General features: G+C 38.6%; 1 protein-coding gene across 1 annotated transcript; it reads right to left on the bottom strand.

Annotated features, from left to right (window-relative positions):
- Positions 1-6,391: 6,391 nt before the first annotated feature.
- On the bottom strand, positions 6,392-103,297 carry RLF (RLF zinc finger). Its single transcript, XM_082687061.1, has 8 exons — positions 102,996-103,297; positions 70,700-70,854; positions 69,547-69,628; positions 65,467-65,599; positions 51,049-51,251; positions 29,664-29,800; positions 17,203-17,344; positions 6,392-11,515 (listed from the first exon to the last, which is right to left on the bottom strand). The coding sequence occupies exons 1-8, from the start codon at positions 103,230-103,232 to the stop codon at positions 6,872-6,874; spliced, it is 5,733 nt and encodes a 1,910-aa protein (XP_082543187.1). The 5' UTR covers positions 103,233-103,297; the 3' UTR covers positions 6,392-6,871.
- Positions 103,298-116,635: the final 13,338 nt, after the last annotated feature.

Here is a 116,635-nt window from a genome sequence, read left to right as displayed (position 1 = left end):
CTTTTTTTTTTTTTAAGATTTTATTTATTTATTTGACAGACAGAGATCACAAGTAGGCAGAGAGGCAGGCAGAGAGAGAAGGAAAGCAGGCTCCCTGCTGAGCAGAGAGCCTGATGTGGGGCTCGATCCCAGGACCCTGAGATCATGACCTGAGCCGAAGGCAGAGGCTCAACCCACTGAGCCACCCAGGTGCCCCTAGTGGTTACCTTCTTGAAGTGGTTACCTTCTTAAGTAGCCAATGTGGCTAGTGGTTACCTTCTTGAAGAACATTTCTGAAGATGCATGGAAGGGACAGCAATTATTTACACATGGCAAATGAGAAAACAGGTTGAATGGAGATTTGAGGAAAGAGCTTAAAGAAAGCTTTTCTAAAGAGTTAATAGTTTACTCAGTAAATATGGAGGGAGGTTATTCCTGGATTATTTTGCAGCATTCCCTTTTTTCACATGTCACTATTGCTTAGAAATTGTGATCTTTGGGGAGACTATTTAAATATATTTGAGCCTCATTTTGCTTATCTGTTTACAGATGGGGATTCCACATCCTTTGCAAAGCTTATATTAGAAACAGATGGTATAATTTTCTAAACACTTTGTAAACTATAGTGTGCTATACAATAACTTATATGGCATGTTATCAAATCAATTATTTACTGACTAGTACCTATCTACATTCAGCAAGGAGGTATGAAAACATAGTATGTATGGTCCGCACCCAAAACACTTACAAGAAAAGAGCTCATACACATTTATATTCTAAATTGAGATCAATTGTGAAGACAGCAAGAATCCAAATGAGGATTTGCACCAATAGGAGGGGGAGAGGCAAAAAGGAAGAGGAGAAATGGTCAGTTATGACAATTTTTAGAAAAATACTGTCTGATGCTATTCCAATTTGTTCATTCTGGTTGAAATAACAGTAATGGGGGGCTTGGTTAGGAGGAATAGTTTTTCTGTTCTTGCAGGAAGGGGTGGTATGGCAAGTTGCTTGCGGTGTTAGAGATACATCCAGAAAACAGAGTCTAGTGTGCTGTTGGAAATGTAGTACTTATGACAGCGTGAAATAACGTACTGATTTACAAGTGACTGCTACTGATGTTGAACCCGTAGACTGCTAGTGAATGTCAACAGTCAGAATCCTCTCTAGGAAGGCATAACAGTGACTCAGATAAGATTTTGGATTTGGCTATTACAGGTTAAACATAGGTCAGGAACCATTAAAGAATGGTAACCAGAAACTTTGGAGAAAGATAGGGCTGTGACAATTAAAGATTTTATTGTTTTGACAGAGATCACAAGTAGATGGAGAGGCAGAGAGAGAGAGAGAGAGAGAGAGTGAGTGAGAAAAGCAGGCTCCCTGCTGAGCAGAGAGCCCCATGCGGGACTCGATCCCAGGACCCTGAGACCATGACCTGAGCTGAAGGCAGCGGCTTAACCCACTGAGCCACCCAGGCGCCCATGTGACAATTAAATCATTACTTGAGACTCTCCATACTAGAGAAGAGCTCCTTATTACATGGCACCTCGCACTTCACTTTTAAAGCACTTAACACAATTATAGTTATTTGTGCAATTTTTGGCTTCACATCTGTCTTCCCTGACTGTTGTAAACCTAAGGAACACGGGGACCATGTCCCTTTTACTGACTACTGTAACTCTATGGCTTGGCACAGAGCAGACATTAAATATTCGGTGACTATGAAGTCCCTTGGAAGAATTCTAAATATCGTTATGGCCTAATCTGTTCATTCATCAAGTGCCTATTACTGTATTTGTATCCTTGTTCAGATAGAATCTTTATCGAGTAGCTGTTAAGAGGATAGGCCTTTGGGAGTGCAATGGATCTGGGTTAACATTTTTGGCTCTCCTATTCATTAACCTTGTTACCTTAAGCAAATTATACTTAACCTGAGTCCTAATATCTTCACTTGTGAAATGGTAGTAATTCCTACCTTGTAGGCCTGTAATGAGAATTTGGTAATTTGTATAAAAGAACAAGCTACCAATACAGGTAAGTTGCAACTATTATCTGTAGTGACATCCATGACCAAATACAAGGTATTATAAATCTCAGTAGTGTAAAGTGCCTTAAAAGAAGCTAGTCCGAAAAGCCCATTTATAGTTTGACTGCCTTCTTATATACCTGAAAACCTCCAGTGAAGAATTACCCCTATGCAAGGCATCTCAGCCCACCTTTAGTCAGAGCCACCCATCCATCTATCCAGCCATCCAGCCAGCAGTCACTTACTTCCACCCAATAGTCTTCCACATCAGACTGTCTCAGGACTTGTTGGCATACATTGCAGCTTAATGACTTGTCCAATGCCTTCTTTCATACCTTCAGAAGGTTCTTCATTGCCTTTCAAACAGAATTCAAAATGTAGAAGTTGGTTACATGACACTAAACTACCTGGTTGCTGTTGACCTACCCAGACTCCTCTCCTTTCTCTTTCCCATCTTTACTCTCAACACCAGCTATAGCAGACTTTTCAGTGTCATGAAAACACCACAAAGCATTAGCGCACAATAGGATTACCTTGGTGGCTAATTTCTACTGGTTCTTCAGGTTTCAGTGCAAACCTAACTTCCTCAAGGAAGTTTTTCCTGGCCTTTTTTGAGGTCCCATAGCAGCCACAGCACTTTTGATTGTCTATCTTCTTTAGATAGAAGATGACTATCTTCTTTAAGAGACTCTAACCTCCACAATGCAGGAAACCTACTGTGTCAATGTTCAACACCCAGGAGCTAGCAGATGTCACGGGCTTAAGTGAATATTTGGATATATCTTTGCTGCACTTCCATTCTTCTCTATTTTCCAGGCTAAACCTGTCAAATACATGTTGACGGGTTTTTAAATCTCCTATCCTGGTTACCTTTCTCAAAGTGGTTCAGACCTCCAAATGCAGTCTGTCACAGAATCTATTCCTGCAGGTGTAGACGAAGTAAGTCAGATTACGATAGGGGCACTCTTTCCAGACTCACCTCTGCCTAACAGAAGGTTTTGCCCCTCAGTCAGCAGGATAAAGCCATGAGGTACCACAGTCTGTTGTAGGGGTGGGAGGTGGGGAGAAGGGACTGAGCAACTTTCCCGACTTTTACAAGTTTCTCTCAGAAATGAAAGTTTTCCTCTTTCCTCAAATGAGGAAATGTCAATAATAGATATGTGATTGGAACTGGATTTGCATTACCTGGATTTTAATTAGACTTCAAACTTTATCTCCCATTATTCACTTCCATAAATAATATGCTCGGTTTAATTATAGAACTGTGTTTTTTTTGTACTTTAAATGCCACTTGCAACTTTCCAATGTTCTTCCTTCACGTGAAGTTCCCCTGATATCCTTCCAGTCGAAAGAAATTGGGAGACAAATCTCCATCCATACCCAGCTTTTATCAGCTAGACAAAACACTTCACCCTCAAGTTTTTATCTGTCAAATGAGGGTAAAAGTACCAATACAGAAGTTATGAAAATTCAGTAAGAAAATCTATGGCTCAGGGGCACCTGGGTGGGGTCAGTGGGTTAAACCTCTGCCTTTGACTAAGGTCATGATCTCAGGGTCCTGGGATCGAGCCCGGCATCAGGCTCTCTGCTCAGCGGGGAGCCTGCTTCCCCCTCTCTCTGCCTGGCTCTCTGCCTACTTGTGATCTCTATCTCTGTCAAACAAATATTAAAAAAAGAAAAGAAAATCTATGGCTCAGTTAGTTAGGCATCTGCCTTCAGCTCAGGTCATGATTCTGAGGTCCTGGGACTGAGTCCTATGTCAGGCTCCCTGTTGAGGTGGGCTCTGTTTCTCCCTCTCTCTCTGCCCCTCCCACCCCATTTGTGCTTTCTCTCTTAACAAAAAAAAGTGTAATTATAATTATCCTTATTATCCTGAATTCTCACAGTACTTTCCACTTTGTTCTAGTCACTGCTTCACAAATTTTTCCATGCCTATGAATCATCTATAGAGATTTTACTAAAATCCAGATTTGGGGACAGAAGGTCTGGAGTGGGATCTGGCCTGACAGTCAACATTTCTAAAAGCTCCAACATGATGCCCATACTGCTGGTCCACTATCACACAACGATTAACAATGTTTAAGCTACCCCAGCCCTCACATGAAAGCTTCATACTGGAAGATGCTTTGACAAATGTACTTTGGTATTTTTATCACCCAAAGCATCTGAAACAGTCTCTAAATATGGGTGCACTTAAGTATTTGGTTAATGACTAATTCCATCCTCCAGTGTTGGCAATGCAGGTCAGAAGTAGGCATCCTGGGACAAAGAAGAGAGGATAGATTTGGGATGGAACCTCTAGAATACTCATCAAAAACTTTCTTCTCCATCATTCCCCACCCTCTTTCACATGTGTTCATGAACATGGGGAAACACTGAAACAGGGAATTCTGGGTAAAAGGATAGAATAAAAGTTTGGGCACTCCCAACTTATACCTATCATTTAGGGGGCATTCTCGAATTTTTAAAATTCAAGCCTTTTTAAGGCTCTGAGGGGCACTTGGGTGACTCAATTAAGCCTTTAACTCTTGATTTCAGCTCACGTCGTGACCTCAGGATCTCAGGCCCTGCATGGGCTCTGGGCTCAGTGTGGAGTTTGGTTTTTCTGTCCCCTCTGTTCCTCCCCTATTCTCTAATAAATAAATTAAAATCTTTAAATAAAAAAGGCTTTAAAAACGAACCCATTGTTTCCAGATTTGTACCAGCATGGGGACAAATCCCAAAGATGCATCAAGTAAAAATGAGTCCTAAAAGCTACAAGAATTAATTTTCTGACCTTCTGTATTATCATAGAACTGCACATGCTACATTTGACATAAAACACTGTTTTTAATAAAAATCAAATAAAGCAAGATGCCCCAGTGGGAACAGAAAGTAATCTTATGATGAACTACTTTGGCTTGCACTTGAAGCAAACTTTCAAGAGTTCTGAAAAATAGGATTTGGTTCCACCACAAACAGACTCACTTGGTCCTTTCAGGGGATAGAAATTAGGGGTAGCTGAGTGGATGTAGTTCAGTCTTAAGCAAATTAGCAACTTTCTCTTGTTCTGGGCTCAAAATCTCTAGTATAAGGAATTTTAAGAATGAAGCCACCAGATGTTTCTCATACTCAGATCACAGAGTGACTTTTTCAAGAGGCTAAACTATTATCTCCTCACAGATGAGTAAACAAGCCAACAGAAATTAGCTAAAGGTCCCAGGGAGTCAGTAGTAGCCTTAGCCTCTAAGATGTTCCATGGCTTCTGCTACTTTTCCTTGCAAAAGATTCTTATTTGAGAGCCCTCTGTTACCTACTGGAATCTGAACCAAGAAACTACAGGGCAGGGGTATGCTTTAGACTTAAGAGTAAGAGGTGGCAGAATTAAATTCCTTAAGAGCCAACAAAACAAAAGAACAAGGTTTAAGAGTCAGAGAAAAGATCTTAAAATCCTAACCACGGACATGGAAAGGGATGTTAGGAGTGTCTGAATCACTTCACTGCTAGCTAATGAAAGTGACTGAGAATCTCACAAGAACAGAGAATAAAGCTGCCGTTATTTGTAAGAACACACTGCTTTCTTTGTCAGCAGACATACATGGCTTACAATCCACTGAGGCTCAACACATCCAAAGACCAAGCTCATCTTGGCTTTCCATCCTCTTCCCCAAATTCATTTCCACCTTTTGAATTTCCTCCTCAGTTGGATGCCATCGCTACCAAATCGTTGTCTTCCTCAAAGTATTTTTTTCACCTACCAAGGCCCAGCAACCCTTTCTTTAAATTTCTGTTTCATCTCCTCTTTTCTTGTTCTGCAGCTGTCAGTATAAAGCCTCATCACATTTGCCTCTCATACTTTCAACAGTCTTAGTATCGGTTTCCATTCTCAGCCCCTCAAATCATGCTCGTGATCTACAAATTATTAATTTAACATTATTAAAGTTAATATTATGTTATTTTGTTCAAATCCTTCAAAGGCTCTCAGCTGCCTGTGGACTCAGGTCCAAACTCCTTAGCATTCATGGTGGGCTAGCTCTGTAATAATCTCATCACCTCAGCGCTCCCCTTTCACTGAAGCCTACCAAATTCTTTGTAGTTCCCTGGAAACGTGATTGCAACCATCTATGCCCATCATGTTATGCTTTCTATCCAGACAACTTTTCTTCTACCTGAACAACTCCTGGACATCCTCTTTTGGGGGTTACCTTGACTCCCAGAGCTAATTCCTCAATTTCAGTATTTTCTTTGCACAAAAAATTTTAAGCTAATAGTCATTCAGAAAGAAGCTTGATCTAAGTGCTTTGGTTAATAAAAACAAAAAACTAGTGGGGCAAAATACTAGTGCACGTTCCAGAAAATACAAGTGCAGTTTATGTATGGCATGAAAACTCATTATGAGTAAACAAGAAATGGGTGAAAAATTGTAATTTATTGAAACTCAACTCAAAAAATATAAGATGCTGTAGTGTACAATATATTACACAAAGCACCCTCAGGTGCACATTCAAGTCAAGTAAGAACTCCATATCCCTTTCCCTAGCCCTCCCACCCTGGGATCTTAGTATTTGTTCCATATAGAATCATGCACACTTAATTTGAAAAAGGAAGCCCCAATATATTTTGATGTATTAATTAGCACCAAACAAGAGTACAGTTCCATTTTTTTTTAATAAACAAACAAACAAACAAAAAAAACCCCAATCAATAAACCAACTGGAGAGCTAATGGACTCAGCCAATACTGCTGACATAGATATTATACATTCATGTAAATACACAGCCTATTCTACCCTAAACAACGGTGTGGCTGGTTCTCAGCCTTTGTTCAAGTTGGCAATTGTCCCCATGTTGCAGTGTTGGAGCCAGTCTGTTTCTAAAACAAAATTGCTATTTAGGAACTTCCTACACAAAGCTCATCTGTCTTTTTTGTTGGAAACAAGTCTAAAATTGGTGTGGAAAACTTAGATCTTTCAAGGACAACCACTGGCCGAAGATAATGAAGCTGTTTTAAGGCAAGCTCTCCACAGTCTGTTAATGCTTTGTCCAATACAACCCTCAGGTTTTCCAAGGAAGGAACTGCTGCTGTCTCAGCTACTATCAAAGGTGGGATTGCAGTCAGGTTCTCATGAATTGCAGAGTCATTGGAAGAATGAGGTATGTCAACTTCAGGGTCATTGTCATTCACCATATTATTTGCCATAACACTCCCTGTTAAGTCATTACTGGGTTGTGAAGAATTACTTAATGTTAAGTGCTCCGAAGGCTCCCAATCATCAAAATCATCTTCCTTCTCTTCACTTTCCTGAATAAATTTCAGAAATGAAGATTCAAATCCCATAGGTTTATAAGTCTTCAAATCAAATGACCTGGGCTGTGGATGCTTCCTAAAATTCTCTTTTGGGACATGGGTTGAATTTTTTACAGTGTTTTCTTGCCCTGAACTTTGCTGCCCAGTTTCAGAGTCTTTGATCCTTGGTAAAGGCAGCTGGAAACTTGTGAAGTAAGTCCCACTTTCAGTCCCACTAGGATTAGGTATGGAATTTTCTATTTTACAAGGAGGAGGCTGAACTATATTACATTGTTCCAAAGAAGTGGTTTCTGAACTATGATTACATTTCAAAGTTCCTCTGTAGAGCAGATTATCTGCATCAAACACTGGTTTGCTTTCTGTACATCCTTTCTGACCTCCTTCCCTTTCGCCTGGATGAAGGGAATCCGTGTTCTGCGCAGGCACGCTGTCACCTGGGGAATGGCTGTGCTTTGTGTGCTCTGATTCACAGCTATTTTCTTCTTTCTTTATATAGGGCTCTGCTTCAGAAGGGGGCTCCTCCTTAATTTTGGTACCATACTTAACACAGACGACAAGATTTTCCATCTGTTGCTCTAAATAGGCACTACTCATCTGATGGGTACGTTTATAATGCCTCACTATGCTGCTCTCCAGCTTCACCACAGATAAGCATCCCTGAACCATGCAGGGATACTGTGTGTGCTCAGAGTGCTCCACACACATATGAAGGGCTTCAGCTCTTGTTTTAAAACTAATTGGTGCCTTCTTTTCTTTGATTAAACTACATTTTTTAGCCTTAGCATTAAACGATCTCCTGGTAGTCTGATGTCCATGCCCTTGAGCGAGCGCCGTCGGACACACCTTTTCACTCCTTAGTAGCCTTTCATTTGCCACTTTCTGGCTTCTAAACAGATCATCATAATAGTCCTTATGTCGGTAATATACGTGTTGAGAATAATTACTGCGATGGGTGAAAATCTGACCACAGCCATTAAGATCACAATGAATTTCATAATCTGAATGTATTTCTCCTTCAATATTATGCTGTTCCATCAAGTGGTGCTTCAACTTGCTGAACGTATAAAAAACAGCAGGGCACTGAGGCTGGTTACAGGAAAACCTTGCTGCAGATTCAGCTTCAGAAAGCACTTTAGGCTCTTCGATATGGTCTAGGTTATGAGAGTCACTACAGTGCTTAGCAAGAGCTTTGGAACATAGGAAGCGTTTGTTACATTCCTTGTATTTGCAAGCAAATATCTTTTTACATTTGACAAGTTCCCTTTTGGTTCTTGCTTTGTCTTTCTCTAAACACAATTGTTCTTTGTTGTACTGATGTACAGTTCTGTAATGACGAATCAAGCCTTTAAGATTGGTGAATGAGGAATTGCAAGTTTTATGGATACAATGGAATGGTTTGTGGTATTTATTCAAAATATAGCAGAGATTTCCTTTAGCAACAGTTCTCCTGCTACCTCGTCCCTCTCGTCCTTCTCGTTCTTCTCTATGGCCACCTATTGGTGATGAAATATCAGAGGTCTTACTTTCTGATTCTTCACAGGATGACTCCAAATCTGTTTCTGAACTGCATTCATCCTTTTTAGAGTGACAGTGTGGCTTCTCAGAGTTACTGCTGGGATCACCGCCAAGTTCTGTGGAGCAATCACTTTTCAGTCTATCTACTGAGCATGGGCCTTCATGATCACATTTTTCATTATCTAATAGTTTGTGAGTTACTCTGTCACTGCCAATTTGATGTTTATTTTTATAATGAATCCTAAGGTGTGTTTTTCTTGTAAATGACCTTTGGCAAATATGACACTGGAATGGGGAATACCGATGTTGAAACATGGTTAACTGAAGGACTTTTTCTTTTGAATAATTGTGTTTTTTAAGATAATGCATTAACAAAGCCTCTCTGGTCACAAATTCATATTTGCATCCTTGAAGCTCACAGAAAAAAGGCTTAGCTGCCAACTGTGCAAGGTACTGACTTGGCATATTCTCATCTTGATTCTGGAAGTTAAGGTCTGAGATAGTAGGTGAAACTGATTGAAGAGACTTAGCACCACTGGATGGGTACCCCTGCAATGACCCTGAGAAAGATCCATGTGTTATTGAGTTTTTCAAGCTTAAATGCTTCAAGCGTAACAAGAGTTCCAACATGGTATCCTCCGTACACGGCCTTTTAGAAGCACAAATGGAGGCTTCTGAGGAATAACCTTGATATTCTCGTTTGCATTTAGTATGGATATTATGATCAAGACCTTCATCTGGAGAGTCACTATTTGTATCTGAGCTGGGTTTAGGTTCTGCATCAAACTTTTCAGTTGTTTGATTATGTTCATTACCCAAACAGGGAAAGAGATCTTTTGTCTTTATCTTTTTGGGTTTGAAATGGTATGGATGAACCTTCCGTAGATGCTTCTGCATCCCTCTTGCATTTTTGTATGTGGACCCACAGCCATCAAAACCACAGGTAAACTTAGTCCCATCAAAACAAACTGCCACATTGGAACATTTTTCTTTTAAACTGGAGGGCATGAAGACTTTCTCATGAGATAATAATATATCCTGCATGGTTTCAGAGTGATCCAGTGTATCAATTAACTCTTCATTCATGGAAGCTGAAGAGCTATGACTTAACTGATCACTAGAATTACTGTCACTGTTTTCTTTCAGATTTTCTGTAGTTTCTATTTGAGAACTAGCTGATCCTGCACAGAAAAGATCCTCCGGTAAATGCGATTTATCAGTTTGGTCAAGTATATGGGGCTGATCAATACAATCTTGCTTTTCACTTGGTGCAGCCTCCTCAAGTTTCACCGATTTCTTCACATCTCCATTTGAACTTTCAACATTATGCATTGAGAGGTGATCCTGGTATTCAATTTTGGAATAATAGAACTTTTTACAGCCAACAAAGTTGCATGTGTAAGATGCATCCCGAAAGTGTTGTGCTTCATGGTGGTAAAGCTGTCCCAAGTCACTGAAAACAATATTACAGCCATTTAATTCACATTTATAACGCAGATCATCATGTTTTTGTTTATGGTTAAGTAGTTCATTCACTGATCCAAACCTTGCATAGCAATCTATAGATACACACATATATGGTTGAGGACCACAATGCACTTGTTCATGCTCCCGCAGGTGAAAAGCAGACATGAAATGTCGTCGACAATAAGTACACTTCTCTCTTCTGTTTTTCATATCCAAGTAGTGCTTGGCATTTTCATCATTATTTTGGTGTTCAGCTTTAAGATGCACACTTAAGTACTTAAATTGCTTAAATACACGGGAACAGTCTGTGCCAGGACATGGGTACAAATCTCTGTCTTGCAGGTGGCAATCTTCTAATTTGCTGAATGTGACATATTCATGAGACTCTCCTTTGGCTTGTTCATCTAACGACTGGTTTTGCTCCAGGGTTGCAGAGGGGCTCTTGGGACAAATTCCTTTTTGAGAGCTTTTTAACAGTAATTTCTTTCTAGAGCGGTCCCTTCTGCTTGGTGGCATTTTAACATGTTCCATCACATGAGGAACAAATATTTCTTTTCTCTTGAATTTTTTAATACAAACCGGACAGGTATAAATTCCATCCTCCATATGCATCTTAGAATGATGAAGAATCCTGGCCTCTATACATTCCCGCTTACATAACAAACAAAAAAATTTATACTGAAGCCACCGCTGGTATCTTTCAGAAGAACCAATGGGTTTTTTATCTCTTTTCTCCTTATGCTGATCTGTCAAATCTCTTCTTCTATACTGTTTGTCTTCTTTACCTTCCTCATAGTCACTGAGAAATGACTCTAAAACATCTGTGTCATTAATTGATATTTCATAGCCACTTAGATCATCATCAGAATCGGAGGCTTCTTGTCCGAGCAGTTGGTGGCAGTGTCGTTTTAAAGTTTTCCAGTCCCAAAATTCAGGATCAAAAGGCCAGTGGGCCTTTAAAGCTAGTAAGAGCTCACATCGGAGAGAATTTGGAACTGGTGCATTTTCTTCATCAAATTTTTGATCTGGCTGCAAATACAGTTCTTCCAACATATTGAATCCATCCAAACTGGGTTCAATTAAGAATTCTGTAAGCTGACAGGCTCGTCTGACTTCTAAATCTTCCGGTAAAAGACAAGCAATTGTTTTACAGACTGATGCCTTCATTTCTTCATCCTCACTTGATCTGAGTTGAAGAGCTCTGACACATAGTAAAATTGACACCCCAAGACCAGCATCTTGTGCCTATAAAGAAAAACGGGAGGAGGGGAGAGGGGAGTTACTATTCTTTTTCATTACGGAAATATTGCGTAACTTTCACTAGTAAGACATATGCATCTCAAAACTTTTAGAATTCTTAAATTTATCTTTAATCTTTCTTCCTGCAAGTTACATTTAGATCCTTCCTTGTCTCAACATGCAAAGGACTGGATTAAATGTTACAACCATGAACAGTTACAATGTACATTTATAGAATGTCCAACTTTATAAGACACTGCATACCAAAGCAATCTCTAACCCTTAAGGAATATATGTCAAATGTATAAACAATAAAGTACACGAACTCAAAGGAACTCAGGATAAATAAAGTCACTAAAGGATTCAAAAAAGAACTGTCTTAAGCTGGTTAGGAAGAACAGGGCTTAAATGGGTATAAGAGGAAATACCCGTATAAAAGTGAGTTTGGGAATCAATTCGATTGAAGAAACACATGTGTAATGAACAGCTGGGTATTTTCAAAATCTTAAGGCTAAAATAAATGATTCTCCCAATTTCCTCCCCCACCTTTTTTTTTTTTTTTTAAGAGAGGGGGAAGGGGCACAGTGAGGGAGAGAATCTTAAGCAGGTTCCATGCCCAGCATCCAGCCCAATGTGGGGCTGGGTCTCACAAACCCTGAGATCATAACCTGAGCTGAAATCAAGAGCCCGATGTTTGACTGAGCCACCCAAGGGCACCTCCGCATTTTCTCCTAAAGAAATTAGTACTTTAGTACTAATTAGCTATAGGTGTAATGTATTTCAGCTTCCCATGGGAAAAACAACAGAAATTTAAAAATCTGTCTATAGCAACAGGTTCTCAGAACCAATCAAAAATCAGGAAAAAGATCTGGTCATGTGATAAAATGCTAGTGCATACTAACAACTTATGTGAGAGGCTGAAATAGAATGTGAAAATATTATAAACAAAGACAAGTGGAATTATATGGCCGAGTGGCTTAAAATACTTGAGCATAACAAAGTTTTTAAAAAAGTAACCTCAAACAAACAAATAAAAAAGGAATCTCTATGCCCAAAGTGGCGGTCAAATTCACAACCCTGAGATTGAGACTCGCATGCTCTACCAACGGAGCCAGCCAGGTGCCCCAAGAGCACAGAATTTTCAGTCAGACTTTGAAGGCCTTTGAACCCCAGCTTCACTGCAGTGACAAGTTCTTAACTCCCAAGCTGTTGCTGCCTCATCTATAAAATGCTAACAGCAGTGATAATATCAGATTTTCCTCCTAACATTATTCTAAAAATGAAGTAAGATAATATAATTACTACATTGTTAGCACATCTTAAGTATTCATCAGAATACTATGTAAAATGACTGAGGGGAAGTTCTACTGTTCAAACTGGTCATCAATTTGTTAAGCAATTATTCTGTGTTGGGCACCATTCCAAATTCTAGGAACACAAAGAAACAACTATCATCAATTTATAGAACCCTTACTACATTCTAGGTACTATTCCAAATACTTTTTTTCATATATTATCCCCATTTTTTATTTTTATTTTTTTAAGATTTTATTTATTTATTTGACAGGCAGAGATCACAAGTAGGCAGAGAGGCAGGCAGAGAGAGAGAGGAGGAAGCAGGCTCCCCACTGAGCAGAGAGCCCGATGCAGGGCTCAATCCCAGGACCCTGGGATCATGACCTGAGCCGAAGGCAGAGGCTTTAACCCACTGAGCCACCCAGGTGCCCCTATTATCCCCATTTTATAGATGAAGAAACCATGGCTCATCATGTTAATTGCCCAAAATCACCAAGTAGTGAGCAGAGGAAAAAGGATTTAAACTTAAAGCAATCTTTGTGCATGACCTCAGTTCTTAACCACTTTATAGCCAGTAAGAATTCCAAAGGTTACCTAACATGGCTATAATCTATGTTTTCTGGATATAATATGCCACACCACTCTTATTCAGCTACCTGGTTTAAAATCAATTTAGTCATGTCCATCAATGCCTTCAAAATTCAGCTCCATATTCCATATCCTAATTCTAATTTATTCATCACTCTTTTAACAAGTAACTTCTTGTTATAACTATTCAGAACGGATAACAGTGTTTTTAGACTGTTTTTTGAAAAGTGCTTAGCGATTTCATAGATTTTACCATTTCAAACAAATTTGGCTATTTAAGAAAGAATGGGCATTCTTGGGGCACCTGGGTGGCTCAGTGGGTTGGGCCACTGCCTTCAGCTCAGGTCATGATCTCGGGGTCCTGGGAAAGAGCCCCACATTGGGCTCTCTGCTCAGCAGGGAGCCTGCTCCACCCCCCCCTCTCTGCCTGCCTCTATGCCTACTTGTGATCTCTCTCTGTCAAATAAATAAATAAAATCTTTAAAAAGAAAGAAAGAAAGAAAGAAGGAAAGAATGGGCATTCTTTGCTGTTTATCTTCGTCTTCCAAATTATTAAATAATAATTTGTTGAGAACCTATGAGTTATTTTAAAACTTATCAGACCCTCCAAGTCCCCTGTGCTCTGATTTAGAAGTGATAATCTTCTATCACATTATGCAATTTGTCTAAAGACCTATGGCCAGTCTTCACTATGCTACAAACTAGGTTTATGATCCTTACAAGTCACACACCTCCAATTTTCAACCTCATCATTACTAAAGAGAAGGAATTAAACTAGACAAAGTCTTGTTTTGCAAACAGTAAGCACCGCATGTTCCACCAAAAAGGGCCCATATGGCCAAATAAACTGGATTCAAGATGATCCCTCTTCTTGTTACTTTCATTTCAAAATATAACCTCATCTACATCCATTCTGTTATACTATTTTTAAAGTCTAACAATTCCAAGCACCTTTTGGTTTGTTTTTAAAGTAGGCTCCATGCCTAGTGTGGAGCCCAACTCGGGGCCTGAACTCATGACTTTGAGATTAAGACCTAAACTGACCTAAGAGTCAGATGCTTAACCAACTGAGCCACCCAGGTGCCCCAATTCTAAGCACCTTTATGTGATGATCTGGTATAAGCTCTTTATAGGAAATGGAAGCCCAGAAAATAAAGAGGTACTATTATAAAGCCCTCGCCATTATACACTCACAGTTGCCTCCTCCAAGAGGCCTAAACTCCACACAACCTTTTTAGCATTAACATATTCCATTCCAAGGGCTATGTCACTGGTTACTAGTTATCTCCCAATATCCTCTCCCCTCTTTTGCTACAAAAACAGAATGCCTGCTTTCTATCTGGTTACAAAATAATCTGAAATAATAAACATTATCTCCTCTCCCTTGCAGATACATATGGCCATGTGTATGTGTATTGGAGGGAGTGAGGAAAAGATGTATCATAGTGTGGTTTGTGTGGTTTACCCCTCTCTCCTCATCCCCTGCCACTGTGCTATCTAGAATGGAGACATGATACCTAGGATTAGAATATATACGTCTTAGAATGAGATGGAAACTGTGTTGATGGCAGACAGACAAAAAAAAAAAACCCTGGCTTTCTGTCATTAAAAGCATCCTTGGCCTGTCTGCCTAGATTATCTACCTATATGAGAGGGGTAGAAACTTCCATCTTCTTTAGACCACTATTATTGTGGGATATCTACCATTCATTACAGAACTAGATCTTAATTGCAATAGGTTAGATCATCTCTACAAACCTAGAGGCAAGTCTCTTAATTTGAAAGTAATTCTACACTCACTCTCCCTTCTACCTACCAGTCCACATCTTTTCTACCATTCAGGCTACTTACCATAATGATTATAGTGAAAAGTACCCTAAGACTAGGATTAAAGAGAAATGGGTTCTGGTTATGCAAGTAGATAGCAAGTTCCTTAGCCTGTGTCAGAAACCCATTTTCCCTAGTCCTCAAGTAGCTTTCCCATTCTCTGTGGTTCCTCATGGCAAGCAAAATTCTAAGATGACCCCAAGTAACCCTCACCTTTGAATGATCTCCTCAAGTTTAAGTGGATCCTGTAAATATGATACCCATTCCTATGATTATGTCATATGGCAAAAAGGACCATGCAGGTGTAATTAAGGTCCCAAGTGAGTTGATCTTTAAAACAGGTGCATTACTTAGGGGGGCCTGACCTAAACATTTAAGGTCTTTATTTATTTATTTATTTATAAAAAGATTTTATTTATTTATTTGTCAGAGAGAGAGTGAGTGAGAGCGAGCACAGGCAGACAGAGTGGAAGGAAGAGTCAGAGGGAGAAGCAGGCTCCCTGCAGAGCAAGGAGCCCGATGTGGGACTCGATCCCAGGACGCTGGGATCATGACCTGAGCCGAAAGCAGCTGCTTAACCAACTGAGCCACCCAGGCGTCCCAAGGTCTTTAAATCTAGGCCTGGAAGTCAGATTTAGAGAAGGTCAGATTCGAATTAGGAGAATTCCTTGTACCTCTGCTGGCTTAAAATGCAGGGAGGCTTCTAGTAGCTGAAAACAATGTGGCTGACAGGCAGCAAAAAAATAAGGACCTTAGTCCTACAATTGAAAGAAACTGAATTCTGTCAGCAGTAAGAATGGAGTTAGAAGCGGATTTTCTACAAAGCTTCTAGGTAAGAAAACAATCTGGCCAACACCCTGATTTCACCTTTGTGATACTCTGAGCAGCAAACCTTGCCACACCGTGCTACACTGTGTCATACAAAACTGCAGCTAACAATTGTGTGTTGTCTTAAGAAATTACAAGAAGCAATAAAAAAAACTAATACTTTCCTTAAAGATTACAAAACTTTTAAAACACCAGTTCTAAAACTAATTTTTAAAATATAATTATTTGTACATGTTGTTTCTGTGATAGGAGATACAACTGCATTCACAGTGATTAGAAATAATTGCCACCTAACTTATCTGACCACAAATTTGCTCTTAATGTTTTACCTTTTCCTGTCTTCACCGGAGAAGACCAGAACAACATATTTCAAATAAAGTATAGGATACAGATGTTTACAACATTAAAAGAGGCAGGATGTATCAAAATATAACTGTGCCTTGACTTCAGTATAAATAATCCTTGGATGTTGTCAAAGAAGTAACCCATAAAACATATCCATTAGCCACTACAGATATGGGTATACTGAGAGCTCAGTCATGAGCAGATACTAAAAACAACATAAAAATAGAGCACAGGAGAAGATTCACCCTGAATCTCCAGGCTGGTAGTCTTAATACAATACATATATAGGGCTGACCTCAAAACACAAGGCTTTATATATAGCACTTTATTTCTCTTCAGGAAATAAATATTTGCTTTTGATTTAAACCAAAGTTTATAATTTGTACAAAATTAACTCTGGAACTGTTCTATTATTTTAAAAGTTAGAAAATGTATCACTCCATTCTTAAGGAAAATATTAAAAATCCAATTAGATTTTCATTTATGAAAAATTATTTTAATAGGCAAACATGCCTCCATAAAAAACAGAAAACTGTTCTAGTAAAAGTATATATAGGGTAACTGAGGTGACAGCCCCAAAACATAACCTTCCTTTCCTACAATGGTCACCTCAAATCACTATTTTCCATTAAGAACAGCTGTGGATCCCAGAAGATCAATATGCAGAAATGGCTAGGTATGTCCAATTCCAAATCTTATTAAAGCCCATTATTTCTCATTTTCCCTCATCTAAGAGGAGCTGCCTGAGAAGTTATCTCCCCACTCATTTCTTCATTTCAGGACAATCATAAAAAAGCAAAATTACTCACTTCAGTTTGTATAACTCTAATCAGGCAAAATAAATGCTGCTGTGTTTTAGCTATGACACCAAATTGACGACAGCGCTCCAAAAAAGTGTCTAAAGAAGGGTCAATTCTTCTTTGCAGTTTACTCCAAAAGAGAGTCAATTCCCTATAAAAAGAAAGATTAAGGTAAAACATTTAAAGTAACTGGTATTTGCTGTCCACCTCCCCACCCCATTTTTGTGTTCTGTTTATTTATAAAAATAAGTTAATAGCAATCAAAAACTAAGAGGGGGGAGGAAGCTATTATTATTCCCTATTTGTGTCCTCTCAAACTGGTAAAATTGCTGAGAATCCTCCCTGAAAATTCCACCACTTCTTTCTTCTTTGTGGCGGGGAAAAGTAAAAACAACAAAGACTACTCCCTTTATGTTGACATTTTTTTTTTTTTTAAAGTGGGCTCCACACTAGGCTAGGCGTAGAGCCCAACAAGGGGCCCAAACTTACAATCCTGAGGTCAAGACCTGAGCTGAGACCAAGAGTCAGATACTCAACCGACTGAGCCACCCAAGCGCCCCTTTATGTTGACATTTTAAAACACTTAGATCCCACTGTGTTCCAAAAGATTTTACTCCTTACACTGGTAATTATATTGACTGAATTAAACCTTATCCTAATGGGCAGGGATCATCAGATATCCCTACAGTGCTAAGAAAATATACACAACTAATAAATATCCTAACAGTACACTTCTCCACACTGATCTCCTGCTCCTTTCCAGCTCTAAAATGTTATGATGCTACTTAGGCATGTACTTGGGGATGTTTAAATATTACTAATACAGTTAGTAAAACTGCATCCTTGGAAATGGCTAAAATACAAGAATCCTACAAATATTCATTATGGAAACAAAAGGTTGGAAAGATTAAATTAATTAAAAGCACTGAATGGGTTAAGAGAATACTCTTAAGGAAAAGCACCAGAAACTCAAAAATGCCTGTGATAAAAATGCTAATATGAATGTGAAATATGAATGCAAGGTAAGTTACTTAGTAAAACCAAAGAAAGAATGTTATCACTTAAAAAAAAAAAGGGACTTTTTTTGTGTGCTCTAATATCTACTGGGTAATATTTGTTAAATAATTTTCATTAAAAAAGTATTATTTTCACAAGCCAGTTTTAGAACACTAATATCTTACTGCTGTTAAAACACTATTCTAGGAAGCTGGGCACAAATACAATGCTTAACAAATGAATATATATCTTTTTATAACAGAAAATAAACATATTTAACAGAACTTATAAAGAAGTAACCTGGATTTTCATATGATGAAATGCTTTTTTTTTTTTTTTAAAGATTTTATTTATTTATTTGACAGAGATCACAAGTAGGCAGAGAGGCAGGCAGAGAGAGGAGGAAGCAGGCTCCCCGCTGAGCAGAGAGCCCGATGCGGGGCTTGATCCCAGGACCCTGGGATCATGACCTGAACAGAAGGCAGAGGCTTTAACCCACTGAGCCACCCAGGTGCCCCTCATATAATGAAATTCTTACAAACATATAAAACTTGTCTCAAAGACTGAAATGGATATACACCTTAAAAGATGCACGATGAAAGCTTATAATATTTCATAGTGACAAATTTGAGTTGAAATAAATAAAATTAACTTGAAATGCCTTTAAATATTTGTCGTTGGTGACTACTGTTGCTTTCTTAACCAGGAAACTAAAAAGTGAGACAGGTCTCCTTTGAAAATAGCTACTGGCCAGGCAAGTAATTGGGATGGGCCAGGCAAAGTAATTCACTTTTAAACTCACAAGATTGCTTCTTTTAGATATTAAGTACCTGAGTAATAAAAAGTTTTGAGAATAGTGCAAAATTCAGAATAACAAAGGAAACAGAATTATACATGCTCAGGGATAAAAAAGAGTTCAATCAAAATATATGTATAAAATAAATCCTATCTGAGAAGAACAAAATTACCAAAACCAGTAAAAACCTGATTATGAAGAGAAAAAAATAAGGAATACCTAGGATCTAAAATTCATCAACCAGCTAGAGGTTTAAAGTTAGGCAAATCTGATAAACTGTTAAGTAAAGCTGGGAATTAAAGTCTCTCAAATACTTTTTCTTTTCTTTTTTTAAAAGATTCTATTTATTTATTTAACAGAGATCACAAGCAGACAGAGAGACAAGCAGAGAGAGAAAGGAGGAAGCAGGCCCGATGCGGGGCTCAATCCCAGGATTCTGGGATCATGACCTGAGCCAAAGGCAGAGGCTTTAATCCACTGAGCGACCCAGGCGCCCCTCAAATAATTTTTCTTAAGATTTTTTGATTTTAGGGAGGAGAAGCAGAGGAAGAGAGAGAGAGACTCTAAAGTAGACTCCCTGCTGAGCAAAGAGCCCACCACGGGGCTTGATCCCATGACCAAAAATGACTTGTGAGCCAAAATCAAAAGTTGGATGCTTAAACAACTGAGCCACTCAAGTGTCTGCCTTCAGCTCAGGTCACGATCTCAAGGTCCTGGGACTGAACCCAGCACCAGGCTCCCTGCTCAGCAGGGGGTCTTCTTCTCTCTCTGCACCCCACCCCATCCCCACTTGTGTGTGCTCTTTCTCCAACTCCAATAAATACATTTTTAATAAAATAAATCAGTATGTCTAGGGCTTGATTTATTCCAAATTAAATATTTTTAAAAATTATTTTTATTAACATATAATGTATTATTTGCCCCAGGGGTACAGGTCTGTGAATTATCAGGCTTAAACATTTCACAGCACTCGCAACAGGACAACCCTCCCCAATGTTCATAACCCAACCACCCTCCTCCTACCCTCCCAACCCCCCAGCAACCCTCAGTTTGTTTTGTGAGATTAAGAGTTTCTTATGGTTTGTCTCCCTCCCGATCCCATCTTGTTTCATTTTTTCCTTCCCTACCCCCACAAACCCCTGCCCTGCCTCTCAAATTCTTATCAGAGAGATCATATGGTAATTGTCTTTCTCTGACTGACTTATTTCGCTTAGCATAATAACCTCTAGTTCCATCCACATTGTTGCAAATGGCAAGATTTCAGGGTTTTTTTGATGGCTGCATAGTCTTCCATCGTATGTATATACAACCACTTCTTTATCCATTCTTCTGCTGATGGACATCTAGGCTCTTTCCATAGTTTGGCTATTGTGGACGTTGCTGCTCTAAACATTTGGGTACATGTGCCCTTTCAGATCACTTCAATTGTAACCTCGTGATAAATACAGAGTAGTGCAATTGCTAGGTCGAAAAGTAGCTCTATTTTCAACTTTTTGAGGAAACTCTATACTGTTTTCCAGAGCGGCTGCACCAGCTTGCATTCCTGCCAACTTTGTAGGAGGGTTCCCCTTTCTCTGCATCCTCGTCAACATCTGTCATTTTGTCCTGACTTGTTAATTTTAGCCATTCTGACTGGCATGAGGTGATATCTCATTGTGGTTTTTTTTTTTAAAAAGATTTTATTTATTTATTTGACAGAGAGAAATCACAAGTAGATGGAGAGGCAGGCAGAGAGAGAGAGAGGGAAGCAGGCTCCCTGCTGAGCAGAGAGCCCGATGCGGGACTCGATCCCAGGACCCTGAGATCATGACCTGAGCCGAAGGCAGCGGCTTAACCCACTGAGCCACCCAGGCGCCCTCATTGTGGTTTTGATTAAATATTTCAAGCTATAGTTATCTTAAATCCAAATAACCATGACCAAAAAAGGTCATCTTTATCATGTATTTTGTTTTTATACATTATTTACACAATTACAATTCAATAATTTAGAACTGCTATTACCCACCCAAACATATAAACTTGCCTGAATGAAACCAAAACAAACAGTGTATTATTCCTAAAAATGCTACGATGCCATCCATTCAAATCTGCACACTAGAAAACTGAAACCACCAATAAACAGTAACTCAGCCTGCTGGATCGTATATGCAGCACTAGGAAGGACAAACACTTCTTCAATTACCACACTAACATGATTTTAAAAAATGAATAGTTGTTAAATAATACACTGAAAATGATTCCACTATATGGATGCTTCTAGTGTTCAGATAATTTATTAACCCAATGCCTCAGATTAGCCCCTTGCCTACCATAAGTCAATAAATTATATACAAATTCATAAAAACTGGAAAGGAAATTAGTTCTATTAATAGTGGGAAACATATTTTGGCAGAGATCTAGCTACCCAGCAAGAGCTTTAAGCTACACTGTGTTATGGCACAACAGGAAGCCCGTGGAGTCCAGCTAGTATGTCACACTGATACCCAGAATTTAGGCATTTGGGGAATAAGGCAAAGAAAACTTTGGAATTAAGGAGTAACCATCCCTAAAGGCGGCTCCTGCAAAAACAGTAGCTGATTCTCATGACCACTTTTTTTTACTCTTTATTTCCAACAAAATTGGGTTAAATGAAATATATATGGACATCTGGTCTTTGACAGGCACTGAGGGCAACATATATGTCGACCCTGGTACATCATAGTCTAAGCTGGGAGAGAACAGGCATGAAATTACATCTGAAAAACACAAATGTACAAAATACAAGATTCAAACTCAGTTCTAAGAAAGCAAGGGTCATGGGCACCTGGGTGGCTCAGTCAGTTAAGAGTCTGCCTTCAGCTAGGGTCATGATCCCAGGGTCCTGGGATCAAGCCCTGCATCACTGGGCTCTCTGCTCAGCGGGGAGTCCGCTCCTCCCACTCCCTCTCCCTCTGTCTCTGCCACTCTGCCTACTTGTGCCCCTCTCTCTTTCTCCCTCTGTGTCAAATGAATTAAAAAGAAAAAAAAAAGAGGCAAGCAAGCAAAGGTCAACCTATCAAACACTTGCTGCAAGCTTTGTGTGGAGGTTTAAGGTTCATCTGTATGAACTTTATTTTAAAAGCAGCAGTAGTAAAAATAAAGTAAGATAAAAAAAAAAAAGAGAGGGAGGCAAACCACAAGAGACTCTTAACTACAGGGAACAAACTGAGGGTTGCTGGGGGTGGGTGTGGGTAATGATGGGCTTATTAAGGAAGGCACCTGATATATAAACAAGCACTGGGTGTTATATGCAACTGATGAATCACTAAATTCCAACCCTGAAACTAATAATATACTATATGTTAACTAACTTGAATTTAAATAAAATAAAAAAGTAGCAATAGTAATTATACATCTTTATGCATACTGTCCCATTCAAAAATGGTTATCTTTATTATTTTAGTGGCTGCTCTAACACTACCACTGTAAACAGCTATAAGAAACTCATTCCTCCAACACATCTTTGATTTTTGCAGAGAGCCAAAACTCATTTGGGCCAGGGTTAATGAATAAGCTAAGCAATATACCTTTTGAAATCAATAATGTGGTGACTGCTATAAAGTAATATATTTTATTGTGGTTTATAAATACCTCTGAACGAAATTTCTCTTTTAAAATATTCTATTCATTTACCTGAGAGAGAGAGTGCATGCCAGCACAAGCAGAGGGGAGGGGCAGAAGGAGAGGGAGAAGCAGACTTACTGTTGAGCAGGGAGACCAAAATGGGATTCTGGGATCATGACCTGAGCCGAAAGCAGCCAGGCAGGCAGACAAATATACATACATACAATTATTTATTTACAGATTTTACTTGAGAGTGAGTGAGAAAGAGAGCACAAGTGAGGGAAGGGGCAGAGGGAGAGGAAGAAGCAGTCTTCCCACTGAGCAAGGAGCCCAATGTGGGGCTCGATCCCAGGATCCCTGAGATCAAGACCCAAGATGAAGGGAGATGCTTAACTGACTGAGCCACCCAGGCACCCCAGTGCATGTTTTTAAAAATAAGTTGACTGTTCAGAAAGGCTAAAATTAACAAGTCAGGAAATGACAGATGCTGGCGAGGATGCAGAGAAAGGGGAACCCTCCTACACTGTTGGTGGGAAAGCAAGCTGGTGCAATCACTCTGGAAAACAGCATGGAGGTTCTTCAAAAAGTTGAAAATAGAGTTACCCTATGACCCAGCAACTGCACTACTGGGTATTTACCCTAAAGATACAAACGTAGTGATCTGAAGGGGCATGGGCACCCAAATGTTTATAGCAGCAATGTCCACAACAGCCAAACTATGGGAAGAATCTAGATGTTCATCAACAGATGAATGGATAAAGAAGATATGGCATATATATACAACAGAATACTATGCAGCCATCAAAAGAAATGAAATTTTGCCATTTGCGACAATGTGGGTGGGAACTAGAGGGTATTATGCTCAGCGAAATAAGTCAATCGGAGAAAGACAACTATCATATGATCTCCCTGATATGAGGAAGTGGAGACGCAACATGGGGAGTTGTGGGGGTAGGGAAGGAAAAAATGAAACAAGATGGGATCGGGAGGGAGACAAACCATAAGAAACCCTTAATCTCACAAAACAAACTGAGGGTTGCTGGGGGGAGAGGGGTCAGGAGAGGGTGGTAGGGTTATAGACAATGGGGAGGGTATGTGCTATGGTGAGTGCTATGACGTGTGAAAACCTGGCGATTCACAGACCTGTACCCCTGGGGCTAAAAATAAATTATATGTTTATTAAAAAATTAAAAAATTAATAAAAAAATAAAAATAAGTGACTTTTTTGGTCAGATTCCAGTTTTGTCACATTTTTACAAATACCGACTATAAAAAATACCATTTAATTTAAAGAAATTTTCTTTTCTAGACAAATAGTCCTAGTCCATATACCCACTATCTTCAAATACAGGAAATTTCTAGCACAACGAAAGAATCTATTCTATCTAAACAGAATTCCTGAGTTTCATTTTCTTTAGTAAAATTCACCGTTTTATGTTATAGCTATTCTAATTCCAATGTCCCAAGAACAAAACAAACACCTATGAAAACAACAAAAGGGTTAAAAAAAAATGCTGCCAAATCTGAAAATTTTAGATCCTATTTTCCTTTGAATTGCTTGGAATAAGCTTACTTTTAAGAAAGTGTGAAGTGACTTATATTTTCTTTCCTCTACTCATTACAGCTCCTCAGGAGGCCAATAAAAGGGAAATCCCTGTTAATCCCTTCCTGCTGCAGCAGAGCAGCATTAATCCTAGAGCCACTAACATCCTTGGAAGGGCTAATGTGGCTGAGTGAAGAAAGGAAGAAAAAAAAAGTTATGGGTCACTCTAAAGGGGAAACTCTATCAGGAATATTAAAAGAACTGTGTAACTACAGTTTTAAAATTACTTTGTAATTATGAAAAATCTCAAAGAACCTAAGCTTACACCTAAAGGAGCTATAAAAAGAAGAGAGATCACAGCCAGTAGATAGAAGGAAATAAAAAAAGATTATAGAAGAAATAAATGAAACAGAAACTAAAGAAAATAGAACAGATCAATGAAACCAGGAGCCAGTTCTTTAAAAAAAAAAAAAAAAAAATCAACGAAATTGGCACACCTTTAGCTAGACTCATTTAAAAAAGAAAAGGGGGGAGGGTACAAATAAATCAGAAATGAAAGAAATAACTGACACCACAGAAATACAAAGGATTACAAAAGAATATTATGAAAAAGTACCTGCCAATAAATTTGATAACCTAGAAGAAATGGATAAATTCCTAGAAACATATAATCTTCTAAATCCAAATCAGGAAGAAATAGAGAATGTGAATGTCAACAAATAGCAGTGAAACTGAATCAGTAATCAAAAAACTCCTAACAAATGAAAGTCCAAGACCAGATGGCTTCATAGGTGAAATGCCAAACATCTAAAGAACAGTTAGTACCTATTCTTCTCAAACTGTTCCAAAAAACAGAAGAGGATGGAAAGATTACAAATCCATTCTATAAGGCAGGCCAGTGCTACCCCAATACCAACACCAGGCAAAGACACTACACAAAAAGAAAAATACAGGATGGTATCTCTAATGAATAAGGATGCAAGTATCTTCACCAAAATATCAGCAACCAAATTTAACAATACATAAAAAAAACTACTCACCATGATCAGGTGGTATTTATTCCAGGGATGCAAGGTGATTCAATATTCACAAATCAATCAACATGATATGTCACATTAATAAGAGGAAGGATAAAAACCATATAATCATCTCAACAGAGGCAGAAAAAGCATGTGACAAAGCAAAATGTCCATTCATGATAAACACTCTGAATGAAGTGGGTTTATTTAGCCAAGAACATACTTCAACATAAAAAATACTATATATGAAAAACCCACAGCAAACATCATACTCAATGGTGAAAAACAGGTTTTCCTCTAAGATCAGGAACATGACAAAGATTCACTACCACCATTTTTATTCAATACAGTACTGAGAGTTCCAGCCACAGCAATTAGACAACAAAAGGAAAAAAAAAGGTATCCAAATCATTACAAATGACATGATACTATATACAGAAAACCCTAAAGACTCCACTAAAAAACTATCAGAACTGATAAATGAATTCAGTAAAGTCACAGGATATAAAATTAATATATAAAAAATCTGTTGCATTTCTATACATTAATAAAATAGTGGAAAGAAAAACCAAGAAAACAATCCCAATTAACAGTTACACCAAAAAGAACAAAATACATAGGAAAAGACTTAATCAAGGAAGTAAGAGACCTGTACTCTAAAAATTATAGAACAGTAATCAAAGAAATTGAAGACGAAATAAACAAATGGAAAGATCCCATGGTTATGAGTTGGGAAAACCAATTATTATTAAAATGTCCACACTACCTGGGGCACCTTGGTGGCTCAGTTAGTTAAGCATGACTCTTATTTTGGCTCTGGTCACGATCTCAGGGTTCTGAGATTGAGCCCTGTGTCAGGCTCTATGCTGGGTGTGCAACCTGCTTGGGAATTCTCTCTCCCTCTCGCTCTGCCCTTCCTCAACCCCTCCCACTCTCTTAAAAAAAAAAGAGTCCATAGTACCCAAAGCAATTTACACATTCAGCGTAATCCCTATTAAAAAACTGATAGCATTTCTCACAGAACTAGAACAAATAATCCTAAAATTTGCATGGAACCACAAAAGAAGGCAAACAGTTAAAGAAGTCTTGAAAAAGAGGAGCAGAGCTAGAGGTATCACAATCCCAGATTTCAAGATCATATTACAAAGCCATAGGAATCAAAACTGTATGATATTGGCACAAAAATCAACACATTATTCAATGGAACAAAATAAAGAACCCAGAAATAAACCTACACTTTCATGGTCAATTAATCTATAACAAAGGAGGCAAGAATATATACACTACGAAAAAAACAATCTCTTCAACAAATGATGTTGGGAAAACCAACAGTTACATGCAAAGAATGAAACTGCACGACTTTCTTAGACCGTACACAAAAATAAACTCAAATGGATTAAAGATCTAAATGTGAGACTTGAAACCATATAATTCCTAGAAGGAAACATAGGCAGTAATCAATCTCTTTGATATCAGCCAGAGAAACATTTTTCTAGATAAATCTCCTTTGGCCAGGGAAAAAAAATAAAATTAAACTACTGAGACTAGACCAAAATAAAAAGCTTTTGCAAAGTAAAGGAAACCATCAACAAAGTAAAAAGACAAGCTACTGAATGGGAGAAGATATTTAAAGAAATTACACAATGGAACACATACAAAAATAACCCAATTCAAAAATGGGCAGAGGGGATGCCTGGGTGGCTCAGTCAGTTAGGTGTCTGCCTTTGCTCAGTTCATGATCCCAGAGTCCTGGGAATGAGTCCCCATCAGAATCCTTGCTCAGTGGGGAGCCTGCTTCTCCCTTTGCCTGCAGCTCCCCCTGCTTGTGTTCTCTTGCTCTAGCTCTCTCTTTCTTTCTCTGTATCTCTGACACATGAAAAAAAATGGGCAGAGAATACAAAAAGACATTTTTCTAAAGACACACAGATGACCAACAGACACTGAAAAGATGTTCAACATCACTAATCATCAGGGAAAATCAAAACCACAAATGAGGGATGCTTGGGTGGCTCAGTCAAGCTGAGTGTCTGACTCTCAATTTCGGCTCAGGTCATGATATTGGGGTCATGAGGGGGAGCCCAGCACTGGCACCACTCTGGGCATGGAGTCTGCTTAAGATTCCCTCTCTCTCTTCTTCTGCCCCTCCCTTTCGCTTGAGTATTCGCTTAAAATTTTTTTAAAAATAAAATAATAACAAACCCACAATGAGGTACCACCTCACACCTGCCAGAATGGCTAAAATAAAAAACACAAGAAATAACAAGTATTGGCTAGGATGTGGAGAACAAGGAAACTTCAAGCATTGTTGGTAGGAATGTAGGCTGGTGCAACCACTCTGGAAAACAGTTTGGAGGTTCCTCAAAAAATTAAAAATAGAATTACCATATGATCCAGCAGTTCTACTACTATTTACTCAAAAGACACAAAAACACTAATTCAGAAAGATATGTGCACCCCTATGTTTATTACAGCATTATATACCATAGCCAAGATAAGGAGGCAGCCCAATGTCTATCAACAGACAAATGTGTAAGATGTGAGATATATGTAAATATATGATATATATTTTATATAATATACATTTTTTGTAGTATCTATCTATATATAACTTATCCATAAAAAAGAATGAGATTTTGCCATTTGCAACAGTATGGATGGATCTAGAGGGTATAATACAAATCAGGCAGAGAATGACAAATACCATATGACTTAACTCATATGTGGAATTTAAGAAACAAAACAAATGAACAAAGAAAAAAAAGTGGCACATGAAAAAACACTCTTAAATACAGATGATAAACTGGTAGTTACCAGAGGGAAAGTCAAGAGTGGTGATAGGTGAAACAGATGAAGGGGATTAAGACTACACTTATTGTGATGAGCACTGAGTACTGTATAGGAATGTTGAATCATTATACTGTACATCTGAAACTTAAAAAAAAACAACACAAAAACCTCCGTAACTTATAACACATCCCATATGTGATTTAATACATTTCTTTGCCCTGAAAACCTAGGTATCATTAGCAGATACTTTTTCATTACAGGCAAAGAAATTAACTGTAACAAGAAAATAATTGGCTGTTTGTTCTTTAAGAAATACATCTGTTTTAACTGAGGCTAAAATCTCTAATCTATAACGTATGAAAAATAAAACAAAACAAAACTCCTCTACTTAAATTAATAAACAAAACCCTCACTGCTACCTTAATTCTTTTTATTTGTATCACCTCTTTTTTAGTTTCTTAACAAAATGCCCATAATGATTATTAAAAAATATATTTAACTCCCTATTCCACTATCTCCTTTCTCATAGGAGATACAACTCTGGCGTAGTGGACTCAGTGGTAGAGGATTACAATCTGAATTCTTGCCCTGTACCAAGAAAACAACCAAAGAAGAAAAGCACTGAATTAGCAGTCAAAAATCCTGGATGTGAACTTTAGCTCTGTCACTTTTGCCTTAAGACCCTGGGCAATCACAAGACTTCGGATTCCTCTGTCCTCCATTGCCTCATCTGCACAATGATAATTATGAGGATTGGGTAAGATAATTTATAGTATATAAATAATATTTCTATACAAAATAGTAAATAAAAAGAAATAATGCTAATAATAGTAAAATTGTATAAATACACACAGAAGCTCCAAAAGGAGATCAATGAAGGCTAAAGTACATGAAGGGCTTTACTGAGTTTTTCTATAATCAAAATGCTCATCTTCAACCTCAAGCCATCCTTAGGTTCTAAAATGCTCAAGGTTCATCCCATCAAGATCATGCAAATCCAATCCACTCTTTGAATTAAAGCTGATAATACCTCCTCCTTGACACCCTTCTTAAACATACTATGAGAGTAACTTTCTCTAGTATCCTATAGCATTATCCATACTACTGATATGGTACTTATTCACAGTCTTACATTCTAGAGGTTTCCTGTGTACCAGGTCTGTCCTTTTGGTCTAAATAGATTTTATACAGCTAGAATAAAAGAACTGTGGGTTACACTTACTGTTTCTTTCTTACCAACTATTTTGTAGGCAAACACATATAAACTAAATTAAAACTAAAAATTTAAGTGTGGTTCTGCTATTTAGTACCAAAGTTGCAAGATTACTATTCAAATGGATATCCTTCTCTACTGCCAGGTTGACCTAGAAACCTACATAATTAGTGGGTTTCCAAATATGAGGTGGAAAAATGACTATCAGAAAGTATAGTAAGTATTAAGGAAAATGACCTAATACCAATTCATTTCATGTTGCCTAACTTTATTTTCAAAGACAACATTTCTTAACAGACAACCCTCTATAAGATGATCAAGAGGAGCTCAAATTTTTCACTTTCTCTTTACTTCTGGATTCTTCTGGAAAAGATTAAACTAGTAACATTTTTTAATTAAATGGTTTAGCTTCTAAGCAAGATTTAATTCACATGTTATCAGCTAAGCATTAGATTTGAAACAAGCCTAAGTTTTACATCAACTCTAAATGCCATACTCTGTGCTAAACAAACAATAAAAAGTAAGTATACTTACCAAGAACAGTATACACTTGCAGTTTGAAGCTGCTGGGTAAGGTACGTCGTACAAAGAACAAATGCTGTGTTATCCTGACCCTCAGATTCCAGATTACATATGATGTCTAGTATCTCCTTGCAGTCGACCTTTGCAATCTATCAAAAATGAGAAGATGCAAGTAGAAAAGAAAATGGTGACTTTCCTGTAAATTCTGTTATGCAATATGAAGCTTCTTTTAATGTTTTCTATCTTTGATAATTGATGAGGCAATTAGAAGGATATAATTTTCTTCTATTAACTCATGGCTGAGTCTTCTAGAATATTTCAAATTAGAAAATAGTAAAGAGGGCGCCTGGGTGGCTCAGTGGTTTAAGCCTCTGCCTTCAGCTCTGGTCGTGATCTCAGGGTTCTGCATCGGGCTCTCTGCTCAGCAGGGAGCCTGCTTCCCTTCCTCTCTCTCTGCCTGCCTCTCTGTCTACTTGTGATCTCTGTCTGTCAAATAAATAATAAATAAAATCTTAAAAAAAAAAAAGAAAATATTATAGAGAAAAGAGCAGACTGCAGATAAAAACATTCTTGTATAGTTAAAAAAAAATTATTCATGGGGTGCCTGACTGGCTCTGTGGTCTCTGGTCTGTGAGTTCAAGCCCCACAATGGGTGTAGGGCTTACTTTAAAAAAAAAAAAAATTATTCCTGGGTGGCTCAGTGGTTAAAGCCTCTGGCTTTCATGATCTTAGGGTCCTGGGATCGAGCACTGGGCTCCCTGCTTGGCAAGGAGCCCGCCTCCGCTGCCCGCCCCCGTCTGCCTTTCTACCTACTTGTGATCTTTGTCTGCCAAATAAATAAATAAAAATCTTTAAAAAAAATTATTCATGAACACTGCTACCATATAAATAAGTCAAATTAAACATAGTAACTTCAGATTATTTTCACCTGAAGTACCATTGTTATATATATATATATATTTTATGTTATATATATAACATGTTATATATATATATTTTTTTAAGATTTTACTCATCTATTTGACAGAGATACACAGCAAGAGAGAGAACACAAGCGGGGGAGTGGGAGAGGGAGAAGCAGGCTCCCTGCTGAGCAGGGAGCCCAACACGGGGTTCGGTCACCTGAGTCAAAGGCAGATGCTCAATGACTCAGCTACACAAGACCCCTAAAAATAAAATCTTTTGGATGCCTGGGTGGCTCAGTGGGTTAAGCTTCTGCCTTCAGCTTAGGTCATGGTCTCGGGGTCCTGGGATTGAGTCCCACATCGGGTTCTCTGCTCGGCAGGGAGCCTGCTTTCTCCTCTCTCTCTGCCTACTTGTGATCTCTCTCTGTCAAATAAATAAATCTTTTAAAAAAGTAAATAAATGAAATAAAATAAAATCCTCCCCCCCCCCCACCGCCAAAAGAGGAGTGCCTGGGTGGCTCATTAGTTGAGTATCTGCCTTCGACTCAGGTCATGATCCCAGGGTCCTAGGACTGAGCCCCGCATCACTGGGCTCCCTGCTCAGCAGGGAGTCTGCTTCTCCCTCTCCCATCCCCCTGCTTGTGTTCCCTCTCCCTTGCTCTCTCTGTCAAATGAATAAAATCTTTAAAAATATTTTTTTATTTTAAAATAATCTCCACACCTAATGCGCAGCTCAAACTCACGATCCCAAGATGAAGAGTCACATACTCCTACAACTAAGCCAGCCAGGTGCCTCTATTTCTGTTTCAATATAATTCAAGTCACTCTAGTTATAGACAGAAAAATACAAGGCTTATCCTTACTGCCAGTAAGGCTAAAGGAGGCTGGTTGAGAAACTGTTTTAAATTCAAATGCTGGTAACATATCACTTTCTCATGGAGTTAAGAAAAAAAATTTTTTGGTGTAAGTGAATTTTCAAACAACTGAAACACTTAGAAATCTATCTTTTTCATCTATGGTATTTATAGAAATCTTAAAACTACCTCTGGGCAAATCGGAATTTTCTGGGGCTCTTTTTACATACTAATAAAACAGGAGAATAAGGCTTTTAAAGACCCTTTCTCAACTCTATTTTATCATTTCCCTATCTTAATAAAGAAGATGGGGCGCCTGGGTGGCTCAGTGTGTTAAGCCGCTGCCTTTGGCTCAGGTCATGATCTCAGGGTCCTGGGATCGAGTCCCGCATCGGGCTCTCTGCTCAGCAGGGAGCCTGCTTCCCTTCTTCTCTCTCTGCCTGCCTCTCTGCCTACTTGTGATCTCTCTCTGTCAAATAAATAAATAAAATCTTAAAAAAAAATAAAAAGAAGATGAAGGATAATTTGTCATTTGTCTATGTGTCAGTATTATAAAATGTTAATTATACCAGACACCAAATGTACAAAACAATGTTAAATTTCAGGATAAATAAAGCATTATCGGGACGCCTGGGTGGCTCAGTTGGTTAAGCAGCTGCCTTCGGCTCGGGTCATGATCCCAGTGTCCTGGGATTGAGTCCCGCATCGGGCTCCTTGCTCGGCAGGGAGCTTGCTTCTCCCTCTGCCTCTGCCTGCCATTCTGTCCGCCTGTACTCGCTCTCTCTCCCTCTCTCTCTGACAAATAAATAAAATCTTTAAAAAAAAAAAATTTTTTTTTTTAAAAAGCATTACCAGAGCAAATGAGGTATTTAAGAGTTAGCTCATATCTTCCAAGTGCTATGCAGTTCCAATAGGTGGTTTTAAGTCTGTAATTTTAGTCAGACCCTCAGGTAGACACAGAAAGGCTTCTTTCAAACGTCATTTTCTCATAGAATCATCTCACTTCTAAGACCATGGTAGAATCCCCACCAAAATCTCTATTCTTATCAATTAAAAAAACAAAAAAATAATTCCTCCAAAAGTCAACTACACTTTAATTAAAAAAAGGACAAAACCACATACAAAAACTCTACTCTTAATTCTTACTTTGTAATATTTATCACAACTGCAACTCAATCATTAGATGAAGAACTTATTAGCATTTGTCTTCTCTGCTAATACATAAAGTTAATGAGATCAGGGGCTATGTATAGCTTGCTCAAAACTCAGCACCTAATACTGTCTGAAACACGTAAAAGAGCAAGTACATGCTGATGAATGGAGTAGAGGAGTAAAATGTTCATGTTTACAAAGTGAACCTCAAACAATTCTGTGCGTTTCTAATGTTTTCAAAGATAATGCAATGATACAATAAGCAGTATAGTATAGTGCCTAAAAGCAATTATTCTAAAACTAGATGGTGTATATTCTCTTCTCAGATCTATAGCTGCTGGCTGTGTGACCCTGGGTAAGTCAATACTTCTCAGTAACTCTATGTATCAGTTTCCTCGTCTGTAAAATGGAAATAATAGGACCTGCCTCATGGAGTTATAAGAATTTAATATGTTTTAGTAAAGCATGGTGACTATAGCTAATATAGTATTGCATATCTGAAAGCTGTTAGGAGAACAGACTGTAAAAGTTCTTACCACAAGAAAAAAAATTGTGAACATCAACTAGAGTTATTTTTGTTACCATTTCACAACTAACACACATATCAAATATTATGTTGTACACCTGAAATAATACAATGTTAATATATCAATTATACTTCAATAAAAATGTGGTATCTGTGCCTACTAAAAGTTACAGCTAAGTCTTAAAAAATATGTCCTAGGGGTGCCTGGGTGGCTCAGTGGGTTAAAGCCTCTGCCTTCAGCTCAGGTCATGATCCCAGGGTCCTGGGATAGAGCCTTGCATTGGGCTCTCTGCTTGGCAGGGAGCCTGCTTCCTCCAATCTCTTTCTCTGCCTACTTGTGATTTCTGTCTGTCAAATAAATAATTAAAAATCTTAAAAAATATATATGTTCTAAAAGGAATTGGCTAATAGGGAGCATGTTAAAGAGCTGCTGTTAAAAACTTTTTCATGAAACATGTAAGAAAAAGAAAAAAAGAGGGCGCCTGGGTGGCTCAGTGGGTTAAGCCGCTGCCTTTGGCTCAGGTCATGATCTCAGGGTCCTAGGATCGAGTCCCGCATCGGACTCTCTGCTCAGCAGGGAGCCTGCTTCCTCCTCTCTCTCTCTCTCTGCCTGCCTCTCTGCCTACTTGTGATGTCTCTCTGTCAAATAAATAAATAAATAAATAAATAATCTTAAAAACAAAAACAAAAACAAAAAAAGAAAAAAAGAAAGTCAACCTTAAGAATACTAGAAAGCATTTCATGAGTGAAGTAAGTCAAGCAGAGAGAGTCAATTATATGGTTTCACTTATTTGTGGTGCATAAGAAATAACACGGAGGACATGGGGAGATGGAGAGGAGAAGGGATTTGAGGGAAATTAGAGGGGGAGATGAACCATGAGAGACTATGGACTCTGAAAAACAATCTGAGAGTTTTTGTTTTTTTTTTCCTAAAGATTTTATTTATTTATTTGACAGAGATCACAAGTAGGCAGAAAGGCAGAGAGAGAGAGAGGAGGAGGAAGCAGGCTCCCCGCTGAGCAGAGAGCCCGATGTGCGGCTAGATCCCAGGGTCCTGGGATCATGACCTGAGCCGAAGGCAGAGGCTTTAACCCACTGAGCCACCCAGGCGCCCCCAATCTGAGGATTTTGAAGGGGCGGCGGGGGATGGGTGGGTGGGTGGTGGGAGGTTGGGAGAGCCTGGTGGTGGGTATTATGCAGGGTATGTATTGCATGGAGCACTGGGTGTGGTGCATAAACAATGAATTTTGTTACACTGAAAGAAAATTAAAAAAAAAAAAAAGAATACTAGAAATCATTTCAAAAGATCACTCTCAGATGCAAGATCACACCTGATGCAAATTTATATCTAAGGGGTACTGGGAGGTAAAGTTAAGTTGTTAAAGCCTAAAACACAAAGTTAAAATTCAGTTTTCAGGTAAGGAAAAGAGAAAAAAAAACCTCATCATACTTAGTGAAGATGGAATTCCACTGATGCCCTCCCTAAACAACCATAACCTCATTCACAGCTAAATATATCAGAAGGGTCATCTAGAGACAAAGGTCCACCACAGGGCGGTTTTAAAACTAAAGTGACTGAGGGACCAAAATGAGAATTCCACAGCAAATAAAAACAGCTATTCCAGAGCAACCATCTACTGTCTAGGCCGTGTTCAAGCTCCTGTCCAAAACCAAGAATTCTAAAATTTGATTTTGCAATGTAACAGCAACATCTCTACACTGAGAAACAGCATGAAAATCTCTCTAAGTCAGACATATAAATTAGAATGGAATGAACATACAACTTGCCATTCTAGAACATTTTTCATCCATTTCAAGTAACTTTAATGAGATAATTTTATTGTCTCATTTTATTAGCATGATAAATACATAAAATTGGCAAGGCAGGCAATATTATTTCTACTTCACAAATAAAAGATGAGCCTAAAGAACTGTGGCTAACAATCAGAAGAATAAACAAAATGAAAAATGAATCTCATGTCATTTTATTCCTACAGGGAAGCTCTTAAATTTTAAAAGAGTACAATTCAGAGATAGAATTTTCACCTTGGAACCAAAGTGTTAAGAAAAATGGGACAAAAGTGAAGTAAGCTAGAAATACAGGTATCAAGTCAAAATTCACTAACCTTAAATGATGGGGGAGGAAGAAATAATATGAAAAATCCAGATTAGTTTATTTTTTAAAAAAGATTTTATTATTTATTTATTTGACAGACAGAGATCACAAGCAGGCAGAGAGAGAGGAAGGGAAGCAGGCTCCCTGCCTAGCAGAGAGCCCGATGTGGGCCTCAATCCCAGGACCCTGGGATCATGACCTGAGCCTGAGGGCAAAGGCTTTAACCCACTGAGCCACCCAGATGCCCCCAGATTAGTAGGTTAGAAGGCATAGATAGTTCTATTATTTCCATTTATTACAAATACTCTACAGATAAACACTACCTGATGGGGTATAATAAGCCTAAACAAAGAGCTCTCCTCCTCTGGCATGACAAGCTGATCCTCCCCATCTTTCAACACTCAGTGAAAACTTTTTTATCACGAAGTTTTCCTTACAGATTACTCTAGTGTCCAAGATCTCTTGCCCTGCTGTGAATTCACAGCATCTTATCAACATTTTTTTTTAAATATTTTCTATGCTTAGGTTTTATTTTATTTTTTTTTTTAAAGATTTTATTTATTTATTTGACAGAGAGAGATCAGAAGCAGGCAGAGAGGCAGGCAGAGAGAGAGAGAAAGAAGCAGGCTCCCGGCCGAGCAGAGAGCCCGATGCGGGGCTCGATCCCAGGACCCTGGGATCATGACCTGAGTCGAAGGCAGCGGCTTAACCCACTGAGCCACCCAGGCGCCCCTCTTATCAACATTTTTAATTGGGCTATATTTTATTCCACTTTGGGCCAGCTTTTGAACTAGTGACTCATACTGGCCTTTTTATTTTCCTGTTTTGAGCTATGAATTCCTTGAAGACAAGAGCACAGTCTTATAAATGATACCCCAAATCCTCTGCACAAAATCCACAGGAAAAAAACAGCCATGTTAAAATTAAAATGTACACATCTTTCAAAGCAGTGTTATTTACAAAGTAGTGGGGATATAAGTCAGCTTGATTTTTACCTTCATGGAACTCACATTTGAGTCACAGATAATAAATGAGTAAACAGGCAATTGCTGAAATTACAATGTATATTAACTGCCACAATGGGAAAGTACAGTATTTTAAAACTACCTTTGGGGGTGCCTGGGTGGCTTAGTTGGTTAAATGTCTGCCTTCGGCTCTGGTCATGATCAAACCCCATGTGGGGCTCCTTGCTCAGCTGGGAGCCTGCTTCTCCCTTTCCTTCTGCCCCTCCCCCTGCTCATGTGGGTGTGCCAACTCTCTCTCTCTCAATAAATAAAATCTTTAAAAAAGAAAATAGAACTAGTTTATAGTAGGGTTTTTATACAACCTTATAATTCAAGAACTCATTTGAATATTTATCGATGCTACATATTTATTTATCGATGCTACCAACACAAAGCCAATCCTTCTAGACTTTTTCACTTTCATTTAAGTAATGAGAAAAATCTGATCATTCTTACAAATGAAGAAACTGAATCCTTCAATCTGTTACCTACTCTCCCTGATTCTAACTACTTTGAAAGTTGGTACCATTTCTTTTTTTTTTTTTTTTTAAAGATTTTATTTATTTATTTGAAAGACGGAGATCACAAGTAGGCAGAGAGGCAGGCAGAGAGAGAGGGAAGCAGGCTTCCTGCGGAGCAGGGAGCCCGATGCGGGGCTCGATCCCAGGACCCTGAGATCATGACCCGAGCCAAAGGCAGCAGCCCAAACCACTGAGCCACCCAGGCGCCCCGGTACCATTTCTTATCTCATGCTTTTATCCCACTTAGTGTCTGCTTTAGAATCTTTATGTGACAAGCAGGCATTCAGTTAACACTTTCAGTTAAAAAGAATATCAGTATTTTGCTTCCAAAACCTGTATTTTCTTGAATATAGAGGAAAAAGAGTTAAATAAAAAAAAGTAAATAAACAGGAAAATAAAAAATAGAAAACCCCAGTAAATTAAAATGACATACTTTTAACACTTTACTAATAAGTATGGTTATAATACTGGTCCCCAACCTTTTCTAATAAATACCTTATAACCACATACTAAAAACCAAAATTTATGCCATAAAATACTTTTCAGCTACTGTAAATTAAAATAAGGTCACTGGGACGCCTGGATGGCTCAGTGTGTTAAGCCTCTGCCTTCGGCTCAGGTCATGATCTCAGGGTCCTGGGATGGAGCCACACCAGGCTCTCTGCTCAGCAAGGAGCCTGCTTCCTCCTCTCTCTGCCTGTCTCTCTGCCTACTTGTGATCTATCAAATTAATAAATAAAATCTTTAAAATAAAATAAAATAAGGTCACTGACAAGCTTCTGAGAATTTTAGTAAGTATCTAGGAAATACTGCAAAGGTACTGAAAGAATTTTTTTGTTCTTAAATATTATTCATATCCCTGTGGTTTACATTCTATAGTTATTAAGACGAGTATGACACACGCATCAAATAATGAAGTCTTTGTATACTGTCCATCTTGCCAGGGCAAACATCTGTTTTTATTCACCACTGTATCTTCAGTGCCTATAATGGTACTAGGCACCTGGGGAACATCAACTAATATTTGTAGGAATAAAAGATAACCACGAGATAAATAACATAATGGCCACAGGATAAATAAGTGGGACAGAATGAAGACAAAATTAATATGAACTAGAGTAAACAATGAAGGGTTTGAGGAAAATAGCTCTTGGGGGAATATGAGGGTCTAGATGCATGTGGGCGGGGATGGCCTTAATAAACAAAAAAAGATGCCAGAAATGCAAATTGATAAATGTGAGAGTAATCATGGCATAGGAGGAGGGGAAAGGTTATGTGACGTAATAATTGTAAAGAATTATATTTACCACTAAAGCTATTCAGTGAATAAAAGGTTGGATTAAGTAAGGTTAGAGCCTTTGGATTTAAATAAGATCATGCCCTAGAGTTCTGTAGTTTCATCCTACACAAAGATAACCAGCTAAGGAGGTTAATGGAGGCTGAAATTCAGTCAGCTTGCCAAGCCCTAAGTTTTGGCATGAGGCTCTTCCTCACAGAAGGGAGACCTCTGGAAGGTAACCATGTGAAAGCAGAGGTACTTTCTGCCAATTTCCATAAAGGTCCCATATAGACTAACAATAATGGGACACTGGAGGACAAGTGACTGTTTTGTTTCTAAGGGTAGTCAATAAACATTTACTGAACTGAAATGGAAGGACAGTGAACAGAACCAGCCAAGAGCTTAAAAGCACCTGAAAGACTAGTCAGGGACATTCACTCCACACCTTAAGCCTTCTCAAAATTCTAACTAGTTCCCTCAGATTTTTCCTTACCAAAATCTACTTCATAATAAAGTCTGATAAACTTAATGATACAAAAATATAAATCATGCATAAGCACTATCAATGGCATTTGTATTTAGAAGAATCAAAACTTTCAGCATAAGGAATAAAGTGCTGTCTCTGACTCAGGGATGCCTGGGTAGCTCAGTTGGTTAAGCATCTGCCTTTGGTTCAGGTCATGATCCCAAGTCCTGGGATCAAGCTCTGCATTGGGCTTCTTGCTCAGCGGGGGCCTGCTTCTCCCTCTCCCTCTTCACTCTCTCTCAAGTAAATAAATAAAATCTTTAAAGAAAAAAAAAGGAATAAAGTGGCAAATTCTGGAAACTCTGGTAGCAAAGATGAAAATGTACCACCTTACGCTATGAATTTTATATATATGAAAACCATATACATCTGTGTGTGTGTGTGTATAACAATATATATGTGTGTATATGTAAATATATATAGAGAGAGAGAGACAGAGAGAGAGTTATATACAGTCCTGCCAACCCTGGCACTAAATAAGGAATAGAGTTGGACCTGACAAGAGTAAGCCTGTAAGTTCTCCTGTGGCAAAGCACTTAGAAATCCTGGGCAAAGATGCCTTTATGCCAGAAATGCCCTTATCAGAACACACAGCCAAACACTGAAAAAATAAAATCAGGATGCCTGGGTGGCTGAGTCAGTTATGCACCTGCCTTCAGTTCAGGTCATGATCCCAGAGTCCTGGGATCAAGCCCCACATCAGGCTCCTTGCTCATCGGGGAGTCTCCTTCTCCTTCTGCTTGCCCCTCCCCTCTGCCTGTGCTTTCTCTTACTCTCTGACAAATAAATAAATAATATCTTAAGAAAATAAATCACGGGGGGGATGTTTAAGTGTGAATGGACAACTGCCCTAACTTGCTAGATCACTGTTAATTTTACTAAGAGGCCTGTGTGTTACAAGTCCTGGTTGGGAGCTGATAAAGCTTGGACTGAGGGACAGGAAGTTGACAGGCAGTGAGACCTTCTGCATAAAATTGGAACTCCTAAAGAGCTAAAAACTTGGAGGAGTGATGGCAATCTCATCCTGGGTTCTGCTGGGATAAAATAGTATTTGAGAATTTATAATCTGTCTTTCAAACTTGGAATTTGCCATTAACACTATTACGCTATTGTCTAAAAACTGCAAAATGAGGAAAAAAGAAATTAAAAAGAAGGTTCTGACTGGTAACATCTCTGAATCACCTGGGAGAAGCTAAGATAAAACTGATTTATAGAGACATATGCTAATGCCTATTAGAATTCTCAGAAATAAAGCACTCCTTATTCCCACCCACCCCACCAAAACTGACTTAAAAATCCCAAAGTATAAAAAGCACAAATACACCAGTCATTCCAGAAAATGCAGCATACACAATAAGCAGCAGAATGAGACTGCCAAGAACATCAGATAACAGAATGTACAACACAAAGACTGAACGCTAACCACAGACTTTGGTTTGTTAAAAGAAAAGAAAGAAAAGGGGAAAAAAGCAGAGGAGAGATCAGGTGCCTCTGTTAGTTAACTGTCCAACTCTTGATTTCAGCTCAGATCATGATCTCAGAGTCATGGGATCAAGCACCACTTCAGGCTCTGCACTGGGCATGGAGCCTGCTTGGAATTCTCTCTCCCTCTGCCCCATCTCCCAGCTTACAGACTCCTGCTCACTCTCTCCCTCTCCAAAAAAAAAAAAAAAAAAAAAAAAGGCAGAGAGCAATAGGAGTGATGAAGAGAGGTAGGGAAGTATAAAGTCACAAAGTGGTATGAAGGAACCTTAAATGCATATTGCTAAGTTAAACCAATATGAAAAAATCTACATACTACATAAGTCCTAGTATATGACATCCTGGAAAAGGCAAAACTGTGGAGGCAGTGAAAAGATCAGTGGAGGATGCCTGGGCAGCTCAGGTGGATAAGTGACTGCCTTCACCTCAAGTCATGATCCTGGAGTCCCAGGATCAAGCCTGCATCAGGCTCCCTGCTCAGCAGGGAGTCTGCTTCTTCCTCTGATCCTCCCCCTTCTCATGCTCTCTTCCTCTCAAATAAATAAATAATCTTAGTTAAAAAAAAAAAAATCAGTGGATGCCAGGAGCTTGGAGGGAGAGGGAGAGGGGAAATGATGAATTAAGTTGAGAACAGGACATTTTTAGTACAGTAAAACTATTCTCTATGGTACTGTGATGGTAGTTACATGTCATATGTTTGTCAAAAACCACAGAAGGTATAATACTGAGACTGAACTTTAAAACTATGATTTTAGTTAATAATAATTAAGTGTAATAATAATAAGTATTAGTTCATTAATTACAACAAAAACAGACTAATGGCAAGATGTTAACAGGTAAAACTGGGGATTTGGGAGATATACCTGCGAGCTCTGTACTGTCCAATTATTCTTAAACCATTTCTGCTTTAAAAAAAAAGTCTATTAATTTTAACAAAAAGGCCTTTACCATTTTTAAAACTGGATTGTCTATCGTTGACTTGTAGGAGTTTTTCATATTGCCTAGATTCAAGTCCTTTATGAGATTTTTGGTTTGCAAATATTTTCTCCCACTCTTTAAGTTGTTCTTTGGATGGAGTTGGATGAAATCTTATTTTTCTTTTGTCACTTGTATTTTTGATGTCAAATTTAAGAAAAAATGGCCTAATCCAAGGCCTAATATATTTATTCCTGTATTTTCTTCTAAGATGTTATATTTTTAGCTATTATATTTAAGTTTATGATGTATTTAGAGTTAATTTTTATATATGGTGTTAATGGTCAAACTTTGTCTTCTGCAAGTGGATATCCAGTTGTCAAAGACTCATTCACTGAAAAGATTATTCTTTCCCTCACTGAACTGTCTTGGTATTCATATAAATAATCATTTGTCTGTAAATGTGAAGGCTAATTCCTAGATTCTAGTCCACTGATCTATTTTTTGCCAGTACCACACTGACTTTATTACTGTAACTTTTTAGTGAAGTGTGAGTCCTCCAACTTTGTTTGTTTTGTTTTTTTAAAGACAGAGAAGGCACACGAGTGGGGGGTGGCTGGCAGATGGAGAGAGAGAGAGAGAATCTTAAGCAGTTTCTAGCATGGAGCCCAATGCCAGGCTTGATCTCAAGACCCTGAGATTATGACCTAAGCTAAAATCAAGAGTCAGAAGCTCAACTGACTGAGCCATCCAGGTGCCCCTCTAACTTGTTCTTTTACAAGACTGTTTTGGTTATCTTGGGTCCCTCGAATTTCCACGTGAATTTCAAGATGAGGAAGGCTTAATTTTGACAAAGATAGCACTAAATCTGTTGATCAATTTGGAGACCACCTTCATCTTAACAATAGCTTTGATATGCCTCAGGGAGAAAACGCATGTGTTAGATAAGCTTCCCTCAGGCTTGTGCTACCAAGCTGCTGGCTATGAGTTCAATGTTAATGAATCAACAATATATATTAAATAAGGTGTCTTTAACAGAAGCACACATAGAACAAAATTATGTATTGATCAGCTGACAAAAATGTCATGACCAGAGTCTTGCAGGAACCTAACCACATATTTCCCCTAGGAGCAATGGTTTCAGTATTTGATTTGATTTAATTCAGTGTTTGCAGTTACCATATAGACCATAACTACCACAAATGACTAGAACTGCCTATATTTGTAGTAGCTGAGTTATAATTCTCTGTCTAGAAAGTCCAAATATCTCGGTGTTCTTAGGAAAAGCTTCTACTAGCTGCTGTTTTCACTGTGTATAGACTATCATGTTTCTTTACATGGTAAGTGGTATTTTAAGTAACATACTCTGGCAACTGTGGAAATCAGATTCCCCATATCTTTAGGGTTTGCTACTGTTACTATTTGTTTGTTTAGTGACTTCCCTATTATAATTCTGTAAAGTCTGTATTCTTTGTCATACGTATGGCCACTAGAGTCTCCACCTGGTTAGCTTAATGGTCAGCTGTATGTTCAATATATTCAAGAGATTTACTTAAATGCATGAATGAGTTCCTGCTTTTGCCAAGCAGCTCTGTCTGCTGAGGCATACTTTCAATATTTCAGTAGGCAGTTTAAAATTTTGCCTTTTCATTCCCTATCTGTGCAGAGAGTCTCGAGGTATATAAGAGATGAGGGATTAGGGCCATACTGGGCCATTCCTCACCAGACACATAGCTCTGTACATACATGCTACCTTATAGAATTCTAGGAATATATGAGAGGTTTTCAAGATCCCCTATGGACATCCCATATCCCAGCTTTTCTTTTCCATCTTTTGGCCAGTCTCATTAGCCTGTCTGGTAATGACTCCTCAGACAACTGTCTAAGGAAAACTATCATGTTAAACAATTACCACTGTTTCTGACAAATATATTCAGGACAGAGCTTTTGGCATGGTGAGCTGTCAGTCAAATAAAGACAACTCTGGAGAATGGATTTTTTCAGAAAGATGCCAGAAAGATCAAATATTGGTAATTATCTGGGGACAGGCTTTTGGAGAGTTCCAAAATCCATTCTGCTTCCTCGGTTGGCTGCTGGGCTGCTGGTTTTCATAACTACCGTAGTTTCGAAGGTGCTTGTTTTCAAGGTTACTGTGAAGCTGGGGAGGACATGAGAAACAGGGCAAGTTAAAATGCCACCAATTTCACTGTTCTCAGTGAGATTCCTCTCTTTTCCTTGAATAAAAACATCCTTATGGTGAAGCTTTAGCTAATTTCTGGGGTTCTGAAAAAGTTAATCTTATTCGCTTTCTGGTTTCAAATGCTGATGACTTGGATCTTTTAATTTCCAACTCAGACCTCTCCCTCTTAGTCTCACAGTACATGAATACTGTCTCCTTTCTTCTCCCTTTCGTCTTGTTCATTGTTATACCCCTAGTGTCTAACAGAGTACTCCAATGAATATATGTTAAGTGACTGGAAAGCAGATCTATACTATTTCTTACAATAATATGTAAACGTAAAATGATCTCAAAACAAAGTGTCTTTTATTTTTTAAAAATTTATTTATTTAAGAAAGCGAGCATGCAAGGCCATGGGGGAGGGGGTGCCACAGGGACAGAAAATCTTAAGCAGACTCTGTGCTGAGGGCATAGCTCATCATGACCCTGAGACTACAACCTGAGCCAAAACCAAGAGCTGGATGCTTAATCAACTGTGCCACCCAGGTGTCCCAATGCCTACTTTCACTTTAAGAATAAAGAAAAAAGATAACCTTGGATATGGTAGAGAATGAACCTTGGGGACAAGAACAGATGCAACTGGAAGACTTTCATAATAATCAGCCAACTGAACACCAATGGTACAACAGGCAGTCAAGTGGGATGCATAAGAGAAGGTGAGCACAGGCAGTATTATCTGCCTTCTTGTTTTCATGATTAGGCTACCAAGGTAAACTAGTATTCTGGCCAGTGCCATTACTGAAATATTTTATCATTTATCTTTCTCTAGATTAGTGGTTTTCAATTTAGTATTTTTCTGATCAGTTCTGAGGCATAATGCAAAGAATTTGTTATTCCTAACAGACTTTTAGAACTGGGGCACCTGGGAAGGTATCTCTTCAGACCTATTTAAAAGAACTCTGCCTTAGGAGAAAAAAATATTTAAATAGGCAAATCCTCAATTTCTTCATATAGCCTTTTGACCTTTAATGTATTTTTTGAGTGTACCATTCATTTCCCATATAATAAAATTAAATTATATAGATTTTAATTATATACTGTTATTATTCCTTATTTAGGATCCATCTTAATCTTCTTATTTAAGCTACACCTGAAATTTCTATGCTCCTGTTTACTTTTTCTTCTACTCCCAAACTGAATTCTCAATGGGTCCTGTTTATATGTATTTGCTCTGTTTATCATCTATACCTAGTGATTGTGTCAATTCCCAATAGGGTTAGACTAGTGAGTAAATTAAGTCCTGTTTGTCTTTTCATTTCCCCATCACCAGAAGAAACAAACCTCTCCTGCTATGTCTATTAACATCAGACACTGAAGATACAGTTCGTTCAGGGATTAAAACTGAAATGGACTCCTACTTTAACTATGCCAAGAGTTTTACTGACAGATTCCTTGGCTTTTCATAAATAAAAGAAATGTGCCATGTTTAAAACATCATTATCCTTATATTATATGTGGAAAACTTGATCTCTGAAAAAATTTCCTCTTTTAGTAATGAAAAAAACATAGGAAACATTCACATGGGACACTAGGCCACAGCCAAGTCTGTAACTTTAATTAAAAACCTTTCATCTGTAAAATTAATAGCAATATCATCTCATTCAACTCTAAATGAAACTAGAATTTGAGGATTCCATTGAGTTCTGAATTTGGGGTTCTGAATTCTGGCTTTCAAGCTGATCCCCTCAATTAATCTTAATTGTATGTGCCTGGCTAAATCTTCCCCAGCAGAGGTTTCCTATTACACACACCCATTACAGTGATACCCACAGGAGCCAACACACAAGTACTTTTATTCCCAGCTGTTGCTGAAGTTAATTTGACTCTTCTCCTGAACTCAGTTGAAGTAGATGGCAAATGTGTATAGAACTCCATTACCTTAGAACATACGCTGATTTTAAACTCCAATTAATGAACAGTACTAGTGATTCTAGTGATTCAACAGTACTTACTTTTCCAAAGCAAATTTTTAAAATTCTCTTTAATTCTGTGTCAGAATTGCAAAAGAAAACATCACTGGAGAAGAGACTAATTATGATGGTAGCAGTGAAATAATTTTAAGATGTGTGTTAAATGTGTTTACACTGATATATTTAACTAATTAATCCCAAACATTATAAAACTTTTAAATCGCACCTATACATAAATATATAAATACAAACAGAATGATATACCACTAAGATGTTTCCTATTTTAACATGGCTCACCATGTTTACCAACTGGAAATAAGCTATATTGTACAGCCAGGAAGCAAGGAGATTTATGTTATAACCTGAGTTTGAACTCTCTAATTAGTTTAATGCAGGTAGGGCCTTGGAAACATCATCTTGGCCTCAGTTTCACCAGTAAAACACGAAGGGTTACACTAAATGATATTTATTTAATGTCTGCTATACACTGGAAAATCTGCTTCTTGTAGACTAGAGGCCGGCCAACATTTTTTATAAAGTAGATATAAAATATTTACAGCTCTGTGGGCCTGGTCGTTTCTCTTACAGCTACTCAACTCTGCCACTGTAGAGTAAAAACAGCCACAAATGATAAACAAATAGGCATGACTGTGTTCCAGCAAAACTTTATTTACAAAAGCATGCAGCTGGGGTGGATCTGGCCCACAGGCCATAGTTTTCCAATCTTTGTTGTGGAAAATCAAATCACATTTCCTCTAACCCTGTTTCCTACAAACTCAACAAATTTGCTGAAAGGAATTAATTATGCTACTTCAGGGGAAAAATCCTGTTTTGTTGTCTTCTTATCAATAAACGGGGACAGGTCATGAATAAAACAAAGCCAATTACTCTCCTAAGTCCTCCCTGTTGTCCATACCTCTGCCACTCTAGTCAGTTAGCAGAACACTGCCATTCTTCCGGTCTCCCAGACCCTATGAGCCTCTTGACAGCGTCTCTGCACATTATCCTCTTAATTCGGTCCTGTCAGCAAGTCCTGTTCTTTCTCCTCTTGCTAAATGCAACCTCTTCTAAGCCTAATATACCCTTTCTAAGCTTCCTAAAACACAGTTTGAGTCATTTTTACTTCCCACCTTCAAAACCTTCCTACTTTCTACAGCAAAAAATCTTTCTTTAAAGAAAAAATTATTTATTATTATTATTTTTTAATGACTTTATTTGAGTGAGAGTGAGTGTGCACACTCACGGTGGGGAGGAGCAGAGGAAGAGGGAGCAGCGGACTACCCACTGAGCAGGGAGCCCGATGCAGGACTCCATCCCAGGACCCCAGGATCACGACCTGAGTGGAAAGCAGATACTTAACTGAAAGCCACCCAAGCAACCCAATGTGTATTTATTTAAGAGAGAGAGAGTACATGTAAGCAGAGGAAAGGACTGAAGGGAGGGAGAGAGAATCTCAAGCAGACTCCATGCTGAGTACAGGGCTTGATGTGGGGCTTGATTCCATGACCCTGAGAGCATGACCTGAGCTGAAACCAAGAGCTGGATGCTCAACTGACTGAGCCACGAAATGACCCTCAAATCTAAGTTCTAATGCACTAGAGTCCCAAAGGACTTCCCTTCTCCCCACCCAAAAGGTCTTATTTTTCATAAGACCTCAACACGTATACTCTGCCATGGCAAGGTGTGCTCTACTGGGCCCCTATAATGTACACATTCATTTCTCCGCCTTTACTATCACAGGCAGTTATCCCAAAACCATTCTTTCTACTTATCCAAACCCTATCATCATTTCAAGGTCCAACTAAAGGATTGATTTTTATAAAGGTTATATGCCAGTCTACAAAGATTCTACACTTCTCCTGAATTTAGGGGCAGTAGCATACAGCTTAGTATTTATTTCTAGAATTGTTTCTGGCATCCAAACTAGGTAATACATATTCTTCTGTTTTTGCCAATGTCTCATACAATGTTACAAACAAAGTAAGTTTTAAATAAACAAAGGCTGAGACATTAAAGGAAAAGCTGTACAGAATGAAGAGGAATCAATTCATGTCTAGTATTTTCACTTCTTCTGAATTCTTCTGGCATATATGAAGCGCTGGATATAACCATTACTGTAATTTAACCTGATTAAGTTTCCCAAACACAAAATATTGCAGCTGTTATTAGAGGTAAGCAGTCTCTTATCTCCTTACCCTTCCCAACAATGCAAATAAATAAATTAGCATACAGGTTGATAGATAGTCCCTCATGAATGCCTATTATGCTAAGTATTCTTCTCAAATGTAGAGATACAGCAGTGAACCAACCTATGTCCCCATCCTTACAGTTTTCAATCTAGTGGGAGGAAAGAGAAAAGCAGCAAATATGAAGTCTAGTGGAAGCAGTAATACAAACGCAAAGAAGAAACAGGCAGGTAAGAGAACAGAGAATAAAAGGGACCATTTTAGATGTATTGGTATTTATTTCTAATAAGGACAACAGGTATTACTTGAAAAACAGTGCAGTATAGGGGACAGCACACTATTTTAGATGGAACGGTGAGGATGGTCTCCCTGGTATGGCAACATTGTGGAGGAATGTGAATGATGTTAAAGGAACAAGCCATCCAAATGATCTTACAGAAGGGCATTCCAGGCAGAAGAAATGGCAATTATAAAGCTCCAAGGCAGGAATATGCTTGGTTTGTTTAAACAACAGCAAAGACAGGGTGGCTAGAGAGCAGGGAGAATTAAGTTGTACAAGATACTGTCAGAGATATTTATAGAAGTAGCCAGAGGCCATCACACACTGAATAAAGGCTTCTGGATTTATTCTGAAGAAGATGGAAAGCTGCTGTGTGGTTCTGATCAAGAGAATGACATGGCCCCACTTAAATTTTAAAGAGATTATTCTAGTTACTTTTGGGAAGATAAAATGTAGAGGGCAAGAGTGAAAACAAGAAGGCCAGTTCAGAGACTTGTGGATTCATCTTTGTATGCCTAAGATACCATTTGGCATATAAACCCTTAGGTATTTATCACCTAGGGTAATATTTATTCTGTATCTGTTATATAATATTAGTAATCATATACCAAACTCAGGTTTGAATCTCAGCTTACACTTTCATGTAAGCACAAACTTATTACTTGATCTGAGCCTCACTTTCCTCACTAATAGAGTTGTGAGAACTGAATGTGACAATCTAAAGCATTTAGCATAATGCTAATGCATTTAGCATTCAAAATACAGTAAGGACTCAAAAAAATGAAAGCTGGTTATTCACTCCCTGCCTACCTCCGCTTCTTTTTCTTTTTTTTTTTTTTTTTTAATATTTATTTATTTGACAGAGACAGATCACAAGTAGGCAGAGAGGCAGGCAGAGAGAGAGAGGAGGAAGCAGGCTCCCTGCAGAGCAGAGAGCCCGATGCGGGACTCGATCCAAGGACCTTGAGATCATGACCTGAGCCGAAGGCAGAGGCTTTAACCCACTGAGCCACCCAGGTGCCCCCTACCTCCACTTCTTAACAGAGACTAGACAGCTACAGACTTCATTCAGAAGAAAGCTCATTAAAACAAAGCCCTAATATCAGGAAAATCAGGAGCTTAATTATGGACATGTGAAGTCTGATATGCTATTAGCCATGCCAGTAGAGACAGTGATTAGGCAGCTGGGTATGAGTCTGAATTCAGAGCAGAGGGCTAGGCTGGTGATTTCAGATTCTGACCATAGTTGGTCCTTAAAGCCATGAGTCTAAAAGATATCAGGGAGTATGTACGGAGTGATATGCACAGATATGCATGGAGATAACGGAGTATGTATAGGTAAAAACAGAGGACACACAAGGAGAGTCTTAGAGTACTGCAACATTTACTCATTAGAGAGATAAGGAGGAAGAGCGAGGTAGAACTGAGAAAGACTAACCTGTCAAGTGCATAGAAAACCACGAGAATGTGATATTCTAGAATCTAAGTGAGAAAACTGTTAAAAGTTTAAAAGACAAGTCTGACTAGGTAAGATGAATACTGAGAAATCATCATGAATACATGAAAAATCACCACCACTGCGATGTGGTGGACTGGCAGGGGTGAATGCTGTATTACAATGTGTTCAAGGAGAGGGGCACCTGGGTGGCTCAGCACAGAGTCTGCTTGAGATTGTCTCTCTCCCTCTGCTTCTCCCTATCTTGAGCTCTAAATAAATAAAACCTTATAAAACAAATAATGTGTTCAAAGAGAAAAATGTTAGAACAGTAAACTCGGGGCACCTGGGTGGCTCAGTGGTTAAGCCTCTGCCTTCAGCTCAGGTCATGGTCTCAGGGTCCTGGGATCGAGCCCCACATCGGGCTCTCTGCTCAGCGGGGAGCCTGCCTCTCTGCCTACTTGTGATCTCTGTCTGTCAAATAAATAAATAAAATCTTTAAAAAAAACAAACAAACAGTAAACTCACACAATTTGTTCAAGAAATTATGCTGAAAGGCCAGGAGAAAAATCGAGTGGTCTCTGGTAGGGGAAGTGGAATCTTTTTAAAGATGAAAGAAAGAACAGCATAAATTCTGACAGGATGGTTTCAGCAATGGGGTCTAATTGATGATGCAGTAGAGAAAAGAAGTACTGTAGCATTATTCTTGCTGGGGTGAGAGCAGATGGGATGTGATACTGAAGTCAAGGGGAGTGCCTTGTGTAGAAGAACAGATAGTTATCATTGGTAATGAAAGCAAAGGTGTGCATGCATAGATACAGGTACCGGAACAGATGTCATGGAAGCAGCTTATGGAAATTCTCTTTGAACTGCCTCAATTTCCTCAGAGAAATAGGGAGAAAGTTCATCAATGGAAAGTGCAATGGGGCAGAAAGCATTCCAGTATTGGTTTGAAGAAAAATGACAAAGTATGAAATAGTAATCTATGAAGTGCAAAGAGAACGGGCTTTAAAAAATTTAATGTGACTGACTGGTACAGCAAAGACATAGAGGCAGTAAAGATTTAGGGATAATCAGGATGCTGGTTAGTCAAATTAAGTACAACTAAGGGAGAAACCAGTAGAGAAAGTGAGGGACTGGTAATTTTGACTGACTATGGAAAAGCAGAGTAAGGAGGGAAGTGAGTACATGAGAAGGATGAGGGAGAGTGACACAGGTGAAGGATCAACAGATTTTTGGTCCTGGGGAATGAGGGAGGTAGAAAGAGAGTTGCATTTGGAGTAGGAAATTATATATAAAACTGTAAGCTGAAATTGTCATTAAAGTTTAAGAATTACTATGTCATAAAGCCAGACCCTTGGGATTCTTACCTTTAATAAGAAAAGTTCAGTGTACAGGTAAAATGAGAATCCATGTATCAGATCTAAGAGAATTATAGGTAGATGATGGAACATAGCTAGGAATTCCTCATCTTTCTCCATATAATTTATCAAAAACTATTAGAGAAAGCAAATTCCAACTTTTTAAAAGACAATGATTCAGGTTAAAAAAATGCAATCTGACTGATAAAATAGGTTTTTAAAAAGACTCAACTGTTCTTATTTTCCATGGTAACCAGCTTATCCACTTAGTAATAGCTCAAAATGTATTCATGGGTTCTAAAGTCCTACACTTCTCTGCTTACACTTACATGTATGAAGTAACTTAAACTACAGCTAAGCGCCATTCTGTTTAGTTTATCTTTTGATGTAATAATTTCTACATTCCCCAAACACAGAGAAATCAATTTAAAAAAATAACTTTACATTTAAAGATTTCAAAGCAAATCACTGCCCAAACACATAAATACCCATCTGCATATTCTCTACTTTTCGAATCCACCTACAAAACAAACTTTATATTCCAACCGCTGAACAGTTATATGCAATTAAAAATGGCACTTTTCAGTAGTCAGAAAAAACATGAGTCTTGGTTTTCATCCTGCCCTTAGTAACTATGAACGGCAAGAATTTATCAAAATCTACTTAGTAACTGTGAACGACAAGAGTGCTTATTTGCTTTACTCACCTCCTTGATGGCATCTTCATTAGGGAGAATGGAACATAAGCATGTGATATAGGCTTGCTGAAAAGATGACACATTTGAAATTTCTTTAGATTCTGCACACAGTTTTGATAAAGCAGTGGCCTGAGGGATGCAGTTAGATTTCAACAAGTGTTTTATTCGCATCTGCAGAAAGGAAGGTCCTTCTTGTGCAATCAATTTATTGACTAGAAAAAAGGAAAAATAAAAATTTGGTAACATTACCTCATAACACATCAAGGTTAAGTTCAAAGTGATCAAAGTTTGATACCTTCTGTTGCTGGTTAGTTATATCAGCTGAGTAAAAGTTCAGCTGATATAACTTGGGAAATTTATTCTGATCTCAATACTCATCTAATAGAGCATAGAGCAAAATAAATTAAATTTGCTAATGATTCCCACCTTACTGAGTAGTTTTATTCTGAACACCAAAACTCTTAATAAAATTACTAACATTTTATCAAAATTAATTATTTGACTTTCTCCTCCCTCTCTTCTGATTAGGATATTAAGGAATACGGAAAGGATCTGTAAGCACAAGTGCAAGAAAAAGAAGTAACCCATGGAACATTAACAACTACCATGTGAACACTTTTATGAGGTACCAAGCTTTAGGCTGAATGTTTCTATGTACCTTTCATTTATTCTTCACACCACCACCAAGGCAAGTATTATTATCCCCACTTTAAGGTTAGGAAAATTAATATTCAGAGAAATGAGGTAACTTGCCAAGGATTCCAAAGCCAGTGGTGTTCTTTCCTCTAAACCAGGAATTTCTCAAAGTGTGTTCCACCGACCAAAAGACCTGAGAGATAGTCCTAGAAAAAAAAAGGATTCCTTGGTCAAATCTCTGAACAGTCCTGCAATAAAGAAAACTGTTCACTTTTATTTAACCCAATGTCTCCCAAACTGATTTGACCAGAGAACCCTTTTACACATATTATTAGTACAATGTAAAATATATGTTCCTGGTTCAGTACACACTTTGAAAAACGCTGCTCTGAGCGGTACTAAGAATTAGGCATCTGAGCACTGACTTTTACCGTGTTCAGACAATCCCTCAATTTATGAAAAGCAGATACTCAACAAGCATATGACATCATTACACACCATTATTTAAAGAATAGAGGTGAGAATATTATATGTCAAAGGCAAGTCAGGAACAAATTGCTTTAGGTGTTTCATCTAAAATAGTGCTTCTCAAACTTGAAAGTGCCGTCTGAATAACCAGGGGTTATCTTGTTAAAATGCAGATTCCAATTCAGTAGGTCTGGAATGGGACCGGAGATTTTGCTTTTCTAACAAGCCTCTCAGATGATAACCATGCTGCCTTGCCCACAGGCCATATATGGAGTAGAAATCATTAATATTAATGATAAGCCACTGCAGAGAGAGCCACTGGCCCAGTCTTAGCTACATCAAAACTAACTGCACAGTTTTTTTTTTCAAAGTTTTATTTAAATTCTAACTAGTTGATCTTTGTCTCTTGAGCGTTGGCCCCCTTGCCTTCTTCTCTTTCACAGTTAAGTGTGGAATAATCGTTCATCTCTAGGTATAGGGACTGCTGACCATTCCCAGCGTGTGGTGACCCCAACATGACCATCATGCAATGGACACCGTACGGACCCCACCCCTGGCCCTGAAAATGAAAAGTCTGTGCACAATAAGTTGGCATCAGGTCATGGCCGACTATGGGGAAATTTTAGGCTTAGGTATTTTTACAGAATTAAAAGTCCTCTAAGAACTCATGATACGGGGCAAAGCCTCTCTCGGACAGCAACAATACATGTTTTAAAGCAACTTTGAAAGGTTAACGGGGCTACTATAAATAAGAACAGCTCCTTAAGCTGAGCACGACCTCTGTAATGGAGGACCAACTCTGGGGTTTGTCAGGGGTTGTTACTAAACTGAAACCAAGGTTCCCTGACTGAGGAACGTTAGATTTAGAAGTATGGAAGAGAACTGGAAAGAATGTGAAACACTGCCATAAACAAGGTAAAAAGGTATACCTTGCTTCTCTTACTATCTGAGGTCTAGTCAGGTCCGCTCTGGTCCCTTTACATACTGAGGACAATTCAAACGTCTTTAAAGAAAAAGAAGGGGAACTACAACTCCTCCGGCTCCCCAAATTTGCCCTTTAACTTCTCAAGTTGGACACAACAAAGAGGAAGGACTCCCTCTTACCCCTGACTAGGAAATTCCACCACCTTGCCCCCTTTGCCCTCCACTTAGTCGATTCTTACTGGGGGCTATATCTAGCAAGCAATACTTCATGGGACCATTTCCTAGGCTAGAAGTTGGCTGTAAAGATTACATGTGTTGCAATGTTACTTAGACCATGATGGACTATCTTTACTGTCCATCAATGTCCTCTACTAACTACTTAACCTATAAAATTGGACGATTTCCCCTTTGTAAAACTTCTAGTGTTTTCCATGGGTTAAAAACAGCAGGTTCTTCAAGGCAAGGTAAAATAAGGCATGACCTTCATGGCACAGTCTTTAGGTCCATACACCGGTACCCACGGTAGTCTAGCAGGGAGGAGGGCAGGCCTCACTCTTATAGGGACCTGTATCAGTAGCAGTGGTCACAGGGATTTTGTTCTGGGGACACCTCGGGTTGGTCTGACACCAGGACCTCTGACATCCTGTGTGGGATGCTACCTGGGAGTCAGGTAGATTTTCTAGGTCATGAACCTTCTGTTCTGTTCCTAAAGACTATCCTTTGGGGTGCCTTTTAACCCACTGGAAATGATTTGGATTGCCAAATTTAGGTAAGGACTGATCTCGGATCTATCAGTTAGATCTCTTCTAGGGCAAAGAGACCTAGGTTACCTAGGGTATTTTCATTGCTCTATACCAGCACTGTAACAGCCTCTTGCAGAACGTGTTTGCCTAGTAAACTCCCTCCTGACATACTGCATGATAATTACCTAAATCGGCCTCCTCTGGGTAAACCCACGTTACTGGAGGAAAACACAGGCTATCCCAGACAAAGGGGACTCCTGACTCCTCTCTGTTTTTAACAGATGTAGGTGCTTCTCCCTCACTTATTTCCCAAGTTAATGGCTATAACTGGAGCCAACTGTGGTTAGTCTACCTGAGGATGAGGACTCTAAGGCATATTCCCAAACAGCTGCTGAAACTCCCTTTCTTTTGGGGAAATTCTCTGTCTTCTATAGCCTGACATAGACCGTATATTCCCCCTTCTTGGCAGGAAAACATGGCACTTGTGCCTCTGTTGGAGCTGATGAGCTCTAGAACCAGGAATCCTTTCTTCTCTGCCTTCTGGCAGCGCTTTGCCTCTTTTGTTTCCCCCTCCCTTTTCTCTTTCTGCACCACCTTGGATGCAGCCTGTATAACTGGCTTCCAGACCATCCTTGGTGCCTCAAGCACCATGGCTCCAAGATTCTCCGTTCACTATCAAGGAGCAAGAAGAGCGCCCCCTGGACCTAACACCACTCACTCTAGAATTCCCCACCCGTGTCTCAGGTAAAAACTGACAATAGGGAATATCCAGATGGAACATAATTCAGTATTTAAAGTTAAGTTAAAATAGTTAAGTTAAAGTTGTCAGTATTAAAGTGTCAGTAAACACGTATTTAAAGTTACCAGCGCTGAATATGAAACATCTATTCCACCAAAATCTACTGAAGGCCAAATAAGTTTGTTTTCTCCGCTGCAATTTTTAACAAAAACGTAACTTAAAATGATGGTTAATTGCCTGTCTCAAAGTTTTCATGGATAATTGTTAAAATAGCTTTCAAAGTCTTTAGTAACCTGAAATTTTAAAGTTTTGCTAGGATGGCAAATGGGATTAAATTCACTGGACATCTAGGTTTTTTCCAAATAGGATAAGGTCCTAAATCATTGATTACTGGACATAGGTTTCTGCTTTTCACTACTTACTGAAAAGAAACAAAGGATATTTAAGTCTGCTGGTAAACATGCTTTGCACTTAACTGATTGACAAATTTGCCGTCTAAAGTTTTGGTGTAACGATTCAGTACTGGTTACTACTTAGTCTTCACTGGAGACTAAGATTTCTAAGAGTGCAAAATTTGGCAACTCTGTATGTACAAAAGTAGGAGATGTACAAGAAAGATAAGGAATGGAAATACATTTTTGCTGAAGGCAAAAAGAAGATAACTTTGTCCTAGGTAAGATTGGTTGTTTGGAAAGAGATGGTTTGGGACAAAATGTGAATGCAAAAGGAAGTTGTAGAAAGTCTGTGAAGGAAAAATTTTTGGAAAGGAATTTTAGGTGTGGTCAGGACAGACTAAGATTAAAATAAAGGGATTTTGTGAGTAGATTGGTATAAGACTGAAAATCTGCTATCTCCATAAAAATACAGTTTCTATGTTTTGCCTTTATTAAGTCTTTGACAATCTGTAATCCCATTTAGGCATGTCCTTTAAAACTTACCAAGTTTTTAACAAACTTCCCCAAGATTTAAATCATGAACAAAGTCTTCTTGACTAATTAGGCTTGTTTGGTATGTTACCTTCTGGTATGAGGTCATCAACACTCAATATTCTGGCTACTGAATTGTTTCATGTGTTACAGAAATAAACTGAGTTTCCTTGTCAACAGCATCATAAAGAATTCTCATATCAGATCATTAATAATGTCCATTTCTGGGTTTTCACCATTTATAATTGTTCTTATTCTCTTACAAAATGAGCTTCGTCTTTAAGGAAATTCATATAAAGGACTTAGGACAAATACAGGTATTTGATATCTTTAAAACGTAAAAACTGAAATGGGTAAAAACTTCCAGAACTAACAGAAGATGCATTCAAATTAAGCAAGAATTAGTAACATGGGACTAAATGAACTGAGAGATTATTACAGTTTTGTGACTCTTATTTAAATCATTGCTGACTCTCCTAATGTTTACTCTTCTAGGATTAAAGAAACTTTCTCTTAATGATTTGGGGTGCCTGAGTGGCTCAGTCATTAAGGTCCTGGGATCCAGGCCTGCATCAGGCTCCCTGATCAGCAGAAAGCCTGCTTCTTCCTCTCCCACTCCCCCCTGCTTGTGTTTCCTCTCTCACTGTGTTTCTTGCTCCATCAAATAAATAAAATCTTAAAAAAACAAAAAGTCATCAATTATTTACAGAAATGCGATAAAATATTCATTTGTAAACAAAAGCATTTATGTAAAGCAGTACTTGGGGACCCTCAGTATTCCATCTGACATACTGAGTATGATGATTATGTGAACAACAAGCTGCTCCATCACTTAGCAGGAGTTCTTAGAGTTGACAATATGCCTAAGGGGAGAAGTCCATTCATAGAGAGAGGACAATTTCTTTCTTTTTTTTTTTTTTTTAAGATTTTATTTATTTATTTGACAGAGAAATCACAAGTAGGCAGAGAGAGAGAGAGAGAGAGGAGGAAGCAGGCTCCCTGCTGAGCAAAGAGCCCGATGCGGGACTCGATCCCAGGACCCTAAGATCATGACCTGAGCCGAAGGCAGCGGCTTAACCACTGAGCCACCCAGGCGCCCTTTTTTCTTTTTTTTTAAGATTTTATTTATTTGACAGAGAGAGCTCACAAGTAGACGGAGAGGCAGGCAGAGAGAGAGAGAGAGAGAGAAGAGAGAGGGAAGCAGGCCCCCTGCTGAGCAGAGAGCCCAATGCGGGACTTGATCCCAGGACCCTGAGATCATGACCTAAGCTGAAGGCAGCGGCTTAACCCACTGAGCCACCCAGGCGCCCCCACAGATAGAGGACAGTTTCTTACGGACCCTCTAGTACAATGCTCTTTGTGCATATTGAGCTTGGGAATGAATCCCTGATCAGGGCAATCATCAAGGCTCTTTCGCCTCTATTAAGCAGGGCCTCCCAGAATCCTTTATTGAATTCACCAATAAATTACAGCAAATTATTGGGAGACAAATCAGTCATAATCAGGCTATTATTCAGAGGCACATTCTACCCTTAAGTGCACGATACAAAACACAAAGGGAGAGATATGGATCCTAAAGCACAATTACAGAAAGCACTGCTTATTCTAGATCTTTTTAATTTAAATTCTAATTTTGAAACTCCAGCTAAAGAAAAACATTTTAAACCTTACTCCCCACCAAAAATGCCAGCCCAAGTACTCTGGAAGGACCCAAACATGGGCATTTGGCAGGGACCAGTAGAACTCATAACCATAAGCCTCATATGTGGGCAAGGTTATCCATGCTAGAAATGCTAAACATTACCATGGCCTGGCACAGCCAGAATCCAGGCCCTCAAAAGAGTCACCTGAATCTAGAAGCAAAACAGCTGGCTATCAGGTGCCTCCCCTGTACCCACAAGGCCAAATTCATGACCTGGGGAGACCTTAAGAAAATGACCCAGAAAGCTGAGGAGATTCTACAACAGACTAGTAAACCCTCTATTCCTGAAGACATATTCTTGGCTATGGTATCTGTACTTAACACCAGTTCTACCATGGTATGTATTCTTGTCTTTCTGCTGCCACCTAGGTGCTCCATGTCCTTTTATGGACCTGCAAATCTCCTTCTGGAAACCTGTTACTTGGGCAGATACCCCTTTTCCTATTTTTTTTAAAAAAGATTTTATTTATTTATTTGACAGAAAGAGATCACAAGTAGGCAGAGGGCCAGGCAGAGAGAGAGGAAGAGAAGCAGGCTCCCTGCCGAGCGGCGAGCCCGATGTGAGGCTTGATCCCAGGACGCTGGGATCATGACCTGAGCAGACGGCAGAGGCTTTAACCCACTGAGCCATCCAGGCACTCCCCCCTCACCCCCGCCTTTCCTATTTTCAACCATGCCACTATCCCTGTTAATCTTACCGAGAGGTTGGGAAGAATCCAAATCCATTAGCTTTCTGAATGAGGCATTATCTGACACCAGCAGACCCAAGTGCTTCTTAGGTCTACTCATTGCGGCTTTATCGTAGCTAACTCAATTATTACTCCCACTAGCCTGTAAGTTGCCTTTCTTCCTCACTCGGTTCACACTGATGCCTTTGTGGATCAGCTGGCTATTAATACTACAAGAGAATTTCAACTTCAACAAACTATCGATCAAAAATATTAGGACGTCTTCAACCAATGGGAGTTGCTATTGATTATCTTGGGAAAAAACAAGAAGTCTTAGCCTATTGGCAAGGCCTCTTATGTGACTGGGCTCACAAATCCACCTGTGTTACCCCCATGTCCCAGAACCAGACCATACATGATTGGGAACAGATAAAGAAGGAAATGCATGGATTAACTTCTGACGTTCAGTAGCTAAAGGATCAAATCCTCACCACATTGATGGTGGTAGGAAATCGTAAGCTTCATAGAGAAGCTCAGTGATCTAACAATCCGGAGTGGCTTAACCTAGCCACATGTTTCTCATGGGGATTCTTTGCTATTGTAATAATAATTACTATTTTTCTTCTCATCATAGTCTGCAAAACTAGAATAAATGCCCTATCCACCATCAGAGATGTGAAGCATATGTACACAGAGCAATGTCTCAAGAACTACTTGCTGCCACTTTAAAGAAACAAAAAGGGGGAGATGTGGGGATTAATGTAGAACATGAAATCAGCCATTAACACCTGGCTTGCTAAAACACAGAGCCCCTGAGGGTAGAGAAGGTTTTGGAGAAGGGTTTAGGCCTTTGGAATGCCAAGAGGACTACCTGTCCCCCGCCCCACCCCCAAGCTTTCTTAGCCCAGAACAGCCACTCTTGTGACCTAAGAGATGTATACATTGTCCCTTAGGCTATGTTTAGCAGAACTCAAAGAACACAAAGATTAGCATTTCATATCTTTCCCATAAAGGGATCTTCTTAATTCCTATAAGACCCCTTGCCACACATCATGTGCTTGAGAAACAGTGATAAGGATTTGTGATTTTGTGTGCCTGGTGGCTCAGTTATTAGGCAGCTGCCTTCAGCTCCGTGGTGGTTCCAGGATCCTTGGATCAAGCCCCCCACCAGGCTCCTTGCTCAGCAGGAAGCCTGCTTCTTCTTCTACCTCTCCCCTGTCAAATGAATAAACAAAATCTTAAAAAAAAAAAAAAAGGATTTGGGACTATCCTGAAGGACCAACCAATAAAAGCAGGAGTAAAGAAGCGCAAAGGGTCTTCATCTCTGAGCGTTGACCTCTTGCCTATCCTCTTTCACAGCAATAAACAAAAATTCTAGTTAGTTTATATACAGTGCAATTATTGGTTTCAAGAGAATTCAGTGATTCATCAATTACATGCAACACCCAGTGTTCATCACAATGCCCTCCTTAAAAAAAAAAAAAAAAAAAAAAAAAAAAAAAACAACAATGCCCTCCTTAAAACCCATCACCTATCTAGCCCAACCCTGACCCACATCCCTCCATCAACCTTCATTTTGTTCTCCACTGCTAAGTCTCATGGTTTGTTTCCCTCCTCCCTGCCCCAGATTTGTATATTTTATTTCTTTAATTCCACATATGAATGAAATCATATTGTATGTCTCTGACTTATTTTGTTTAGCATAATACACTCTAGCTCTATCCAAGTTGTTGCAAATGGCAAGATGTCAATCTTTTCAACGGCTGAGTAACATTCTATTGTGTATATACATACACACCACATCTTCTTTATCCATTCATCAGTCAGTGGATAACCACTGTCTTTCCATAGTTTGGCTATTGTTTATAGTATTAAACATTCTTTCCAGAAACAGGTAGTACCATATATGCACATGACACAAAATTCAAAAGGCACAAAAAAGGTGTACAATAAAAGTTGTCTCCTTTCTGCCCTAACTCCAGTACTCTAGTCTCCCTCCCCAATTTCTTGCGTATCATTCCAGAAATAGAATTCTGAGTACAGAGGACCTATTTCTTTTCCCACTAAAATATATCACATAGTTCCTTCTATATAGATAGGTGGAAGGCTCCCACTTCCTGTGGTACTTCAAAAAGGTCTAGATTCTAGAGCTCTCCAACTCTGCAGATTTTGATTTAGCAGGTGAAGCCTAGACCTGGGGTGGCAGGAGGGGGAGAGGGAGGAAAAAAAGGAGAGACAGAGGGAGAGTAGGGGAGGGACAGAGAGAGAGAAGGAGACTGTATGTGTTGGTTTTAAATTCCGTAGATGCTCTAATATGTAGTCAAGGTCAAAAAGTATGAATGGAAAACAGATCACTTCCACTTGGATTTTTCCATTTTAGTACCACAGGCACTAAATTGAACTCAAAATCCTATCTCCCACTCAAACGGCTCCTCATTCCTCACTTCTATTTTCAGTAATGGTATTCTCTCAATCATACAGAAATGAAATTTTGGCATGATCCTTCCTTACCAACTCTGTCCCTCAATTATTATTACATTCTCATTGTATCCTAGCAATTCTTTTTTAAAGTCTCCAATCTATTTCTTCCATATATTGCCTGCCACATCTGCCAACCCAATATCCTGTTCTGCCTACTGCTGTTAATCTGTCCTACTAATATACTATTCTGCCTAACTTCAGATTCTGCTGTTTATCTGCTGTTTATATGTTGTAAGCATATTTACAAATCCTACCATGAATACAGGCATGTTATCTATACAAGCTACCCTCATCTATAAATCTTCACAGCATTTTACTTCTTTCACCATACTTACTCTTCTCTTTAAGTACAGGAAGAAAGGATTATAGTGTAAAGAAATTAGTATTTCAGGTTCTGGAATCATCAATGTGAAGCTGAATCATGACTCTGGCACATACAAAGCGGTGAGACCCTTGGACAAATTAACTGACCTCTCTGAGCCTCAAGAGGAACAAATCATAAACGAAATACCAGTAAAGCAGATAAGATACTTAGCACCGGGCCAGCAAAGGGTAAACGCGCGACACCAGCTGCTATTATGTTTCCGTCATCTCCCTTCTTATACCATGAGCAATTTGTAAACAAATATCATGTCTCGTTAACTTTTGTATTCCCCATCACACTAAGCACGATTACATTTTTAGAAGAGTTTAATAAAACCATGTATTTAGCAACTGAGTGGTTATCAGTCTTCAGTCATAAACTTTTAATATCTCCTCACCTGGGTTCAAATTCTGCCCTCCAATTTTAACTACATGGTCTTGGGCATGTGTAATCCCTTACCTGGTTTATGGACTAATGAGATATGGAAAGCATTACATGGTGCTTACCACATAACACTCTAAACTGTAGCTATTATTTCTATGAAACAAAACTACTTTACTTAATATACTACAACCAATTACACCACTGTAACAACTTTTAACACAAAAACCAATCTTACATTTTAATTATTTTTTTTTTAAGATTTTATTCATTTATTTGACAGAGACAGAGATCACAAGTAGGCAGAGAGGCAGGCAGAGAGAAAGGGGGAAGCAGGCTCCCCGCTGAACAGAGAGCCCAATGCAGGGCTCGATCCCAGGATCCTGAGATCAAGACCCAAGCTGAAGGCAGAGGTTTTAACCCACTGAGCCACCCAGGTGCACCTTACGCTATATTTTTTAAGACTTATTTATTTATTTATTTATTTATTTGAGAGATGGCAAGAGACTACACATTGGGGGAAGGGCAGAGGAAGAGAGAGTCTCAAGCAGACTCCACACCGAGCATAAAGCCCAGCACTGGGCTTGAGCTCATGACCCTGAGATCACAATCTGAGCTGAAGCCAAGAGTCAGTTGCTTAACCAGCTATGCCACCAGGCTCCCCTAATCTTGCGTTTTAAAATTCAAATTATACATCTTAACTTTGTTGTTCATTTATTTTTTTGAAAGGTTTTATTTTAGAGAGAGAGAAAGAAGCAGCACAAGCGGAAGCAGCAGAGAATGAGGGAGAGAAAATCTCATACTCCCCACTGAGCAGGAAGCCTGATAACCCTGGGATCACAAACAGAGCAAAAACCAAGAGTAAGACACTTATCTGACTATGTTACCCAGGCGTCCATTAACTTTGTTTTTATTTTTATTTTTTTAAGATTTTATATATTTATTTGACAGAGAGAGATCACAAGTAGGCAGAGAGGGAGACAGAGAGAGAAAGGAGGAAGCAGGCATCCTGCAGAGCAGAGAGCCCGATGCGGGGCTTGATCCCAGGACCCTGAGATCATGACCTGAGCCAAAAGCAGAGGCTTAACCCACTGAGCCACCCAGGCAGCCCTTAACTTTGTTTTTAAAAAGGAAATTCAACTATACATTTCTATATTTAAAATGAAAATAAAGTATACACCAACAAGTCTTATCCTTTCTGTATGTCATTTTAGTACAAAATAAATTTTTAGAATTTTCATTTATTTATTTGAGAGAGAGAGTACAAGCGGGAGGGAGAGAGAAAAGCCCAAGCGGACTCCCCACTGAGTACAGAACCCTATGTGGGGCTCAACCCGACCCCAAGATCACATTCTGAGCCAAAATCAACAGTCGGATACTCAACCAACTGTGCCACCCAGACACGGCTAGTACAAAATAATTTTTAATCATATATCCCTTCTTCCATCTAGATTCAACAATTGAACTGTTTTGCAATCTTTCCTTGGTTTTTCTTTTCCTGTGCCATTTAAAAATAAATTGTAAACATCGTGACAGTTTACCTTGTGTATACTTCAACACGTAAAAAATGGTTAACATTTAAGGTCATTAAAAACAGCCTTTTTCTTTTTTTTCTTTTAAGATTTTATTTATTTGAGAGAGAAAGAGAGAGAGAGAGAATGAAAGGAGAGAGGTCAGCGGGAGAAGAAGACTCCCTGCTAAGCAGGGAGCCCGATGTGGCACTCCATCTTGGGACTCCAGGATCATGACCTGAGCCAAAGGCAGTCTTCTTTTTTAACAGGAAAGCCCATTTTTGTTTTTACTGGAGGCTCAAGTGGCACATGACAATTCATAAAATGGCTTCAGAGGTCAGGGGTAGAGGGGGTCACAAAAAATAAACTAGGGTGGGGAAGAAAGGAAATGGTGTAGGAGCTGGTTCCTTGTCAGCTTGATTTAGGGAAAGGAATCTGAGCAAGGATGAAACCCTTCCTTTAACTCTTAGTAGGGGAGAGAGAGAAAAAAAAAAAAAAAAGACTGTAGCTCTGGCTCTGAGCCTCAAGGAAAAAGGGGAAAAGCCATTGTTTTGATGTCATAAGATATGGGAAAGTAGGGGAAAGAGGGTGCCAGGTAGGGTAGAAGTCAACTGGAAATACTAGCAGATACCAGATGGTAGCTCTGGGTGTCCTTTGAGTTGGGAGTTGGAATCACTCCATTATGGTGGTGGGGGTCCCCACTGTTCACAGTGGGCTGAGGTCTCCTGGTCAGTGGGCCGCCTGGATCTAGGAAGCTGTTGCCATCACTGCTGCGAGGAGGGATAGTTCCGTGAGCTGACGCTCAGAATGGGAACCATCAGTGTAGCCTTAGGTGGGCTTGGTCTCACCATCCCACCTTCTGTGGGAGGCCACTGGGGATGGAAAGATCTTTAGTACCTGGGCTAAAATCTAGGTGGGAGAACCCATTATTTCTCTGCTGACTGTTCCAGGTAGAAGAACCAACAACTGGTATTTATTACATTCTTTCAGTAATATGCTGTTTTTTTAGGGGATGGGGAGGACACAAAATTCAAGAATTCAAAGCAAGATAAATAAAAATATTTTATTTGTTTATTTCAGAGAGGGAGGCGGGGAGTGAGAGAGGGAGAGAGAGAATGCGGGGGTGGGGCAAGGGGAGGAGAGAGAATCTCAAGCAGACTCCACTCTGAGCACGGAGCCCAATGCAGGGCTCGATCCCACCACTGTAAGATCACAATCTGAGCCAAAACCAAGAGCTGGATCCTTAACCTACTGCGCCACCCAGGCACCACAGGAAAAAAAAAATTTTTTTTAATCCAAAAAAAGTAAATAAAAAAATAAAATAAACAAAAGCATTTATTGAGTTCCTTGGAGGCTAAAAAATGTGTACTTTTATTGAACAGAGGACAATTAATGAGATGACGGTTACTGCTTTCTAGTTTGAAATGAATGTTAATACCTGGGCTACAAGAGCAATGAAGCCATAAAAGAATCTTCCTCATCTCCTGACCTAAAATTAGGGTAAGAGCCAAATGAGAAAGCAGGAAGACTATATAGGTTGCCCACCACTTATATGCTGTTCACAGAATAATTGCTTAGATATGCAGGTGTTCTGTACCCATTCAGAGTCTTAAGATAGTGGGTACTTAATCTTTATTGAATAGAGAGGAGACAAGACGTTAGGAGAGCAGTGCTTCTCCCTATTTTCTTGATTTTTTTTCTGTATGAAAAGAAATTAAGTACTGTTAATTTCTGAGACAGGGTGATCTATTTGATTAGCACATCAAGAGAATATTTAATAAAGTGGGGACATTTAATAACCACTCCACCCTTCTTCCTCTTGGGCTTAGGCCTGACTATACCCTGAGTAAGCGTTCTTCTAGGCCTTAGTCAAGCCTCATCTGGACTGGGATCTTCCTAATTCTGGGATTATTCTGAAACTACTTGGTTCTGTCCTCTAAGCAACTTTTATTAATTAGAAAAGTGGTATTTTAGCCTCCATCTGCCTGTATCTACAAAGGGATGAGATTTATGGGGAAACCTCAACAGAAAACAGTAAAACCAACCTTTTTCTACTTAACAGCTTTCTCTTATTCTTTTTTCCCCTAATGAGCGACAGAATTAGCAGAGAAAAAGAACCAAGAGAAAACTCTGAGAACTCCCATCGCCAATCTTCTCACTATAATAGCATGTGTATAGTAGGTTGTCAAACTTGATAAATGAGTAAGTTAACTGGGATATTCAAATGGTCTGTTTAAGACCTAAATTAAAGACATACCAGAAGTATAAAAACTCTTCTGAACTTCATTTTTGTTACAGAAACATACTTAACAAAATGTGATCCTTTTAATTTTCTAACTTAAAGCAAATGAAATCACAATTGGTGGTATCAAATGAGGTAATTTTTTGTGCTTAACATGCAAATACCAATTCAAATCCACAAATCATCTGTTCTTAAACTAATGATTCTGCAAAAAAAAATTTTCATTCTTTGCATTTCTCTACAAAATGCTAAATTCCAATATTTCATAGGTTTAAAATAAAAAAGCAATTTTTCTTCATGGTTCTTAGCTATAGTAACCAGTGAAGAACATATGAGCAAAGCTCTACCATATACCAAAGACTAGAAACAGATTATTCATTTGTATCTCAGGAACTTTATATGAACACTGTTACTCAATGAAACATTTTAAAGTAAGTACAAGGAATATTTAAAACACTACCTAAAACAAGAATATTTAAGCAAAACATTAAATGCTAACGGTTAGTTTTTACTACTCAAAGGAGAACAGACTGGGTATAGACACATAGGTGATAAGTCACAAAATTCTAACCCATTAATGAATTATAATACTCTTAGATCTATATCTTCCTTCAATATAGTCAGTAAAGTTTTAAGGCTTACCTTCTTCTGTTTCTACTGGCTGCTGAGACAGAATTTTAAGAAGAACTGGGTTTTTCCACACCCCTTCCTTGGTAACATGAACCAGTATTTGTAGGTTATTATTCCCAAATTCCAATAATGCATCATGTGACTCCTAAAACAAAAACAGCATATCCAGAAAATAGGCTAATAAGCAATGTGAAAAATAGTTTTGCCTTTTCAATGTATCTGAAATCTACAAAAGGAACTACTATCTTGCATTTCCTAAAAAGAAATAAGCAGGAAAAAAAACTCCTCAAAGCTTTGTGAATTCTATTACTATTTTCTTTAAAAAAAAAAAAAAAAGAAAGAAAGAAAGAAACTAGAATGTATTCACTAAATTAAAGGGCACCTTTAAAATGTTTTCCTATGGGGCACCTGGGTGGCTCAGTGGGTTAAGCCGCTGCCTTCAGCTCAGGTCATGATCTCAGGGTCCTGGGATCAAGTCCCGCATGGGGCTCTCTGCTCAGCAGGGAGCCTGCTTCCCTTCCTCTCTCTCTGCCTGCCTCTCTGCTTACTTGTGATCTCTCTCTGTCAAATGAATAAATAAAATCTTTAAAAAAAATAAAAAAAATAAAAAAAAAAATAAAATGTTTTCCTAAATTCTCCTTAGGTAAAATTATGACAATTGAATTTACAACCTCACATTACTAAATTATTTTAGGCCACTGTACAGCTTTCTTTTAAAGGATTCTACAGTACTCACAAAGGCAATTCCTTCTAATAGAAGTATTACTTAATGAGGCCAAGTGATGTATTTTTTCAATGTTTAAATTCTTCTATCAAATGACATTTTAAATGAAAAGTGGCTCTATCTAAAGTCATGGAAAGCCTAGGTTATTAGCTCATTCAATCTCAGAAAACAAATATAATTGCCAATAGTTTGTTCTTCAAAATATTTATGTACACAAAGCGTCAAGAGAAAGGGATCAGAAATTTAACTTGACATATATTATTAAGTTTATGTCTCCACTGTCCTCTATTACTAGTGAGGATTGCTGATTGTTCCCATATTCTAAAATTTTAGTTTTTTTTTTTTCTCATTTTAGAATGCTGAAATTCTCATGAAACATTAAGCTTCCATTTATAGCAATATTCTTTGGAAAATATAAGTTAATGATGTTCACAGACCAAAGAATATAATCTTATATTCACTTAAGTGAAATATAAAAAAATAAAATTCATTTTTTCCCATAATTTTAGTGTCAAAATTGTAGGTTTTTAACACATGCACTCCCAATATGCTGTTACCTTCTCAAGAGAAAGGTTTTAAAATTTAGAACTGACACAGAAAGTGTTATTTCCAATTAACAGTTTACTAAAAGCAGTATTCAACCAATGTTGCAATTTTTCCTTTAAGGGCTTGAACTCTCTTCAGGCTTCTTTCTCCTTAACTTAAGATAACACGCATTTATTCTACAATGAAAATGAGGATTCTATGTAAAAATTTCAGAATTTGCAGTGTCTGATTACCTTATATGTAAATTATATGTAATATTTAATAGACCCATATCATCACACTTTGGCAGGAAATAATACCATCCACGATGATACACAGAAACTAAAATGAAAGACCAGAGTCTGGGTTAAAAATAAAAACAGCTTTCTGTTTTTCATCTGTTCAAAATACAGTGTATTCTGCATAAGAATGATGTGTATAATTCTTTGTTACCAACAGGTATATATTACAGCAAAGTTACTTTTTTAAAATTTTTTATTTTTATTTTTTTTTAAAGATTTTATTTATTTATTTGACAGAGAGAGATTACAAGTAGGCAGAGAGGCAGGCAGAGAGAGAGAGAGGAGGAAGCAGACTCCCCACCGAGCAGAGAGCCCGATGCAGGACTCGATCCCTGGACCCTGAGATTATGACCTGAGCCGAAGGCAGTGGCTTAACCCACTGAGCCACCCAGGCGCCCCAGCAAAGTTACTTTTAAAGGGTAATATTAAAATCTTTTAAAACTATGGTAGAATTTTAAGAATCATTTTAAAACTTAAATTTGTTTCTTTTTTTTTTTTTTAAGATTTTATTTATTTATTTGACAGACAGAGATCACAAGTAGGCAGAGAGGCAGGCAGAGAGAGGGAGGGGGGAAGCAGGCTCCCTGCTGAGCAGAGAGCCCAATGCAGGACTCGATCCCAGGACCCCGAGATCATGACCTGAGCCGAAGGCAAAGGCTTTAACCCACTGAGCCACCCAGGCGCCCCAAATTTGTTTTTTTTAAGGTAAAAAATATACAAGTCCACATCCTGAAATCTGTAATAAAGAAATACTAGCTCAAGAAGTTTAACTTAGTACTATTTACAATAAATTACAGAGATCTGGCCAAATAACTTATGGTGCAACCACGTAACAGAAGTGCAGGCAATCATCAAATAAGGGAGAACTACAAACTTAGACATACATCCATGACAAAATTAGGTTTAAAAAAGTTGCAAAAAATAGGACCTCGTTTTTGTTTATTAGAAAATCCATTTCAGGGTTTATTTTCATATCCATAGGCAAAAGATCTGGAGGGTTACATAAAATGAACATAGTGAATGAGAGTGTTCTGTCTGCAGCCTGCTCTGATAAAACTATTCTCTTACCAAAACGTTCCTCAAAACTATCTGCTGCCTTGTTCATTTATCACTAAAATAAGAAAACTGCAGGGCTTTTACCTTTTAGATTTCAACAGGGACCATGTCTTAGATTTATCTGTACCTCTACTGAAATTCATTTTATTCAACACATATTCAAAAATACATCCTATCTGATAAACAGTGGAAAAAGTTACACAGGTAGAGAGAAAAGGCAAGTATTTTATGTAGGCATATGATCTAAGAAAGTAATAAAGAAATAAGACCGTATTCTCTCTGCAAAGAATACTATTATAAATAAACAGTAACAACCCAAACAAGAATAGTAAGATTTGCCCTTCTAGACCTTTGTATGCCAGGACAAAACTACTAGCAGGCCTCAAAACACAGTGTGACAAGGTGATTTTACCAGCTGTATGAGTATGTGAGGAATTAGGATCACATTATAGGGATTAAAATAGGCCAAGGACAGGACCAAAAAAAAATCCTCTTTTCCCCAAAACAAAAAGATTAACATTATTATCATTTCATTTTGGGTTATATATCCCAAAGGAAAGAAATGTCCAGATAATGAAGTATGTATGTTAATATACAAATCTTTACTTGTGCCTACATCAAACAGGTACAGACTACTAGAGTTTGTGTCCCAAGAAGTAGCTGGCAAAAAGCAAGCTCTGGGTATAAATCCTTTGGGCAAGCTAATTAATATTCTCTATGCCTGTCTCCCTGTTTGTAAATGGAGATTCAAATGATCCCTACATTATAAGGTTTGTAATTTGATTACAAGACACAAAACACATAAAAGAAAGCAGTATTTAGTATACAGTGATAACGAATGACAGCTATTACTATTGTGTGTATTTTTTAGAACAGTTTTTCTGTATCAATGACATGCAAATTTGCCTCCTGTAGTATTTTCCTCCTATCCAATTCTACCCTCCATAACTTGCTGCTTTCTGATGTACTTACCTATTAAGGAAGCTGATAATCAAGCCAATATGAGAGCCAATGTAGCTCTTCTGTAAGTAAAATGCATGAATAGAATCTATGATGACTATTTTGGTTGTCTGAGGGACTCATTATGCTAGACACAATCTCTGAAGTGTTAGGGGAAAATTACTAGATAAGTGTACTCAGAATGATCCAAATACTGTTACTTTATAACTACATACAATTTTATATTTATAATAGCTTTATTCTGTCTAAAAACTTTGCTTTTGTTTTTAAACTTTGTTTCTGAGTAATGAAAACTTGTGTTCATTCCTAAGCTATACAATGGCTAACAAAACCAAATGAAAGACAAAAACAATTTTTAACACATCCCTTCATTTGGAAGACCTCTTTCTCAAAATTTCATGAACTGAATACCAATATACAATGTACTTGTTTTTCTTCAAAATTTTCCATTTGAGTTTGCTGGGAGAAATTAAGTAGGTGTCTTGGATATCTTAACAAAGACTTTTTCAGCCCAAATCAACTCACCTGTAGAGACTGAAGGAAGAGTACCCAGACTTCACATGGCAGTTCACTTTCAGACACTGAAAGCAGTAATTCAAAACAACTCCTATAATGTAAAATAATGAAGTCAGTATATAAATGTGGCTATACACATATCAAATACAGTATGATAATGATATTGTATATGTTTCACATTTTTTTGAAATTTGCTTCTTACTCTTTAAAATTTTCTTTAACGTAGTTATATTGGCTTTTCAACTTTAAAAAAGAGAAAAGAAGAAAAGCCAGGAGGCATTATAAGGACACTGTGGCTTTAAAACATTTGGAAAATAATATATTCCCTCTAGAAATCATATTCCAAGCAGTTTTATTTAGTTTATTAGGATATAGGAGGGTACTCAAATAGGAACCATTCTGATTCCAGAAGACAAAAACAGGAGCTCATGCTACTGTCAATTCAGCTGATAAGGAGATAAATATATGTAACTATCATGTGTGTAGGCTCTTGTCACTTGCAAAGGAACAGAAAGATTGGCAAGATCATTTCTCTACTTATAACATATCAAGACCACCCAGACTAGAAGTTATCCTCCCAAACAATCTGTAAGCTAAACAAATCTAAAAATTGAATAGCTGTTATACCTCTTCAATTTGCAGATGAAAATTACGTGAAAGGTATAATTTTATTTGCTAATAGGCAGCCAAATATTAAAACAGCAGCTAAATTATTATTGACTCAGGCTGGTAATCTTATATATATCCTAATATTTTCTGCTAGTAAAATTTTCTTAGTTCCAATAATCTAACTGAACTGCAGAATTTCATAGTATTTCCCCTCAAGGTGATCCTCAAAGACCACTACAGTTTCCAGATACTCTTGTTAGTTATACTGATCTATACCTAAATAAAGAAACTGTATCATTCTTGGATGCTAAACCTGAGTGAGAAGAGACTCTGGAGGCAATTAAAGATTATGTTGATTATGCTGTCTGGCTAGAGCTTCACTTGTACTTAATCTCCTAGGAACCAGAGTATGAAGACTCAGAGCAAAGAAAATTTCATTCGAAAGTATGACTTCTGGTGCTCTGAATAATGGGATTTCATAGTAAAGAGAAGTCAGACAAACATTACAACCTAAGTACTCAATTTTAACAGTGACTTAAGTACTTCAACTTACAGTACTAATCTGCCAAGCACTAAGAGGACATCTTCACATTCAGTAGTTAAATATGGGCGTGCACTGGCAAAGCTTTGGATGGCAAGTCGATATACCTCCAGAAGATACACCATATGTTCCGAGGCATTCTTGTTGCTTGCATATTGCAATAAGGTCTAAAAAATAAAATTAAAGTATTAATTAAACAATAAAAACAATGAAACAGACAGTCTCTGTTCTCAAATACGTGGTTGCTCCCCTTTTTTCCTAATAAATGCATACAATTTTTTAGTCTCTGATTTGTTTAGAGGATTCTATTTTCCATCACTTCATTAACTGATTCTACTGAGTTAAAGAAAAATCAGAACTGCTATTCTGACACGAGAATAAATCTAAGAGTAAAGCCATAAAATATCTAAGGCTGTTCTCACTAGAGGTCTGGGAGTTTCAATCTCTGAAATTCAATAATGAGTTTCACTAATACATTAAATTGAGCCCCAACCATGTGCCAAGGATCCGAGAATAAAACAGTGATCCCTGCCTTCTTCAAAAAGACACTTATTCCTGAGTATGACCTCAGCTGTGTAACTCCACAAAATCCATTTTTTTCCTACATAAAGAGAATTGATTTGGCTTAATTTACACTAACCAATTTATGAAAGAATGATATTATACTTGTATTTTTAACTACTTTTATTTTTAAAAATTAATTTGTAAAAATTTTTTAAAATTTAGAAACACATTCTGACTGGGCTAATCCTAACTCTTTGACTGGGGCTACTTCTATAGGAAAGTCTTATTTACAAAGGCAGCTTTATCTTGAGTGAATTACATGTGATTTGAATTCATTACCACCACCACCACCCCCCCACGGAACAATTTCTTCAAAAAATTCTAACTTCTTGTCTTTAATTTTTTTGCCCAAAGAACTACAAATAGCTGTGGTAGCATTGCAGGATTCCACTGGATTCTCTGCAATTTTAGTTTCCAAAGTAACAGTCCCTATCTCAGTTCCAATAATTAAGAATAGCCTTGATTACTTTAAAAAAAAAAAAAAAGAATGATAAACAATTATACCATAGACAATAAAAACACTTAGCTGGATTATCTGATTATAATACTAGATTACCTGGTCTTTGCATACCTGAATGATCAAGCCATTTATTTTAGGATAGCAATTCAATTAATTACCTTGCTACCCTACCACATTTTAGAGATGTGAGCTCCTTCCATATTTTCAGAAGAGCATGATGTCCTCATCTGATCAAATCCCAAATTTTAATAAAAAAAAAAAAACCTTAATAACAGAGGATCATAAAATTCACCCCATAACAATCCTTTTTGCAGCTAAATGAGTACAAAGAAGGAACAATAAGCATAAGAATATGTGCTTATCTGTTATATAAATAAGAGTTTATATAATCTCTGTTAAGAAATTTATTAAAATCTCTGTTAGAAACAAAGCTTGTTTCAAGTCACCAAATTACTTATTGTCTGCACTGGTTAATCTAAAACCAAAGAACTTGACAAATTTATATGCAATATCAGATTTTATGTTCCCTGAGGTCAGATATTATGTGTTATCAATCTTCACAAGCCTAACAATTCTCCACCCACTTCTACCACCACAGAACATTCTCAAGTCTCACTAAATCTTTGCTTATCCATCCACCATTTTATTCACTGGACAAATATTTATGGAGAGCCTACTCTAATCCTACACTGCTAAGTGCTAGGGAAAAAGACATGGGGGGGCCTATCCTCATGGAGCTTTCAGAATTAGTCAACACAGACTGACAGTTGAAACCACACATGGAAATTAACCAGCTGGTGCCTGAAGTATACAAAGAGAAAGGTACAGTGCATACAGATGAGGTGGGTCTTTCCAGTCCACCTTCCCACTCAGAATTTTCCTGACACCATTCTAGTATCTTCTGACCCAATCGTTCCATTAAGACTTCTTCTACAAGTTACACAATTTCAAAGATCCAATACCCCATGGGTATTTATGTTTATAGCTTGCCCTATATTGACTTATACATTCTTAAGTTCCTGAATCTTTTCACCCTCATGTATTAGTCCAATTAAACAGGTCTCCTTTAATATATTCATTATGACATATTGTGAGCATTTAAAGAATTACTGGAACAATTTTCTTCACTATAACCTTTTTTAAAAATTCAGGATTAAGTTAAATGAATTATAGCCATCCATGACATTCCATCAGAAGCAGTAGAGAAAAAGGGAGGTCTTATTTCTTCTTACAATTTAAATTTTAGACACCAACAAAACTGAAAGAGAAAGGGAAGGTAAATAATAAATTCCACTCTGGGGCGCCTGGGTGGCTCACTCCAGTGCCCCTCCCCTCATCCGAATTCTATCTATATTCCTCACTACATGGTTTCAAAGAGATTGGCAGCATCCTTAACTATTTTCTAAAAATATCAAAGACGGAGCATTTCTTTCTTCTTAAGTTTATTTATTTATTTAAAGTAACCTCTACACCAAGCATGCTCAAACTCACGACCCCAAGATCAAGAGTCGCATGCTCTTCCACCTGAGCCAGCCAGGAGCCCCATAAGAGGGAGCATTTTACAGAATGGTCAAATTTGTATCGCAATTTAAAACTCAAATGGTGCAGCACCTTGGTGGCTCATTCAGTTAAGTGACGCATCCAACTCTTGATTTCAGTTCAGGTTGTTGATCTCAGAGTCTTGGGACTGAGCCCCAGGTAGGCCTCCACACTCAGCAGGGAATCTGTTTGAGATTCTCTCCCTCTCCATGCTCTACTGCATGTGTGTGCATGTTCTCTTTCAAAATAAATCAATCCTTTTCAAAAATGTCATTAAAAATAATAAAATAATAGGGCGCCTGGGTGGCTCAGTGGGTTAAGCCGCTGCCTTCGGCTCGGGTCATGATCTCAGGGTTCTGGGATCGAGTCCCGCATCGGGCTCTCTGCTCTGCAGGGAGTCGGCTTCCTCCTCTCTCTCTCTCTTCCTGCTTCTCTGCCTACTTGTGATCTCTCTCTGTCAAATAAATAAATAAAATCTTTAAAAAATAATAATAATAATAATAAAATAATAAATAAAACTGAAATGGTTCAAGATGAATATTCCCAATGGAATACTCCTAGTATTTTTGAACACATAGTATAAGCTAGGCATTCTCCTAGGAGCTTTACATGCTACTAACACAATTTACAACAACCCTGTGAACTAGGTGATTTATCACCAGCCCATTTAAAAAATGAGGAAACAGAGGCACCTGGATGGCTCAGTTATTAGAACATGCAAGTCTTGATCTTGGGGTTTTAAGTTCAATCCCCACACTGGGTGCAGACATTACTTTAAAAAAAATTTTTTTTAAATGAAAAAACAAAAACACAGACAGATTATTTGTCCAAAGTCAACCAGTAATTAACTGCTGGATTCAGGATTTAAATTTGAATTCAGGGTCATCTGGCTCCAGAGCCCACACTTTAGGCTTTGCTTTAGGTCTTCTCAGAAAGCACAATTCTACGACTATTTTAAGTGTACTTTTAAATTCTGCTTTCTTCCCCCTACACACTATCTTTAATATTTTGCAGCAAGCAGTATCATGGAAGTGACTGCTTCTGGTAAGGTTTTGCAGCAATGGAGCTGACTGACATACTGGTGGTTCACAAAAAAATGAAAAGAGGTATCTGGTATTTATCATTAAAGCTACATGTCCTGTGGCAAAAGGAAATCATCACTTTTTTTTTTAAGATTTTAATTACTTATTTGACAGAGAAAGACACAGAGAGAGGGGAATACAAGCAGGGGAGTGAGAGGGAGAAGCAGACTCCCCACTGAGCAGGGAGCCGGACATGGGGCTCAATCCCAGGACCCTGGGACCATTACCTTAGCCGAATGCAGACGCTTAATGACTGAGCCACCCAGGTGACCCAGAAATCGTCACTTTTAATAATAGAAGAGGATTTGCATTATTTCAAATTTTGCACATGAAGTGAGAAACCTTATAGATTTTAATTTTCAACATAGCAGAATTTCCACAATTAAATAAATTTGAGTAAAATGTGACTGCGCCATGACAAACAGGCTTCCAGCAAGACAAAGTTTGGCTTCTGCAGTATGGGTCAAGTTTGAAAAAGCAAAAGTAAGAGGAACAGGAGGACTCCAAAGAGACAGCAACATTGAACAAAGTCAGAAATGACTAAAACAAATGGGGTCAAATGGTAACAAGACTTAATAACACCCAGTGAGGAAACAATGGAGGCTTCCCATGAAGAGACTAAGCTGGGTGTGAGATGAAATAGAAGGGGAGGAAAATGGTTGGCTGCTAACACACAGAAGTGTGTTAAGTCAACTAAAACCTTTAAGTCTTTCACATATGTTGCTACTGAGCCCCACCTCATATTTTCCATACTGGTTATAGTTGGTTTGACTTATTACTCTATCATATCTACCTAACTCAACCATCCTGATTAAACTTCACTGGATTCAATCCATCATCCCAGCCTACCAAGGTTATTTTTAGATAATGATTCTGCCATAAGATTTAACTACTCTTCTTGAATCTTTCCATTTTGAATTCTAATACCTTTTATTGTTTTGTCATAAAACTAGTATCATTTACTGTTTTAAAAATAGAGAGATGGAGGGGCACCTGGGTGGCACAGTGGGTTAAGCCTCTGACTTCCGCTCAGGTCATGATCTCAGGATCCTGGGATCGAGCTCTGCGTTGGGCTCTCTGCTCAGTGGGGAGCCTGTTTCCCCCTCTCCCTCTGCCTGCCCCTCTGCCTGCTTGTGATTTCTCTCTGTCAAATAAATAAATAAAATCTTTTTAAAAACAGAGAGATGGAGAAGTAGAAATAAAAATATCAAGAATCCTTACTCTCATTCGGGTAATAGACCACTGTTAAGAAGTAATACTAAGTTTGAAAGGGTTTTTGTTTTTGTTTTAATAATGCCTCAATAGAACCATTTTAGTGGCATTATACTACACATTGTTTTATAAAATTTTCTCCAACATCAGTATGTTATTGCTGCATGGCCTGTGTTGTGTACCACAATTTATTATCGAATTCTCTGCTTCTGGACATTATGGTTTTAATTGTGCATTATTATAATGTTGAAAGCACTGTTCCAACTTCTTCCATGTACCCATGACAATTTTCTCAAGGTAATATCCTATAAATGGAATTCCTGGGTCAAAGGATGCATTATTTTTTAAGGCTTCACATAATGTCAAATTGTGCTCCAGAAAATTTGTTCCAATTTACATTCCTATTATTAGTGTTAAGACAGTGACAAATTGAAAGTTGTCAAAATTATTGTATATTATAATCTAAATATAATTTTTTGAGTATCAACTGGATAGGAGAAATACAATTATTTTGTTTATTCAATTTACAATCATTTCAATACTGGTGAGGCTGTATAAAATTTTCATATATTTCTTTTATGAAATCATTTTAAAAAATTACCATAGCAGAGTACCTGGGTGGCTCAGGAGGTTAAGTGGCTGCCTTCGCCTCGGTCATGATCCTGGGGTCCTGGGATCAAGCCCCACAATGGGCTCTCTGCTCAGCAGAGAGCCTGCTTCTCCCTCACTCTCTGCCTGCTGCTCTGCCTATCTCTCTGTGCTCCTGTGCTCTCTCTCTCTCACCAAATAATAAATAAAATCTTTAAAAAAAAAAAACCACCATAACATCTATACAGTGTCTTCATCTGAGTTACTAATAACAGTAAGGAAGAAAGCTTGGATGAGGACAGTTCCAATAGTTAATCTTCCAAAGAGGAAGAAACGTTCTCTAATTCATTCTATGAGGCCAGCATTATTCTGATACCAAAACCAGACAAAGACTAAAGAAAACTACACATCAATATCCCTTAAAAGCAATGATTAAAAAAAAAAACAAAACCAACAAAATACTAGTAAACTAAAATCAAGGATATTTTTAAATGCATTAGATACCATGACCAAGTGGGATTTATTCCTGGAATGCAATAATGATTAACAGAATAAAGAGGTAAACCCTCAAGATCACTTCAACTAGTGCAGAAAGAGCATCTGAAAAATTCAACAACTTTTCAAGATAAAAAACAATCAACAAACAAGGAACAGATGGAAACTATCTCAACATAAAATATAATCATAAATGAAAAACCCACAGCTAACATTAAACTCAATAGTGAGACTGAAAGCTTTTCCTTTAAGACTGAGAAAAAAAGGGATGCCTGGGTGGCTCAGTGAGTTAAGCATCTGCCTCCTGCTCAAGTCATGATCTCAGGGTCCTGGGATGGAGTCCGGTATTGGTCTCCTTGCTCAGTTGAGGGTCTGCTTCTGTCTGCCACTCCCCCTACTTGTGCTCACTCTCTCTGACAAATAAATAAATAAATAAAATCTTTTTTCAAAATGCCCACTTCCGGGGCACCTGGGTGGTTCAGTGGATTAAGCCGCTGCCTTCAGCACAGGTCATAATCTCAGGTTCTGAGATCCAGCCCTGCATTGGGCTCTCTGCTCACTGGAAAGCCTGCTTCTCCTCTCCCCTCTACCCCCGCCTGACTCTCCGCCTACTTGTGATCTCTCTCTCTGTCAAATAAATAAAATCTTAAAAAAAAATTTTTTTTTCAGCCTTTAAAACTAAATTAATTAATTAATTAATTAAAAAATTAAAAAACTCCCACTTTCACCAATTCTATTTAAGACAGTACTGAAGCCTAGTGAGAGCAATTCCGCAAGAAAAATAAAAGGCACCCAAATCTGAGAGAAAGTAGAAGCTCCACTGTCTGCAAACTACATGACTGCATATGTAGAAAATGATAAAGATTCCACATTAAAAATCAACAGTGAGAATTCAGAAAACTTGCAGGATACAAAATTAACACACAAAAATCAGCTGATTTTTATACAATAACAATGAATAATCCAAAAAGTTAACTATTTCATTTATAGTAATATCAAAAATATAGTTAGGAATAAATTTAACCGAAGAGACTTGCACACCGAAAACTATGAAACTTTGCTGACAGAAATCAAAGACACAAATAATGGAAAGACATGACATGGAAATGTTAACAGACTAGGAAACTTAATAATGTTAAGATGCCAATACTACCCAAAGCAATCTACAGATTCAATGCAATCCCTATCAAAATCTCAATTACTATTTTTTTTTTTTGCAGAAACAGAAAAATCTGTCCTAAAATTGTTATGGAATCCCAAGGGACCCTGAATTGCCAAAACAATATTGAAAAGAGGAACAAAGTTATAGATCTCACGTTCCCTGATTTCAAAATCTACTACAAAACCAGAGTAATCAAAGCACTGTATACTGCAAGAAGACAGACATAGAGACCGATGGAACAGAGAGCCCAGAAACAAACCGTTACATGTATGGTCAATGAGTTTCCCCAAGGGTGCCAAAACCATTCAATGAGAGAAAGGGCAGTCTTCTCAACAAACAGTGTTGAGAAACTAGGTATCCATACACAAAAGAATTAATTAGACTCTTACCCTATACCATCTATAAAAATTAATACAGATCAAAGAGCTAAATATCGTAGAGGGGCACCTGGGTGGCTCGGTGGGTTAAACCTCTGCCTTCGGCTCAGGTCATGATCCCGGGGTCCTGGGATGGAGCCCCACATCGGGCTCTCTGCTCAGCGGGGAACCTGCTTCCCTTCCTCTCTGCCTGCCTGCCTCTCTGCCTACTTGTAATCTCTCTCTGTCGGATAGATAAATGAATAAAAATCTTAAAAAAAAAAATCTTAGAAGAAAACAAAGGGGGAAAAGCTTCATGACATTGGATTTTAAAATGATTTCTTAAGTAAGACACCAAAAGCATGGGTGACAAAAGTAAAAACAAACAAATTGGATTATATCAAAACTTAAAACTTGTATACCCCCAAGGGGCACTATGAACATGGTAAAAAGGCAACACAAAGAACAGGAGAAAATATTTGTACATTATGTATCTGCTAAGTGATATATATATAGCAGTCTTGGGGCACCTGGGTGGCTCAGTCATTAAGCATCTGCTCAGGTCATGATCCCAGGGTCCCTGGATCAAGCCCTGAATCGGGCTCCCTGCTCAGTGGGAAGCCTGCTTCTCCCTCCCACTCCCCCTCTTGAGTTCCCTCTCTTGCTGTGCCTCTCCCTCTGTGTCAAATAAATAAATAAATAAATAAAATTTTTTAAAAGCCTTAAAATTCAACAAAAAAACAAACAACCCAACTAAAAATAAGCAAAGGATTTGAACAGGCACTTCTTTAAAGAAGATACACAAATGGCCAAAAAGCACGTAAAAACATGCTTAACATTACCTATTAAGAAATGCAAATCAGGGAGTGGCATGCCTGGGTGGCTCAGTTAGTTGAGTGCCTGACTCATGATTTCATCTCAGTCATGATTTCACAGGTCATGAGATCCAGTCCTGCATTGGGCTTCATACTCAGTGGGGCAGTCTGCTTGAGATTCTCTTTCCCCCTCCCCCAGCTCATGCATATGTGTGCTCTCTCAAATAAATAAATAAATAGATAGATAGATAGATAGATAGATAAATAAATAAATCTTTTAAAAAAGAAGAAGAGGAGGAGGAAGAAGAAGAAATGAAAATCAGGGACACCTGGGCAGCTCAGTTGGTTTGGTTTTGGCTCAGGGTTGTGAGATCGAGCCCTCCATTGGGCTCCACACTCAGGGCTAGTCTCCTTGAGATGCTCTTTCACCCTCTCCTTCTGCCCCTCTGCCACACCCGTGCTCTCTCTTTGAATAAATTAAATCTTTTAAAAATGCAAATCAAAATCACACTGAGATAACCACTTTATACATTAGGATGGCTATTACCAAACAACACAAATCAAAAACAGAAAATAGTAAGTAATGGGCGCCTGGGTGGCTCAGTGGGTTAAGCCGCTGCCTTTGGCTCGGGTCATGATCTCAGGGTCCTGGGATCGAGTCCCGCATCGGGCTCTCTGCTCAGCAGGGAGCCTGCTTCCCTCTCTCTCTCTCTGCCTGCCTCTCCTACTACTTGTGATTTCTCTCTGTCAAATAAATAAACAAAATCTTTAAAAAAAAAATAGTAAGTACTGGCAAGGAAATGGAGAATGTGGAACCCCTGTGTTGTCAGTAGGAATGCAAAATGGTGTAGCCATTGCAAAAAATGTCATGGTAGTTCCCCCCAAAATTAAACAACTATCATATGATCCAGTATCCATTTCTGGATATACACCCAAAACAATCAAAAGCAAGGACTTGATGAGGTACTTGTACCCATGTTCACAGTAGCACTATTTATAATAGCCAAAAGGTGGAGCAACCCAAGAATCCATCAATGTATGAATGAATAAATAAACTGTAGTATGAACACACTATGGACTCTTTTTTTAAAAAAGATTTTTATTTATTTGACAGAGATCACAAGTAGGCAAGAAGCAGGCAGAGAGAGAGGAAGGGAAGCAGGCTCCCCGCTGAGCGGAAAGCCCAACACAGGGCTCGATCCCAGTACCCTGAAACCATGACCCGAGCGGAAGGCAGAGGCTTTAACCCACTGAGCCACCCAGGCGCCCCACACAATGGACTATTATTCAGCCTTAAAAATTAAAGGAAACTTGGGGCACCTGGGCGGCTCTCTCAATTAAGTGTCTGACTTTTGGTTTTGGCTCAGGTTATGATCTCAGGGTTGTGAGACTGAACCCCGTGTCCAGCTCTGCAGAATCTTGAGTGTCTCTCTCCCTCTGCTTCTGCCCCCACCCCCACTCACTCTCTCTCTAAAACAAACAAAAAAATAAATCTTTTTTTTTTTTAAAGATTTTATTTATTTATTCGACAGACAGAGATCACAAGTAGGTAGAGAGGCAGGCAGAGAGAGAGAGGGGAGGAAGCAGGCTTTCTGCGGAGCAGACAGCCCGATGTGGGGCTCGATCCCAGGACACTGGGATTCTGACCTGAGCCGAAGGCAGAGGCTTTAACCCACTGAGCCACACAGGTGCCCCAAAATAAATCTTTTTTTAAAAAGGAAATGTGAAGGACACCTGTGGGCGACTCAGTTGCTTAAGCATTTGCCTTCAGCTTAGGTCACAATCCCAGGGTCCTGTGGCTGAGTCCCACGCTGCGCTCCTTACTAGCGGGGAGCCTGCTTCTCCCTCTGCCTGCTCTACCTGCCGCTTACCTTGTTGGTACACTCTCTCCCTCTCTAACAAATAAATAAAATCTTAAAAAAAAAAAAAAGAAAAGGAAATTTGACAATGCTACAACATGGATGAATCCTGAAGACATTATGCTAAGTAAAATTAGCAAATCACAAAGAGACAAATAATGGTTTCCACTCCTATGTTGTACCATAGTCAAATTCTTAGAGACAGAAAGAAGTATGGCTGTCAGAGGCTGGAGAGAGGGAGGAATGGGGAATGAGTATCTAATAGGTGCAGAGTTTTGGTATGGGAAGATGAAAATATTCGGGATGTAAATGGTGGTGATGGTTTCCTATCAATGTAATATATTTAACACCAATGAATATACACTTAAAAATGCTTAAAATGGTAAATTTTATATTATGCACAATTTTATATTTACTACGATTTTAAAAACACCCCAAAAGGGGTGCCTGGGTGGCTCAGTTGGTTAAGTGTCTGCCTTCAGCTCAGGTTATGATCCCAGAGTCCTGGAATTGAGACCCACATCAGACTCCGTGCTGATCAGGGAGCCTGCTTCTCCCTTTCCCTCTACTACTCCCCCTGCTTGTGGTCTCTCTCTCTCTGTCAAATAAATAATAAAATCTTTAAAACAAAAACAAAAAAGAGTCAACTCCATGTCATTTTCAATTGGCAACTTTCAAGAAACATGAGTGAGCGAGCATACAACAGGAAGATGGGGAGGAGAAAAGGATAAATTCAAATACCCTCCATTTCTGCTTTAGTGAGTCATTATTACTAAAAGGACTGATCTAGAATACTTTTTAAGTTTGGAGATTTTAAAATCCAAGCCTTATCACACTGGGGAAAAGTATTACAATTTGGACCTAGCCACGTAATACAGTGAAATGCTACGTCCTGTGGTTGTGTTCTTATTGTTGAGGTTTGAGAGGGATGTGTTGTGGGAGTCTGTTTCTGGACATAAACAGAGGTTCATTCAAACCTCTTACCCTCATCACTTGCCGGCTGACCTCTTTGGGTCTTGATTACTTTAAAATCTGTCACCTGAGGGGCGCCTGGGTGGCTCAGTGGGTTAAGCCGCTGCCTTCGGCTCAGGTCATGATCTCAGGGTCCTGGGATCGAGTCCCGCATCGGGCTCTCTGCTCAGCAGGGAGCCTGCTTCCTTCTCTCTCTCTCTCTCTGCCTGCCTATCAGTGTACTTGTGATTTCTCTCTGTCAAATAAATAAATAAAATCTTTAAAAAAAAAAAATCTGTCACCTGAAACTGAGTATCATTTTCCCCCAGACATTATATAACTTTTAATAATTAAGAGTTTAGTAAAAATGAAAAAAAAAAAACCCAAAACCAAACCATCTTAACCTTCTTAACCATTTTTCAAAGTACAGTTCTATGGCATTAAGTATATTTATATTGTTGTGCTACCACTACGAACATCTATCCATAGAATTTTCATCTAAACAGTAACTCCCTATTACTCCCTCCCTTCAGCCCTCTGGCAACCACTATTCTACTTTCTGAGTCTACTTTCTATGTGCAATACAGTTTTCATACTATATTTTCTGTTTGAAGAAGCAGTACAAGAACATGATAAATGGCATCAGGGTAGACAAATAGATCAGTGAAAAGAATAGAGTCCAGCCTACATATATATGGCTAAATGATTTTTTAAAAGGTGCAAAGGCAATTTCTTAATTCAATGAGAAAGCAGTCTTTTCAACAAAGGAATGCAATATTTAGATTTATTTTAAAAACATAAAAGACTTCCAACACCCCCCATACAATATACAAAAATTAACTTCAAGTGGATCATAGTTCTAAATGTAAAAGCTCAAACAAATTTCTGGGAGAAAACAGAAGAAAATCTTTATGGTCTTGAGACCGACAGATTTCTTACATATATAACATGAAAAACATAATTCATAAAAGAGAAAGCTGACAGACTGAACTTTATCATAATCGAGCACTTGTGTTCTTCAAGATATACTTTTTTTTATTTTTTTAAAGATTTTATTTATTTATTTGACAGAAATCACAAGAAGGCAGAGAAACAGACAGAGAGAGAGAAGGGAAAGCAGGCCCCCTGCTGAGCAGAAGCCCAATGCAGGCATGATCCCAGAACCCTGAGATCATGACCTGAGCCAAAGGCAGAGGCTTAACCCAATGAGCCACCCAGGCATCCCTCAAGATACACTGTTAAGAGAACAACAACAACAACAACAACAACAACAAAAGCCACAGCCCAGGAGAATATTTTTGCAAAGAATATACTCAATTCCATTTTTCCCCTGACCCCATCAACTCTATGGTTATAGAAGGGATCAATTTAATAGAAATTAACCATGGCTTGGCTGCTTGTGTGCCCACCTAGTTACGCAGGACTTTTCCCTCCTGTCTTACCCAGTATTTCCTAGTAGTTCTTCACGGTATCTCACATGAGTTCACCAACAGTTCAGTCCAGAATGTGTGATATCCACCTCAACTCATCCTTGTGATTTGCTCCCTACAAGCAGGTAGACAGCACCTCAGGCTTTCCCCATTGGCCACATCACCACAATGCAATCTGTGTCAAGTCCAAGGGTATTCCCTCCAGAGTCCCAAGTGAACCACAGACAGAATGTGTATAACTTAGAAGTGATACAAATCACCATCCCCATTCTGCCCACTCTTTACCATCTAAGCCTCAACATGAAAAAATATATATATATTGTGTGTATACACATACACACACACACACACATAGATATCTGATGGTTTATGTCCAGAAACAGACTCCCACAACACATCCCTCTCAAACCTCAACAATAAGAACACAAACAACCCAATTTTTAAATGGCCAAAAGATCTGAAAGGTACTTCACCAATAAAGATATAAGGATGGCAAATAAGCACATAAAAAAATATTCAATATAGTAACTCATTAGTGGGGCACCTGGGTGGCTAAGCCAGTTAAGCACCCAACTCTTGACTTCTGCTTAGGTCTTGCTCTCATCAGATGAGATCAAGCTGTGTCAGGCTCCACACTCCGTGGGGCATCTGCTTAAGATTCTCTCTCTCCCTTTGCCCCTCTCCCCATTCATGCAAGCACGCATGGATAGCTTCCTCTCTCTGTCTCTCTCTCAAAAATAAATAAATCTTAAAAAAAAAATTAGGAGCGCCTAGGTGGTTAAGCATCTCCCTCTCCCTCTGCCTCACCTGTCCCCTGCATGCTCTCTCTCTCTCAAAAGAATAAATCAGTCATTAAATAAAATAAAAATAAGTCATTAGCGAAATGTAAATTAGAACCACAAAGAGCTACCAATAATTTCAGAATGGCTAAAGCAAAGACTGGCCACACCAAGTGTTGATCAGAAGGTGGAAAATTAGAACTCTCATACATTGTTGGTAGGAATGTTAAATGATACAACTACTCTGAAAAGACCTGTCATGTGATCCAGCCATTCAACCTAGGTATTTATCCAAGAGAAAGCATCTGTCCACACAAAGACTTATACTAATGTTCACAACAACTTTATCTGTAATAGCCAAAAACTAGAAATAAGCCAAATGTCTATCAATAATAGATGAATGAGCAAATCATGACAGAACCATAAAATAAAATGTATTAACAACTTGAGTGAATTTCAAAATAATTATACTAAGTGAAAGAAGTCAAAGACATTATAGAGTTTTATTTATATGAAATTCTGAAAAATGCAATCTAATCTATAAAGACAGAAAGCAGCTCAATAGTTGAGTGACGGTGGAAAGATGGCAGGGAAAGAAAGAGGAAACACAATGGAGTGAGAAAGAACTTCTAGGGGTAATGGGTATATTCATTATCTTGATTATTTCATGGGTGTTTGGATATGCCAAAGCTTATCAAATTGCACATTTTAACTAGGAGCAGTTTACTGTCTGTCAATTATACTTCAACAAAGCTGTTTTTAAAGACATACAGGCTATAGGGTGCCTGGCTGGCTCACAGTGGAATGTGTGACTCTTGATCTCCAAGTTTTAAGTTCGAGCCCCATGTTGGGCATACAGATTACTTAAAAATAAAATCTTTTTTTTTTTTTAAGTAGGTGCCACACCCAACATGGGTCTTGAACTCATGACCCTGAGATCAAGACCTAAGCTGAAATCAAGAGCGGGACACTTAATTGACTAAGCCAACCAGGTGCACCAAAAATAAAATTTAAAAAAAGACATGAGCCAAAAGTACACAAAAATCATAAAAGGAATTTAAATAAATTTTGTTTCAATTTTCAGATCTATCAGACTTGTAATTTTTACTGTAAAAAATATAAAACTCCTGTGCATAAATATAATGTAACAAATGAAAAGATAAACTGAAGATAATTCTAAGGTATACGACTAGTAAAAGATTCATGTTTAACATACATAAGTTCATAAAAACTGTAAAGAAAAAGTTGGGGAGCCTGGGTGACTCAGTTGGTTAAGTGGCCAACTCCTGATTTCGGCTCAGGTCATGATCTCAGAGTTGTGAGACTGAGCCCCACAGCAGGCTCCCCACTTAGTGCGGAGCTTATCCCTCTCCCTCCCTGCACTTTTCTGCATGCTTGCTCTCTCTCACTTGTTTTCAAATAAATAAATAAAATCTTAAAAAAAAAAGAAAAAGTAAAGAAAAAGACAAATAAGGGATGCCTGGTTGGCTCTTGTCAGTAGAGCAAGCAAATCTTGATCTTTGGTTCTTAGTTCAAGCCCCACGCTGGGTGTGGAGACTACTTAAAAATAAATTCTAAGATAAAATAAAAAAAATAAAAAATAAAAAAGCAGGAAAAAAAATTAAAACCACAATGAGATATCACAGTCCACCCATGCAAATGGCTAAAATTTAGCTACACCAAGTACTGGAAAGAACGTGGGGCAATGTTCAGTTTCATATACTGATAAGTGGCACAACTTGGCAGTATTTATTATAGCTGAAGGCAGACCTATATATGAACCCAGCAACCCCACTTTAAGCATATACTCTAAAGAAATTCTTGTACCCATGCATCTCAAGATATACTGGAAAGATGTCCACTTCAACAGTTAATGTAAATAAATGCCTCTAAATCCATTAATAAAAGAATGGACAAATGAATTATAATATACTTACATAATAAGATATTACATGCCACTGAACAATGAATGTGCCAAAGCTATAAAACAAATACAGATAAATCTTAGATACATTATGTTGAATATATTTTATTTTTCCATATGCTGAATTAAAAAGCTGCTGAAGAATACATATAGTACAGCATTTAAGTAAAGCTGAAAAACACATAGAATACTACTACAGACTGTATTAAAATGCACAACTATTAAGTAAAGAGATGCAGCAAAATAATTAAATACCAAAATCAGGATGGTGGTGGGAGATAAAAGAACCTGTGAAAGGGTATATAGGTAGCTTCAATCATTCCATTTCTTAGGTCAGGCTCATTTTATACTCTCTTTACTATTTTCTATGTTGGAGATATTTGACATTTAACATATGCTTCAAAGTTCTGAGCAAAACTGATTTTCAACCTAGATTCTTTCCCCCAGTCTAACACAAACAAGAGATAGGAAGAGATCTCAGAAAGCTACTAGAGAGTATTCCTTCACACCCAAAGTAAGAGAGTAAAAGGAGAAAAGGACACAGGGGGTAGGAAACAGAGAAGAGGGAGAGAAAAAAAGATGTTCTAAAACAACAGTTGATAAAATAAAAATGTATTTAAAAGGGTAACAGGTGGGGCACCTGGCTGGCTCAGTCAGTGGCTCTGATCAAGAATACAACTCTTGGGGGCGCCTGGGTGGCTCAGTGGGTTAAAGCCTCTGCCTTCACCTCAGGTCATGACCCCAGGATCCTGGGATCAAGCCCCGTGTCGGGCTTTCTGCTCAGCAGGGAGCCTGCTTCCTCCTCTCTCTCTGCCTGTTTCTCTGCCTACTTGTGATCTCCATCTGTCAAATTAATTAATTAATTAATTAAAAAAAAAAGAATACAACTCTTGTATTCTCTTGATCTTGGGGTTTGAAGTTTGAGCCCCACACTGGGTATAGAGAATACTTAAAAATAGTCTACGGCCATACCACCCTGAACGCGCCCGATCTCGTCTGATCTCGGAAGCTAAGCAGGGTCGGGCCTGGTTAGTACTTGGATGGGAGAATACTTAAAAATAAAGTATTTTTAGAATGAATGGGTCAACCAGGAAATTAAAGAAGAATTTAAAAAATTCATGGAAACAAATGATAATGAAAAATATTTTTTAAAATAAAAATAAAAAGGCAAAAGGTTAAGTACAAACCATATAAAAACCCAAGAAACAAAATGAATGCCCCACTAACTCATGCAACACTTAATACTTTAGTAATTCATTCAAAACTTTTTCTATACATCACTGCTTTTTATCTTGGATATCCTTTCATACTAATACCTATAGCACTATCTTATCTGTTTAAATTTTACTTTAGGGCGCCTGGGTGGCTCAGTGGTTAAGCCGCTGCCTTCGGCTCAGGTCATGATCTCAGGGTCCTGGGATCGAGTCCCGCATCGGGCTCTCTGCTCAGCAGGGAGCCTGCTTCCTCCTCTCTATCTCTCTCTGCCTGCCTCTCTGCCTACTTGTGATTTCTCTCTGTCAAATAAATAAATAAAATCTTAAAAAAAATAAAAAATAAATAAATAAAATAAAATAAATTTTACTTTAAAAAATACTGAAATACAACAAAAATGTAAAATTCACCTACAACCCAACCACTTTAAAATTTTGTATGCAAGAAAGAAGTGAAAAATCACACTTGTATTCCATCTGATTCCACTCCCAATTTCCAACTTCCAAATAAACCCTAAAAATATTTTGGTACAAATGCCTTAGGTACATAAACAAAAGCTTTCCAAGCTCTTTGTAATAATCTCCTGGGCTCAAATGTCTTACTGGTTTTGTGGTGTTCAAAGGGTACTTAATTTTTTGGCATTTCCAAGCCTAAAGTAAAAATATTTCTGCATTCCTACTCTCCCTTAAATTAGTAAGGTCTTCCCTTCTTAACCATATACTTGCTTCAATTTTTTAGCCTGGAACCAAGGCCAACAAAGCGGACTACAGAAAAGTGGCAAGGAAAATAATTTATTTATAATCTATACAAACTGGAAAAGAACAATGTTGTTTATTCAAACCCACTTATATTAGACCTCAAAATTATTAAGCAATAATTAAACATGGAATTGTTTCACTTATACTCCTCTTACCTAAGGGCAAAAACTAATTGGAAGATGGATAAATACATATGATCATCAAACACTGACTACAGCTCTACTGTAGCAATAAGCAAACGTAACATAAAAATTGTTTAATGTTTATCTTCTCCACTACACAATAAACAAGGAGGGCAAGAACCATAACTGGTTTCTCATCACTGTAGACCAGAACCCAGCATATTGAGTAGTATATAGCAGGTATTCTATAATGACTTGCTTCTGATGCTTGGTACTATTTTTAAAGGATTTGCTAACTTATTTTTGAAGTTTGATTAAAACAGTTTTTGAGGGGCGCCTGGGTGGCTCAGTAGGTTAAGCATCAGCCTTCGGCTCAGGCCATGATTCCAGGGTGCTGGTATTGAGCCCTCCGATGGCTCCCTGCTCATTGGAGAGCCTGCTTCTCCCTCTCCCTCTGCCTCTTGCTCTCTCTGTCAAATAAATATATGAAATCTTAAAAAAAAAAAAAAAGTTTCTCAGATACACATCTTTGATGAGAGTAAAATATGACTGTATACTAAAACAAATTCAGGGGTGCCTGGGTGGCTCAGCGTAGGTGAAGCAACTGCCTTTAGCTCAGGTCATGATCCTGGGGATCCTGGGATTTAGCCCTGTGTCAGGTTCCCCGTTCAGCAGGGAGTCCGCTTCTTTCCTTCTCCCTCTGCCCCTGCCCCCATTTGTTCATTCTCTCTAATAAAATCTTTTTTTAAAATTCTAAATAAATATGTAAATAAATAAAACAAATTCAACTAAGTAGATTTGGTTCCAGATTCTCACTGCTTCATTCAAATCCTACAAAGGAGAGCAGCATAATATTGACCAAACTGCACTAACGAGAATTTTTACAAGGAAATGGTTAGATCCTATTTTTTTAGATGGTTGTTCACAGATTAATGATATGCTAGCCATGAATTTTGTTTGGTGGTAAATAAATATGTCAATGTTCAGAATTTTTTTGATACTATCACCTATTTGAATCCTCACCCCACATCTTACAGTGAGGAGTTTCCCCCTTAAAAGTTTTAAGCTGGAAAGGGAGTGAACTAGGTAACTTCTAAAGTTCTTCCCTCAAACATATGATTATGAAAACATGACCACCTTTTACCTAGGAACTCAAATTCAATGTGTTACAAATTCAAATCACTTTTGGTATGTATGGATTTCAATAAAATGAGATACATAATTTAAATGCCAAACAATAAACCAGGTTAAAACCAATAATCAAGGGAATATTATTATGCAGAATGATCTATTAAACAGGTCAAACTCATTATTTCCACTAGATATGGATCCCAAAGGGCATCCATATTGTTTCAACATAAAAAAATATTACTGTAAATTGCACTTCCAGTCTGCAAAGCTCATCACTGGCTCTCTGAATCTAAAACCACATTGCAAATGCTCTATAAACATCTAGGAAACTTTTTTTCTTTTAATGAGCTGTATATCGACAGGAAAATGGTGGAAAGCTGCCCTACAGGAAATACTTTAAAACATCATTCAGGATGGAAATGAAATAAAGAAGTTGACACACTGGGTACCTATCTGCTACCAAAAGTTATGCTAATGGCAATGCTATACTGTCCCACTTAATATTCACAATCACCTATCAGGGAGCTTTCTCTTACCTCCAAGTAAGAAGATGATCTTCAAGAAGAAGATCCAAGGCAAGGTTTAAGGTCACAAGAATGTTAGATAGCGTATTTAGAGTGAAATCTCCTAACTTCTATTGGATATGCTATCCATTTCATAAGACAATAAAACATAAGAGAGACCAAAGTTGACGTATGCACACTTACTGATAGAACTTTGTGGGATAATTTCTTCTGTATTTAACATATTCATTTATCAAGTCCCTTACACACTGAAATAAAATTTCACTCTGAAGGAAAAAGCCAAATAAGGACAATGAACATAACTAATGTAAACAAATTACTTCAGTTCAAATTAGTACAGTGGTTTCCACTGGGGTGGGCATTTATATTACTATTGCTTACCAGCAATAACCTACTAAGGGCAGAAATAAGTATTAACATGTTAAATGATTTTTCAAATATTTTTTTTTTTTAAGATTTTATTAGAGTTCGCACACACGCACAAGAGGGGTGAGGGGCAGAGGAAGAAGCAATCTCCCGCTGAGCCTGATGTGGGGCTCAATCCCAGGACCATGAGATCATGACCTGAGCCAAAGGCCAATGCTTAACCACTTAACCCCCCAAATTTCATCACATTAATATTTTTCTGTGATTGCTTATAATATAGGCACTGCATTAATAAAAGATTTATTATTCATTTATTTCAATAAGGATAACAAATGCTTGGAGTTAGAAAATAATCTTTGGCAAATGTTTTTCAACAGAAAAATTATGTAATTTTGAAGGAGAATCAAACCTTAAAAATTATCTCATTTAAGCAGCAATCTGAAACCCCCAAAATGAACTGATTTGGCCCAATTCATACATCCATTCAGTGGTACCTTACTTAAATCACATAAAAATAACAATATAAGAACAAGTTAGCTAATGGAAAGCACTAGGGTCTTTCCAGTTACTCAGCTATGACTTAAGTCTTTCTAGACACTAGTAGCACTGGTATATAACATCAATAAACATTTGCTGGAAAATGACTACATGGGCATTTCTCACAGCAACAAGCAATCACTAATTTGTATCATATATTCCAACAGCTTCAGGTTAGGCTGCCACTAACTATGCTTCTTTAGAACCTTTTCAAAGCAGCATGGACTCTGAAGATTACATCATCACTCTCTAAGACTAGACAATCAAAATTTTTTTTAATGTCTTTGGCCCATTTTTATTTATTTTTAAAGATTGTATTTATTTGTCAGAGAGAGACAGAGAACACAAGCAAAGGAGCAGCAGAGTAGGCAAAGGGAGAAGCAGGTTCCCCGCCGAGCAAGGAGCCCCATGTGGGACTTGATCCCAGAACTGCGGGATCATGACCTGAGCCAAAGGCAGCGGCTTAACTGACTGAGCCACCCAGGCATCTCTAGACAAGCAGATTTTAATGACTTTCATCTAGTAACATTTTATTTTTTTTAACTAATAACATTTTAAAATACAGGTATGCAAAAAAACAAAAAGTAAAGACAAATGTCAAGTATCTAATACACATAAAAAAGCATGCAAATGCTGTTAAGATGAAAATTAGTAAAATGATATGAGAGCAATTACTTGCCACTATCAGACTGGAAAATATTAAAAAGTTCAATAACACCAGTGTTAGCAAGTATATAGTCAAACAGGGACTCCCAAACACTACTGACAGAAGTACATATTCTGCTTTTTGTAGGCCAGTATTCAACAAAATTTAAAATAAACATTCTCTTTAATACAGTAATTTCAATTCCAAGAATTTATGCTATAGGGGGGCATCTGGGTGGCTCAATGGGTTAAAGCCTCTGCCTTCGGCTCAGGCCATGATCTCCGGGTTCTGGGATCAAGCCCTGCATCAAGCTCTCTGCTTCTCCCCTCTCTCTCTGCCTGCCTCTCTGCCTACTTTTGATCTCTGACAAATAAACAAATAAAATCTTAAAAAAAAAAAAAGTTTATACTATAGGTATTAATAACCACTGCTTAATGTTTAAGGATGTTCACTGCAACCTTATTTATGATAATAAAGAAGAACAATGATTTAATTATGGTACATGCTCAACGTGTGTTGATATAGAGAATTGTTTTCAATATACTAAATTAAAATCTGAATTGCAGATTTGAGTTTTTAAGAATACACAAGAGATTTAACTCTTCTGGGAGTGACTAGAGGGACTGAAGGCAGAAGAGGGCTTTTACTTTTTCCTTAAGCCTTCCTGTAGCACTACAGATTTTCTATATAAAATCACTGCTTTTATAGTTAATTTTTTTTTTTTTTAAGTTAAAAGAGTATTGAGGGGTACCTGGGTGGCTCAGTCAGTTTTGCAGCTGCCTTCCATCAGGTCCTGATCCCAGGGTCTGGGACAGAGCCCTGAAACAGGCGCCCTGATTAGCAGGGCGCCTGCTTCTCCCTCTCCCCCTCCCTCCACTCATGTTCTCTCTCTCTCTCTCTCTCTCTCTCAATCTCTCTAAAATAAAAATACTTAATTAGGGGCACCTGGGTGGCTCAGTTGGTTAAGCCTCTGCCTTCAGCTCGGGTCATGATTACAGGGTCTTGGGATCGAGCCCCACATCAGGCTCTCTGCTCCACGGGGAGCCTGCTTCCTCTTCTCTCTCTCTGCCTGCCTCTCTGCCTACTGTGATCTCTGTCTGTCAAATAAATAAATAAATAAATTTTTGAAAAATATATTTAATTAATTTTAAAAAGAGCGCAGAAGGCTTTGCTACCTGCAGAATTTAAAATCAAGGGTGTTTTTCAATGGAATACTATGATTTCTTTTTTTAAATAGTAAATGTGTAAAATGTGTATATTCCATGAGAAAGTATGTCTGTATTACTTTTTTTTTAATTAAAGATTTTATTTATTTATTTGACAGAGAGAAATCACAAGTAGATGGAGAAGCAGGCAGAGAGAGAGAGAGAGAGGGAAGCAGGCTCCCTGCCGAGCAGAGAGCCCGATGCGGGACTCGATCCCAGGACCCTGAGATCATGACCTGAGCCGAAAGCAGCGGCTTAACCCACTGAGCCACCCAGGCGCCCCTGTATTACGTTTTAATATATAACCTCAACACTATTTTTCTAAAAATGTGTGTGTGTATACACACACAAAAATTTCATAAGTATACATTCCCAAACTGTTCACAAAAAAATTCTGTAAGTATACATTCCCAATCTGTTAACCAAAGAAAACTATTAATCTAGAAAAACACAGTACTGAAGTATAAGGCTATGTGACAACTGTCATCCTTTACTGGCTCTTCTTTTACACTGTTCTGGTTTTCTACAATTAGATTCTATTCATGAATTCCTTGGACAATTAAAAATTCCAATCTTTAAGCAATCTTGAGAAAGAAAAACAAAGCTGCAGATATCATAATTCCAGATTTCAAGATCTACTACAAAGCTGTAGTGATTAAAAAGTACGATACTGGCACAAATACAGACATACAGATCAACGGAACAGAAAAAAGAGTCCAGAAATAAAGTCATGCTTATGTGGTCAATTAATATATGATGAAGGGAGCAAGAACATACAATAGGGAAAAGACAGTCTCTTCAATAAATGGTGCTAGGAAAACTGGACAGGTAGATGTAAAAGAATGAAAATGGACCACTTTCTAACACCATATACTAAAATAAACTCAAAATGGATTAAGGACCTAAATGTGTGGCCTGAAACCATAAAAACCCAGAAAAGAATATAGGTATCAATTTCCCTAACATCAGCCCTACCAACATTTTTCTGATATATATCCCAAGGCAAGGGAAACAAAGCAAAAATCAACTCCTGGGAATATATCCTTTTGCACCACAAAGAAAACAATCAACAACAAAAAAAAGAAAACCTACTGAATGGGAGGAGATACTTGCAAATGATGTATCTGCTAAGGGATTAATATACCAAATATATAAAGGACTTAAAACAACCGAACACCAAAAAAAACAAACAATCCTATGAAAAAATGGGTAGAGAACCTCAACCAAATTTCTCCCCAAAAAACCATATAGATATCTAGTCAACAGACACATGAAAAATTGCTCAAGAGCTCTAATTATCATGGAAATGTAAATCAAAGCCACAAGGAGGTATCACCTTACATCTATCAGAATGGCTAGAATCAAAAAGACAAGAAATGACAAGAATTGGTGAGGATGTGGAAAACAGTATGGAGGCTCCTCAAAAAGTAAAAATGGGGGGGCACTAAAAATAGAAGTACCAAAAAAAAAAAAAAAAAAAACCAACCAACCCCAGAAGTACATTATGACCCAACAATTCCACTTCTGGGAATTTACCCAAGGAGAACAAAAACACTAACTCAAAAAGATAAATACATCCCTGTGCTTACATAGCATTATTTACAATAACCAAGATATGGAAGCAATGTTAAGTGCCCATCAACAGACAAATGCATATACATACATATAATAGACTATTACACAGCCATAAAAAAGGGGTAAGATCTTGCTATCTGCAACAACATGGTTGGACCTAGAGGGTACTGTGCTAAGTGAAGCAGGGCAGACTGAGAAAGACAAATAACAAAGGATTTCATTCTCATGTGGATTCTAAAAAAACAAAATAAATGAATAAACAAATTAAAAAAAGGAGAATCAAACCTATAAATAGAGAGAACAGAAGGCTGCCAGGGGAAGGGGGTAGGACAATGGGAAAAAAAAGGTGGGGGGAGTGGGAAATACAGACTTTTGGCTATAGAATGGGTAAGTCATGGGAATAAAAGGTACAGCATAGGAAACATACTCAATGACACTGTAAAAACGTTGTATGGCTGACGGGTGGTAGCTATACTTTTGAGCATAGCATAACATATAGAGAAGCTGAATCACTACATTGTACACCTGAAACTAATGTAACACTGTGTGTCAACTATACGCAAAATTTCTTCTTTAATACTTACATATACACACATACTGTATACATATTTTTCCAAAAATAAGACTAATAGACCAAGCTATTAATAATGAGATTACATGGTGGTTTCACTTTCTGCATTTATACATCTTGTCTTAAGCTTTTAGAATGAGCATGTATGAGAGTCACAAAAATTTTAAAATGTAGATATTTCATTTTTTTTTAAGATTTTAGAATGTATTTACTTGAGAGAGGATGAGAGAGAATGTGTGCACGTCCAAGTGGGGCGGGGTAGTGGGGAGCAGAGGAAGAGGAGGAAGGAGACTCCAGGCTGAGCAGGGAGCCTGATATGGGGCTCAATCCCAGGACCCCGAGATCATGACCTGAGCCAAACAGAGACACTTAACCAACTGAGCCACCTAGTGTCCCCCATATTTAATTTTATTACTTTAAGATATATCTTGTGCATTTTAAGCATACATATTTAAAAAGCAAATTTAAGAAAATGAAAGCACAATTAAAAATATGCCTATTTTATACAACCATATATCATAAAAATGCAATTTCCAAACTAGGTCATTCACTCTATCATATCTGGTAATAATTCCTACATATGTCCACTTTAATAAAGCATTACTGTAGTGGCTAATGTGACACATTCAGGCTATTTCCTTAGGAGTAAAAATACTATGTAACCAAGTGTCAGCACAAAAACCTAATAGATCACCCCAAAAAGGACAAGCAAGGCATTAAAAAAACATATTAAAGAATTCAGACACAGCACAAAAACGAGAAGAAAGAGACAAATACATTCATAGTTCCCCAGCTAGTTATACTGAAGAAATTCAGGTAAAACTAAATGAATAACCCTGAACTCAAGATATGTCTGAAATAGAATTCAATCTCAATTTCAAAAAAAATTACAATACATTGAAATATTTTTCATATGGGACAGTATGTATAATTCAAAATTTGCAAAAACTTTAAAGGGAAACTTTTTTCATAAAAAATATCATTATCATGTTTTAAGCTGAAACTGGGGAATCAAAATTCAGTGGTATGTATACATGCAGCAATCCACTCTTCCCCAGTGATTTACTTTGCTATAATGAAAGAAAAACATGGAATTTGGGGGTGATATCAGGTTTAGAACATGGCAAAATGTTAAATGTTCTGGACCTGCTAAGTTTGGCAAATGCTGCACAACACTTAATGCTCTCTGGGAGCATTAAATTAATGTGTAAAACACATTAAAAAATATGTATCCCAACTTATATGAACACAGAATCCTTAGTTCAAGAAGTACTTACTAATACATAAAACTCACGGAACAAAACACAGTTTAGGAAATGCTGATATAGGAAAGAGAGCATGGTCTTAGGAGTCTGAAGACTCTGCCACAGCTTACTAACTGTGTGACCCTGGGAAAGTTACTTAACCTCCCTGTGCCTCAGTTTTCTATCTGCAAAATGAAAATACCACCATCTACCTGAGTGCTTTGGCACAAAAAAGATGATTGACTGATAAGTAAATAAATAGTCCCTCTAATTTTTCATGTAATGGTTAATATGTTGGCTTTAGTGAGCAATCCAAGTTTGAGGAATCTATTTTTTTATACCATCTTGCTCAATCCCATATCTATGTTCAAGTTTTCCAGTTTGATGTCAATCATATCCAAAATAAATGTTTCAATCTGGCTAAGCAAATCCTGTTTCAAAAAAGTCTTTAAATATTTGTAGAATATAGACAACCATGGGAAATTTTTTTTTAAAGATCTTATTTATTTGACAGAGAGAGAAATCGTAAGTAGGCAGAGAGGCAGGTAGAGGGAGAGGGGGAAACAGGTTCCCTGCTGAGCAGAGAGCCCCATGCTGGATCCCAGGACCCTGAGACCATGACCCAAGCCAAAGGCAGACGCTTAACCTACTGAGCCACCCAGGCGCCCCAACCATGGGAAATTCTTAAGAAGCATAAATAAAATTAATTTCTACTCTTCAGTAATCAAGATACAAAGAATAAGAATGGATCCCTGCTGGGAAGCAACATAAACTGGCTAACCAAAAATGTCCCTATTTCTTAATAAAGACAGGTGCAAGACTTGTTACTCTCAAGAAGTCTAGTCAGGGATTTAAGGAAGGAAGGAGATAAAAGATTAACAAATCCTGACTGAATACCCATTAAGTGCCAGGGACAATTCTAGGCACTGGGTAAACAGTCAACACCTTCATGATGCTTACATTCGAAATGCAAGAACAGACAAATAGACACATTTGTTATAAGATATCAGATAGTAGTTGGTAATTTAAAGAAATAGAAAGCAGTGTTAAGGAGCTGGAAGAAGATGCAAAAGCTTTGTTTTAGATAAGATAGTCAAGAAAGGCCTCTGGGAGACGTGACAGTGTCTAGAACTAAGTGAAAACAAAGCACACTTTAGTTTACCGATGCCTTCACAGGCTTGAAGTAAGTGGTGCTTTCTACTAGACTTTTTATTAACATTGTTCAGAAGAGCACAATCCACAGGGAGATACAGAAATCACTACTATAAAAGAGACTGGGTGGTACCAAGTAACTGATAGCATCAAAGTTCCCACTGCTTCACAAGTCCCATTTATAATTACATTTTGGTCATATGTAGTACAATGTTAGCTTCTGCCATTGTAACTACCTGTCATCCAGTCTCTATTTAGACATCTCCCAAGAGAAGGCAGCACAAAAAGAAAAGATAAAATATTAAAAATCTTTTAAAATAAAGAGTTCAAGAGCTTTAAAGTTTTCATGGCCACCAATCTCAAGGAGTTAGGAAGACTGATCCCCATCTCAACATCTTCGAACTGTTGCCTTATTCAGCTGCTAACTCTTCCTCAATACTATAATGCCTCCAATTTTCTCCCTCCAACAACACTATTCCTCATTCCGGACACGTAAAAGTGTACATTATTATATGAATGGAGGCTAAGTTGACAAGGTATGTTTCCAAGAAACACGCAAAGTTTCCTCTCCCGTTCCTTTACAGTAATTTCTTATGATAAAGTTGCTTTTTAACATATCAGATTTTACATCAAGTGTTCCTTTTGAAGTAGTCACCTCTTGAGTATATCATTAAGTTCTACAATGGAATTCATTCAACAAATTAGTTTTCTGTGCCAGGCACTGTATTAATTGCTAGGTACCAAGTATACAAAAAAGACTAAACAAAATCCCTACTCAGGTTGGTTTACTAGTCAACAAGAGACAAAGAAAGAAACAACTATTCAGGTACCACACTTACATAAAAGATGCTACTGGAGTATATTAAGTGAAAGAATCACCTCATTCTGTCTGCTGAAATCAGGAAACACTTCTGAAAGACGTAACATCTAAACCTGGTCTTAAAGGATAAATAGGCAGATGGGGAAGGAAGGACCTTAAGGTTAATGAGGCCAACTGAGAGATACACTGTAGTGAAGGTAGACTCCCTCCCACCCACCCACAAGGAAGCTGGAAAGGTTGGAGATGGGAGCTGGGAAAGGGGGAGGCAGTGGCCAGATTCTAAAAGGCTTTGTCTGCCAGGCTAGGCTATTAAGTCAGACTTTTATCTTGTCTTTGGTGTAAGAAACCATTTAAGAATTTTAGGGAATAAAGTGCCTAATGAGATTATATTTACAATTTAGAAAGAACACCAAAATGGACTGTAGATGAAGCCAGTCAGAAAGCAAGAGAGATTAATGAACAGGCTGCTCCAATAGGACATCATGAAGCCTGAACTAAGACAGTGACAGAATGAAAAGCAAGAGTTAAAAGCAAAGGTATGTACAAAGTGTCAAAAAACACAAACATCTAAGAGGAAAACTATCCAGTGAAATCAAAGAAAGCTTCACAGGAGGTGGTATGTGCCATGGGCCCTAAACAAGGAAAATTTGCTATACAGAAAATGAGAGTAAAGGACAGAGGACAGAGAACAGCACAGTGGGAGGGGAAGACAGAATGCTTAATGACCTGAGATCTTGTAAAAGTAGTAATTCTATCCTTTTGGAGATCAAGCAGTTGGTAAATATTTACTGAAAGCCTAAGAGGGATCTTGAAGAATCAGATGAAAATTAAGATCACCCTTCCCAAAATAATGCACTTGGAAATTTACAGGCAAAATTTTAGTAACAGGAGTAATTGAGATGGCATTTTGGTCCAAGAATTCCAAGTTCAGTACCGCTAAATAAGAATAGGATTATGGGGGCACCTGGGTGGCTCAGTGGGTTAAAGCCTCTGCCTTCAGCTCAGGTCATGATCCCAGGGTCCTGGGATCGAGCCCCGCATCGGGCTCTCTGCTCGGCAGGGAGCCTGCTTCCTCCTCTCTCTCTGCCTGCCTCTCTGCCTGCTTGTGATCTCTATCAAATAAATAAATAAAATCTTTAAAAAAAAAAAAAAAGAATAGGATTATGATGATGATATTGGCTAGGCTAAAAGCTGATAAGTAAACTGGGAGTAAGGATGAAGACTTTTTATTCTAAGGCAAAGAAATCTGGAAAACTCAGACAATTTCAGGAACACTGAGTTTACAGATTATCTTATTTAGTCCATACAACAATACATTTAATTGGATAAGAGTAAGTACTATTATTATTGTCAATGAGAAAACTAAGGGTTAAAGAAAATAACATACCAAGGTACCTCTCTAGTTTAAGTGGTGAAGCCTGTAGGCCTATCTGCTTTAGACCCTTTGAACTCAATTACTAACCTAGGAGAAACTTAAATATATGCCTTACTTATTTTAACATTTAAAAATCTACAAAGTCGGGGCGCCTGGTTGGCTCAGTGGGTTGGGGCCTCTGCCTTCAGCTCAGATCATGATCCCAGGGTCCTGGGATCAAGCCCCAAATCAGGCCCTCTGCTCAGTGGGGAGCCTGCAACCCCCTCTTGCTGCCTGCCTCTATGCCTACTTGTGATCTCTCTCTCTGTCAAATGAATGGATAAAATCTTTAAAATAATAATAATAAAAATTTTAAAAAATAAAAATCTATAAAGTCACTATTAGCCTACAACCCAAAAGTTTTTCATATAAACAAGGTTTACTCATAAAACTACTTTGGTATTCTCATAGTATAATCATTCACTCAATAATTTCAAGTTTGTTCAGGTTACTTAAAAAGCCTTCAAAATACGTATTACAAAGAAAACTACCAGCTGTATAACTTTAGGAATCATGCTGCGCCCCCCCCACCCAAAAAAGCAAAAACTTGAGAGGATATTATCAATTTTTCAACAAACCAGAGAAAGGCTTTTTTCTGGAGTTAATCTTATCCACACCACTTGGAAGACAATGTTTTCAGAAAAGGAATTAAGGGAAAGGAGGGAAAAGCCACATCCCATAGTCACTGAATACAAATATTCACTGAATACAAGTTGATCTAAGTATCATTTTCTTAGTAACTATTACTTCTGAAGTTTCATTTTTATCATCTTCACAAACTTCTGAAAATTGAAAACATGCCCAGAATGAGACAAGCTCTCTATCCTTTCATATGTTGGTTTATTTCTTGATTTGGTGCAATTCCAAAGATAGAGCCATACTGCAAGAGCTGGAGAGAATATGGTCCCAGCCTGTTGCAGGAGGAATCTACTTGGTACAACCTAAGTCTCTGGAACACTTTTAAACTAAATACCTGATGGGGCACCTGGTTGGCTCAGTTGGTTAAGCATCTGCCTTTGGCTCAGGTCATGATCCTGGGGTTCTGGGATCAAGCCCCAAGTCTGGCTCCCTGATCAGAGAGGAGTATGTTTCTCCCTCTGCCTTTCCACCTACCTGTGCTCGCTCTCTCTCTCTCAAATAAATAAATAAAATCTTTAAAAAGAAAAAAAAAAAACATAACCTGAACACCTGATGAAAATATTTTGTGGCAGCTAAGTATCCAAGAGAACACAAGTCAGGTTACTTATCTTTACATATTAAGTGCTTCTAGAGGGCATGGTCCTGTCACCAGCACATAGTGCAATGTCAGGCACACCACAATGAAGGGATGAATAAATCTTATTCTGCCTTTCAAATGTGAAACCAGGAGCTATTCAACCAAATTTGAATGGTGACATTGTTCCTCCATCATAAAATTATGAACAAGGACACCCTGAATTGATTTTATCTTGGCTATTGAAAAAAAAAAAGTGACAAAAATATTGTGGCAAATATTGTGAAGAGCTGTCTATAAACTTTCTAGTCTATTGTTTGTATAAAGCATTTCAAGGTGATAAAGACCAGAAAACAAAATAAATTCCATAGGCACAGTTTGCCCAAGGTTATTAGCTAATAAGTGGAAAAGTCACAATTAGGACACAACTAGCTCTCAATCCAATGTGCTTCCTATTATATCAGTCATCACAGAAACATTTCTCATTTATTAATCCAAAAAAAATATTTTGGGAAAAATTTTAGGCAAAAGGAAAACTCGTAGAAAAGACAGATTGCAAAAGTACTTTCCTTCTGAAATTCTTCTGTGCCCTGACATTTCTAGGTGTCACCAAGACTCAAGACATTTAAACATTCAGTTAAAATGAGATAGATGAGAGCCGCAAGTACTATGCATGAAGAAAAAAAGAAAGAAATTATATGTGTGTGTGTATATGTGTATATATATATATATATATATATATATATATATATAGTATCCTCTGACAGACTTCAATTTGACTAGTTACATCCATTCTTGTTATCCTTCTATGATGACAACACAAACTTAGAAGGCTTCCCCCAAACCTACATCTTCTCATCATCCTCACTCTTCCTCCTTGTCCAATTAGCTCCCCATTCTCCCAAAACTTCGGTTTTCCTTCACATCTCTACCTTTTGGCACCGAAATGCTCCACTCCCCTCCCTTCCCTCAACATTGCCATGATGCACTTTTATCCTTTCAGCCATAGGGGCTTCCTGGACCACCCTATCTAAAGCGGCCTCTCCCAGTTACTTCTAAGTTCATGACTACAAATCACAGTTAAACTTTTAATTGATTTTTACTAGTTAACTGTCGTTCCCATTAGGATGTCCCATGATGGCTTTCCCCTCTACATTGTCTCTACAACACCTCCTTTTCCACCATTACCAAAACTGATTTTGGAAATAGTTATTTCTACCACCTCCTCCTAACTGTAAGCTCATCAAGGTTGTAAAGTGCCACCTTACTCATTTGCTCAGCACCTAGTGAAGTGCCTGACACCATCCAATGCATTCAGTAAAAGTTTGTTAAAATAAATGTGTGCAATAAGTGGGAATATTCATTAATAGAGAAAAAGCAAAGAACAATTACACCTCAACACTTCCTAGTGCAGGGAAATGCTGTAGGGTGTAGACATGAAAACTGTAATGATACACTGTATTAGCAAGGACAAAATTCCATTTGAAGAGATGAGGTGTCTCTGGCTCGGCAGAGAGGAAGTAGAAAAGCAATCAAGCAAGTCTACTTTTTATTTTCCACTGGACCACCAGAGCAAATTGTCCCCTAAAACTACAACTTTGGAACACTGCAATTTATTCAGCAAACTCAACTACTCATCAAGTGTCCAAGCACCGACATACTACTATTATTTTGCATTCTCTAAGATACACCAGGTGAGGAGCAGAGGGTTGGCCCTGAAACATGGTAGAACAAACAGCAGAAGTAATAACGGCAGATCTTTATAGAGAAAAATCTCGAAATGGCCATGCAGACCAATCTAAACATACCAATAAATATGTAACCACAGGTTAGGACCCATTATATCACAAAAATGGTCATACCACTACCAAAAGAGACCACACTCCCTCCACCTTACTCAATCCTCTTCTACTCAAAGATCGTAATAGCCACTACAAAGCTCAATAGCCTCATTCCTGGTAGCACAAGCCTCAAAGGAATACAGGAGATGCGAAAAGAACAGCTTCACAGTCTCCCCACTCCCCGCCTCAAAAAAATAAAAGAAAATAAGAAAAAATAAAAAACCAAACAACCAATGGGCTCCACAATCCCTAATGAGAAAGCCCCAGACGCCTTTCAAAGCCAACTGTCAGACCTTTTAGGGGCCCAAATGACGTTGACTCCAAAGATAAGTCTCTGGCCACAAAATATATCTCCGGATTACTCAGGAAAACCCAGGTTTTCCAGTTTGGAGATATGCACTCAAAAAAGGATCTCCCAGCAGAACGAGCAATCAATCTCTCAGGAGGCAATGGCGCTCCAACCACCCGGCAGGGGGACAGGCAACGGCGACAAGGCACGGCCCTTCCAGGGAGCCGCCGGCGCCCTCCGGGCTCTCAGTCTGGCCCAGCACAACCCGCCCTGGCGGTGGCCAAAGTCGGGCAGTGGTGAAGGGGGGCCAGCGGTCGAGCTTCCCGAGCTGGGCCTTCCCGGCCCGGGGGCGCGGCAAGACGGGAAGGTGGCGCCTTTCAGTCCGGCCCCGGCTGCGGCAACGGATCGGGGGCCTCTTCCCCTGGCCTCCCCACCCCGCCACCCTCACCCAGCCAGTCAGCAAGCCCCTCACCTGGCAGAAGCTCCGGCAGTAGTTCAAAGATGAGACCTCCGACACCTCCTGCTCCCTCAGCTCTGTCTCCAGCTGCCACAGACACGGTCGCAGTCCCGGGGCTCCAGGCGCCGGAGATGCAGGGCGATGACCCCGAGCCATGGACTCAGTCTCGGTTCCGTCTCCGGCTCCCGTTCCCGCCGGAGCCTCAGCCCCGGCCCCGGCGGCGACGGCGGCGTCTCCCTTTCCGTCCGCCATCTTCCCACGGCCCAGCAGCGCGTAGGCAACCAAGCCACGTGATTCAGCCCCGGCCCCGCCCCCGGCTGACCGCACGTGGTGACGCACTCCTTGGCGACGCGGGCGCGGGACGGATTCCGTCACTGGGTCTCAGGGTACTCCCTCTCGGCGGCCTTCCCAACAGCCGCCCTGGCAACCGCCAGGAGGCTACTGGCCTCAGTCCTACCTGCCTCAGCCCTTCTAGACTCTTAAGAGTCACGAAATCACCGAGCCTGACATACATGTAGACGTAACCCAGATATGAGAGGGATGACACTGGAGCTGCGAGCTCGAGAACGAGAGAAAAGCATCACCAGTAGAAGGAACATAAGCAAAGGTTGTGAAGCTGAAATGAAGACTAGCTCCGTGGGAAGGTGGTTTTTAACAGTGGGCATTACAAGTCAGTAGGGAAAGGATAACTCTTCAAGAAATGGTGCCGAGAAAATTTTTCCGAAAGTAAAGAAAAATAAATGTTTCATACCATATCCAAAAATAAATCCCAGAAGGATTAAAGGCCTCGAAATATTTTTCAGGAAATATATCTGTATGATATTAGAATAAGGAAGAATTTCTTAAATAAGATCCAAAAGGTACAAACCATGTGGGAAAATATTGTTAGAGTTGACTGCATTAAAATTTGTTAATTCTATAACAACATAAGTTTAAAAAGATGCAACACAAAGACAAGCCAAAAACTAGAAGGTATTCAAATAGATAAAACCATCGAAAGATTAATATCCAAAAAAAAGTTCTCAAAATCAAAAGGAAAAAAGCATACAATCCAGTAGAAAAGTAAATAAAGAGAATACAGAGCTAGTTCACCAAAAAAGAAATAAACCCATGAAAAGATGTTTAACTTCACTGTAACTGTCAAAAGTACAAATTCAAACAACATATGGGGCACCTGGCTGGCTCAGTCAGAACAGTATGTGATGCTTGATCATACTGTGATGCTGGTCGTGAGTTCCAGCCCTATGTTGGGTGTAGATATTAGATAAATAAATTTTATGTAGATATAATTTCATACCATTAGATTGGCAGAAAATTTAAATTAGTACCATGTTTTAGGATTTAGGATTATTGAATTTATATATTGCTAGTGGAGACATTTATTGGTACATCACTTAGAAGAATGTATAATATTTAATGAAATTGAAGATACACATGTCCTGTCACTCAGCAATTCCTAACATTAGTAAGAGTTGATAACTCATTGAGATTTATTATGTGTCAGGCAGTTTTTAAGGTTCCTTACATTTTTCAAATCATTTCATCCTACTAACAATACCATGAAAAGTTATTATTATTGCTTTCATTTTATAATTCAGGAAACAGACACAGAGATTTTAAGTGACATGACTAAAGTGACAGAACTAGCAAATTATGGTACCTGAACTTCAATCCTAAGTAGTCTGCTCCAAAATCTGACCGCTTTTTCCTTTTTTTTTTTTTTTAGGTGGGGCAGGAGAAAGAGAGAATCTCACAGGCACAGAGCCGGATGAGCTTGATCTCATGACCATGAGATGATGACCTAAGCCAAAATCAAGACTGAGCTACCCAGGTGCCCCGAGAATCTGGCCTTTTAACCACTATGTTGCTGGTGTTCATTGTAACACTATTATAATGATAAAATATAGGAAATAGCCTAAATGTTCAACAAAAGAGAAATGGACGAACAAATTATGGTATATTCACACATGGAAATATATAGCCAGTAAATGAATGAATGAAAACATCATATATTAGCATAGTAAACTGCATACCTCAACATTGATTAATTAGCACCTATTGCACTGAATAGATTCAGTAATATTATTATTAATATTATTATTATTCAGTAACATATTCTAATGGACAAATGTGACTAAATATTAATGTGTTAAGTCTAGGTAGTGGAACATAGTTTTCTATAATTTTCTCTGTGTTTTTTTGGTATCTTTAGAATATAAATAATTAGGCTTTAAAAAGGCAAGATTGGGTGGAATGCAGAGAAAGTCAGTGTATCTGTAGTGTGATTCCAGATAGGAAAGGTGGTGGAGATGAGGTTGAAGGAGGAAAGTGCCAGATAATACAGGATTTTATAGCTCAAGGCAAGCAGTGGGGATTTAAAAGTGTGACGGGTAGGGGCGCCTGGGTGGATCAGTTGCTTAAGCATCTGATTCTTGATTTTGGTTCCGATAATGATCCCAGGGTTATGAGATCTACCCCCACATCGCTGTCTGCTCCACACTCCCTGCTGATCTCTCTCCCTCTGTCCCCCTTCCTACTGTGCTCTCTCTTGCTCTCTTTCTCATTCTCTCTCAAATAGATAAATAAGTCTTATCAAATGTGACATGTAACCACTGGAAAGTGTTAAGTGGTTGTGTGATATCATCTGATTTACACCCTTGCTGCCACCATATGCAGAATAGGTGGTGGGAGGCAAGAATGAAGCTATTGTAGCAGTCCCAAGAGTGAAGGTAAACAGATTATGGAAACATTTTGGAAGCAGAACTAACGGAAAATGCATGGGTTATGAGGAGTGAGGGAAAGAGAAGAATCTGAAATGGCTTTTGGGTTGAGTGGTTGGCAATGACGCATATCGAGAAAAATGAAGAATTAGAAAAGAACAGATTGGGGGAAAAGGGAGAGAGAGCCAAAAGTCCTGCTTGGGACAGGTACAGGTTAATTTTAATTTTCCTATGAGATATCCAAATGGATGCACTTGGATATATGTCTTTGGAACTTCAGGTAGAGCAGGACTGGAGACCCAGAGCCATCAGTTATGTTCCTGCTGTAAGATAACAACAGAGAAAAACCACAAACCTTCTTTGACTCCACCACATCCTCCTCTAAGTTTCCATCCCATTTTTCTACTTTCTTTTCTAGAAAAACTCCTATAAAGAACTGGCCAAGCCCTCTGTTTATACTTTCTTCTCATTCTCTCTTGAACACTTTTCAGCCCAGGCTTTCATCCCCACTCCTAACTGAAACTGCTTTTTAAATTTTTATTTCATTTTTAAAAGATTTTATTTATTTTTTCAGAAAGAGAGAGCATAAGCAGAGGGAGCAGCAGGCAGAGAGAGAAGCAGGCTTCCCACTTGAGCAAGGAGCCTGAGGTGGTACTCAATCCCAAGATCCTGGGATCATGACCTGAGCCAAAGGCAGACACTAAACTGACTGAGCCACCAAGGCATCCCTGAAACTACCCTTTTTAATGTCACCAGTAATTTCCACTTGTGCTGAATCAAATGGCAAAGTATCAGTCCTTTATCTACTCTCTCGGCAGTGTTCTGGCTTGTTGATTGTTCCCCAGTATTGGATTTCACCTGGCTTCCAAGCCTCCATTGTCTCCTGGCATTTCTTCTTGGTTTCTTTTCTTGCTCTCCCTTCTCTTTCTGATTTCTATATGTTCCAAGCACAGCCCTCAAAATCTTTTTTAAAGATTTTTATTTATTAATTTGAGAGAGAGATTGCAACCAGGGTGAGGGGCTGAAGGACAAGGACAAGTAGACTCCATGCTGAGCGCAGAGCCCAACATGGGGCTTAATCCCATGACCATGAGATCATGACCTGAGTGGAAATCAAGAGTTGGATGCTTAACTGACTAAGTCACCCAGGCTCCCCAACCTCTTGTCTATCTATACTCACTGCTATATTCACCCAGTTCTAAAACCAATTATATACTTACACCCATTAATACCATCCAAAGGCACTCTGAGCTGGCAAAAATCTCTCTCTCTGTACACATACACACACATACACACACACATACACTTTATAATTATATTAAAGAATACAAGCTTCTCTATCTTTCAAGATCCAGCACTCACCAAAAAGTAGAACTCTAAATATTTGCTTTTATAACTACCACTATTCAAGCTCAAAAACATTTCCCCATTTCTTTTGCTCTATGTCCTCAACTGAAAGGCACCAAAAGAATTGAAAGCAAAGACTTGAGCAGATATTTGTATGCGTATGTTCACAACAATATTATTCGTAATCACCAAAATGTGGAAACAACCCAAGCATTCATTGAGAGATGAATGGATAAACAAAATGTGGCATATGTATACAAATATACACAATGGAATATTACTCAAACTTGAAAAGGAAGGAAATTTGGACATATGCTACAGAATCAATGAAACTCGAAGATGTTTTACAAAGTAAAATATGTAAATCCCAGAGACAAATATTATATGATACTAACTGTGTGAGGTACCCTAAGAATTTAAAATCAGAGACAAAAAACAACAGTGATTTCAAGGGGCTGGGGAAAGGGAGAATAGGGAGTTAGTATTTAATAGGTTCTGAGTATTAATTTTTTTGACAATTTTATTTATTTGTTTGTTTGTTTGAGAGAGGGAGAGACAGAGATAGTGAGAGAGAGCACAAGCAGGGAGGAGAGGGAGAAGCAGGTTCCCCACTGAGCAGTGAGGCCAATGTGGGGCTCCATCCCAGGACCATGACCTGAGCTGAAGGCAGAGGCTTAACGGTACTGAACCCAGGAGTCTCATACTGATTATCAATTTAGGAAGATAAAGAAGTTCTGGAGATGAATGGTGGTATGGTGGCAAAACAATGTGAATATACTTAATGCCATGGAACTATATACTTAAAAATACTTAAAAATGGTTAAATGGTGAGTGCCTAGGCAGTGCAGTCGATTAAGTGTCTGACTCTTGGTTTCCACCTAGGTCCTAATCCCAGGGTAGTGAGATCAAGCCCTATGTCTGGCTCAGGGCTCAGCACGGAGTCTGCTTGGGTTTGTCTCTCCCTTTGCCCCTCCTCCTCTCAAATACATAAGTAAATCTTTAAAAAAATGGTTATTTGGTAAATTTTACATTATACATATTTTATCACAATATTAAAAAAAAAAAACTGAGAGGTACCTGGGTGGCTCATTCAGTTAAACCTTTGCCTTCAGTTCAGGTCATGATCCCAGGGTCCTGGGGTTGGGCTCCCTGCTCAGCAAGAAGCGTACATCATCTCCCTCTCCCTCTGGCCCGCCAACATGCTCTCTCCCCTTTCTCTCAAATAAATAAAGACAATCTTAAAAAAAGAAAACAAAAACAAAAAACTGAAAGGCAACTGCCTCCTAATGCCTCGATTTTGGGTGGAACCACTTAAGAGAAACAAGCATCGCTTTGCAGTGCCAAGAGACTTTGAACAGCAGAAGTACTTAGGTAAGAGAAAACACAAATTAACTTGTCATACTCTTCCTCTTAGATAGCACAAATGCAGCATATTCTTGCATAACTAAGTATTATTTTCCAGTAGTAGTGAATGTTCCTTTTTAAAAATTGCCTCTTTTCATGTTCAAATTCATGGTTTGGAAACAATTGATGAATTAGCACAATCTCCACAGTGGCTGAAGAAAATTTTGCAATCCTAAACAATTCTTTTGACCCTTAAATGTTATATTCATATGTATATTTGTCTGCTTGTAACATATAGGAGAGACTGATTCTTTCCATAGTCAATAGATAACAATGAATTGGGAATGTATCCACAATAACTTTATTTGTATAAAAATATTTAATAAGGCAATAACTTAACAAATAAAGTTAACTTAATAAAGTTAACTTTCTATTTCCAGCATTGCTTGTATAATTTTGATTTAAAATTCTGATTATTTTGGGGGTGACTGTCTGGGTCAGGTAGAGCCATGCAACTCTTGATCTCAGGGTGTGAGTTCAAGCCCCACATTTGGCGTAGAGATGACACATAAACAAATCTTTAAAAGTCTGATATTTTTGTATTTTATTTTGTATATTAGTAGATAATTTGAATGTTTTAAGACAAAAAACAATTTTGGCAATTTATATTTTATATATTACTTTATTTTTAAAAGATTATTTATTTAACAGGGAAAGAGAGAGAGAGAGAGCACGAGCAGAGAGAGCCACAGGCAGAGGGAAAGGCAGAAGCAGGTTCTCTGTTGGACAGAGAGTCCACGCAGGGCTCAATCCCAGAACCCTGGGATCATGACCTGAGCCAAAGGCAGATGCTTAACCCATTGAGCCACCCAGGAACCTTTAGTCACAACTTCTAAATAGCTAGACATATGGTAGGTGGATCACCATCTGTGCTCTTGTTCCTGACCTTACAAATAGTAAGAGTGAACCTGCTAACTATCACTACTGGCCTCATAACCAGACTCAGCCTCCTGTGCCCTCTACATATGTAGCAAGCATCTCACGCAAAAAGTGCCACAAACTTTTCCTTTTCCAACAAATGACTGTGTACTCATTCAGCTGCTTAAGCCAAAGACTATGGAGTCATGCTCATCTCCATTCTTTCTCACACACTCCATATCGAATCCAATCTACATTGAAAATATATTCTCAAATCAAATCCTCCTCAGCTTTACCCACAGACCTCTTTACTAATGCCCCTCCGCTCCTCACCCCCATCTAAACATGCATGATAATCCTTTTGGTAGACTAGCTATTTCTATTCTTGTCCTTCTGCACTCAATTCTCCAGACAACAGCCACATTAATATTTTTAATACATAATACAGATTGCATTCTCTGTTCAAAATATTCCAATGGCTTTCCATCATCCAGAGTCCACAAAGTCCTGCCTTAATGGCCCCTGCTATCTCACCAAATTCACGTCCCCACCACTTCTTACTCACTCCATTGTGGCTCCAGGCACACTGGCCTTAGCGTGATTGAACAAGACAAATCAGGCCCATGACTTTCATACCTACTGTTTGCTTTCTCTGGTGTACTTTTCCTTTTCTCACTTTATTCAAGTTCAACTCTCACCTCAGAGAGGAATTTCTTCATGAACCTATCTGAAATAGCTTTCTCTATCCCCTTGCTCTTCTTTAAATTTTTCATATTAATTGGCTTCATATTGTCATTATTTTGTGTGTCTCCACTTGCCAGAGGCAAGTTCCCCCCCCCGACCCTGCTGAGCTATAATTGACATATAATAGAAGAAAAGGTCTTTGAAAGTAGGGTGACTTGCTTTATCAATACTGTAACCCTAGGGTCTATGGTACAATAGGTCCTGTCATATTGTGGGCAACTCTTTGTTAAAGAAGAAATTTAAAAGCTTGTAGTGTTAAATGGGATTGGAGGAGCTATCTCAGGGAAAGCATGAATTAAGGGTCACAAACTCATATTCCTTTTTTAAGATTTTTTTTTATTTGTCAGAGAGAGAGAGATAGAGAGAGAGAGAGAACACAAGCAGAGGAAGCAGGAGGCAGAGGGAGAAGCAATCTCCCCACTGAGCAAAGAACCTGATGTGGGGACTCCATCCCAGGACCCTGGGATTATGACCTGAACTGAACGCAGACGCTTAATTGACTAAGCCACTCAGGCACCCCCAATAAGCTCATGTTCTTGTACACCTTTGGCAAATAACCTAAATAAATGAAGCATGCTGGATATCAGATGTTTGAAGTAGTAAAACTGATTAAGAAATGACCCAGGCAGCAGGTACTCCAGCAAATTACTGCTGTGGGGAAATGTAGATCCCATTTTGTTAGATCTTCAAATTCTCCCAGAGAAATTGGTAATCCAGGTTTTTAAACACAATTTCTCATTTTTAAAGCTACAGGCCATTTAGGGGCACCTGGGTGGCTCAGTGGGTTAAGCCTCTATCTTCGGCTTAGGTCATGATCCCAGGGTCCTGGGATTGAGCCCCACATTGGGTTCTCTGCTGAGCAAGGAGCCTGCTTCCCCTGCTCTCTCTGCCTGCCTCTCTGCCTACTTGTGATCTCTCTCTCTGTGTCAAATAAATAAAAATAAAATCTTTAAAAAAAAAAGCTACAGGCCATATAATGTCCACCTATGTGTTCAGATTGGATGATGAACCAATAATTTGTGACCTTAAACATAAAAAAGGAGGAGGATCCAGGATCACCCCACAAGATACAAAACACACAAGGATAGGCTCTAGCTTGCAAAAATGTTGAGAAGGAGCTACTGAAGAGGGAGGGGGCAAACCAAAAGGGCAGAATACTCCTGAAGACAAAAGAAGAAAGTGGCAGGAAGAGACTAGTCAGGTGTGTAGACTGCTAACAAGAGTTTGGGTAAGATGAGGACAGAAAAGCAACCACTTGAAATGACATCATAGGCAATGTTAATAGCCTTGACTAGAGAAGTTTCTGTGCATCTCTGGTACAGAAGCCTGATTGGAGAGGGTTGAAGAAAAAGATAGGATGGGGAGGGGAGGAGGTTTAAACTTTTGAGAAGTTTTTTTCTGTGAAAAAAGAACATAAAAATGGGGATGTGAGTTTTGGAAGGAATTCTTAAAGATAAGGAAACTCTTACCTTACTTCAAAACAGTATGGTTGGGGGCGCCTGGGTGGCTCAGTGGTTTGGGCCTCTGCCTTCGGCTCGGGTCATGGTCTCAGGGTCCTGGGATCGAGCCCCACGTCGGGCTCTCTGCTCAGCGGGGAGCCTGCTTCCCCCTCTCTCTCTGCCTGCCTCTCTGTCTATTTGTGATCTCTCTCTGTCTATCAAATAAATAAATAAAAATCTTAAAAACAAACAAACAAACAAAAAAACCCAGTATGGTTGTATACATATGGAAATGATACAAGAAAACAGGAAAAACTGTGATGTTGAAAAGAGGACAGGGGCACCTGGGTGTCTCAGTCCGTTAAGCATCTGCCCTCAGCTCGGGTCATGATCCCAGGGTCCTGAGATGGAGCCCCATATGGGGCTCCATGCTCAACAGGGAGTCTACCTCTTTCTTACCCTCTATCCCTCCCCCTACTCATGTGCTCTCTTTCTTTCTTTCCTTCTCTCTCTTTTAAATAAACTAATAAAATACTAAAAAAAAAAAAAAAAAAAAAAAGAGGACAAACTATAAGAGAAAAGTCCTTGAGAAGGCGAGAGGAGATGATTTCCAGAATATAAGGAAAGGTTTGGTCTAGGGTAGAAATGAGAGACACGTTTTTATTTTAACTGGAGGGACGCTAGCAAATATGGATATGGGTGGGAGGAGGTGTGTGTCCATGTGGCAGTGGGCGACTCTGGAGTCGCTGCCTGAGTGCTTCTTCCTCCAGGAAGTACGAGATAAAGTGCTGAGCTGAAAGTAAGGAGGTGGGGAGAAGCAATGTTGAACATTGGAGGAGAGAAGGACCTTTAGAGTTAGAGCTGTTTCAGAGCGAGATAGGAAAGAATACTTACTAAATGTGTGCATGAAGACTGAAGGGCCACCGTGTTGGGTGGCATTCTTCATTTGTTTAACAAATACTCATGGCCAGTCTGCTATGTTTCGGGTACTGTCCTCAAGTCAGAAACAGGTCATTGAACAGAGGCACCTGGCTGGCTCAGCCAGTAAAGCATGTGACTCCTGATCTAAGGGTCATGAGTTCAAGCCCCACATGGGTTGTGGAACATACTTAAAAAAAAAAAAAAAGAGTCATGAATAAAGGATGTCCCTGGGTTTTGCATTTTTTCCCCCAGAATCTACAATACAGTTAATTCTTTGTCTTGAGTTGTATTCTAGTTCTACAGAGACTCCCAGTTCTTGATGAAGCTGGGTATTTCCCAATACGCCATCAGTAATACATTTACAAATGAGGATTTAGGGTAGTTTCATTTTGCAGATCTTTTTTTCCAGATTCAAAAACCCTTATGGATCCATCTTTTTCAAAGAAATGGAACAAATAATGCTAAAATTTATATGGAACGAGAAAAGACCTCGAATAGCCAAAGGGATATTGAAAAAGAAAGCCAACGTTGGTGGCATCACAATTCCGGACTTCAAGCTCTATTACAAAGCTGTCATCATCAAGACAGCATGGTACTGGCACAAAAACAGACACATAGATCAATGGAACAGAATAGAGAGCCCAGAAATAGACCCTCAAATCTATGGTCAACTCATCTTCGACAAAGCAGGAAAGAGTGTCCAATGGAAAAAAGACAGCCTCTTCAATAAATGGTGCTGGGAAAATTGGACAGCCACATGCAGAAAAATGAAATTGGACCATTTCCTTACACCACACACAAAAATAGACTCAAAATGGATGAAGGACCTCAATGTGCGAAAGGAATCCATCAAAATCCTTGAGAACACAGGCAGCAACCTCTTCGACCTCTGCCGCAGCAACATCTTCCTAGGAACAACGCCAAAGGCAAGGGAAGCAAGGGAAAAAATGAACTATTGGGATTTCATCAAGATCAAAAGCTTTTGCACAGCAAAGGAAACAGTTAACAAAATCAAAAGACAACTGACAGAATGGGAGAAGATATTTGCAAACGACATATCAGATAAAGGACTAGTGTCCAGAATCTATAAAGAACTTAGCAAACTCAACACCCAAAGAACAAATAATCCAATCAAGAAATGGGCAGAAGACAGGAACAGACATTTCTGCAAAGAAGACATCCAGATGGCCAACAGACACATGAAAAAGTGCTCCATATCACTCGGCATCAGGGAAATACAAATCAAAACCACAATGAGATATCACCTCACACCAGTCAGAATGGCTAAAATCAACAAGTCAGGAAATGACAGATGCTGGCGAGGATGTGGAGAAAGGGGAACCCTCCTACACTGTTGGTGGGAATGCAAGCTGGTGCAGCCACTCTGGAAAACAGCATGGAGGTTCCTCAGAATGTTGAAAATAGAACTGCCCTATGACCCAGCAATTGCACTATTGGGTATTTACCCTAAAGATACAAACGTAGTGATCCAAAGGGGCACATGCACCCGAATATTTATAGCAGCAATGTCCACAATAGCCAAACTATGGAAAGAACCTAGATGTCCATCCACAGATGAATGGATCAAGAAGATGTGGTATATATACACAATGGAATACTATGCAGCCATCAAAAGAAATGAAATCTTGCCATTTGCGACAACATGGATGGAACTAGAGCGTATCATGCTTAGCGAAATAAGTCAAGCAGAGAAAGACAACTATCATATGATCTCCCTGATATGAGGAAGTGGTGATGCAACATGGAGGCTTAAGTGGGTAGGAGAAGAATAAATGAAACAAGATGGGATTGGGAGGGAGACAAACCATAAGTGACTCTTAATCTCACAAAACAAACTGAGGGTTGCTGGGGGGAGGGGGTTTGGGAGAAGGGGGTGGGATTATGGACATTGGGGAGGGTATGTGCTTTGGTGAGTGCTGTGAAGTGTGTAAACCTGGTGATTCACAGACCTGTACCCCTAGGGATAAAAATATATGTTTATAAAAAATAAAAAGTTAAAATAAAAAAAATAAAATAAAAAACCCTTATGGATATCTACCATGGTTGTGGTAACTTCTTTTCAAAATATGTGAAAAGCAGAGGATTCTAGAGTCAAGTTTGGTGGGTCTGAATCCCAGCTCCACTACATGATTAGTTCTGTGCCTTTAGATCATTTAATTTCTTTGAGTCTCACATTCTTCATCTTAGGATGGACATAATACTAGCATGTATCTAAAGAACTATTTTTAGGGATGCCTGGGTGGCTCAGTCAGTCAAGCATCTGACTCTTGCTTTTGGCTCAGGTCATGATCTCAGTGTTGTGAGATTGAACCCTGTGTTGAGCTCCACACTCAGTGTGGAGCCTTCTGAAGAGTCTCCCTCACCCTCTGCCCCTCTCGACCTCTTCAACAATAATAATAAAATAAAATAAGAGAGAGATTGTTCAAGTGACCAAAGAGGGCTGGACACATAATAAGTGCTCAATAAATAGGATTACTATTGTTTCTATGAAGTTGAGTCTCAGAGAATAACTTTAGCTTCCCTTATGGTAGACTCCCACACATAGTGCCTATGGAAACAGTCTATTTTCATGACTGTTGTGTGAGACATAAAATGTCAGAGGACAGACCTATATTGTGGATCATTAAAGCTGCTGATTAGGCTAGAATTTCCGATTTGCAAGTTCAAGAACTTGACTCTATCATTTCACCTAGGTGGTGATTAAGTCACAAGAGCCCAATTTACTAATTCACCCTAAGAAATATAATGGCGTCCCTATAGAAAAGTCCACTTGGGAAACAAAATTAGCATCAGAAGTTTGCTTAGGGCAAGTAGGATGGGTGTAAAGGGAGGTACAAGATCTTAAATCACCCCATTCCATACCCAGGCTTCTTCACAATTATTTTCCTTTATTTTTAAATTTTTATATATTTTTTTAATTTACTTTTTAAAGATTTTATTTATTTCAGAGAGAGGGAAGAGAGAGAGAGAGAGAAAGAGAGGAGGAGAGCACTCAAGCTTGAGCAGGGGGAGGGACAGAGGGAGAAAAAGAACCCACCCCCCAGCAGAGAGCTCAATGCAGGCAGACGCTTAACCAACTGAGCCACCCGGGCACCCCCAAAATTATTTTCTATTTTCTCTTTCTCCTTTTCTCAAGATCTAATCGGATTAGACTCTAAATCCTATCCATTTGTCCTCAGGAAACTTTCTTCTATCCATCTTTTCTCTGACCCATTCCCATTTATCCATGCCCTGCGAATGGGAACATATACAGAACACAGCATAATGTCCTCTAAAGGTCTGAGAAGAGCAAGGAGGAGGAGAGTGGCTGCAAGGTGAGGGAGCAGTGTCTATAGGATCCTGGGATCCCGGGAGTGTCTATACTCCAGAACCACTTTTGAGTGCTTATCCCCCATGACTGTCACCACACGTTCCCTGTCTCTCTCCTTTGGACTCACCACCTCCCCGGGATCCCAGGAGCCTAGTGTTCCATTCTGGGAGGCTTTGTTGTTGTGTTTTGATGAAGGGCTGGGGGTCCCAAAGGCAGAGAACCCTCAGAGGAGATGCAAACTCAAAAACCTCACAGATGCTGTTTCAGTCTTCCTTCCTGCCAGAGAGTGTCCCCCAGAAAATGATTCTTTGCTCTTTCTTTTGGGGGATTTTACATTTGTTGGATTTATTGAAGGACCGAGTCCTTCCCTGTCAAGGCATCATTAGACAAGTCCTACTTTTCTCTTGCTTGAGCTATTGCAAGGGTGTCCCAACAGTTATCCCTGCTTCTAGGTCACTCCACTTATTCCCTGAAATTCATCTTCCTAAATTCACCTCCATGGCTTAAAAATGTTAAGCCCCTTCTTGTTTCAAATTGAATAAAAATCTTCAGCTTGGGTTTTAAATCCAACCACTCACCATTTGCTATTCCTAAGAGCACAGAGTTCTTTGCTAGCTTCAAGTCACCATCCCCCCTTATACAGTTTTCCTACCTTTGTGTCTTTGCTCAATTTGTTACCTCTTCATGGAACTCCCTGCCACTTAGACTAAATGATATTAAGAGATAGTGTTATTCAGTCATAGTGGACTGGCCCTTCCTTCAGCCCCCCAAATCCTCACCTTTTTCTTACCTCAAGGGCTTTGTATTTACTGTTCTGTCTTTCTAGAACATTCTTTACCTATCCAGCTCCTTCTCTATCTTCAGGGTTCTTCTCTTAAAGTTAAGTCCTTC

The sequence above is a fragment of the Mustela nivalis genome (assembly GCF_964662115.1).
Source record: "Mustela nivalis genome assembly, chromosome: 10".
Classification (NCBI taxonomy): Eukaryota; Metazoa; Chordata; class Mammalia; order Carnivora; family Mustelidae; genus Mustela; species Mustela nivalis.
The sequence above is the reverse complement of the archived record's forward strand: the minus strand, read 5'-3'. Positions and strand labels throughout refer to the sequence as shown.

Excerpts from the sequence above, each read along its gene's own strand:
- RLF (XM_082687061.1), bottom strand. The coding sequence starts at position 103,232 with ATGGCGGACGGAAAGGGAGACGCCGCCGTCGCCGCCGGGGCCGGGGCT. Across the intron at positions 69,629-70,699 it reads GTGCTTGGCAGATTAGTACT|GAGTTGTTTTGAATTACTGC; the intron begins GTAAGTTGAAGT and ends TTTACATTATAG. Across the intron at positions 11,516-17,202 it reads TTAGAGTTATACAAACTGAA|GCACAAGATGCTGGTCTTGG; the intron begins GTGAGTAATTTT and ends TTTTCTTTATAG.